The following is a 144,179-nucleotide window of genomic DNA, read 5'->3' as shown; positions in this document are numbered from 1 at the left end:
ATTACGTTTATGAACGTCCAATTACGTTTATGAACGTCCAATTACGTTTATTTACGTCAAATTACGTTTATGGACGTCAAATTACGTTTATACTTGAACGTAAAATTACGTTTATACTTAAACGTCAAATTACGTTTATGAACGTCAACTTACGTTTATGAACGTCAAATTACGTTTATCAACGTCAAATTACGTTTATGAACGTCAAATTACGTTTATACTTGAACGTCAAATTACGTTTATGAACGTCAAATTACGTTTATGAACGTCAAATTACGTTTATACTTGAACGTCAAATTACGTTTTGAGAACGTCAAATTACGTTTATACTTAAACGTCAAATTACGTTTATACTTGAACGTCAAATTAAGTTTATACTGGTATGTTGTACAGCGAAGTATTATTCAACACTTAGTTTCCTTTTTAAATTGCACATGTATTTCCTTTTTTGTGGTTTAGCTGTAGTATTAATAGATATGAATCCATGAGGTGTTTTCCACCACTCAAAACAGAGAGCCTCAAATTGGTTTGAAAGTCATGTCAGAACCTACAAAGTCCTGGAACACTCTCTTTGTATAGTACTTGTTCATTGTAAACAGACACAACAGATTAACATTGTTTCGTATGACCTGCATATCAACCCGACCATAGCTCTGACTCAGGTAGACACAAGAAATCCCTTTATGACGTCCTCTAATGAAACAGTCTTTGATTTTAGTTTGCTCTTCTAGGAGGCAGTCATCGAATACCACAAGTGAGTTTGGTTTGCAGTCATCGATAGAAATGAGATCTTGACAGGACGAATAGAAAAACGCTATGTGTCTTCTAAGTTTTTTTTCTAATCTACTGTATTGTTCACGCAGATCTACATATGCAGGTTGTTCTAATGAACGACTAAACACGTATAGATTCTTGAACGGAACTCCATGTTTGTTGTAAATGAAATTCAATAACAAGTTCGTTTTACCACTCCCAGACGGTCCTACAATAAGACACCGTAACGGTCTAGGTAAAAATTGGTCTTCGAATTTCTCTCTGCAATACACTTGAATTTCCATAGTATGTTCTCTTACATACATTTACCATTTAACAGTTTTCGCATATTCTATGATGACCCCATGCTAGGGTTCGGATATTGTCTTCGAGTACGAAACGCTTGTCGTCCTTTGATGAAAGTACCACTTTATGGTTTTCTACGATGTAGAGATTGTGTGCTTGACTCCGAATTGTATTCATCGTTTTTGTAGTGCTCGATATTACTAAACAAACAGTCTTTATAGTTGCTAAAGGTAATTTCATTTTCAACTACAGCTTTTTTCACGCCCTTAGACCTCTTTATGAAATGGTTGTCTTCTATATTGCTCGCATACATCTTGGATCGTAGTCCTACAAACTCTCACATGATTCGACCATTAAGTTCATCTTTCATTTTACCCAGAACTTGTTTGTTTACGTGGGGAAGCCCATATTGGTTGGGGTTGGGGTAGTCACTTGTATCAAATAATCCAATTACATGTTTCATGTCTTCGTAGAAGTTTTTCGTTTTGATGTCATATATCAGGGAATCGGTATCGGTGTACACCATTTTTATATTAGATCCATACTTCTCTTTCATTACATTGTAGTGGAAATCATACATCAGTGTCTTTGATATGTCTAGAATACTCATACCTACGTAAATAGGTTTATTTAACAAAAGTTTTTTCTTACTAAAATGTACAGATACTAGGTTTTCTGTAAAGATGGTTCGACTCTTAAAGTTCGGTTTGCTAACCCATCTTTCCACTAATTTGGACTTAGTACCCAAACGAATGTCCACACGTTTTCTCATATTTTCCATAGTTTTTCCAAAAACTGAGTTGTTCATTAGTTTGAAAAAGTCTTTCTCAAAATCATTTTTCGCCTTTGTACGCTCCATCGTATTCAGATTAATGTATGGTTGCAACCAATTGCTTTGACTGAAACTAAGAACTCTATGAACATGTTTTAGTTTCATACCCAGACTCAAATAAAGCTTTAAATTTTTGTAGTGTACGACATACTTTTCTTTGCTGTAGAGAGTTGTCAGAAGCTTTGCCATTTTTGATCCTGGTGGGACTCTACGTTCTGGAGCGAGAGGTAGATCAGAGTGTACGTCGTGTAGTTCTTCAGGATATTCCAAATCAACTTCTAATATGTAGCCTGTGGGTGAATCGTCACTAACTTTCATTACATCGATGTCTGTACTGCTCCACTGAAAGTTTGCATACGGTAGTTTTACAGACATTGCCCACCCATACAGATTGTTTGCATCCAAGTACATGAGGTAGTTGTTTGGTTTCGATTTGTCGTAGACTTTCATGTAGGGATTGTTTGCCTTCGCATATCGATGAGAACACTGTGAAATACCACCACGAATACCCTTTTCAACCATGAGTACCATATCGATGTCAGTCAATAGAGACAGTTCGACTTTTGTAATTTTTAGCATTGCGTTCCAAGCCAACCCAGGTGCTGTGAGATACCATGCAGGATCTAATTTGTATGTATTGAGACATACATCCCTGAAGTTTTCCATAACATCTGCAAGCAGCAAGACATCGGTTTCGTTATATAGCATTGTATATTCTTTCATGTTCTGAATGTTAAAGGCGGTCCATACATCGCACGCATGTTTGTAATTTTCATTTGTTATGTGTTGTTTATTCAGTCTATTGTAAAATTCTTCTTGACTAGGTAGTGATGTTTCACTATATTTTTCTATACTGTCCATGTAGTCGTAAGGGTACACTCCTTTTCGTAGCAATAAATTGAGGTCCTTACCATTGTAATATGTTGAGATGTGTTTGAATTGAGATCTAGTCAGATTCTTTGCCAACCTATCGAGACTTTGTGACATGAACTTGAATGAATCGATGAATCGTAGTTCAATTCCACCTTCCACACTGACCGTAAAGGAAATGTACCGCTCCTCGTTGTTGGGTATCAATGATATGCGATTTTGGAACTTACCAAACTCTTTAATGAATAGGTGCGTGTCGTAACCTGCTAAATTATGAATGAAAACAGGAATGAACCTAGGTTTTTTGAAATTTATGTTACACTTGTTGTGAGCTGCTCCTCTAAACAAACCCGTCAAATGGTTATGGTCTCTAACACGATCATCACCAAGAAAATTTCCACAGATATGACACGTAGTAGTAGATTCAAACATTTCCTGTTACTCTTTTGTCATCAACTGCATGGGGACTATTGCTTCACTCTTGTAAAGTTCATTAATCCTTATCGACTCCTCAATCAATGATTTTACAAATACATGTGCAGCATCGTCTCCAAAGTATTTAATCGGTGGTTTGGAAAAGCCGTCCTCTGACACCCCATACATACAGAAGGAAATGGCATTATGTTTCTGATATTTAATAGTGAACGACTGGTGATTACCATTACAATCCACTTTACATGGTTGACATGTTGAAATAGGTGCTAGACAGCATTCAAAGTCTGCATAATACACAAAGGGCACTCTTATTGAGCAATTGAAATCTTTAAATATAATTACAGTTCCTGGCTCTGGTAGTTCCAATTTCACAGCATCGTGTGTGTTACAGTCTTCTCTATGCTTGATGAGTAAATTCTCTCTCGTAAAGTGTTGTAAACACCTATTGCATATCCACATCTTATGTCCATTTCGTGAGATCTGTGAACTAACCAAACGGGACATATCTTTGATCCAGCAGTAGTGAGTGTTTGCTTTTTCTCTGATAAACAGTAGATTAACATGTTTTTCCATCTCGTTATCAGTTATTCTCAGCGGGAATATATCGAACTTGTCATCATAAGCATAGACATTTACAGAAATTCCACTACGTCTTTCAAACTTTGCTATATCGTCAAGTTTCATGGGGCATTCGCAAGTTGCTAGTGCATGAAGCAGCTCTCGTTTGAAAGGTTCGTAATTGCTGATTCTTTCTGGATGAACCTTAACTGGATGTAAAGCTGCCAGAATAGACCACATAAAACATTTCTGATCTTCGTTTTTTACATTAATAACAGCCTTTTTGGATTGAATCTGTTTTGGTAGAACCACATAGCTGGATCCGTGAAAAGGAACGTATCGGTTGACTCTGATCTCCAAGTCTTTCAAACATTTTAGTGACCATTGAGAACCGTTTGCCTCAAACTTCTCCATCTCAACCAACATCTTAAGTTTTGCTGAGTTATAATAGTCAGATAGAGGCGTTGTCGAGTAAAGAATTTCATTTTTTGTTTTAAAGTTCATGACTTGAGTCACCTCCACATCGTTTATTATTTTCTTGAATTCTGCATGATAAACCATGTTTACCTTAAGATTTTTTTCTTTTACAGCTTCCTGAAGTTTTTCAACAACGAGTGGTTTGCATATATCAAGAAACATTTTTGGATCTTTGATCCCACGTTTGTTCATAATCACATACGTTTTCAATCTTCCCGTGAATGCCGACTGGACTTCTGATATTTCATCAAGTATTGTCTGTGACTCCTCTGGAGTACGTACCGGAACCAGATGAGGTGTTGAAGGTGATTCTGTTTCAGACAGAAGCTGTCTCTCTTCCATGGTAGGGCTAATCGAATTCTCACTATTAATTGTACTAGTCGGTGTCTCACTAATAATCTTTTTCACACCTGTAGGAATCTTTTGTGGTCTAGTCTGTTTTCGGATCATCGCTTCAAGAGCTATGTCGTTTGTATTGACCTTCGGTACTTGTTTGACTTCCCTTGGTCGTGTTGGGTATTTCTTTACCGGCATGTTGATGTCTGGAGTAGGTGCCGGCAGTCTTGGTGTCAGTCTCGTAATGGGTAATATTTCACTCCTGTATCGAGGACCTTCATGAAGTGCTGACAAACGGATATGGCGTTTCGATTGTTTGTGACGGTTCCAGTTGGATGACTCTATTGGTGTTTCACAAATCCAACACATTTTACTTTTAGGAGCTGGTTTTATTTCCATCTTTTTCAGACGTTCGTTATATGTCATACCATGCTGGTTGTTGGCACATTTCTGAGATTTTTGGTGCCGAGGCATGTTGGAAACCGTTATTTCCTTACTGCATTTTGGACATGGTTTCTTCTGGGGTTTTATTTGAGCACGTACATCGGTCGGACTAAGCACGTTGTATGTTGGACTCTCTGGGATATGTAGTGGTGAATGGTATACAGGACTATATGGTATATGCAGTGAATAGTCTGACTTATCCGGAACTTCAAATGGTGGTGGACCAAGTATTGATTTAATTTTCAATGAATCGGGGTGTATCCTTTTTACTGGTGGTTCAAACTTTGGAGCGTCAGCTGTAGATGGACCAATTATAGTTCTAATTTTGGAATAGAAATCTGGAGTGTCTAACATAGACAAATCAAAATCAGCAATCGCGTCTTGTTCTTCAGGTCTGAGATTTGTATAGGACTCTGGCAACATAGACATATCAAAATCAGCAATCGCGTCTTGTTCTTCAGGTCTGAGATTTGAATAGGACTCTGGCAACATATCAAAATCAGCAATCACGTTCTCGAATTGATTGTCACTCACAGCATCAGCGTAGTTTTCCAACATAGACATATCAAAATCCGGAGTTTGTCTGTCTAACGTGGACATGCATTTCTTTGTTTTTTTATGGCGGGACATGGAGGAGTTCCTGACTTCAGCACCACACCTTGAACATACTTGTTTCATCGAAGGAGGTTTTTCATTGAATCCGTTGGAAGAAGCATAAGCTGGTGGATTTGACGCTGACATACACTTCTTTGTTTTTTGGTGGCGGGATAGATTAGATGCAGTAACCTCTGCTCCACAATTCGGACATTTCTTCACTGATGATCTTCGAAGACCATCCGTAGCATTGAGAAATGCTGTTTGCTTGCTAGCAGGAGAAAACGCCATTATTACAGAGCTGGCTACTCTCTTACTGTATGGGCGATTGACGATGGAAAAGGATGAGGTATGGATACACTTCTTTGTTTTTTGGTGGCGGGATAGGTTAGATGCAGTAACCTCTTCTCCACAATTCGGACATTTCTTGACTGATGATCTTCGAAGATCATCCGTAGCATTGAGAAATGCTGTTTGCTTGCTAGCAGGAGAAAACGCCATTATTATAGAGCTGGCTACTCTCTTATTGTATGGGCAATTGACGATGGAAAAGGATGAGGTATGGATGGATGAGAATAGGAAGAGGAGTAGGAAGAGGGTGGGATGAGTGGAAGGAGGGATGATAGCATTATTAATACATTTGACTCTGAAAGGAAGAGGAGTAGGAATAAGGTGGGTGAGTGGGATGAGTAAGGTGCGGTGTCTCGCGCGGCGCGGCGATGACTGGACAGTGACGAGGCGCGTACCGATTGTTTGTATACTTATAGAAACAACACGCGGTGTCTCACACGGCGCGGTGGTGGTGACGGTTCAGCAGTCGCGCGGCGCGGTGCTGACGAGGCGCGTGCCAATTGCTTGGCGGTGACGGTTCAGCAGTCGCGCGGTGCGGCGATGACGAGGCGCGTGCCGATTGCTTGTATACTTACAGTAACAACGCGTGGTGTCTGCGCGGTGGCGGGACAGCGATGACATGCGTGGTGATTCGCGCGGCGCGGTTCTGACCACCCATACTCACACTCTTAGTCGCTCTCTAACAATTTTCTGTCCCAGATTCGGTCTCACACGGTTTGTCCCAGAACCGGTCTCAGGTGCTTTGTCCCAGGAACGGCCAAAGTATACTACTTATGCATATTTTTAATTAGTAGGGTCAACAGCGTAAAACTAATTTAAGTTCTTTACCGTAGTACCTTTTTGATTGTACTTAAGTTTGTATATATTATTCGTCGTATTGAAAAGACAAACTTTAAAAGATAAAAATAAAAGATTTTCTTTAAGTACTGTTGGTCTTCAAAATCTGCATATGTTTTATTCAAAGAAGCGTAGATCAAATCAGGTTTCCGAAGTAGGTTTTACTATCTTATTTGTAACAATAAGACAAAAGTAAATTGTGACATCGTTATATACCTATATTCTAGGAATATCGTATGGACCTGAAGTGAATTTTTAAACACATAGAAATAGAAGCTTTTTACCGAATAAGGGGTTTCAATTATACTTGATAGTACGGTACATGTATCCTTAATATTGAAGTGAGCAAGGCAATCTGCATTATGGCACTAAATTTAGTTCTGACTGAGTGTAGAACTCTTTTAGACCTATGTAATTTTTCTAGATATACGTATAATATTCTTATCATTATATTTACACAAATTTTTGTGACATAATATGTTTTTTAATGAATAAATAAAAATTCCATGATTTATCCAAATGGAATTTTTATCGGGCAATTCACATGTCATTGTACGTATAAAGCTGTAAAAATGTTTTTATTTTTTATATACAGCTTACTATGGTACCACATTCATTGCTAATATACAAACAGAGTGGATGTAAAATAGATTTTCAGTCAAGTGCAGGACTTCTAATCACTTCAGCGTATTGCATTGTATTGGAAATGTTTTCTATTACATATTACCACCACATCTCCAGCGTAAATCTGTAAGCAGTAAAATGTCCCATACATGGGCATAAACCACAATTACACACACACACACACACACACACACACACACACACACACACACAGTTCAATGTAGATTCCTTCTTGAAACACACTGTGGACAATCAAACAGGCAGACAGTCAGAAAATGCACTTGACCATGTAAAGGGATACTTCAGTTAACGGTCAGTAGAAAAGGGCAAAATATAATATTTAAAAAATGCCACGGCATATTTTTCCTCCAAATATATTTGTAACTTCAGTGGAATAGTAGCAAGAACTAGAGACACATATTTATATTATTTACCAACATTGATAATGAGTGTATATGTATAGCTTGGTTACAAAATTGTTTCAGCTTTACTTTACTGTCCATGCCCATATAAAACTTTATGAATGGGCTTTGAGTTTACAAAATTGGAATTTCTCCAATAAAGGGGTGAAGATAATAGCAGGAAGTTAGCCAATTGTTATTGGCACGGTATCTATATACAGACCATTTTGAGTTATCTTTATCTACGTAAACACATTCTCAGTCTGATTCAGAGTTTCTGAACTTGTAATAACTATCTCTTTTTCATAAGCTTTTGAATTAAAATTCCGTACAGACACTACTAAAAATTAACTGTGTAAACAATGTGGGATGGCTCTTATTTCAATCTCAGTTCATAATTGTGTATGATTAACTACAGGATAATTGATTACATTTCTGAATAAACAGATATAAAACTGAATAAGACCCAGGAAGGTAAAATGGTTTAATTAAAATTATATTTTAAGAAAGTAATTTTTCTGAACTTTTAACGTGATATATTTTAAATTTAATGCGTTACTTAATAAAACATAAATTTAAAAAATTGTCTTTGACCAAATTTATTTGAAATATTGTAATCTTAAACCAAAACTTAATAATTAAACTATTTTATCATAAAAAGGGGAATTTTCTTTTATATTCTACTACAAATTGATATAATTCTTATCACTATAATTATATATTTTCTCATACATTATAATATATTTTGTATAGCCTTTTTTGTTAGAATGTTCTATAAATTGCTTTTAAAACTTGCCCTTTTAAACACTTGACCTTTTTTTGCAGCTTCCAAATATAAAAGATATCTTACATGTTTTAGTCACTTGTGATAATAAAGTTACCTTCAGTTAGTAACCCAAATAGATATATGTTTTTATTCAGTATCGTACGCCTTCTTAACTTAATGTAAATATAAGATAAATTAATAAATTCGTTACTGTTCTAACAATATACATTTAAACAGGTTTTGAATATCCAATCTCAAACTTAATTACTATCATGGGTGTTCAAACTTGTATACAAATGAGCATAAATTTCTAATTTCTAAGGAAATTCATTTTTATATATCGAGCCAAAAAATTCCCCTCAATAAACTGAATGAAGTGCAAGTTAGCCTCATAAACTGTATACATAAAACCGTAAATTGGCTTAAACCCAAAAGATTAAGTAGAGCACTACTTACCACTCCAGTGAGGTTATAATTACCCTATATTATTTTATAACTATGTTTTTGTTAAAATAATATTAATGCAATTACAGTAAAACGTTATCCTGGTCACGAAGTTCATTTGTGTCTCATATTTGGAAACAAACCTTTCATTCTTGTAAGTTATATCTGTTGTAAAAAACATATTTTAATTGTCTATCTGTACGTTTAACTTAGAAGTAGCACATTGTACATTGACTAAATTAGATTTGTGTACATGCATGCTTTTGAAGTTTTTAACTCATTCCTTTACTGAGCATTATGCGAATAGGTGGGCGGAAAATTATCTGGAAATAAATATATAAAAAAGTACCTTTTAATTACCCTTAGCATAATGCTACGTATATGTATCATCATAGTAATTATTATTCTCCGTATAACAATTAAGTTCCGTGAAAAGTTTACAGTATACAAAGGAAACATTTCTCATAGTATTTCATACAGTCAGAAAACCTGTTTAATTTGTATATAGTAAAAATTTCATATAATTGTAATAAAGTTAGTTTAGAAATTATTGTATTTAACATTTTCCTCATTGGTATCATTGTTACCAAAAGAAAACTGTAAAACTGTGTTTATTTTCATAGAGGAAATATACTATAAAAATCACGCTCTATAACGCAAAATAGGTATTTTATAACAGCTTTATATAACCACGTTTAGGTTTAATTTAAGCGACGAAATTCATTTCATAACACATAATTTTAATAAGCATACCTCATTTCAGGTTCAAACAATTCTAAGTCTGATATTTTCATTAAATCACTTTAAGTAAAACATATCAATGGCACGTTTTATTTTCTGTAAATAAACTTTTAGTTTAATGCTTACAACTGCAAGCTCCAATTTATAATTGTGGCACGCACGAAGATTCCTGATAACTTATTGAGCTTGGTATTTTATAGTAGCTATTACTACTTTAATTACGTTATGTAATTTAGTAGTTTCGCTGCAGATTGTAAAACATTTAAGAACAACAATTTGAATACAGCCTATGAAAAAATAAGATATGACACAAAGTTGATGCAATGCAATTTTAATATTTATAATAGTGAATAATAAATGGTAAGCTACTTTTATTCTCAGATATGAGTTTTTACTTATAAGTAAACTAATAGCTAGATGTAAGAATATAATTTTTACCTTTTAACAATGTACATTCTTTTATGTATGCTTATTTCCCTAAGAACATTCTTTTTGAATTAATGGGACTCATTCTCTCACGCACAGGTGCTGAGAGAATATATATATAATACATATATATATAATATATATAAGTATTTCATTTGTTTGCAATTTTATGTTTTGGTGTTAATTACTAAAGGTATTTTATATTATAAACGTAAAATTGTGCTCCTATGATTTCTAAATTTTTTGTTGCATAATGGAAATGAAGATGTTTTTTATTTTATTTTTTTTATTGTAATAAGTGGAAGGTGAACTGGAATTCGTTCATTCAACGTTGATTCAATCTCTCCACCGAAGAAACATTATTTTCCAAAACGTCACCATGCTTAGTTATCGTGTCTAAATTATTTTTGTGCATTTTATTGTGCACCAGATGAGACAATGAGATTTATATTTATTGAGACTATACCATACGTTGTTGTCTCTTATGTTTAAATTATGTAAAGAGTTCATTCTAAAACTCCTGGAGTCAAATTTGTGACAGCGCCAAATTCTGTACTCTCTGTGAAGAGCAAAGCGAACTGGTGCTAATCAACATGTACATTGAATTAATATTTGCAACCATAACTACGTTATATATACTAAGTATAGTTAATAATTAACTATTACATTTCCATTGAATTAATATTTTCATACCCAATTGCTTTAATGCATATTTTTACAAATATTCATACGTAATGAATTGAAAACATAATCATATTATATACCATCAATGATATTCCATGAAATAGAAGTTTGACAGATCCCAAGTAACATGACACGATCTCGTTTATTTATTGAGTTTAATGGGGACAGTCAGATGTCGTGCAGACATGAAATGTAATAACGCCATTCCTTCTAGGTCGGTAAGAATAAAGATACATTTTACATGTAGTAGTCGTCTCTGAATTTCAAAATGAATTTACATTATTAGTTTAGATAATTATTTTGCTAATATCGATTTAAAAAGTTTAACACTTTCAAAATCTCTAAACTCTTAAATGACAAAAATTTTTAGGAGCATGTAAATTAATAAAAAAATACTACAATTTCATTTAGACAACAACAAATAAAAAGTATGATTATTTAATTATAACGGTTTCATCGTGTGCTTATACTTATTTTATACTTATTTAAAACGAATCATTTATAAAGTGATCGAACGAGTTATTGAAATATTTGTAAGAATAAATGTCGCTTGAAAATGATCGAACATTTTTAGAAAATGTTAATTGCGGTTTGTATAATGAAATATCTGAGATAAATTTTTTTCCCAAGTGTGAAATGCCGTTATTAAAACCTTTTATTCATTAAGATTGGCTAACAAACTTTACCAAGCTATGTGTAAACACAAGCACTATTAATTTGTTCAACGATTACTATGAAGCGATAAGGACTAGAGTACGTATCGTGTACACAATAATTTCCGCTATATTTCATACAACTTACATTGAATGCGCTCACAATATCAGAACCTTGCGTCATATACAAAATAAAAATTGGAAAAAACATATTAAAATGGCTTTAGAATTCTGACATATTTTTTTCACATATAAAATTTTTTTTTTCTTCAAAATATTATTGCACCTATCTTGATACACTGAAATATATCGAAAAAGGTAATAAAATATTGTTTTATAAATAAACATGTTATTTAAAACTTATAGTTTTGTTTATATATATATATATATATATATATATATATATATATATATATATATATGGTATATATATATATATATATATAAATGGTATATTATAGATGGTAAATAATAGGTTAAAAGTTTTGCATAAATTGAAAGTGCTGCCTTCTTGAATCTGAATAATCTTAAGGTTGATTATTAAACTCACGTAAACTATGAGTTGCAATATCCAGTTTTAGAATACATATACGTAATAGTGTGATTCACAGACCCTTAGTAAAGTCCCTTGGGTAGATATAAATCATCATAAAATATTATGAATAATTGATTATGTAAAAATGACGTTTCGTGCTAAATGTAAATCCGATTAAAGATTTATTGCTTGCAATATATTTCGGATATAAGACAACCTGTGTTATTACGTTCCGTTTTAAAATGCCACATGATTTTACTAAGTTTTTTCTTAATTAATTCATTTAGAAATTATAAAATTGTAATACTTTGTACTAAAAAGATCGCTATGGATGTTTTGATAATGTTTTTCCAAATTGTATGCAGTGCTGTACACTAGTATTATACTTTAAATTTGGTAATATGTAAATACAGTTTGATGAAAAATTTTGTGCTATATGTTAGTTTTTCTCGAGGTATCTTGCGGATAAACGAACTGATACCAAGTATAAATTAAGTTTTTTAGGCCTTCGCTTACACTCAGCCAATATTAATACACAAAAAGGCTATATTATCTGCAGGTCTTACAGTAGCACTGCATATCCACATAAGTTGCTGAAAATGGGGAAGGCAGAAGTGAGAAACACCCCGCATCATACGACATCTCGTACATCTCCACCAGCAAACAGTACAACTCCAACTACTTAGCAATAATTAACATAAACCAGACACTTACCACAGTGCTGTCACTTTCAGTCTGCTCTATGATATTCTCAAAGGATCTTACAGAGTGTCACTATCTCCTTCCTATTTTGTTAGCTCACCTGTCTAGCCGTGCTTGATACTTAGAACTTTTCTAAAGTATATGGGAGGCACATTTGTTTAATTTAAAATATGATAATATTGATTTTTAGCGCTTATACCATTTCCATTTTCATGTTTCAATTACAGTAATAGATTTTTTAATTGAATTTAAATATGTAAATTTAAAATCATGAGCCAAGTAATTAATTTTATATAGTGAGATGTAGAGTTACAAGTTAAATATAGACTCTAAGATGCCATTTTAAGAATAAATCGTTAGTACGTATATTATTTTTTGTCACTGCAAGTTTTTAAACTATTAATATTGAATTTGACAATTAAACCTGCACCCCATGGGAATTATCTAATCGGAATTAAAATTGTAATGTATAACCATTGTGGCAAAATAAAATTATTATTAAATTGATTACTAAAATATTTACAATCACATGACATTTTAACGAGTGACGTTTGTGGTATAAAAAGAAAAAAAATAATAGACAGAGGACAATGTCAAAACTCAGTAACAATATTAGACCTCAGCACATACTTGCATTGTGGTACCCTTGGTAGATTACAAGATTTTTTTATTTCACAAATGCTTAAAGCTTAAAGTCCTGAACATAAATGTAAACATATCATGTGACAGGATATCTCAAGATATATTTTACCTGTTAATTTAGAAGTTTGAACATAACTTAATTTTAACACAGAAAAGGATCAGGTTTATGATGATACATGTCCAACCATGGATATAGCCTGAGTCATTTATGCCATCTCGGTTCCGCGCAGAAAATCTAGATAATAAAGTGAGTTATATATATTTTAAATTTGGCTTGCAGCTTTGGAGAAGCCTGTTATGGTACAAGTGGTTTGGCTATTATTACTTTACAGGATGTAATACTCGAAGGTTTTAAACAGAAACGTAAATATTATGTGTTTAATTTAGTATAAGAACAATTTCCTATACTATTTATACAAACTAAATCTGTGATAAATTTACATTATCTTTAATCACGGATGTACACTATTTCAGTCGCTAAATATTCTTCACTCCTTTTCACTTTTCATACTGCAATTAGTGCTAAAGGAATGATCCATACTAAATTTACTGAAAGTGTAACTAATGGTCAAGGCAGATAGCATTAAAAAAACAGAACGGTGCTAAAACAAGAACTCGGGTAAAAGTGAAGTGCTGTCAGATGTGGCTGATACTATTACCATAGTAAATGTGGGTGTTAATGAGGTACACTCAAGAACCGCACTAACATTATGGAGAATTGAATGACTGCCATGTTCCTGATTTCTACATTCCTGGCAGGCCAAATGTTTTTAGTGAGTGTTTCGATAAATTAAGTAAGTCAAATTCACAAGTAGTAGAAAGTGAATTAAAATGTACAACAAGTTTAGTCGGCGCCTACGAGGTTTATATTGTTGAACTTATAAAACTGTAAAGTTTAAATATTTTGAATTTACTTCTACGTAAGTACCCGTCAGAACGTAACAAAGCAAGTTACTCATGAAACAAAGCAGCCTCATTAAATCTATTGCTATATTACGATAAACCTTTGTAACATTGTTTTTGGTTTATCCACAAATCTGTTTGGTAATTTTGAAATAGTCAACCTCTCATCAAATTCACCCATAAACAAAACATCATCAACTACAAAACAGTTTTAGCTACCTCTCTCTATAATCTATAAATTATACATTTTTATAACACTGCACATTTCCAAAAGAAAAGGAACAGCTCTAAGGATACAATATCTTGAGGCTGCCTAATCTAAAGGCCTACTCGTAGTAGACATAACTTAGCCTTACACGTTAAGCTCTTTACAAACAACTGCTCCCGTACATCAGATGGATTAGAGCTCTGTTTTACATTACCGTATCTTTTAAGTGTTCTAAGATTAAAAAATTAACGTTGATATAGGTATTAATATAATCGTAAGGTTAATATTAAGTTCTTACGTTTGAACTAATTAGAACCAAAGATGATATTTATCAGTTGAATCTAGTAATAAGTTAACTTGATCGGAAGCAGATTTTATTTTTAAATTATATCAACGGAGCGCTCATAATAAAAGAACCTATACTAAAACGTCTCAAAATGTTTTCATGTGTAGAAGTAAAGTTAAAACCTTTACAGGGCCTTATATATATATTTATATATATATATATATATATATATATTTATATATATATATAATGGCATTGGCATTTAATTATTGAGGCTAGACACAGTCAGCATGACGTAGGCCTATATAAATGGATACATGTTGTTTATCAGGTTAAGTGTAAAAAGGTGGTAAAGGGCTACCACTGAATTTATATTCCTAAGGAGAAATTATTCCTACAATTAGTTTAACCGCCAAACAAAACAAAATAGTTCTCGAATTTGGAAGCATTGAAATAATATATTTTTATTTTTATTCTTCTATTATCACTAACTGGATTTGTATTGAATTTGTATTGAATTGATTGAACATATTTTTTTTATCGATAAAAAAACACATTATATGTTTACTAATTCAAAAACTACTGTACAAGTGTAGAAAATTTATTATAGGATTGTAAATTAATTGTTATTATACTTCAACCTTAGTTAGAGTTACAATAACGCCTTTGTAGCGGTAGTTGGAACAAAACTAATTAATTAAATAATGGCAGATAATTTAAAGGAAGAAAACACTCACAATACTCAATAAATATAAAATTACATTTGAGTTAACAATATAATATATATATATTAGACCCGACAAACGTTGTCCTGTACACACGTCTTTAATTCGAAAACTTTAAACTTTGATTAATCTGTAACAATGAGGGCTGTTTTCATAAAAATGTCTATTAAAAAGTTGTAACAATATCTAACTTCATTACATGTACATTTAATCACACTTCGACCAACCGATAGTGTGTGAGTATAACATGAGTGGAGTGAAACGTAGAGGATGTTTTAAATGAGAACTTAAACTTATTTAAACTGAAAGTAAAAAAGTTGAAACAAACTATTTTATAACAGGTATATTTTTTCAATTAGCAACTTAATTTATCGTAATGCCATTGAATGTACAATATTTTTTGTTAATCCTTCAGGGGTATACACAAATAACTTCTAGATAAAAATGTATAACAACGTAGACTATCTAAAATACTAAATAAGTACCTATTCACTATATTGCTGAAGTACAATAAGTAACCTATCTTCCATTGGAATCGCCGTCCCCTAAATATCGTGTATAGCGAAGGGAGAAGTTTTTTCCTCTGAACGAGGAAAAAATAGCTTTAGCTCCAGCAACCTCCATTCCGCCACTAGAACCAGCATAATTACAGCTGCAAAGACCTGATTCTTTATGTAATGTCTGTTTTTGTTGAGGCCTATTAGATTTTTGCACACAGGTATTACAAAACTTTGATAGACATTCAAAGTCTAGTACTTTCCCAGTATCAAATGCAGTCACCGTTACCACCCCGTTCATCGATGTATGGCCTCGCTTTAGCCACGTACCGTCAAAGCAGGCAGCTATGTCACTGTTTCCATCATTTTCTCGTATAGCTTCACATGCGGCATTTCTAGTGGAAGCATCACCTACTTCAGTAGCAGCCCTAAGCAAGGACTTAGTATATTTCCTACTTTAGTGCAAGGCGGTGTTCTCATTACAGCAGAAAATAATTGTCCTGCTTCCAATCCTTTGCCAATAGACCTTAGATCATAAACATACCGTGTGTTCACCTCGTATGTATTTCTAATAATTTTGGAGGTAATTTTATATGCTTCAAAGTCACAATTTTTACATTTCAGGATTAGCCTATGTGCTAAACCATATTTGAAATATTACTTAAGAATCTGTTTTAACATTCGGAAAAACATGTATATAATAAAACTAAATGTTATTACTTACTTATAAATTATTACGCTTTGTCATACTGACGCCGTACCTAACAGAATCCACAATAACGATGACGTGACCTTAATGCTACACAGATACGTAGCAGTCTTTCTTGTTGGATTATTTTGAAGACCAAGCGCCAGGGTAATACACTGCTGGTATTGAACTTCCAACATCTACATACATATGTGTTGACCCATATTGTCTTCCTCATTGAAAAATCGCGGCATCACCACTTTTATATTTCTTTATCGGTTACCAATAACAATAGAATACATGGTGTCATGGTATGTAAATAAATTAAAATGTATGCGATTAAATGGCTGTTATATTCGGCTATATCGACTCGAAGATCTAATTTTTGCACCGAAGGTGGTTTCTTTTTCAGTAAGTTAATATAAATAAACACTAGATTTTACTGGTCGCTAAGAAAATCGCATCCTCCTAACTTCACCTCTAAATAAAAGCAGTTTTAGGCGTACGGTATCTTTTTATTAGATGAAATACTTTGCGGGTAATTTACGAAAAGATTCAACTAGTTTATTTAAATTAAATTTTTAAATTACGTACTCTGTGTAGGAATATTTCACCAGAAATTTCATCCGTCAGATATGCAACGGTTTTTTGTATAATTTTTAAATGCTGAGCAAATGAAGACTCTATTACCTGAATTCAACGTATTACACACACTCATACACATACTAAGGGTTTTGGATGTAAATGTAAGAGTTATATTTACACGATTTAACAAACTGTTACGTATCCATTAGTCATAATCAGACTTAGCGAGAATATAAAAATATGAGTGTTAAATTTAAATAAAATATTTATAGAAATATTTTAATTTTTAATTCATTAAATTTGATTGATAGTTTATTAAATTTAGTTTATATTATTTTTAGTTTCATGAGTGTTGTAAATAATAAAAATAAATATTATGAACATTTTTATTTCAGATCTACCCTCCACCACCCCCCAAGTACAGCCAATACTTGAGACAATTAATCTATTACAAATTTTGAAATAATCAGATATAAACAGTAAATCGCCAAAACTTTAGAGGGTTATTCAAAAGTTAACACTGGGGAAAATTGTTTGACATGTAAGTAATTTGTTATTTATATGAGCTCTGGTGCTTTCATTGAGGTTCGGACCCGATAAATGATTTAAAGTGTTAGTGTCAGTTACAGTTCTTCTTCATTAACTGGAAATTTCGGGGCCATGGGTAGAGTTCCCGGCCGCTCACTGACATTTAGGCTGTTGGTGCCAATTTTAATTCTTCTTCATCAACTGGAAATTTCGGGGCCATGAGTAGAGTTCCCGGCCGCTCACTGACATTTAGACTGTTGGTGACGGTTTTAATTCTTCTTCATCAACTGAAAATTTCGGGGCCATGGGTAGAGTTCCCGGCCGCTCACTGACATTTAGACTGCTGGTGTCAATTTTCATTCTTCTTCATCAAATTTAAATTTCGGGGCCATGGGTAGAGTTCCCGGCCGCTCACTGACATTTAGACTGTTGGTGTCAGTTTTAATTCTTCTTCATCAACTTGGTATTTCGGGCCATGGGTAGAGTTCCTGGCCGCCCAATTTCCAAATGTACAAATTATTGATAAATATACCTTAGACCTGGAGATAACATGTATAGGTGTAATATATTTCATGTGAACTGTCGTCGTTCTCCTCCAGTGGATGTTTTTAAATACTTCAAATTTTATTTACGTGTCACGCTAACACTTTGAATTTTGAATGGTAGTTTGCTGAATGTTTAATAACCATAGTTACTAATTTCAACAATCACATAATAAACATGTTAAATATGAATAGTTTACAACGTCTGTGGCTGTATTTGGAAGACATTGATTCTCGTGATATGGAGGATGCAGGCTCTGCAGAAGAAAAACGTTTTATTTTTATTTCTAGAATAAGTTGCTGAGTTATTTTAATTTACTAAGATAAATTCCATATATAAGGCTTTATATCATAATTAATTATCGATTTTGAAACAAAAGTGATTTGTGGAAAGATCAGTGATAAGTAAATCGCATTTAATATTAATGCATATATGATATAACACTAAATCAAAAACTTCTCTAATTACTAATCTCCAGCGCAATATATAACATATCAAACTGTTTTTCTTTCAGGAGAATTCGCCAACGTACCGTATGCTGGTGCCATTGATGTATAATACACCCATACATGATGGGTTGGTAATCGTCATCTGTTTACTGTCAAGCACCTACATTACTAACACGGATTACAGTTTTATAGTATGAGGCTAGTTGAGTAACTAAACGTAAAATTGAATAAATATATTAAAATGCGTAATATTCTAATACATACGATTAAACTATTTTACCGCCCACAGTAAAAAGCTTCCAGGCGAGAAGGTACCTGCAACTTCTGGTCTACTTGTTCTTACAACATATTTCATATAGACATTTCGCTCTGTTGTATTCTACTACTATTCATTTTACCTTGTGCCAATGTATGACCAATAACTAATTACAGCTAGACTGTAATACGTATTCACGGGTATTCCTAAGTTTACGATTTCACAACAACCTAGAAATTTATACGGGAGATTATGCACATGACGAAGCTGTACCGAAGCTTCTGTACTGGGATGTGTTGCAGATTATTAATGAAGATGACCGACAGACGCCCTAATCAGGAATTATTACCGACTATGGATGTGCGCAGCAACATTTATTTGAAGACTGTTTGTTTTGTCACACTGCTTACATTTACAATTACACTGTACACACTCTGAAATTAGTTCTATATTTACAATAATATTTACATTCATGTCACTACTTATAAAACCTTTTTGTAGCCTAGAGTTATTTGTTTTCTTGGAGCTGGATGAGAGGTTAGTGGTAGGCCTAGGACTTTGAGTGCCACTTTCATTCACAATATTATTAGTATTGGACCTTTTCCTTTGTTTTGGTTGCCTGTAATTCGATATTTTGAATTAAATTTTCCAACTCTAGGCAATTTTTTTGTCAATGAAGCACTATTTAGACCAGAAATAAATCAAAACACTTTCACAACACTGAAACCAAACAAAACAATAACAAACTACAATCAAAGCAGACAGACTTCAGCTGTGTTGTCTAAACATAAAGTAGGATTGCCAACATAACAAAGTAAATAAATTAAGAATAATCAACTGTTTGTAAAATAAAACAAAGTATATTCTAAACACACATTTCAGTGCTAATCCACAGCTTCTGACCCAGCACTGAATCCAAGCAAAATGTTGCGCAGAGCTATTTGTTTAATTTTTTTACAGTAACAGCATTTTACAAACATAAAGTGTTATTATATCATCTTAAACACAAAGAATTGGAGAATTTGTTCTGATAAAAAACAAAAAAACACTATTTTTTTGTCCAAAAAGGTACAGACTCTACATAAGAAAAACAGGGTGATAAAGGCAAACACGCTTCAATGAGCTATTCATTTTCTTATTACAGCCTGAAAAGCAATACTACTTCTACCTATAAACATAATTTTGTAATATGAAAATTTAATACATTAAACTGGAAGAAAGTTTAACCGGGGGAATATACACATTTTAACAGATATTTTACTCGACTTAAATGAATTTTTGTATAGAATGCATATTCTCTTCGTCATTATAAAAATGTAATCTCAAATATTTCACTAAAGATGTGTAATACCGGAAGTAGCTTACAAGGGACAACAGTAGACGATTTTTGACCTAAATTTTAGGTATACCAAACTAATTTTTCACTGTAGGTATATTATGCTGGAAGTAAATATGCATTTTGGGAATGTACTATCTTAGAACTTTTATAGATAAAAAGGCCTAGATATAGGCTTCTCAGTCCTACATATGTAAATATTTTCTTATGGATACCAAGATACACTCTTAATATCTAAGACTGGAACTGTGCAAGAAAGGAAAGTATATCTTTTTGATTAACATAGTTTTTGGAATCCTGCACACATATATACTTTCTTCATCGGAGCAATAAGAAACTCTAATGTGACATACTAAATATTGATTTAGTAGGCCCATAAGTGATTTAAAAGGCCGGAAATAGACGCTTTTACCGAAGTAGACAAGAAACAGGTTTCCGAGGTATATGTAAAATCACATTAACCACCAGATGTATTCTGCTTCATGCTATAAGAGACACAACATCCAGTAAATGGCTTGTACCATCAACGAAGCCGGTGTTCCCTTTATAGACATTAAGCAGGATGCAAAGTCTATAGTTCAGATTATTCTTAGGAAATACTGGGAGTAGACAAACAGATAAACAGAAAAGTTTATTTTTCCAGCTTTTGGAATAGGCTTCGCTAACTTTGAGCCAATGTGTGCAAAACGTTACCACTTAGAAAAATACATTGCCTAATTGTCTTTGATCAAAGCTAATTAGTGACGATGGAAGGTTTTAAAGGATAACAGTATTTCGGACATTTTCCATCGTGAAGTTAATAAAATTCCCTCTAAAGATATTAGTAATTAGAATGGAATATTTGCATGCATTCTAAAATAAGTGTTCCACTCAAGGAGAGCAAAGGGTTACAACCAATACATATGGAGTGTAAATCAATGAAACTTGTTTTTTGGTAGAAAATGCTGTACCAATGGAAAGCCAGGACAAATCATACCATTTGCTGTACTAATATTATCCACCAAGCACTACACAGAGTGCATGTATATATGTAAAGCAACGAAGGGCTTCAGATTTATTTTACTGCATACCTATATCAATGTTCATGAATGGGCTTCCAGGCTTTTAGTTTGTGAAATTGGCATTTCTCCAATAAAGGGGTGGAGGCAATAGCAGGGAGTTGGTCAATTTTTATGGGAACTAAATCCATAGATACCTTTCTAACTCACATCATATTCAAGTTTAGCTCGGTCTGTTTCAGACTTACTGAGCGTTTATTACTGATATATACTTTTATACAAACCTGTGTTTAAAGTTTAAATACATACATTATGGACATATAATTTACTATACGATAACTAAGAACGGCTTTGCAAACTCAGTTCGTATGCATGTAATATTACCTAAAGGATCGCTGATTACAGTATAGATTACTTTAATGAATACACATGATGTATACGAATAGTAAAATTATGAAATGTTAGGACCTAACCTAAACAATGATTTAATCGTATGGGTTCCCTACGTAAATGTCGTTTACTGATAACGTTGTCAAGCTTCCAGATTATAAAGGGAACATGGTTCATCAATGGTTGGGGCTTAATTACCTACATGTTACACGATATCTAAATAAGACAGAGGCATCAGTGGGTAATTAAATCTAATATTTGAGATGGAGAACGTAACTCTGGAAGATGAAATGTTAATAAGAATGTAAAAGCATTACGTAATATAATATTGGTTTGAGCGAAAAACAAATCGTCTTATGTGAAATTTATCTTCTTTCTAAATAGGCTGGTAGGAATATTCCTATTATATTTGTTTGCTTTATGTATTTAAGATTTAATATATGCTACAAACTTTAAATTTTACTTGAAACTTTAGCGTGCGTATTATGGGGTTTGGCGTACTTATATTTCCTTGTAATTAAGGAAAAGAAAGCGCATATTATTAGCGTGTCAACTAATTAGGTATGCAGATCTGCTTTATGCAAATGGGTATCTAATATTAAGTCAATATCAATAGTTGGAAACAAACATTTGCCTGTAAAATTAAAGGCATGACATGCTATGTAAAAGCATTAGGTGCTTACGAAATATAAGACGTATTAAAGGATTATTAATGGATAAGATACAATACATATTATATTTTCTAGTTAGAAAATAATTTCAACCTGTCTACAAGTTTTTCTTTGGGGGGGGGCGATTTTAGAAAGTTGCCTGACTTTAATTCCCTTTTATAATTAAAGAGTCTCTCTAGTTAGTTGGATTTCATCCCAATAATACGAGTAATAAATGCTATTATATTTAAGTATCGAAACAATACTTTTCTTCGTGAAATATTCCAAAATTTCTTCTTACTTTGTCATATAAGGCGAGTTGGAATCTCTAAAATCAAATTTAAATTAAATTATTGTGGGCAAACTAAATTCTCTCTATGGACAACATTTAAAGGACATCGCCTTTTATGCCAGCGTAACTAAACTCGGGGGAGATCACTCAGGGAATATCTAGAGAATGAACCGACCTCATTACTTAAAAGTTTGCAATTAGGGTTAATTTTATGTAGGCAACAAAGTATTCGGTGTGGTGCATCACATTTTGTAGAATTAGACTAAGTAAATAATGGATTGTATTTTTTAGCCCTTATGGCGGCAATGAAATTTGAAAAAAAATAATTGAGCTACAGTAAGTAAATTTATTTAATATTTGTCCTTTGTGGCAATGATGCACTACTCCCGTATTATCTCCTATGCTTGTAAATGCTAATAATTAAATTGAAAGAATCTGCGGCTAGACCCATCCCATTTATGACAGAACTTGAGTAGGAGGAATACAAACAATGCGGTCAACTTGAGCGAGATATAACAGATAACAAAGATGAATTTACCAGGAGCATGAATTCGAACAAACTAACCTGTCCATGCGCGACGTCCTACTGGCCGACACTAATTAACACACAAAACTATTTTAAATACCCCCATAAACAAACCCCTAATTTATCCATTTTATATTATATGGTTGTGAGTGTAGGAATACACTGTACATTTTTATTTATTTAAATGTGTCTTGTCAATGTCGTGATCGAGCGAAACGTTTCACTTTTAAGGATAATAAGGATATAATGAATTGCTTGAAGCTTTCAGTAAATAATATAAGATTATTAACAGCAATTTCTGTACCAGATCGAAATAAAAATATAAGATTCTCAATACAAACCATCCGGTTGTTATCGATAGTCTAACAATGTGTAATATTTTGATACGTGCTATTTATCGACTGATCGAATAGTGAATCATCTCCCTCCAATTCATTTTTAACAGATTTCAATTTACGACACTCTACACATAATAACTGCTACACTAACTAGCCTAGATGATTGAAGTTTGCTCTAAATCTTTATCTAAACTAAATCTATTCAAGCTATTCATATGAATATCTTGAAATGGTAAACATCGGTCCATTAGGAGTGTCAATTCTATCCGTAACTTGGAAAAGGAGAATGCATTGATTATGGTAAACTATTTTGGAGTAAATCTGTAACCAGAGTAAACATAATTCATATTTCATGTTATTTACTTTTAAATTTTGTTTAGTAATTAGCTTGAATATTGTAGCTGAATATTGAATGTATTTCTATAACAAGGAGAACATTTACGTATTTGTAATGTTGACACAACTTAATTACTAACAAAGTTTTAATATTAAAATTTTCTGAAAATATTCTCGTTAAATAAATATCCATTTTAGTTTTTATACTAATTTATTTAATATATAATATAACTAAAAAAATTGTAACTAACATCTAACTATAATATGAAACAATTTTAATTCTGTGAAGGTTTATTAGGTATTATTGTTTTAGGTTACGTGGAAATTAATACCTAATTATTGAAGTCAAAACTAATAAACTTTAAAAAGATAACCATCACATATAGTGCTTCATTAAATTAAATATTTTTCACTTGAATTCATGTTATAAAAAAGGGATACATCAAAGTAAATTATTGATATGCTTATATTTATATAACACACATATATATATAAAAAGTTATATATTATATAAAATTATTGTTTTATATATATATATACAAATAATGTTATATATATATATATATATACATACATAATTATAATTACAAGCTGTTGCTTACACACGTATTCCTTTGCTTGGTAATATTTAAACTTATAAAACATAACAACTTATTAAATACACTAAATTCTGATTAAGGCAATTGTCACACGAGAGTAAGTTTTATAGTAATAAACGTAGGACGTAGCACTTACAGGGAGAATTCATTATTATTCAAACCAATACAATTGTATATAAAAGAAACATATTGGTAGAATGAACATGGAAACAACATCATTAATAGTGCATATTAACGAATAATTTTATTGAAAGTAACTGTGAAAAGTTTAATATAGTAAAGACAAATAAAAATGAGGTATTTACTACTCATAAAAAATGAGCGGCAATTTGAACTCAATTTAAAAAAAAGGAATGTGGAATATAAGGGGTGTTATTTAAAACGTACCTTGCAAACAGGTATTTTACATCTGAAAACTGCGAATATAAAAGGTATATAACATAATAGGGTCTAAATTGAAATCTTGAAATATATCTAGTTAATCTTGCGATCATTTTATTGACGTAGAAATGTGTAACTGTATTTTATTAAAATAATTTCTTTCGTATATTGTTTTATTGGTTTAACCCGTTAGGGTAAGTGCACAATGCTGCAGGAATAAGTGAAAGGCCTTCTGGCAAAACCCGTATAACGACATCGTTTATAAGAAAATATTTATTCTAGAGCAGGTGTATAAGCCTCAAGAAGGCTGGAGTCGACGTTAAGTAACTATGTACATGCAAACCGCGTCAGATACAAGTCTGCTGAGGAAAAACGTGGCAAAATTACTTTTTTAGTTATTATTGCTGGATTCATCTTATAAAACATTAAGGTAATTATAATCGGTATCCAGTAATAATAAGCTTAAATAATTTATCACCTAAAATTTATTTAAAAGGATTATTTTACAGTTGTAATTTTAAATAACTTGAATAATATTTTTTGTTTCCCCAATAATGGAAGCAGAAATGAAGTAGATCTATTTTGACCAAAGTAATCTTTTGAATTAAATTTTCTTCATTGGAATAAACCATTAAACTAAATTATGTCGTCATTAACGTCACAATCCGGAAGTGAAATCGTTAATTATAATTTTTATCGGTAAATATGCTTATTTTTAATTAGTAGGGTCAACAGCGTAAAACTAATTTAAGTTCTTTACCGTAGTAGTATATATTATTCGTCGTATTGAAAAGACAAACTCAAATATAAAACTTAAAATATCGTAGCCCGTAAGTAGGTTACAGGGGCCGAAAAAGGATTTTTTTAAGTAGGTCTTCAAAATCTGTATATGTTTTATTCAAAGAAGCGTAGATAAAATCAGGTTTCCGAAGTAGGTTTTACTATCTTATTTGTAACAATAAGACAAAAGTAAATTGTGACATCGTTATAAACCTATATCCTAGGAATATCCTATGGACCTGAAGTGAATTTTTAAACACATAGAAATAGAAGCTTTTTACCGAAAAAGGGGTTTCAATTATACGTGATAGTACGGTACATGTATCCTTAATATTCGGTGAGCAAGTTTATCTGTATTATGATACTAAATATAGTTCTGACTGAGCTTAGAACTCTTTCAGACCTATGTAATATATCTAGATATACGTATAATATTCTTATGATTATATTTACATAAATTTTGTGACATAATATGTTTTTTAGTGAATAAATAAAAGTTCCATGATTTAGCTAAATGGAATTTTTATCGGGCAATTCACATGTCATTGTACAAAGGTGGAAAAATGTTTTATTTTTTATATACAGCTTACTATGCTACCACATTCACTGCCAATATACAAACAGAGTGGATTTAAAATAGATTTTCAGTCAAGTGCAGGACTTCTAAACACTTTAGCGTATTGCATTGTATTGGAAATGTTTTCTATTACATATTACCACCAAATTTCCAGCGTAAATCTGTAAGCAGTAAAATGTCTCATACAGGGGCATAAACCACAATCACACACACACACACACACACACACACACACGCGCGCGCGCGCGCCCACACACACACACACGCACGCACGCACGCACACACTTTAATGTAGACTCCTTCTTGAAATACACTGTGGACAATCAAACAGGCAGACAGTCAGAAATTTCACTTGACCAGCTAAAGGGATACTTCAGTTAACGGTCAGTCGAAAAGGGCAAAATATAATATTTCAAAATGCCTCGTCATATTTTTCCTCCAAATATATTTATAACTTCAGTGGAGTAGTAGCAAGAACTAGAGACACATATTTATATTATTTACCAACATTGATAATGAGTGTATATGTATAACTTGGTTACAAAATTGTTTCAGATTTACTTTACTGTCCATGCCCATATCAAACTTTATGAATGGGCTTTGAGTTTACAAAATTGGAATTTCTCCAATAAAGTGGTGAAGATAATAGCAGGAAGTTAGCCAATTGTTATTGGCACGGTATCTATATACAGACCATTTTAAGTTATCTTTATCTACGTAAACATATTCTCAGTCTGATTCAGAGTTTCTGAACGTGTAATAACTATCTCTTTTTCATCATCTTTTAATTAAAATTCCGTACAGACATTACTAACACTTAACTGTGTAACAATGAGGGATGGCTGTTATTTCAATCTCAGTTCATATTGTGTATGGTTAACTACATGATAATTGATTACATTTCTGAATAAACAGATATAAAACTAAATAAGCCTCAGAAAGTTAAAGTGGTGTAATTAAAATTATATTTTAAGAAAGTAATTTTTCTAAACTTTTAACGTGAATATTTTTAATTTAATGCGTAACATGCGAAACATAAATTAAACAATTTTCTTTGAAATAATGTATTGAAATATTGTAATCTTAAACCAAAACTTAATAATTATACTATTTTATCATAAAAAGGGGAATTCTCTTTTATATTCTACTCCAAATTGATATAAGTCTTATCACTATAATTATATTTTCTTATACATTATAATATATTTTGTATGGCCTTTTTGTTTAAACTTGCCCTTTTAAACACCTGACCTATTTTTGCAGCTTCTAAATATAAATGATATCTTACATGTTTTAGTCCCTTGTGATAATAGTTATCTTCAGTTAGAAACCCAAATAGATATATGTTTTATTCAGTATCGTACGCCTTTTTACATTAATGTAAATATAAGATAAATTAATACATTCGTTACTGTTCTAACAATGTACATTTACAAAGGTTTTGAATATTCAATCTCAAACTTAATTACTATCATGGGTGTTCAAACTTGTATACAAATGGGCATAAATTTTAAATTTATAATTTCTAAGGAAATTCATTTTTATATATCGAGCCAAAAAATTCCCTTTAATTAACTCAATGAAATGCAAGTTAGCCTCATGAACTATGTAAATAAAACCATAAATTGGATTGAACACAAAAGATTAAGTAGAACAATACTTACCACTCCAGTGAGGTTATAATTACCCTATATTATTTTGTAACTATGTTTTTGTTAAAGATTAATGCAATTACAGTAAAACGTTATCCTGGTCATGAAGTTCATTTGTGTCTCATATTTCGAAACAAACCTTTCATTCTTGTATGTTAGATCTGTTGTAAAAAACATATTTTAATTATTTATCTGCACGTTTAACTTAGAAGTAGCACATTGTACATTGTCTAAATTAGATTTGTGTTACATGCATGCATTTGAAGTTTTTAACTCATTTCTTTACTGAGAATTATGTGAATAGGTAGGCAGAAAATTATCTGGAAGTTAATATATAAAAATGTACCTTTTAATTACCCTTAGCATTATGCTACGTTATATATGTATCATCATAGTAATTATTATTCTCCGTATAACAATTAAGTTCCGTGAAAAGGTTAAAGTATACAAAGGAAACATTTCTCATAGTATTTCATACAGTCAGAAAACCTGTTTAATTTGTCTATAGTAAAAATTTCATATAATTGTAATAAAGTTAATTTAGAAATTATTTTATTAAACGTTTTCCTCATTGGTATCATTGTTACCTAAAGAAAACTGTAAAACTGTGTTTATTTTCACAGAGGAAATATACTATGACAATCACGCTCTATAACGCAAAATAGTTTTTTTATAACAGCTTCATATAACCACGGTTAGGTTTAATTCAAGCGACGAAATTAATTTCATAACGCATAATTTTAATAAGCATACCTTATTTCAGGTTAAAACAATTCTCAGACTGATATTTTGATTAAATCACTTTAAGTAAAACATATTAATGGCACATTTTATTTTCTGTAAATAAACTTTTAGTTTAATGCTCACAACTGCAAGCTCCAATTTATAATTGGGGCACGCATGAAGTTTCCTGATAACTTAATGAGCTTAGTATTTTATAGTAGCTATTCCTACTTTAATTACGTTATGTAATTTAGTAGTTTTACTGCAGATTGCAAAACATTTAAGAACAATAATTTGAATACAACCATTGAAATAATAAGATATGACACAAAGTTGATCGAATATAATTTTAATATTTATACTAGTAAATAATAAATGGTAAGCTACTTTTATTCTCAGATATGATTTTTTACTTATAAGTAAACTAACAGCTAGATGTAAGAATATAGTTTTTACCTTTTAACAATGAACATTCTTTTATGTATGCTTATTTCCCAAAGAAAATTATTTTTGAATTAATGGGACTCATTCTCTCACGCACGGGTACTATGCACCTATGTGAGGAAATATTTCCACAAATATTAGAGCAGTCTATATATATATAAGTATTTAATTTGTTTGCAATTTTATGTTTTTGTGTTAATTACTAAAGTAATTTTATGTTATAAACATAAAATTGTGCTCCTATGATTTCTAATTTTGTTGTTGCATAATGGAAATAAAGATGTTTTTTTATTTTATTTTATTGTAATAAGTGGAAGGTGAACTGGAATTCGTTCATTCAACGTTGATTCAATCTCTCTACCGAAGAAACATTATTTGCCAAAACGTCACCATGCTTAGTTATCGTGTCTAAATTATTTTTGTGCATTTTATTGTGCACCAGATGAGACAGTGAGATTTATATTTATTGAGACTATACCATACGTTGTTGTCTCTTATGTTTAAATTATGTAAAGAGTTCATTCTAAAACTCCTGGAGTCAAATTAGTGACAGCGCCAAATTCTGTACTCTCCATGAAGAGCAAGACGAACTGGTGCTAAACTCAACATTCACATTGAATCAATATTTGTAACCATAACAACGTTATATATACTTATTATAGTTAATAATTAACTATTATATTTGCATTGAATTAATATTTTCATACCCGAGTGCCTTAATGCATATTTTTACAAATATTCATACGTAATAAATTGAAAACATAATCATATTATATACCATCAATGATATTCCAAGAAATAAAAGTTTGACAGATCCCAAGTAACATAACACGATCTCATTTATTTATTGAGTTTAATGGGGACAGTCAGATGTCGTGCAGACATGAAATGTAATAACGCCATTCCTTCTAGGTCGGTAAGAATAAAGATACATTTTACATGTAGTAGTCGTCTCTGAATTTCAAAATGAATTTGCATTATTAGTTTAGATAATTATTTTGCTAATATCGATTTAAAAAGTTTCACACGTTCAAAATCTCTAAACTCTTAAATGACAAAAATTTTTAGGAGCATGTAAATTAATAAAAAAAAAATACTAGAATTTCATTTAGACAACAACAAATAAAAAGTATGATTATTTAATTATAACGGATTCATCGTGTGCTTATACTTATTTTATACTTATTTAAAACGAATCATTTATAAAGTGATCGAAAGAGTTATTGAAATATTTGTAAGAATAAATGTCGCTTGAAAATGATCGAAAATTTTTAGAAAATGTTAATTGCGGTTTGTATTATGAAATATCTGAGATAAATTTTTTCCCAAGTGTGAAAAGCCGTTATTAAAACGTTTTATTCATTAAGATTGGCTAACAAACTTTACCAAGCTATGTGTAAACACAAGCACTATTAATTTGTTCAACGATTAGTATGAATCAATAAGGACTAGAGTACGTATCGTGTACACAATAATTTCCGCTATATTTTATACAACTTAAATTGAATGCGCTCACAATATGAGAACCTTGCGTTATATACAAAATAAAAATAGGAAAAAATATATTGAAATGGCTTTAGAATTCTGACATATTTTTTTTCACATGTAAAATATTCTTTTTCAAAATATTATTGGAACTATCTTGATACACTGAAATATATCGAAAAAGGTAATAAAATATTGTTTTATAAATAAATATGTTATTTAAAACCTTATAGCTTTGTTTATATATAAACAAAATATGAATAATCTTAAGGTTGATTATTAAACTCACGTAAGTTATGAGTTGCAATATCCAGTTTTAGAATACATATACGTAATAATATGCTTCAAAGACCCATAAAAAAGTCCTTTGGTTAGATATGAATCGTCATAGAATATTATGAATACTTAATTATGTAAAAATGACGTTTCATGCTAAATGTAAATCTGTTTAAAGATTTATTGCTTACAATATCTTTCGGATATTAGACAATCTGTGTTATTACGTTCAGTTTTAAAATGCCACATGATTTTAGTTTGTTCCTAATTAATTCATTTAGAAATTAGAAAGTTGTAATACTTTGTACTAACAAGATCGCTATGGATGTTTTTCATAATGTTCCTCCAAATTGTATGCAGTGGTGTACACTATTATCAAACTATAAATTTTGTTAATATGTAAATAAAGTTTGATGAAACATTTAGTGCTATATGTTATTTTTTTCTCGAGATATCTTGCGGATAAACGAACTGATACCAAGCATAAATTGATTTTTTTGAGGCCTTCGCTTACACTCAGGCAATATTAATACAAAAAAAGGCTATATTATCTGCAGGTCTTACAGTTGCACTGCATATCCACATAAGTTGCTGAAAATGGGGAAGGGAGAAGTAAGAAACACCTCGCATCATACATCTCAACCAGCAAACAGTAGAACTCCAACTACTTAGCAATAATTAACATGAACCAAACACTTACCACAGTGCTGTCACTTTCAGTCTGCACTATGATATTCTCAAAGGATTTTACAAAGTGTCACTATCTCTTTCCTATTTTGTTAGCTCACCTTCTCAGCCGTGCTTGATACCTAGAACTTTTCTAAAGTATATGGGAGGCACATTTTGTAATGTAAAAGATGTTCATATTGATTCTAAGTGCTTATACCATTTCCATTGTTATGTTTCAAATACAGTTATAGATTTTTTATTCGAATTTAACTATTTAAATTGATAATCATGAGCCACGTAATTACTTATATAGTGAGATGTAGATTTACAAGTTACATATAGACTCTAAGATGCCATTTTAAGAATAAATCGTTAGTATGTATATTATGTTTTGTCACTGCAAGTTTTTAAATTATTAATATTGAATTTGATAATTAAACCTGCACCCCAATGGGAATTATCTAAACGGAATTAAAATATGGTATGTATAACCATTGTGGCAAATTAAAATTATTATTAAATTGATTACTAAAATATTTACAATCACATGACATTTTAACGAGTGACGTTTGTGGTATAAAAAGAAAAAAAAATAATAGACAGAGGAAAATGTCAAAACTCAGTAACAATATTAGACCTCAGCACATACTTGCGTTGTGGTACCCTTGGTAGATTACAAGATTTTTTTATTTCACAAATGCTTAAAACTTAAAGTCCTGAACATAAGTAAACATATCATATGACAGGATATCTCAAGATATATTTTACCTGTTAATTTAGAAGTTTGAACATAACTTAATTTTAACACAGAAAAGGATCAGGTTTATGCTGATACATGTCCAACCATGGATATAGCCTGAGTCATTTATGCCATCCCGGTTCCGCGCAGAAAATCTAGATAATAAAGTAAGTTATATACATTTTAAATTTTGCTTGCAGCTTTGGAGAAGCCTGTTATGGTACAAGTGGTTTAGCTATTATTACTTTACAGGATGTAATACTTGAAGGTTTTAAACGGAGAACTAAATATTTTGTGTATAATTTAGTATAAGGAGAATTTCCAATACTAATTATACAAACTAAATCTGTGATAAATTTTCATTCTCTTAAACTTAACCCATCACAGATGTACACTATTTCAGTCGCTAAATATTCTACACTCCTTTTTACTTTTCATACTGTAATTAGTGCTAAAGGAATGATACATACCAAATTTATTGAAAAAGTAACTAATGGTCAAGGCAGATAACATTAAAAAAAACAGAACGGTGCTAAAACAAGAACTCTGATAAAAGTGAAGTGGTGTCAGATGTGGCTGATACTATTACCATAGTAAATGTGCGAGTAAATGAGGTACAATCAAGAACCGCACTAACATATGGAGAATTGAATGACTGCCATGTTCCTGACTTCTTCATTCTTGGCAGGCTAAAGTTTTTATTGAGTGTTTCGATAAATTAAGTAAGTCAAATTCACAAGTAGTAGAAAATGAATTAAAATGTATAACAAGTTTAGTCGGTGCCTATGAGGTTTATAAAGTTAAACTTATAAAACTGTAAAGTTTAAATATTTTAAATTTACTTCTACGCAAGTACCCGTCAGAACGTAACAAAGCAAGTTACTAATGAAACAAAGCAGCCTCATTAAATCTATTGCTATATTACGATAAACCTTTGTAACATTGTTTTTGGTTTATCCACAAATCTGTTTGGTAATTTTGAAATAGTCAACCTCTCATCAAATTCACCCATAAACAAAACATCATCAACTGCAAAACAGTTTTAGCTACCTCTCTCTATAATCTATAAATTATACATTTTTATAACACTGCACATTTCCAAAAGAAAAGGAACAGCTCTAAGGATACAATATCGTGAGGCTGCCTAATCTAAAGGCTTACTCGTAGGAGACATAACTTAGCCTTACACGTTAAGCTCCTTACAAACAACTGCTCCCGTACATCAGAAGTATTAGGGGTCTGTTTTGCATTACCGTATCTTTTAAGTGTTCTAAGATTAAAAAATTAACGTTGATATAGGTATTAATATAATCGAAAGGTTAATATTAAGTTCTTATGTTTGAACTAATTAGAACCAAAGATGATATTTATCAGTTGAATCTAGTAATAAGTTAACTTGATCGGAAGCAGATTTTATTTTTAAAGTGTATCAACGGAGCGCTTATAATAAAAGAACCTATACTAATATATAATGGCATTGGCATTTAATTATTGAGGCTAGACACAGTCAGCATGACGTAGGCCTATATAAATGGATACATGTTGTTTATCAGGTTAAGTGTAAAAAGGTGGTAAAGGGCTACCACTGAATCTATGTTCCCAAGGAAAAGTTATTCCTACAATTAGTTTAAGCGCCAAAGGAAAACAAAATAGTTCTCGAAGTTGGAAACATTGAAATAACAGATTTTTATATTCTTCTATTGTCACTAACTAACTGGTTTTGTATTGAATTTATTGAACATATGTTTTTGTTATCGATAAAAAAACACATTATATGTTTGCTAATTCAAAAACTACTGTACAAGTGTAGAAAATTTATTATAGGATTGTAAATTAATAGTTATTATACTTCAACCTTAGTTAGGTTTACAATAACACCTTAATAGCCGTAGTTGGAACAGAACTAATTAATTAATTAATGGCAGATAATTTAAAGGAAGGAAACACTCACAATACTCAATAAATATAAAATTACATTTGAGTTAACATGTAATTATTAGACCCGGTATATATATTAGACCCGACAAACGTTGTCCTGTACACACGTCTTTAATTCGAAAACTTTAAACTTTGATTAATCTGTAACAATGAGGGCTGTTTTCATAAAAATGTCTATTAAAAAGTTGTAACAATATCTAACTTCATAACATGTACATTTAATTACACTTCGACCAACCGATAGTGTGTGAGTTTAACATGAGTGGAGTGAAACGTAGAGGATGTTTTAAATGAAAACTTAAACTTATTTAAACTGAAGGTAAAAAAGTTGAAACAAACTATTTTATAACAGGTATATTTTTTCAATTAACAACTTAATTTATCGTAATGCCATTGAATGTACAATATTTTTTGTTAATCCTTCAGGAGTGTACACAAATAACTTCTAGATAAAAATGTATAACAACGTAGACTATCTAAAATCCTAAATAAGTACCTATTCCCTATAGGGCTGAAGTACAATAAGTAGTCTCCATCACAATCGAATTGTTGATATTTCCGAATAGTCTAGCTAAACTACTGAATTACAATATAGTTATTTAAAGTTACAGTATAGTATCGGAACTGGCCAACAGAATTTAATTGATCTAAAATACTAAATAAGTAAGTTATTCCCTATAGGGCTGAATTATGAGAAGCAGCTACCATTACAATCGCATTATTGATATTTCTGAATATCCTATCTAAATTACCGAATTTCATTATAGGCTATTTGAGGTTATGCGACTAATTACTTCAATAAATTTTTAAAATGATTTCAATAACTTAAATAAATTACTATCGTTTTTATGCACTTTAAACATATTCAATCTCCAGTAATGTATTATTACAATTAACACTCACTCAATAATTACACGATGTTACAAAACAATACACACATTTCATAGCAGCACAAACTGTCGGGAAAAACCTGGAATTAAAATAGAAAAACATTATTCTTTGTTGTAATATTATAATGTTTACATAGAGCAATTGGCGAAACTTCATCTTTGCAATCTGCATTACACTACTGATCAAGCACTTTATAATAACGTAATATTTTCTACAATTTTAATGTAAGCAAAATGTTCTGCCTCTTTGTTGAACTTAAGCTGAAAGTGTTAACAGCTGTTAAGTAACAGTTCACTTTGTACTACGTGTCGTAGCGCAGTCTGACGAATCCAATGTAAAATATTCCAAGATCAACAAAAATTTCTTTATAAATAAAAAAAATTACTTATATAAAAATTTAAATTAGACCGAATTGTGAATCTAAACCATTCTTGGATCCACCTGAAGAAACACAAAAAGTTTCATTATAATCGGTCTACCCGTTTAGGAGGAGTTCAGCCCTGTACACACGCACACTAGAATTATATATACCCTACAAATATACTTGCTCCGCCGGGATTCGAATCCGGATCTCTCACGTGTTGGGTGAATGTGCTACCATTACACCACAGAGACCTTACTTTTTACGATTAAATTATTTTGTATTTGGCTGTTTCTTTCACATATGTTTTTAAACAACCAAACTAACATATGATCGGAAGACCAAGTACCTGTCAAATGACTTTATTTTTATAGATTAAATTTTTATAAGTGGCAATTACAAACTTTTTGTGATTCAATGTTTATTGAAATTAAATTACGCTATTTTTATTATTATAATCTTAAAAAAATTAAGTGCCACTTTGGGAGTGGAAATATCTTTGAGTGGCTTTAAAAATATCTCATACAAAATTTATAACTTAAAAATTAAATTTATAGTTTAAAACGTATGGCCAATTGCCATACGTTTTACAAATTATACGACAAATAACTGAGTATTTGTATTTATTAATTTAATAGGTGCATATTTTAGTCAAAAAATTTTAAATAAAAAAATTAAGGGATGTTTACTTCATGAACTATCAATTTTATTGCCCTTATTTATCAATTACAACCTAATAATTTTTGTCGTATTACAATATATATCTGCAATTGGTTGCCACAAAGCCACAAGACGTGGTCAAAAGTAAAAAATTATTTGCATATTGTCCATTATGCAAATAATTTTAACAATATGCAAATAATTAAAATTATTTGCATATTGGACAATATAATTGTAATTTGGAGTACGCACTCCAAATCTTGTAATAGTTTGGCAACAGATGTGTTGATTTCAAAGATTAACAAAGAGGATATTAATATAAGAAATATTAATTTTGTATAAAAGTTATCCAATAAAAGTAATATTTCTTTAATATATAGAAAGATATTAAACTATTCGTATGAAAAACTACGGTAAAATATTTTTTAAGTAATTTACTCGCTTTGGCTGAAAGTTACTAGAAACACGGATATTGCGAGTCATGTGGCATGCACGGTATGTGTAGTTGGTCTGGAATTAAATACATATATTTTTTTCTTGCATACTGGGTGATTAAAGTAATGTAGATAAATTGTCTTCGTAGAACTTTTAAAAATGGTACCTTAAACTTTGTAGTTCACAGATTTCATTTAATAAAAAATCACTAAATATATTTAAAAAGTGTTTTACTAACTTAAATAATCAAAAACCAATCACTTAAATCTTTAAATCCATAGCTGAAAAATGTACGTCATGACATAAAATTTAATTTACTTTAATTTAAACATTCTTACTGATGTTATTTACATATAATTCTACTTAAATGAATTAAAACAACAGTGGAATAAAATGGTCTTATCAGTGGCACAACCTGGCGGAAGTAGACGTAAACAGTCACAGTTGCGCATCGAAGATACAAGTATGGTGAGAGACTCAAAGACCAATAAGGCAATCACTGAAAGCGATCCGTTATTGGTAATAGGAGAAATAATATGTTATAATAATCAATAAAATATTTAGGATGTTTTTCAAAGGGTATTTTCTATTGGGAAATATATTTGTCAACAATTAATTTCCAAAAAGAATATTAAGCTGCCTCTGCAAATTTATACACCGATCCACAACCGGATGAGTAAAATAATTAAATTACTGTTACATTAACTTAATTTTCTACTCGTTAGTCCATCCTATCACACGAGAGGCTAATTATTTCTGTATTAGTGTCTGGACGATATCGCGGGCACAAATCCACGTACATGTAGTTTTTATATGGATCTTCATTCATATAATAGCAGTATGAAGTTCGCAGCTTATGCATGCCACGCCTCAGAATGATATTGTTAACCATGGTGGTTAAAATAAAATGGGATATTTAATATATTTCATAAAAACACTGAGGAAAATTAAACGACATAGAAAAACGTCACAAAAAAATTAAAAGTATGCATGCGACCTCAGTGAAGCCTGTTACGTGACACGAGGTCTAGTTACTCCTCTCTTGTGGACAAAAGGTCCATCAAAGTATAATTTATTTGTTTAAAAAATTTATAATTACATTTTAAAGTATATTTAAATTATCATTAATGCATATTACACTGTTTGTCACTGTTTATATAATAAAAGAAACAGTTTTTTTTACTATAAGTTTTTTTGCTAGTTCTACGCTCATACACAATTCTATGTCAAGATGAAATAGTATTTATCTGTTTCTTTGTACCAGTTAACTAACCCTTGTAATTAATAATAATGAGGGTTGCATTAACAATCAATTTGGCCGGTGCATCTCAGTTATGCAACTAATTGAACATGCTAGTCAGGAATTAATTAAGTCAGACTTCAAACATGAACCGCAAGATGTTACCATTACAAGTCTAACGCTAAGAGAAATAAGCAGATTGGATTTAGTTATTATTGAAAATACATGTTAAAATTATTAACTATTCATATTTCACATGAGTATTAATATTGTTTTTTTCACGTGTAAAATCATGAAAGGTTTGCAGTAAAACACGTGTAGGGCATCGAATGCAGTGAGTTAGCGTACAAAGGTATATGGGTTAGTTGATTTTCGAGGAATAAGGTGGAGAGACGGATAGTTAGTAAACAGACAGAAATTACATGTTTCAGACCCCGAAACTAAAAAACATTGTTATATTTCATCCAGAATAGCATTTATAGATGACTAGTTCAAATTTATTTACTCAATTTTGAAATATCGATGCATTAGGGTCAAACAAAACAATTTCATTTAAACCTTTGAAGAAAAACTTATCTTACGTGTCCTCCCTCTTTAAATCCCGATTAGTTTTCGTTCTTTTACAAAACTATTATTTTCCATCGCCACTAAAAACCTATCTTACGTGTCCGTTCTATTTAATTCCCGATTAATTTTCTTTACAAAAATACTATTTTCCACCGTCACATTAAGCTTGATTAAGTATCTCATATAAAGAACTATAAATAATAAATCGAGCAGTGTATATCAACGTATTTGTATTAGGCGTAAATATAACATTTATAGTATAGATTCTTATTAATTATTTTGTCGACGAGAAAACTCCATTTATTACAAGTAAAAAACTATTTTATACGTATTTTAGTTAAAAATCCAAAAGTAAAAGTTATCCATAAGCAGGACTTTCTAACACTTATAAATGATATATGTGCATCCACACGATCAAAGTGTATTCTGTTTGTTTCGTCAGATATGTTTGGTAAATGTCTCTTTACATAATATTAAAATAAACATTTCAATGTGCTTAATACAGTCGGGGATTCTTTATTTTATGAATCATAATTACAAAATTTTAAACATTTTTTTTATTTTGTGGTTTACTTCAAAATATTGAGTTCACATAAGAAATTATTGGTGTAAAGAACATGTAAGCTTGTAAGTGCAGGATATTTTTACATGCAGAATAGAACGGTCTTAACGATCCGAAATATCAAAGTGACGGAACGTATTTGGAGTACAAGGACGTCCTTAGAACTTTGAATGTGTAGCCCCTTAACGCGACTTGAGCACAAGAAAAAGTATTTTTACGTATGTGACATGACTTCTAAGAAAAAGTTTATAAATTAGGAATATATTACCTATCATGTGTTCTGTTAGTACTTAATAAAACAAGCTTTTTGCACAGATGAAAATACGTTTTCAGATACTTATAAAATTTTAAGTTATTTCTACTAAATTAATAACATATAAAAGGAGTTAAAGAAAAGGTATCCTGGCAACGAGTATTTTTTATTAAACGATTACAGTATGTTGGAGATTTAGTCAAACTTGTATTAAGTTTTGTATTTTTAGTGGATTGTAAATTCTTACTACATTTAAATATGGAAATGATGCATTAAATTATAATTTAAAGTAATGCTATAGTTATATGACAATATATTTACCAGTGCACAGTAACTATGCTATTATTTAAATACAGCATTTTATTTTTAAATTTAAATAATGTTTACCTAAAAGAATAAATTGAGAGCAAAAATATTTCTTTTTTACTTATCAGAAATTCAGATATATGAAAATGTTATACTAAGTATATAATGAACATTATAATCTCGTATTGTGACTTACCGCAAATAGCTTGAGATAGCAAGTTATTATTTAATAATTAGGTATAAAAATATTAAATTTTACCTTGTTTAACTACATTTTATAATTAAAAACAAATACTTCTTACTCAGCTTGTCAATTCGTAATACTAATATTATGAGATTACCCCTTCCTCTTATTGTTAACTTCGGAAGTAATGAGCTGTTTGGTTTAAAAATGTAAAATAAATACAGACTGTGAAACCCTTAAAAACGTAATGGTAGTGCTCATCATAAAATAACACAAAGAAAATGTAAAAAATTTCATTGCATTATTATTTAAAAAAGTTTATGACTCAACAAAGTTAATGAATTTTTGGATATATTTTTGAGAATCTTTGAGAGTCCTCTGATTTGTTTTTGATTGAGATTGATACCTCTTATTTTGGGGCAGTTCCCTTCGTTATTTATTAGGGTTTGCAATTAAAATTGTACCTTAATTTTCAAATATCCTAATGAGTGTAGTTATTTGAGTTCGCATATGAATCCCCAAAACCATAATTTTGTATTACAAGTCTTTTCTTATAGATATAACTAATAACGAGAGGACACTTAGTAATTATTTTTAAACTTTCGTTGGTAGAAATAACCTATATATTCGAACCCGGCTACCATTATAGATCACAAAAGTAAGCGCTCTGTATATATACCTGTAAATATATATATATATATATATATATATATATATATATATAGGTAACATTAAAGATAACAGGAAAATCATAATATTATTAATTTTGACGAAAGGGTGTTTTATGATGCTAACGAAAAGCAGGTATTATTTTTTGTTTGTTTGTCAGATGAGATGTAGTATAATAAGTTTGTTCAAAAACAGATTTAACTACATTTGGTGCGCACTGTACCCAGAGCTGCTGTTAATACTTTAAATAATTATTTGTTTTTCTTATAATGTGTAAAATTTTATTTAGAACACACGTATAGTAAATATAGATCAACCCTATGTTCACTGTGAAATTTGTCTTAATGTTTTTTATTATTAATCTCATTATTTTCCCAATTATCAATTATTGTTATTATTATAACTTATTATTCTTATATATTAGTCATCACCCACCATCTCAGTAATACTTTAAGTTCAGTTTTAAATTAAACTTCAACCTTTTATTTAATAACAATATTTGTTAAAGTAAATTTATTCCTGTACGGATGTGGAAAATTTTAACATTATTTATTATACATTTATTAAAACATCAAAATTATCAAAAAATACTGTTAAAATTAATTATTAAAAACTAAGAAAATTATATATAAATATTTTAATGTGTTTACACTTTCAAATTCATGGATAATTCAACGGGTTTAAATTAAAAAGGAAAATATGAATCAATTCATTCCATAATACCTTAAAATAATTAATCTTTCTTTTTACTAAAACTAGATATTTTATGGCGCATGCATATCAAATTAACGAAAAAGAAACAAGCTTTTTTTGAAATGATAAAGTGAAAATACACTTTTCAATATATTACATTTGTAATACTAGTTTCAAGAAATTAAAACTAGCTTTCTTTCACTTTTTAAGCTGTATGAAATCGCCTCCCAAAAATGTACTTATGAATTATAGGCAAAAATCAATTTTCATGCCATTTTCTATCTAAAGATGCACTAGCGATTAAATACGTAAAGAAATTCCTTGATTTATTATGCCGTTTCCAAGATACGTAACCAAACATTATTGTTTTTTGGAGTAGTAATGAAGAGAAAATTATTGAGATGACGTTTGATTGTAAGAAAAACATTGCTGCTACAATAGTGTTTCTACAACAGTTTATTAATGTTATTTATTATTACACTTTTGTAATAGCTATAAATTTTATCCGAATACTAAAAATTTCCGTGACGAAACCAAACATTTTCCGTAAATAGGATAACATATATTGTCAAAATTGTATGACCTTTATTGAATTGGTTTAGAAAATATATTTTAAACGGGAGGTGGTTTTCGTTTCTAGGGGGTAATTTAAAGCGAGCTTTTGCAGAAGCCTTCACAAGTGATACAATGTTATAGACTGCTTTTTATTACGAATATCTAGCTAAAACGCATTTATTACAACAAAATTTGTCTCAGAAATGTATGGCGATAATACGATGCAAATATTTTCCCACAGATAAGGATTAGTTTTAAATAATATTGTTATTTAAATCACTGTAAAATATAATTTTAGGTCAGTTCAAATTTTTTTGCATTAGAAGTGGTCTGATATGTTTACTACTTAACGTTACGGTTGGTGTGATTCACACAGTGGCGCGGTTACATCCCATGATTACCGAGCCAAACAAACTGTGTTATTAGCCTTTCTGTTTGTCCTGTAGAGCGTTCATGCACTTGCTCTGTGTGGTATACTCGGGGGTTCATTATCTATTCCCTAATAGCTTTCCCACCGTTAAAAAGGTGGTTTAAAATTACAATTTAGTTACATCTGATGTACACTTTTAAGATATGTTCTTGTTCTGAGATATATTTGCAATATTTTTTTGGATATATTGTATAAGAACTGAGTATTACACCACCCGATGTGTAGCGTAACGAGACTCGTTGAGGTTTTATGCTCGTATTTAGCCTATACCTCATTTCAAATTCGCAACCTGTATTACTAAATAACATTGTAAAATGTCATGTGTCTTTACTCAGATTTTCTTGTATACTTCACTACAATGATTAATTAAAATCGTTTGCTAACGCTCAGCCCTATTCCATTGAATGACTTTTATTCTGCTCTTATGTAGATATGATTGATACAAAGTCCAACAAATATACATTAGTTTTTTCTCGGAATATCCTGCGGTCAAATAGACAGTTAGATTGATATACATGTAGAAACAAGACGGATTAATAGAAATACAACTTTTAATGCGGCTTGTTGGGCAGCTTCCGTTAACGCCCCTCCAATCAACTGATATACCTAAGAAGATTACGTTAACTACTACTAAATAAAATTTAATGTGGCTTTATTTAAAAAAAACCTCGATTAAATTATTAAAATTTTATAATACATGGCAAACAGTATTTTGAAGGTATGTACATGAAAAAAATTCAAAAACGAGTAACACAGTCGAACATCAATATATTATATTCTCACGACAGAAGTACAGGAAGTTACTTTGACAAACGGCTTTCTGGAAGTCTGGGACATGGAGCATCGGACGTTTGACCTCTACCTTTATCTTATGTAATAATTCAAGACGAATGTATGTATATTATTATTAAAACTCTAAGAAGTTTTTAACTAGTATTCTCATTTTTCAATTTGTTGGGTAACGGTATAGGCTGAATATAAAGGAGCCTCTCATTAGAAGAGATAGACAATTTTCTTTTTCGTACGTATAGTTATTTCCATGTATGTTTCCGCACTATATCTTGAGAACCAAAGTGCCTATGGACTTGAACTGTTTCTTGAAGCTTAATTATATATGGGGAACATAAAGTTGGCCGAGCATGTCCGTCCATGGATTTTACCTAAGTGCTGGCAAAGCAATTGACCCAAGATGATAAAACGAGAATAAAACTAAATATAAAATTTATATTTGGTTTACCCTCTATATGTTCTGGCTAAATTGCTTTTGAGTCTGTTATCTGCATACATAAAAAGCTTGTTCTAACTAACACAAATTAAGAATTTAAAATATATTTAATTGACTAAAATTCTGTTGTAATTACTTTACTATGGATTCGATAGTTAAATATGGTGCCTATATATTTAAATAGTGTTACATTCCCTAACAATTATTAAGTTTGAACTTCTTTTATAAAAACACATACAAACAGGGAAAAAGATAAAGAGACCAGAAATACAGAGTATTTGTTTGTCCGTGTTTTACCAAATAAACGTAAATTAACATTCTATCCACGTAGTATGAGATAATGCATAGTATGATAAATAACTAATTTCCTTTCAGAAGTACTTATTGCTAAGTGCAAAACTAGATATTAATAGCTGTGTTCATTCACAAATGTTGCTGTTCAGTTACAGATATCATATGACCAGTGGAAGCCATAACCAATAACGTACAGTGACAAACAACCAACACAGCTGTTGAGTATTGGCAGTATTGGTTGATGTGCACGGCAGACTGTTTGTTATTGATACCGGTCACTCTCTGATTCCGTTTATTAAGGAAAACTCAAATATGGCACTGGAAATATTTTAGAGTGAAAGTAGTAAAAGAGCCAGAGGTGGGAGTTTTTTCCGAACTTGATTTTCCAGACCTATATAAATATATAGTTTTGGATTGTGGCAATATTGTACCGACAAAACATCTGAGGCAGCGTAAGTGAAATTAAATAGCCGAAAGTAGGCACATTTAGATCAAAGTAAACTTTTTAGTCCTACGTATGTTTATAATTTTCTTCTTCGAGAAAAAGAGGCAAACTGTACTCGAATGTTACTGGAAATTTTTTAGAACGGAAATATATGAAGGGCTAGAATTAAACGCTTTTAACCAAAATAGGTCTCGGAAATCTATGTATTTGTAGTTTTAGATCGAGACCACAGGTCAGCGTCAGCTATAATGAAAGAAAATATAATTATCTCGAACCGGAAATGCTCCTACCTATGCAAATCATAATATAAGAGATATACTTTGATCATCTTACCTATGATTGCTAAACTAATATGTACCTGATGTACACTTGCTTACTTTGGGAAAATGTCACGGCTACTCTAAATCATAACAGCTTTTACTACTTGTATAAGGTCTTAAAACTTGAGTGCAAGGATCGGTTACAAACTAGTTATTTTATGAAACTCATAGCAAAAGATCCGTTGGGAAGTTAATACACGTTCGGCTAAGTTAAAACATTCCATCTTCATACAGAACCCATTCATACAAATGAAATAGCATAGTATGTTTTAGGAGCTAATTGAATGTGGCATTTACTGTTTGTAAGTAATTCATATCCAACCTAATAAAAAAGATATTATTTTTGTACCATTTAAAAGCTTGCTAACGCTTCCAAACCAAGCAGCTCATGTACTAAAGAGTGCATCATGCCTGAATATACACAAAGCATATCCAATATCCTCAAACTAATTCTATAAGTACTTGTTATCAGTCTTATTATAATTGAACAACTCAAAGAGGGGAGGGTGATTTTATATACGAACAAAAATAAATTAAGTCATATGTAACAAATTATTTTACATGTTAAAATAAGTTTCCTAATAACCGATTATTTTGTAGGCATACACGTTTAGACATAATTATTTGTGAAATTTTAAATGAAATAATTTAATATGTACTAAAACATTACACTAAAAAACGCTCTGATTAAATCTGTTCAAAGGAATCAAAAAAGGAACATGTATTCTTTAAATTTATTTTTCAGGAGATCATAGCTAATTGTTCAGATTTCTATTATTGGTTATTGTAAACAGTACTGATAAATTTAAGTCCCCTGAGACAATTTAAGTACGCTGATGTCAGGTATATTGACAGTGTAAGGTATATTACATGTAATACTGACATGCTGACAGGCACTACAGTGTCTGCTGTAATCGTTGTCGCGTCTCACGTCTCTTGCGGTGTTTGTCAATGTTCACTCAACAATGTGAAACTACAGCCTCCAGTGATTATGAAACAATACTCGGGTATGTCACTGGTGAACTGTAAAATTCAAACAATTCTGCATACTCATACCTTATTGACGTTCAATAAATTGAAATGGAACCTTGCTGAGTTCTATGAGTTTATCAACAAAGCTCAAACGTAATATACTTTTAACCATCTATAGTTTTAAAATACTGTAGTGATACAAAAACATAAATGTTTAGAAGCTTTCAAACATCAATCATATTATTAATTAGTAGGAAAAGGATCATTACCTTAATTTGTATAAATATTTCATTCCTCCCAATTAATATTTTGCCATATAAAGATTTTACAATTAAAATTCTCAGTTGTAAATATGCAAAGCTGATAACTAAAAAGGGTAAAAGTTAATTAATTATATGTATTTCTTTTCTTAACAAATTTTTAATAGTGTCTAACTACAAATTATAAAATTGTGAGGAGTTTAATGATATGTGATATCTGTTTATCTCATGTATACTGCAGATAGCGTCGGATGTAATTGGTTAGTAGATTTGATTGATTAATTTAATTTAGTGATAGCGCAGTATCCTAAAGCAGTACATAAAAGACTGCTTTAGGATTGATTTATTGACTTTTGGTAGTCGAAACATTCTCTGGTCTATACTTCTAGTACCGTAATTTAAGTCCGCAGTTCCCAAATTACCACTTTTAATGTAAAATAGCCTAAGTACCTTAAATACAAATAGATGTTGCAAAAGTAGTATTTTAAGTTTAGCAAAAATTGGGAAAGAATTGTCACGTCTTTTTTTATGAGAAATAATTCTTATAAAATGGTTTTGCACAACTCTTAATTTCTCTATTAGATATTTAAAAGTACATCCAAAGCAAACCAACCCGTATTGTAGTCTTGATTCGACCAAAGCAAAATACAGAGTTTTAACAAATGTTCGTCACAAAAATTTCGTAGAAAGTAAAATTTTCTAATTGAAGATTTTAATTTCCTTTGCTAAACTGTTACTTGCTTATCCCATGTTAGCTTCCGGTACAAAATTACTCCTAAATATTTAAAATTATCCTGTTTTTCACTTTGCTTACAATTACATAGATTTACGTCGCCTTCGCAAGTAAATTCGTGAAATACAAGTTCAGAATGAAAGTTGAAATCAATGAAACCAAAATTTACATATTTTGTTTTCTCAACGTTAACAAGCATTTTGTTTGTAAGACACCAATTTTTTAAAATAAACTAATCATCATTAATTTGGGTAAATAATAAAATCCGTATTCTTCCGGGAATAAAAGAAGGCAATATCGTCGGCGAAGGCACTAGCCTTGCCATTAAAACTGAGTTCAAATAAATCATTTATAAATATCAGAAATAGAGTGGCAGAGATGACACTTCCCTGCGGTACCCCTGTAGTGACTGGCAGTGGCGCGCTGACAGCATGACCAATCCGCACACGCTGCTCCCGCCCCGTGAGTAAGCTGCGGAACCAGCTCAAGGCCACACCCCGCACTCCCGCCATCACCATTTTTAACAACAATATTTCATGATCGACCAAGTCAAATGGTTTTTAGAAATTAATGTATAATCCCGTCGATTTACTACCCTTGTTTAAACTAGAATAAATCATATCCGTTACATTAACAAGTGCATCCTTGGTAGACGACCCCTTCCTAAAACCACATTGATTACCACTAAAAAATGTATTATATTCAAGTAACTAACTACTCTTATTTTTATTAATTTCTAGAAGATCTTTGAAAAATTAGAAAGCAAACTAATAGGACGTAGGTTGTCTAATTTAATGGAAGTGTTCTTTTTATAAATAGGTACAATAATACTAGACTTTAATTTCTGAGGAAACAAACCTGTAGAAAAACTGAAATTCATTATTTTAGCGAGAACAGGAGACAATACGCGAGCAACATGTTTCACCAATGCAACACTTATACTGTCGAAACTAGAAGATTTTTTTTATTTTTTAAGCTTTTAATAACTTTAAACACTTCATTTCGTTTGTTGGAAGAAAAAAAAGAAGACATCCTAGGTAATAAGTTTAGCTCTATAGCATCGTAATTGTAGTATTGCATATTATTTTGTACAACGATAAAATAGTTGTTTATTGTATCAGCTACAATGATTGGATCAGATAAAATTTCTCCTCTATCTAATGCTACCTTTTCAACAGACTTTTTATTAACTGCCCCACTCAAATTATTAACTATATTCCATTGAAGGGCTGTATCTCCCTTTGCTTCATTAGTTTTCTTAAAATAATATTGATTTTTGTAATATTTATTTCAAGTTTTAATTTATTACAAAACCCACTATAATAGCATGACAAATTTCTATCATATGACCTGGATTTATAAAGACGAAATAACCCTTTTTTCTTTTCAGTTTTTATAATAGCTTATTATTTATCCAAGGACTAATTAATTTAGCTTTGTTTAATTTATCATTTTTCAAACGTTGACTTTTCTTACATTTGTCTATAGTATTTAGTATAGTTTTTAAAAACATCAGAGTATTTCGATGTTAAGTAACTCTTGGTAGATTACACGTTTTCTAGAACTTGAACTACTAAGGCATTTCTAGTTTTTCATGATGGCGTACTGAACAATTTTAAAAGTTTTAATTGTGTAGCCATCGCTGCTTTTGCATGTTCAATTTAAATTTATAGATCAATTCATTCTTATAGTTAGTAAGTTGTGTTACTATTTACAGCTATAAAAAAAGTGTAATACTAAAAAAAAATAATAAAAACTATTGTAGAAACATTAATGTAGCAGTGTTGTTTATCTTACAATCACACATCATCTAACAAGAATTGTTTCGTTAAAACATTTGAATTATGCATGAATTTGTAAGTGTAAACACGTACAAATGTTTATATTATTTTTTTAGTGTTTATTAATATAATTTGTATATTATTTTTATGATAATGTTTATGCTATACTATATGTATAAACGGTAATAATAAAATCGTCCACAGGCGACCATGAAAAAATTTACTTTAATAAATAATGTTGTTAAAACTAGTATGGTTAAAGTTTAATTGAAAACTAAAATTAAAGTATTATTGTTATGGAGATGACTATTGCATATAATAATAATAAATATAATATTAATAATAATTCGTAATTGGGATGATAATAAGATAAAAAAACAACACTTTAAGAAAACTTTCACAGTGAATATAGGATTGATCTGTATTTACTATATATGATATATAAATAAAATTATACCAATTATAAAAAATAAAACAATTTTGCCGTTGACATATTATTAGCTCTGTGGACAGTGCACACTAAGCTTAGGTACAATGGCTTTTGAAAAATAAGAACGCTTATTAATATAATCTGACAATAATATCGTAGAAACTTCGTTCATTAACATTTATAATATTGCGATATTTCTGTTATATTTAAAGATATGGCTGAAAGTGAAATAAAACAAGTTTTGTGTGATAGGATTATTGTAATATATAAATAAAATTTACAGCTTTCGAAACTAATATTTAACGTGAATCTGGTTTTACGATAAGTATGAGAGATTACTTTTTACATTAAAAAACCAGCTGGCTTTAGGATTGGTAGATTAAATTCTAATCTTACCTTCTTCCCTCGCAACTGAAAAGAATTATGTAATATTAAACTAGTCATATACAGGAACATGTCATGTAAATTTCTTTGGTTCAGTGTATTTTTAAACAAGTAAACTCTTGAACAGTAATATAAATATAAAATAGATTATATTGTTTAAATATCATTCAAATTTATGTTATTAACATCGCGTCATCACGACCGGAAGGTGGTTGACTTTGCTGAAGACTAATTATCTACTGTCGATTCGCTACTAGATTTCCTTTATCCAAACCTGGCTATGATGGATATAAAAAAATTCATGATCTGGAATGTTCCTTAACTGCATAACCTAGACCTAAACAATATGCACTGCCACCCGTCCTATTTTACACGATTGCCGCAAAAATCCGCACATCTGCCGTTGCAGTATAGCTATTGTTGGCAGGAACATTCTTAACAGTAGGAGGCTCCCATTGTGAAAACTACAACTGATTGAGCACCCAGCTATCACTATTTTGTTATCTCGCTATTATGAATTTTGAAATAGCTTTTAGGTTTTACATCTCTTTCTTTACTGGAACAATGAAATTTGTATTTTATTATAGTCATAAATTTAATAATTTGTTTTGTACCATTATTTAGTTTCTACAGTTATATACTTTTCTTCAAATTGCGTGAACAAGTATACACGGGCCATTTTTAATTCTTTTTATGTATCAGTGATACGAATAAAATTATGTAATATTGTATTTGGAATATATTTTATTAACACAATATTAAGCTATATCGTAATAAAAAAGGTTTTGAGCAGTAAAAAACTACTAATTGTACATACAATTTTTTTACTTTCAATTCCACTGTTTACTTCTTCTTTAGTTACATAGCTTAAATACTGATATTTCTTAAGATTTACTATTAAAAAATGTAGATAACTTGTTTGAAATAATAACCACTATGCATTTTCTCACAAAATGAATTTGTTAAATTAAATAAAAACAGCAGATTTACGTTAGTCACAATAATTTTAAATAACGCTCTAAACATGACATAAAGAATAAAGTATACTCCATACAAGGAGGCAGTGGATGGAAGACAGTTGCCTGGCCAGCAGAATAGTACGTCAAGAGAACATGTTCAGAGATTTGTTGACTGGTATTATGACGATACCGGCTTTTTTTAAACCCAATAGTAATTACATACATGTGTGTAAATCAAATTTACTAGTCCAGGATATATATTGTACATTACAAGGGATTGTCAGAGAACAAAAATAAAATCAGATATGCAAAAATAAATTACAACATGTTAAACATTATTCTCATTCATTACAGACACTCAATTGTCATTAAATTTAATTATTCATTAATTTATCACTGACACATTACAACAAATAATTTTACTTTCGTGTAACCCTTCTCACTAATGAAAGTATCATCAGTCCCATAAAACTGAAACGAACGGATTAAAAATAATAAGAATAAATATATTATAATCAAATAATGATGTTGCGCTGATGATACATTCCTAGAATACAACATATTTCATGAAGATAAAAATGTATTACTGGATTGTTATATTCAGATTTTATTTATTTCGGTAATAACTGTTTTTTAATGTTAAAAGTCTTGGACTAAAGTATTTAAATATTATTTAAACTTTAAATATTCTAACCATTTAAAGAAGTTTATTTAATATAACTAACATATTCGTAAAATCTGGCAGGAATTTCTTGACAGATTCTTTTTTTATTAGTGAAGTATTGTGTGTGTGTGTGTGTGTGTGTGTGTGTGTGTGTGTGTGTGTGTGTGTGTGTGTGGTGTGTGTGTGTGTGTGTGTGTGTGTGTGTGTGTGTGAGAGAGAGAGAAAGAGATTAAATATAATATATATGCATAAAATAAATGCGCAGACGTTTTTTACAACAAAAATATAAATATTTCATATATTCCATTAATATTTCAACTTATTTCATTCTCAAACAAGATTAAAATATGTATAATATAAGGCAATAATAAAGTCTTACATATTTTTACATACTAAGTTTTACCCTTTTTTGAGAAAGACACTTGTCAAAATATTAAATGATTATATAAAGGCTTTACCTTTTTATTGTTTTTTATATTACATAAGTCACTACCTTATCATTTAAAATTGCTTCAGGAGTTTTCGGAAAGAACAGTTGATAGAAGCGTCGAACTCTGTGAAGCTATAAAGGGTACGTGTTTACAGGAACAAAATTTCTTATCTTAGGTAATTTTTCAGACAAAGCTACCTTTACACGGAGTTGGAAGTAGGCATAACTTTAGTAATTGTCAAATATATCTCATTTATACTACAGTACAAACATTAAAAGTATTACCTCTTCTTAGGGAAAACTCTGTTCTCAATTTATAGGCTAATAAATTTTGTTGTAATAAAGTTGTTGCCGTGGCAATAATTCAAGTATTAGGCGCGTGTGACGCTAAATCACGTGGCAAAGTGTTCAATCTTAAGCAATTATAGGCGCCATAAATACTCGTATATAATTGAATGGATGATTAATATTCGAGAACATAAATGTTATAAACAGTAATAATTATAAACATATCATACAATATTCACTGAAAAAACATATATACATATAGGTAAAAATATAAATATTGAAATGTATGCCCCAACAAGTACGTTTTCATCAATATCTTTCATGAGAAGTTTGTTAAATCGGTTATTGCTACTAATAAAATAAAGATATACCAGGTGGCCCCTCATTATACTTTTGAACAGAAATATATAAATCAATATCTATAACGGAGACTTGTTTTAATGGAAAATAATAGTTTTCGGGATGCATATGAGAACTTTAACCAACAACACTAATTCGGATATTTTAAGCGTTCTGTATATTTTTCAATTGTAAACGCAATAAATAAAGATTACACATTTACAGGCACTTTCAATCGAAGAAAATGCCCCAATTCAGAGGTATGTATCTCAAAGGAACACAAAACGGATGCCTGTAAAAAATTCCGTAATTATATGTTAAAAATCATCCCTTTATTGACATATGTGTATTATCTGTTTTAATAATCATTTAATGGTAAATTATGAAATTATTTTTTGTTGTTTACTTATGAGATCCACCAACATATTTTTTTAGGGTTTCACAGTTTTACACACGCAACCTTTAACGTAAAATGTTGAAAAAAAAACTGCTAATTAGTTCAGTAGTTATAAATAAGAGGAAGGGATAATCTGGTGGATTAGTACTACTAATTTACAAGCTAAGTAAAAGTAGTATTTTTTTTTTAAATTCTTTAAAAGTGTAGTTAATGTTGTAATGTTAAATATTTCTTATACTCAAGTATTCTATAATAACTTCATATCTCAAGCCTTATGCGATTTGTCACAATACGAAATTAATAACATACTTACTAAAATAATTATCATTTGCATTTCTGTTAATAAAAAAATCTCCTAATTATTTTTTTATTCAATAATATAAATAAATGTTTCATCCATTGCACAGATATATATATTTATATATATATATATGTTATATATATTATTATATATATATATATATATGTTTCATTTATTTATATTACTTATTTATATAATATAACTACGATGTTAATTCAATTAAAATTTCTTGTACCATTTCCATATTTCGATATAGAACAAATTTACAAATCGTTAGAAATACAAACGTAAATACAAGTTTAACTACATATATAACATAGTGTAATCTTTTGATAAACAAAAATAAACAAAAATAGTTGTCAGGAAAATGTTCTAGCCCTTAGTTAAATTTTTTAATGGACTAGCAATATTTTAACATTTTAAACCTTTGTAAGTATATTAAAAACGTATTTTAAACTGTGCCAGAAAGTTGTTTGATTAAGTCTTAACAAAGCAAATGATAGTTAATATGTTTCCTAATTTCTAAATCTTTTTAAAAATCATGTCTCATACGTATAAACACTTTTAATTGTACTCAAGTGTCGTAAAGGGACTACACACTCAATGGTCTAAGGACGTCCTTGTGCTCTAAATCCGTTCAGTGAAATTTGATCTTTCGGATCGTTAAGACCATTCTTCTCTGCGTGTAAATATATCCTGCACGTACAATCGTACATGGTATTACACCGATAATTTTTATTTGGGGTGTAACATGTTTGCAGTAAATCACAATATATAAATAGATTTTTAAATAATGTTATTATAATTTATCAAAGACAAAATCTCCGACATGGTTAAAAACAACGAAATGTTTTGTTTAATATTATGTCGTGAGACATTTACAAAAATATTTCTGACGAAACAACAATCAGAATACTCGTTGAACGTGTGCATGCACATGTAGCCTTTATGGGAGTAAATGTTAATAAAGTCCTGCTTATCGGTAACATTAATTTTTTGATTTGTAACTAAAATAAATGTAAAATAGTTGTTTTAATATTAATAAGAGGAGGTTATGTGCGAAATCATGTTATCCTTTCAAAATATAAATTTAAAAAAGTCTATTAGCTCTTAATGCGAAATTTATAGCACAATATTTAATAACAGATGGATTTGCCTAGAAGGCATACTCTACTTATATAACACATTTTAATATTATTACTTCAATGAGGTTTTTAAAATGAAATATTAAGCCAAAATTTATATAATCAATATAACAGCCTGAAAATAAGGTATAGATTAATTTTTTACTTTACAAATATTGCAATAGTAATTAAATATACAATTTAAATAGTATATACAGTATTTTATTAACTAATAACTAAAGCCAATCTGCTTATTTCTCTTAGCGTTAGACTTGTAGTGGTAACATCTTGCGGTTCCTGGTTGAAGTCTCACTTAATTAATTCTAGGCTAGCATTTTCAATTAGTTGCATAACTGAGATGCACCAGCCAACTGGATTGTTAATCGCAAACTTCGTAGTTATTAATTACAAGTCTTTAGTTAAATGGTACAAAGAAACGGATAAATATTATTCCGTCGTTACATAGCCAGAATAGTATATGAGCGTGGAAAATTAAGAACTAACAAAAAAAAGTAAACAAATTACTTAATGTATAGTTTGGTTTATATAGAAAAACAAGTAGTGTTTGTTTTATAAAAATAGTATTGTATAATATATATTAAGAAATATTAAAATATATTTGCAGGTTTCTTTATATATTTGTTCAACAAATCCGATTATATGTTTATTGCCGTTTTATCCAGAAGAAAGGATTACCCATAACTCGTGTCGCATGATAAGCTTCGCTGATACTGCATGCATAATTTAGATTGTTATGTTGTTGTGTCGCATTTATAAATTTCATACAATTGCCCTCAGCCAATACAAACACATTTACTAGCCAATACAACTTTTTTAACCGTAGTTACTTACCAATAATATCGATTGCGTTGCTTGGCATGCACAATCTACGAACGTCATAATGCTAATGTATGAATAAAGCTCCATATCAAAATTACAAGTACGTAGGTTTGTGCTCGCGATGTCGTGCAGATACATATACAGAAATAATTAGCCTCTCGTGTGATAGTATGGACTAACGAGGAGAAAATAAAGTAATGTAATAGTATTTTAATTATTTTACTCATCCGGTTGTGGATCGGTGTATAAATAGCAGAGGCAGTTTAATATTCTTTATGCGGATTAATTTTCGACGAATATTTACCTGTAAAAATCCACTTCAACTAATTGCCTTTATAATTTGAGTGATTCCCTAAAAAAATTAACATAAAATATAAGATTATTTCTTCCATTACCAAAAAACTTAACGGAGTCAGTTTTTACCTTATTGTTTTTGAGGCCCTCACCATACTGTATCTTTGATGCGCAAACGTGAGTATTTTCGTCTACTTCTGCCAGGTTGTGTGACTCGTAAGAACATTTGGTTTCACTGGTGTTTAAATTCTTTTAAATAAACTAAAAACAGTAAAAAGGTCAATGAATATAAATGACCTACACTGTTAAGGTATACGTCTAAAGATTTAAAACTTTGGAATTTTATTCCTTAAGTATGTAAAATACATGTTAAAATATATTTTTACGATTGGTCTTTTTGTGTGAATACGTAACAGATATAATCTAAAGGGGAGATTAGCAGGGATCCTTAAAATATAAAACAAACGCATTACTGTTTCTCTAGCAGCAATCAACCAGGTTCGAAAGAGAAAGTCGGCTGAACATCTGCAGATTTACTAAAGGAAAACATTTTTCAACACTATTTGTTTCGATTACTCGGTATAAAAAAGATGCTGTAAATTGTACGTATGTTCATGTGTATCTAACTGGTGAACTAATTCCTCTAGAGGGTTGGAATTCAGGAAAAAAATCATCCTATACTACTAGTACTTCTGTAATGAATAGCAAATATTGATCCATCGAGAGTCTTTGTATCTGTGCCGAACAATCTATGGTAGATAAAAAGTCTGTAACATACTTTTTAGTTTTTAACCTCAAGTATTTGATTAAACTTCTTTCGTAACGCCTCTATATGCTAGAACACAGTCAGGAGCACTGGATTATTTTAATACTGGAGTAAATTTAATACTGGATTAATAATTCACGTGATAAACTCTACTATAAACATTTGCAAAATCCGAAAGGGTACTAAAACATAGGGTGTACTGTCTTTCACCTGAAAATTAATAGATAGAAATAATTGGATAATGTTTTTTAAATACAAGTGTTTACAGACGCTAGTGAATTTCGCATAATTTCCCAGTACCAAACTTCTTATGTACTATTATACATACAATGTATAAAGACCTGTCAGCCATAAATATCTCGAAAGGAGATGTATGTATATGGCTACACATGTGTGTACATACCGATATTTAAAAATAATAGAATATAATAAAGTATTCGAACTTTGTGTTAAACTATAGAACATCTGCTTGTACCTTTTCCGATATCAAAGCCTACCCCGTTGAGGTGGCATTTAACCATTTTAGAAATCCATTAATTTATATAGTAAACTGCCTTTAAGTTTTCGTCTCTAATATTATAATCTGCATGGCCAAAAACAAGTAAATAATTTAAAACCTATTTTTATCAGTAGCAGAAACGACAGATGTTGATGTGGTTAGTTAATTGAGTTTTTGCAATATCTAATTGCTAAAGAGTAGGCATTTGTTATGGAATTTAAATTATCAGTTTTTAATGAGAATGCTTAATATAGTAATTTAAATAATACTAATAAAAAATGTAGGGGGGAGGCTAATGTTTGCTGTGATTGAAGATTTTCAATGGCCACTCCTGTTTTCTTCTAATAAAAAATTACCCAAACATTGATAGTATAAAACGAACTCATAATTTTTCGCCGTAAAAATATACGTGTGTTTATTATTAATATTAGTCATAAACAGTAAGGATTTGAAATTTCCATGAAAGATGTGTAACTAACGGCCCAAATTTTGTGTTAATCTTTAAAATTAATATCTATATTATTATATATTATATTATAATATGAATTTCTTCAATAAAAGTGTAAAATTAAACAATGAGCCAAACCAATAATTCTTGCCAACAAAAGAGTAATGCTAGAGAGCATGTTGAATAGTTTGTGAACGTGTATGCCGATGATACCAACATTGTTCAAATCTATTGTGATACAACCCATATTGATCATTTATATTTATGAATTTAGTATAATTATTTATCTCTATACAGGGTTTTTATGTAAATAAATTATAGCGCAAACTTCGTGGAGAGGTAATCTCATAGTCTCATCACGTGCACAGATGAGTGCACTGATCCTTTTAGTCAAACATATTTCATGATTATAAAAATGGTCATTGTGAACATTAGACAAAATGAAAATGATGTAGCGGCAGGGGTTGTCTGACAGCCAATAATAAAGAACACGATTTAAAATACCTTAAGGATCTAGGAAAATCTGTAACGTGGGAAAGAGTAACCTGCAACTTTCATAATAAAATTGAATAAAGCCTCTCACAGACCACAGGCCGTGTACTCCCAATTTCCTGGTGGACTTTGTTCATGCACGTAAACTCTGTTTACACTAAGATTTATTCTTCCAAAAAATGTGTTATTTAATAATTAGGTGCATTTTTTCACTTATCGAAAGACATTAACAGTTTTTATTTCTTAATAGGTTTTAGTTTACACTTATTGCATTTTAAAATTACAGAGCTATTCAATGTAAAATCTATTACTCACAATATATATGTTGATATTTATTTCTTTGTTTTATTGTGAACTCAGATGGTCTTTAATATTTATGTGGCATTTTTAAGTGTTTTACTTCTGAATTTTATCTGCCACTCATTCACAAATTAGTTACGTTTCCAACACGGCTACTAAAATATTATTATCACTCTCACTACGTTAAAATTATAATATTAATAAAAATATAAACGTACATATTTCTTCAAAACATATTCATAGATCATGTTTAACAGGTGAATCCTTAATCTTTCAGTTTTTTATCAATAACAAGAATTATGATTCAATGAATTTGAAACTAAACCAATGTGTGATAATATAATATAAAAATATGTTATTCCAAACTTTCCAACGTCCAAAATCGTTTTGTTTTCTTTTGGCGGGGAAAATATTTATATACATGCCTTTATCCTAGTAAGATAAATTTGGTTTTAGCCCTTAAACATTGTTTTATACTTAACAAGTTACAAACCATGTATCCATTTTGATACATCATCCTGTCTGTGTCTACCCTCAATAACGATTTTTCAATGACATTAAATATATAATGCCCAATAAAGATTGTAACTGTAAGTATTCTCACTTAAACATGTTGAAGCGTTTTATCATAGGTTATTTTATTTCCATCCATTCGTTGATATACTTTGAAAAATAAAATCCGCTCCATATCCTGATATCTTTAATACTATATTCAACTTATAAATGTGATTTTTGGTTTTGGTTTGTTCAAAAATTTTTTTTACTATTCAAACTATTCAAACATAGAATTTAATATTAACCTTACGATTTAAATTACCCTAACTCATATCAATACATACATCAACGTTACTTTTGGAACGTTGAAAACTTAAAGGATATATTCATGTAAAACAGAGCTCTAATCCATCTGATGTACGGGAACAGTTGTTTGTAAGGAGCTTAACGTGTAAGGCTAAGTTATGTCTACTACGAGTAAGCCTTTAGATTAGGCAGCCTCAAGATATTGTATCCTTGGAGCTGTTCCTTTTCTTTTGGAAATGTCTACTATTATAAATATGTACACTTTATAATGTAAGTTGTTAATCTCTATCTGTACGCTACAAGTTTTTTATTGTTTTTACTTTAATTTGTAAACGGAAATTGAAAAAACCTAACTATTCGGTTGTTATATATTAGTAATCTGACATCCAGAGCATCTACTTCTTAACGCAAGTGACATCTTGAATCGTACATCTCATTAACAAACGTTTTAAATTCCACATCGGGATACGTGGTCAAACGAGTATATTTTTCGGTACGTATATATTTATTGCTGTAATAAAAGACCAGTATATATTAGGGGACTATTTTGCCGTTTCGTTTATTCCTTTACAGATTTAATACATGAGGCCTTCATATTTCATTTTATAATTTATCTAAAGTAACCCCAGTTTTATCCCTATAGTTTCTTATGAACTTATAGTACCAGTAAACATTTTTATGAATTATTTTCTTTTTCTTCTTCTTTGGATCCTTTTTAAACTAAAATTATTAGTAGGTAAGTCCTAACCTAGAAATTTTATAAACCTTTTTAATCCATGAAGTAAGAAATTATACTGCGTTTCGTTATATTCCACCAAGAATTTTTCTATACTTTTTTATCATTTAGAGGTTAAAAAAGATTTATAAACCATTATGAATTTACTTTAACTAAAAAATCACCCTTTGCAAGCATTATTCTTTTTAGTTTATTGACTTGGTAGTAGCAAAGTTCAGACATGCAATATTATAAAAATCATTCTTAGGTATATTAAAATGAAATTGCATTCAATGTTTCCAGTCTATAGATGAAATCTTTGTCGAGGCTACAAATTTCAAATCTCTTATGAGTATACTGAGTATGTATACAATTATTTAGTCGTTACCATCACTGTTATACACAAGATCAGTGTAAAAATATTCCCTAACGCCCTGCCGATTCTCATAGAATGATATGCACAACAATTAAAATCAGTATTCCACAGATATAACTGAAGCGTTGTGCATAATACCAAGCCTATAGTTAGGATTTTAGATAGATCGTGCGTACAAGGGAATCAGACAGGCTTAATTGAAAATTTTACAGCCCCACGAGAGGTACATTTCGCTAACGCTCAGCTAAACTTGGTATATCTCACTTACAATAATTATCATAGAGTATGAAACTTTAATATTATTCATACCGGAAATATCAAAAGTTCATACGATACACATTTTGACGAACAACTGTTACAAATATTTAAAGGTAACGCCAGTTATCTGCAGTGTTATCAGATTAAATACGCTTTAATCCGTCATTCCATCTTGGGACGTAATTGCTATTTTAAATGTTTTAACGTTTAAAACAAAGTGTTGTAAACAATGAATTTTTGTAATATAAAATTATTTATTTGTAAATTTTACTAAAAATGCAGTTTTAGATATCAATCCGCCTAATTTTCGATTATACTCCATCTTAGATGTTTAGAGTTTTTATTAATGTAAGTAAATAAAAGGATATCAAAAAAGCTATCTTCAACACGGCATAAAGTTTCTAAGTATAAACCTCTGTTATTCTGTATTGATTAAAACGTTTGCGATTGACTTTGCGGTACTGTATTTTCCTAACAGGAACTTGTATATAACGTAAATAGGGTGTTGAAAGTTTGAACCAAATTGAATGTTGAGTGTAGCTCCAGTTCATCTTCTTCTTATTGATTCTGCTATATTACGCTGTCTCTGGCTTGGCTTCTTAAATCTGATATCACTAAGAAGTTATATTATTCGGTCTACGTAAACAATTATGAAATTAAATCTTATGGATGGAATAACAATAACCGAGAAAACAGTCTTAAATAGTTTATAGATTTATTTATAAAATTAGAATAATGGAATAGGCATTTATTATCCAATTTAAAAAGTTCGGATAGTCATTAATCAAACATTACGTAAAAACGTATATTTGTAAGCAAACCTACTATTACTTAATTACTTACCATTAACTCTCATTCTTCTCTTAGACCTTAATGGACTTTTGGAACTACTATTTTCTGGTTTATGGTTGAAGTAAATCAATTTAAGACTGGCATGTTGAATCATCTAGATAACTAAGGTGCAACGTCCAACGTGGTTGTAAATGCAAAACTTGGTTCTTGTTACAAACATGTAAAAAGTATTGATGCAAAAAACATGTTGTTCTGGTTTTATAGCAAGAACAGAATACAGTGGTACCTATATAGGAAGTGAGCAAATAAATCATACTTGTGAACAATTTAATTAGTAGCTAAGTGCAGCACCTTATGAAACTTAGATGAATATAATTCAAAAAACTAAATTGTTCTCCTAAAAGAAAAGAAATAAATTATGAACCTTACATGCAAAATTATCTCTTGAATTCTTTTCATTTAATGTTTACAATAAACTCTACTATTTCTTTTGTTGGGTACAACTGACTATCAGGAGCCAAATAAGAGCCAACACACCAGATGTGTATGCTTCGCTGAGTTTTAATTTAAATGTCACGTCCTTAGCTTATTATTTACGGTGCATATATTACTATGGAAAATAGTTTTACTTAGATTCTTTACACTTATATTTATCGTGCAATTTTATCTTTGCCTTATTGTTAATAATTATAATCAATGTAAAAGTGCACAGCAACGATCAATCGAATCCCATTTTCCCCCTAATTTAATATAGCTAATATAAAAATAAAGTTTTATAAAACTGCAAAATACATATGTACAATTATAACTATACTTAAATTCCTAATCATGGTATCCTAAGTTCTGAAAGACAAAAAAAAATAAGTGATTTTAAGGTGAGCTTCCCATGCAAATTCGTGAAAGCTTAGCCAATATTGCTCCAAAGCACATACTACTGCTTTATTCACATTAATATTGCAAACGTCAGATGTAGATAGAAGCTGCAACACTATACTAACTTATCGAATGCTTCATCTAGCTAGCTTACATTTTGTAACGTGTTGGTAGTTAAGCTTCAACTACGGATATTGTGCAATGTTTACTTGATAGTCTGTAAGCTAGACACCATTAGCAGTGAACATCTACACAAGCAATCCATACTACGACCACGTTATTGTTTTTATTCAACTAACAAGTTATAGTGAATTGGTTCGTTATTGAAAATACAGACTTAAATGTGAGTTTCATAACTTCTTAGGAGATCCAAATTGCTAATGCTCAGAAAATTAATTTCATACATTCGTACTTACAATAATTTATCCAACCGGATATGGGATACAACACACGCGATGACCTTGCAGACACGTCTCTGTAGATAAAGTTTCTTCTCTTGAATTACATTTCTTCATATAACTATTGTCTTAAAAAATTGGTATAGTTATACTTATTTCAAAATTTTTTTAAGCAGAATATCCTATAGAGGGTTCACTTCTCGTTGGTTTATACAATTAGACAGGTAAAATTAGATAAAGTACAGCGAAAACCAATGAGTCACCTAAAACTGGGAAATTGAGCATATATCGATGTTCAGGAGTGGCATATCACTAAGCACAAAGGTCAAGATATTAGTGTGTAAGCGCATATTGATAAGTCTAGTCTACTGCGAGTGATGACTATTGGAGTTCCTGAATGGTAAAAGCACTTGGTTTTCTAGCATACGTATAACCCCCTTCCCACTTAGACTGAGGATGATGGTACAGGTCTGCTCTCTCCTTGTTCCAAGTAGACATGACTGAGATTATGCTCAAAATACTTTCTCATAGATCTTGACAGGAGGCGTCCTCCACCCCAAACCTGACACATTTAGAATATCATGTAACTCTTGAAGCAAAGTAATAGTCCTTTAGAAGTAAATAAATGTATAAGCGTCGTGTTCTAAGAGAGCAGAAAAGTTTTAGTTTTTTCTTTTCTTCTGTTTTTTAAGGGCAAGAAGGTTATAAACTGCACAAGGTCTTGTAAGAACCTTTGCGCTGTTTTCGGAGTGACAGGGTATTAAGGAGTGCTAATTTTAGGGAGTAGGGGCTACCTCCTATCGAGATCCATGAGGAAGAATTAGGGCACTACATCTCAAAGTCATGTCTCCTCGGAAGAAGTGGAGTCCAGCTCTTAACCTGCTTCTCCAGTCAAAGTAGGTAGGGTGTGGCATAACCTTGTTGAGGCTAGCAAGAACCTCTGAGGTTAGGGAACAAACACAACCAACTCCAACGGTCATCTCCCAAAGTAGACTAGACCTATCGATTAGTCCATGAACCCCAGAATCTCGATATTTGCGGTTAGTGATGGACATCCATAAGGTAGCCCAGATTTAAGTGACACATCGGTTTTTGCTGTTCCCAGTGGTGGGTTCAACTGGAAGGTATAAACCAGCCAGAAGGGATTCCAGCTGGGTAAAAAGTTTTAGTTACTATACTGTCATTGTGGCAGACGACATTCTAGTTTATTCAATCACGACTAAGTCAAAATGTTATTACTGCCACCAGGTTTCGCTAATAATGAGGGCATTTTGTAATGTTTTTAATTTTTAAAATTATTAAGCTATTGTACTATATAAATTATTATAGTGACATCGTTTAAATAATTATGGAAAAGTTTCTATTTAGCCAAATAAACAGTAAATTTATAGGTTTCAAGATTTAAATAATAACATATTTTACGATCAATTCAAGTATGTATACTATATTTAAAACGGCGTTTAATGTTATATTTCTGAATTAAAATTTTACACTAAAAGTAACGGTAAAATTTGCATTATAAGATATATATATATAAGTAAGCGCTCTGTGGTGAGGTAGCACATTCACACGGCAAGTGAGAGATCCGGGTTCGACTCCCGGCGGAGCAAGTACTTTTTGCGATTCAATGTTTATTGAAATGAAATAAGGCTATTGCCATTTATACAGTTTAATGTAAATAAAAGTCGTTTGACAGGTATTTGGTCTTCCGATCATATGTTAGTTTGCTTATTTAAACGCAGATGTTACAGATACGGCCAAATACAAAATAATTGAATCGGAAAGAGTAAGCGCTCTGTGGTGTAATGGTAGCACATTCACCCGGCAAGTGAGAGATCCGGGTTCGACTCCCGGCGAATCAAGTACTTTTTGCGATTCAATGTTTATTGAAATTAAGTAAGGCTATTGCCATTTATACATTTTAATGTAAATAAAAGACATTTGACAGGTATTTGGTCTTCCGATAGTATGTCAGTTTGCTTATTTAAACGCAGATGTGACAGATACGGCCAAATACAAAATAATTGAATCGGAAAAAGTAAGCGCTCTGTGGTGTAATGGTAGCACATTCACCCGGCAAGTGAGAGATCCGGGTTCGACTCCCGGCGAATCAAGTACTTTTTGCGATTCAATGTTTATTGAAATTAAATAAGGCTATTGCCATTTATACAGTTTAATGTAAATAAAAGTCGTTTGACAGGTATTTGGTCTTCCGATCTTATGTTAGTTTGCTTATTTAAACGCAGATGTGACACATATGGCCAAATACAAAATAATTGAATCGAAAAAAGGTGTAATGGTAGCACATTCACCCGGCAAGTGAGAGATCCGGGTTCGACTCCCGGCGGAGCAAGTACTTTTTGCGAATCAATGTTTATATATATATATATATATATATATATATATATATATCCCATTACGCAAAGGTACCCAGTATACAAGTAAACTATGTATGTATTTAATACCAGACCGACTACACATACCTAGTAAACCACAAGGCTTGTATCATCCGTGCTATCATTAAGTTTCCGCCTAAAATGGTAAGATACAAGCTTACCTATTAATGATATTTTTACAAGTAGCGTAAAAGTTAATTAATACCTCTAAAATTGCTACTTTATAAATATTTACAATTTAATAATACTTGACTTGTACAATTGTAAATATGAATATTGCTAGCACGAATTATTCAAATTATGTCTAAATTCCATGTGCTTCATACAATACACTAGTAATTTTAAGCTTGGTCTATTTCTTTGTCTTTCTCTATTTACCTAATGCAGAGAGCAACAATATTTTTATTGTTTTGAATTAGATAAAGATTGATAAAAGATATTCCCAATACAATGAACGTCAAGTTTTTATTTTTTCTTATATCCTAATATCCCTTATTTGACAGACATCTGCTTATACGAGTTAGGAAATTGTTTTACATTTGCATTGTTATGTACCTGTAAATATTGTTCATTTACATTTATGTATAACAATAGAGAACTTTTTGTGGGTTTTAGGAAGATTTAACTGGCCTCATGATGGAATGGAGATGCCTTGATGTTTATATGCAAGGGTCTAATAACACGGAGCTTGTTGATCCATCACCCACTTTAAGTAAATTATATGGAGAAGGCAGTTTAACATTTCCTTCAATAGCCATTATCATCTTATCTTGCAAAAATCAAGTGTATATAAACTAGATGTGTAAGAAGCCCAAAATATCGATACTGTAAGGAAACGTAATTACTCAGAATTCGACTTAAAACGATCTAGAATGTAGTACACAAGCGTTGAAAATTGCAAAAACCTACTTAGACACCAATTTAACCCATGTAGTATTAACCAGGACATGTTCCAGAAACACTTTTTTACAAATTTAACATATTAAAAAATAAAACTTCCAGTTATTACTATTCAAAACTAAATGACGCACAGAAACGTTTATATACAATTTCGAGACACTATCAATGAAGGATTCGTAATGGATACGTAAACAAATTGTCTTCAGAAAAAAACAACTAGAATGCTTAAATTATTTATTATAATGCATACTGCTGTTTTAGCTGCAAACATGCCCGGCATGACGTAGTGAATTCGAGAAGAAACCAATTATCGGCTGGATGGTTGCTAATATATAATAATTTATATCTGGTCATAATCTTTTCAAGCTCTTCTACTTAACGAAACAATAAATATTCATTAATGTAATTGAGGTACGGTTTTTGCATTGCTGTAGATTTTGAATTACCAAGAAAAAATATAAACTGTAAAAAAATATATAAGCACTAAAGAAAGCGAATATGAGTTCTTTGTTCTTTAAGAATATAAAACCTTGGCAAAGGTAGGGAATAAATGATTTGCATCTTTTTATTGTATAATATTATAAAACCTGCTAATAATTTAAATACACTATATATTATCTAGATTTTTATTATATTTGTAAATGCCAAACTCTGAAAGATTCTCTATGTAAACATTAAAAGTGTATAGAAGCTTTATTTAACCCTAAGTCTGAGCTCTATTTTTTGATGTGTACAGATTAGGTATTTATACTATTTATACACATGCTAATAGTATATCAGTTGCTATGAGACTCTATTTACCAGACTGTACCCTGATTTTTCTAACTGATCGCTGAGTTTGTATGAACTAATTCAATTCTATAGGAGAATTTATTAAACTACGAATATTACTTTGTCACAAGTTATATCATTATATTATGATTCTACCCAGTATTTTTACATAACTTTTTATCCTGCAACACTGTAATCCTGCCTGTGTTTAATATAATAGTTACACGTAAATCCAATATAAAAGTTTTCGCTATTACTCTCCAATCCCTGTGGACTGAGGTGCACCATCATTAAATTCAATGGTACTTGTATAGAAATTAAGCTTCATAGAACATCTCGACGTCTATAGATCGCACAGAAAGACAGGCAGACGGTATTAGATAATACCAAGCCCTTTACAATTAAGTTTCAGTAATTATAAGCCAAATAATTTATGGGATATTTAGTAAAATATATCAATAATTACATTAAAGTTTACTAAAAAATACACATGTTTTAATCTTACATCAGAAGGAACCAGGATTTTTCCGGACATTTTTCATCGTTCAGTGAAACAAGAAATCAGTAACACTACGTTTCGAGATCTGCAATCTGATCTCTTCTTCAGGTAAAGAACTAACCTAATACATAATTACAAACTAGGTTAAAATAAACAAATCTTACCAACGTGTTGTGGCACGCCTAAGTCAGTTTGCGTTGTGGCAAATGTCCGGAAAAATCCTGTTTCCTTCACAATCCTTCCATCGTCATAAATAACCTTCTTACATCAGAGTTAAATTTTTTTATACCAACAATCTTTTTATGACCATGTTAATTTAAAGTATTTAACGAAATTAGTCTTCTCACTTGCGTCCATACAATTTAAATGTGTGGTAAGAGTAGTGGTGAGTATTTAAAGTAGTAAATATATTTATCTGCATAGATAATTATCACTGATAACGTTGTTGAGCTTACAAATTATCATGAAAAGATCATACAAAATTGATAATTGTGGCTTAATTACATAAATGATAAACAGTGCAGCTTGTCAGAGGCAGCAGTGGTTAATTTTGTATACTTTTGGAGCATGTAACTAAACCGGATATGCCAAATATTAATACGAATATTACTGAATTATGTATTTCGTGAGATCGTAGATATTATTGAATAATCTGCATGATAATATGGCGCTAAATATTTTACTTCTTTTTCTGTTTTTACGCCTAATATCTTGATAGAACATATTAGATTTAAATTTTAGCTTAACACTTAATTTCCATATAGGAAAAATTAATTTTGATGATAATGCATGTTAACCCATAAGACTTTTATTAGCGTTGCAAAGCTTAAATTTCCGCAGTGTACGTATTACATCGATTATTCTATAGACTTTGAGTTGTCTAAAGACACAAATCCTATTCTACCTGCTTATGGGTCGGTCTGTCTGTTGTAACATATCTGAGCAAAGGATATGACGCATTGTATAATATCAAAATTTTTGATAACAAATTTCACGTTTAATAATGATGAATGTGCATTTTACATATTTTTCTGAACGTTAACGAGATCCATAATTCGAAAAAAGAAATTGATTTAAGGCTTTGGTGTTTATCTGTATTAGGAAAATTCTTAAGTTCTTTTTTAAAATTGTGTTGTTTACTCTCCTTCTATATGTTTTCATATCCGTCTTTTAAAAAAAGGTAATAGTCTTGAAAAATGTTACATCTTAGCTTAAGAAATAATCCTTTTCGCTAAGTATGAAACATCAAAGATAAACTATAAACTAAATAATGAGAGGTATCTAATATTATTTTGCATTTAATGATTTTTTGTTAATTGGTAAATTTGATGAGAAACTGAATATTTAAGAATTAACAATCAGATTTGTTGATAAACCACAAACGATCTTACAAAAGTTTATCGTATAATATAGCAATAGATTTAACGAAATTACTTTATTTCATTGGTAAGTTGCTCTTTAGGTTCTTACGGGTACTTCCAAAGAATCAAATGTAAAACATTGCTATTTTCAGTGTTATAAGTTTAACTATAGAAAACTCATAGGCCTCAATTAAAATTCTTATAAATTTTAATTACTCTTCTACTACTTGTGAATTTGAATTACTTAGTTTATCGAACTATTCACTAAAAACTTTAGACTGCCGGGAATGTAGAAGGCAGAAACATGGCACTCATTCCATTCTGCACAAAATGTTAGTGCGGTTCTTGAGTGTACCTCATTTACACGTACATTTAGTATGGTGTCCGCCACATATGACGCCACTTCACTTTTACCAGATTTCTTGCTTCTTTTTTAATGCTATCTGATATGACCATTAGTTACATTGTCAATAAAAGTAGTGTGGATCATTCTTTAGCTCTAATTAGTATGAAAAGTGAAGAAGAGTGTAGAATATTTAGCGACTAAAATAGTGTACATATTTAAAGGGTTAAGTTTAATAGAATGTAAATTTATAATAGATTTATTTTGTGTAAATAGTATACGAAATTGACTTTATATTAAATTAAACACAAAATATTTACTTTTACGTTTAATAACTTCGAGTATTAGATCCTGCAAAGTGAGAATACCCAAACCACTTGTAGCGTCACAGGTTTCTCCAATGCTTCAAGCAAAATTTATAACCTATATACCTCACTTCACTATCTAGAATTTCGGCGTGGAGCTGGAATGGCATGAATGACTCTCAGGCTATATCCTGGTTGGAAATGTACCATCATAAACCTGATCCTTTTCTATGTTAAAATTAAGTTGTGTGCAAACATCTAAGTTTGCTGGTAAATAATGTTTTGAGATATCCTTTCACATGATGTGTTTACATTTATATTCAGGACTTAAGTTTTATAGCATTTAAATTAATACAAAACCCTGTAATGCATAGCAAGGGCACCACAGCGCCCCTTATAATATTGTTCCTGCGATTTAACATTGTCCTCTGTCTATTACTTTTTTTACACTCTAAATATAACTCGTTAAATGTCATATGATTGTACATATTTTATTTATAAGTTTAAAAATAATTTTCTTTTGCTACAATGGTTACCCATACCATATTTTTATTACGTTTTGATAACTCCCATTGGGTGTAGGTTCAATAATCAAGTTCAATATTACTAATTTCTAATTGAAGCTTAATGCAACATGTCTAATCCTTTCCTCGTTATTTTTAAGTTACAAAGAAAAAATATACATACTAGGTTTCTATAATAAAATGGCATATTAGAGTCTATATTTTACTTCTAAATGTACACTTCACTATTTAAACGTAATAACGTGGTTCGTTAATTTTAATTTAAGTAGTTTACTTATGAAATAAAAACATCTATTAATGTATTTGAAGCGTGAAATTTGAATGTTTATAAGCACCAATAGTCAATATAGAAATTACTTGCATGAACAATGGCAGGTTCTATACTTTTGAAAAGTTGTAAGTATCAAGCACGGCTAGACAGGTGAGCTATCAGAACATGAAGAAGATAGCGACACTCTGTAAGAGCCTTGGAGAATACCATAGAGCAGACTGAAAGTGACAGCACTGTAGTAAGTGTCTGGTTTATGTTTACTGTTGCTAAGAAGTTGGAGTTCTCGTGTTTGCTCGTGGAGATGTATGATATGAAGTGTTTCTTACTTCTGCCTTCCCGGTTTTCAGCACCTTGTGTGGATGTTCTGTGCTATTGAAAGACCCCCAGATAATATAGCCTTTTTGTGTAGTCACTCCATACTAGCTGAGTATTAGCCAAGGTCTGGAAAAGTTTCATTTATGTTGGTATCAGTTCGTTTATCCGCACGATATCTCGAGAAAACATAAAGTATAGCACTGCATGTTGCATCAAACTTTGTTTACATATTAGTAAAACTAAATTTTATAATAGTGTATAGAATTGAATAGGATTTGGAAGAACATTATCGAAAACGCTTACAGTGATCTTAAAGTACAAATTATGACAATTGCTAGATGATTAAATCGAGAAAAAAAAACAATTGTATGGCATTTTAACACGAACGCAAAAACACAGGTTTTATAACTATCCGAAATATATTGCAAGCAATAAATCATGAATCATGAATCGAGAACACGAACGCAAAACACACAGGTTTTATAACTATCCGAAATATATTGCAAGCAATAAATCATGAATCATGAATCGAGAACACAAACGCAAAACACACAGGTTTTATAACTATCCGAAATATATTGCAAGCAATAAATCATGAATCATGAATCGAGAACACGAACGCAAAACACACAGGTTTTATAACTATCCGAAATATATTGCAAGCAATAAATCATGAATCATGAATCGAGAACACGAACGCAAAACACACAGGTTTTATAACTATCCGAAATATATTGCAAGCAATAAATCATGAATCGAGAACACGAACGCAAAACACACAGGTTTTATAACTATCCGAAATATATTGCAAGCAATAAACAGCATATATTTATCAATGATAAGTAATATGGCCTTTGAAGCACATTATTAGGTGTATTTATTAAAAAACTAAATATTGAAACTCATAGCTTTCGTGAGTTCAATATTTATTCTTAAGTATATATTCAATCAATGCAAAATTAAGAACCCAATTAAATACCCTCATAGAACCAAAACTATATGTTTTTCAATAACATTTTAATTTGTTTTATATATATTTTATTATTTTTTTGGATCTTTCAAGATTTAAATGTAACAGAGTAGCTTATGTATCAATTACTATGTATTATTACCCAAAGCAAATATATTTTAGAATACTAAAGGAATTTTTAAAAAAGTTTTTCATTTAACTTTTTATATCACGCAAGAGATTGTGGGAGTATAAAAATTTAATTAGTATAAAATATAGCGGGTATACTTGTGTACACGACACGTACCTTAGTCCTTTTCGAATCAAACTACACGTTGGGTACATTAAGCAATAGTGTGTATATATAGTTTGGTCAAGTTTGTTCGCCAATCTTAAGGAATAAAACTGTTAAAATGGCGCCAATTGGCACTTAGGCAAGAATTTCATCTCATGTATTTCATAAAATAAATCATAATTAATATTTTTCTAAAATGTTCGATCAATCTCAAGAGACATTTATTTTTACTGATATTTCGATTCCGTTTAATGTTGTGTAAGAAAACGACAAAATCGTTAAAGTTGATCAATCATGATTTAGAATTACAGTTACTGCAGAATCAATAGTTTCAAAATTTACCTTCTACACTAATTCAAATTTATTTTGACATTCAAAGACAACGGCCACATGTAAAAGTTATCTTTATTTTAACCGAGCTATAAGGAATCGATGTATTTCTTTCGTTTCTTTTCTAATAAATAATCATTTCAATAATTATTTATTAATTTCCATGTAACCTAAATAAATAGCTCTGAATAAACCTTTAAAGAATCAAATATTGTTATATATTATAATGAAATGTTATTTAAAATATTTTAATTATATTCTATTTATCATAAATCAATAATAAAAACACAAAGTTTGATATTTAGTTAACTGGAATATATTCTGAATATGTAAATCTTAAAACTTTGTTAATCATTAAATTGTGTAAAAATTAAAAATTCCGCAATATTTCACCTTCTTTTAAATCGACATTCAAGATTCAGGTGAAATATTCATGCATTTTATACAGCTATTTATCCTAATTACAATACAATATTGAAAAGTAACTAAAATATCATATGATTCACCTTTGAATACACTCTGGTTAAAAATTTACTCCAAAATAGTTTACCATATGATACATTTATTCTCCTTTTCCAAGTGACGTAGAGAATTGAGACTCTCAATGGACCGATGAAAAAATGGCGTCTCTTGCGACCTTAGACAGATATCGATTACCATTTAACTTATACCAAGACCCCTCCCCATTCACAAAACCACGATGCCAATTAGTCTTGCTTAAGGTGTGTGAACTATTTCTTTTGAGACCTTATACAGATATCGATTACCACGTATCTTATATATACCATAACTCCCCCCCCCCCCCAACTAAGACACCACGATGCCAATTAGTCTTGCTTAAGATGTGTGAATTTTACTTGTTCCCTATCTCTGATTGCACTTCCAAATGTGCCTGTAGACAGTGTGCAGACCTGTGGAATTATTTTAAGAAGGATGAGACATCTCAACCATACTGTAGGTGTGGCAGGTGAAGACGACTGTGATGAGTGGCGTCATTCCTCTTTTCAATTACTTTTCTCACTCGATATATATATATATATATATATAATATATATATATATATATATATATATATATATATATATATCCACCCCCTATCCACATCTGTTTCATTTGTTCATTTTTTAAATAGGCAAATTTTACGAGTAGGCTAATTGTCCTCTTGGGTTTTATACGTATTATATTATTTAAGTACCTAATTCTTATGCACAGCATGTAATTAAACAGCCATAATTTGTTTAAAATGATTTGTATTGACTTAATAGTTAGACACCCATTGGCATAAAGCAGATCTAAATACCTAATTATTTGACACAGTAATAATATTTACTTTCTATTTCTCACCTACAAGGAAAGAGATGTACCCCAGAACCTATATCGCATAACACGCACTCTAACGTTTCATGTAAAATTTAAAGTCTGCAGCACAATTGAAATCTGACTGACAGACAGAGAGTAAATAAATATAATTAGCTTAGCCCTACCAGCCTATTTAAAAAATGAGATTTCACATAAGGTCATGTTTTCTTCATTTTCTGCTTTGAATTCTTGATGGAAGAGAGTAGTTTTTAATTTAAAAGACATTTTTCATTCCTCCACTTTACATTTATTTTAAAAGCGCTTTCGCCGTTTAAGGCATCATCAGTTTGATATTTTTTTACAGAAAGAACATGTGTATAAAATAGAAAAAAAACATATGATAAAATAGAATAAAATTTAAAACTATTGTAACGATCAAAAATTAATTAATACATAATAATGAATTATAAAAGAATTATGTAGAAAATATGGTTTCCAATTCATAATAATATTGGAATGGATTTTTTCTTTTAATAATTTTATAAAAATATCACTAAAATTTACAGAAGGTTGGGAAAAACAATTATCTTTTAAAACTGTCATATATGCACTTTCAATTTTATTTCTTTTGGTACAGGAAGATTCGTTAAAAACTACACTTGATGATTCCAAATTTATATAGTGATTTTCCTTTACATCATGTTCTACTAATTAAGATTTTCCAATGTTTTCTTTTTTTATAATTTTAAATATTTTCTGTTAGCCTCGTTTCCACAGTTCTTGATGTTGGGCCCATATACGTCTATTTCCATCCACAGTCAATTTTATATATTACGTTCTTGGTTTCCCGGTGTTTGTTTTTTGGTTTTAATTTTGTTAAGTAGCTTCTAAGATTATTTTGTAACTTAAAAACAGTACGGATGTTAAATTACGGATCTTATATGTTCTTCACTTAAACCAATAACATAATATACAATACTGTTACATTGATATTAACATTAATTTCATCTTCCAAGGTTACGTGTTCCATCTACAATATTAGATTACATTAGCGACTGATGACTCTGGCTTATTTAGATATCATATATCATGTACGTAATTAAGTCCCAACAATTGACAGTTTGTTATGTTCCCATGCTAATCTGGAAGCTTAAAAACATTTATCAGTGAACGACATTATTTTACGTAGGGAACACATACGTTAAGCTCGTTATTTTGGTTATGTCTTAGCATATCAGAATTCTACTAATTTTACCATTCATATAAATCAAGTGTATTCATTAAACTAATCTAAACTGTAATCAGCGATCCTATAGTTAATACTACACACATACGACCTCAGTTTGCAAAACCGTTCTTCGTTATTTTATAGTAAATTATATTTCCATAATATATGTATTGAAACTTTAAACAATAATAAAGGCGTGTATAATAGCAGTGTATTATATCAGTAATAAAAGCTCAGTAAGTCTGAAACAGACTGAGCTTAACTCGAATATGGCATGAGATAGAAAGGTCTCTATGGATTCCGTCCCAATAACAATTGGCCAACTCCCTGCTATTGCCTCCACCCCTTTATTGGAGAAATGCCAATTTTACAAACTGAAAGCCTGGAAGTCCATTCATGAACATTGATATACAGTATGTATGGCAGTAAAATAAATCAGAAGCCGTTCGTTGCTTTACATATACACGTGCACTCTGTGTAGTGCTTGGTGGATAATATTAGTACAAATCTCTAATGCATGCAAATATTCCATTGGAATTACTATTATCTTTAGTGGAAAATGTTATGACTTAACGATGGAAAATTTCCGAAAGACAGTAATACTTTAAAACCTTCCATCGTCAATAAAACATTTTAACTAAGACAATTAGCGATGTATTTTTTCTAAAGGTTAACGTTATGCGCACATTGGCTGAAAGTTAGCGAAGCCTATCCATACAGTTAGAAAAACAAATGTTCTGTATCTGTGTTTTTCTGTTCCCAATATTTCCTAAGAATGAACTGACAGAAATACTCCATCCTGCTTGATTTCTATAAGGTGAATACCGGGTTCATTGATGGTACATGCCATTTTACTGGATATTTTGCCGCTTGTAGCATTGAGCAGAATACATATGGATGGTTAATGAGAGTTTACATATTTCATATACATATATCTCGGAAAATGTTTCTTGTCTACTTCGGTAAAAGCGTCTATTTGCGGCCTTTTAAATTCACTTATGGGGTAATGTATTTCATGTCATATTAGAGTTTGTCGTATTGCTCCGATGAAGTGAGTATATACGTTTGCAGGGCTACGTATCAAGCAACTAACATGAGTCTCCTCTATCAAAAATTTAGTTAAATTTTAGAATTATCTTTAAATATTGATAAAGCAAAGGAATATTTTATTGTTTATAATTATGAAACTTAAATGCATTCTTACATTAATTACATTACAGTAGGCTCATTCTTATACAGCATTTAAATTTATAATCACCTATTTAACGACCTTAGCCTGACATATTTACTTGTATGTTTCCTAAATACACAGAATCAACAAAAAAACAGTCTGTTGTCCACATCAGCCAATACACGAAAGCTGTGTTGTGGGTATACGGTTAGTTCCCACCGACTAAGCTTTGGGTAAAACCCTTCAACGAATATATCATATATTAATATTTCGTAAGGTAAAGTAAAAGTTACAATATAGCACTTCTCAAACAAAATTATTCAAATATCTACTTAAGTTTTATTAAAAATTGTTTATACAAAAGGAATATCATACCTCCTTTTAATAAATTAGGTACTGTTTATTTGCTAAAATAATAGGTACAAATTTTCGAAAATTCTAGTTTCTCTATTGCCCAGCTTGTACATGTTTTCATTATGTGACTTTAAGTGTACAAATATTTAACTTAAAGAATCCCTTTTTTATCGATATATTTATAACAGTGTAAAAAGTTATAATTACCAATTACCTTTAATATTTATGCATCGTATTTCATGTAAAGTACAGTAAATATTTGGAAAACAAATTTAGAGAATTACACGTGTTCATTATTATAGTTATATGATTTTAAAGACTTTATGAACAGTCTAGGTAAGATACATCAATATTAAAGTAAATATAATAAATAGAAGAAATACATTTTAAACAAGATAATTTTTTATTAGAGAATTTTTGTCAAATTATTTCAACTCAACTGAACACAGAAATATTTTCTGAACCAGTTTTTGTTTTGTTTTTAAAACACCAATCCTGGTTGAGCTCTACGTTTTATGGACTATACTAATTAACAAACCAGCTAATTACTTTATTTCTATAAAAATATTGTTAAGTAAGTAACACTTTATTTTAGAATTCAATATAATATACTAGGTTTATAGATGTGCCCTCTATAGCCTATATATTTTTACAAAAATGGTTCTCTATAAGAATAATTAAAACAGATATTGTAAATATAGAAATATTTATACTCCCAATTTACCGTTTTTTAAAATGATAAGTGTCGCTGTAGAGATAGTATCCACAGAGGTAAAAAGAGAATATGAATAACATACTGTAAGATAGTTACTTTATCAGTCGTTGTGTGCACAGGTAATAAGATAACGGAATTAGCAATTCAGGAGAGGCTTCGCTGAACGCTCGTATCAGCATCTTTTAGATAGCTTGACTGGAATGTAAGGGGATAAATAGTGAATAGTTTATTAACCAAATCTTGGTTCTTATCAGGATTGGCCAATATTTAAAGTATATCTCATAGTTGTGTTAGTTGAAAATATAATTTTCATCTAAGGGTTCAACATGTTCTCACGATAAAAAATGCGTTAAAAATTTATAACACAATTTTTTCATTTAATTTAAAATTTTTATCCACACATCCATGTGTTTACAGACAGTAAAACAATATACATCAATAGACTTTCTTGGTGGAAAAAGTTTTTATAAATCTTAAATCTGATAAAATACCTAGCAAGCCAACTCTAACCTTATCTTGGCTTCTTAACAGTCGTTCATCAAAATGAATATATCGCACTTTTACTATGATTAGCTATGGATTTTCTAAATTTGTATGATTTATATTTCTAATAGGGGTCACTGTACTTTATGTTTTATTTGGAAACCAAATAAGAGTATTACTTATAAAATTATATATATATATATATGAGAATAATGTGAGAACAATAATTTATTCCTTCAAAAAAGTACTAAAAAATTACAAAAATAAAATCTTAGGAATAGCCTAATTACATGTCTAGTAGTGTAATTAGGTTTAACAAAATAAAATAAACTAAATTCAGTACTTTTTGAGTACAGTTGCATTAAGTTACATGCTGGCCACTCTCCGAGGTGCCTGAAACTACAAATGAACTATAAATAAGAATAAAAAAATATAACCAATATAAAGATAATTCTAACTACTTTTTCATATAATGTCAGAATAAAAATTATCTAACATTAACAGTAAAAACAACATAATAATTAGTATCCTCTTTATACAATTCGACTTAAAAAAAAAACAAAAACAAATTAAAAACATAGCAGCAAACATAGTACATGAAAAACAAATCAACATTATAAACATATAAATAACTTCTGTCATAGAAAGATCAATGCGCTATTTAAGTACATTTACTATTACACAATGCATGTACATGCATTCAATAACACAGTACAAAATACGTATATACAACTGGTGCATGAAACCAAATTAATGTTTTATACAAACCTTTAACTTTAGCTAATGACTCTATTAAAAAATCTAACATCATCTATCTCAATTAACCAGTTAAATACACTATTACTGAAAATTCTTTGTTTGAAGGCTATTTTGACGATGGAAGGATTTTTAAAGAAACAGCATTTTTCAGGACATTTTCCATCGTTCCGTGAAACAAGAAATCAGTAACACTACGTTTCGAGATCTGCAATCTGATCTCTTCTTCAGGTAAAGAAGTAAACTAATACATAACTACAAACTAGCTTAAAATTAACAAATCTTGCCAAAGAGTTGTGGCACGCATAAGTCAGGAATCACAACCACCATGTTGTTTTTCAACTTCTCTAACTCTATAAACATGCACTTAATAAAAAACTACACACAACACTAATCATTAAAACTAAATTCCGGAATACAGTTCACAGTACGTCTGGATTCGTCTACTAACCAACTACGACTGACCAGAGGCCACTAGCTAATGGCAATCTTCATGTATGTATATTAGGTATATTGAAAAACTGTATTTGCAATGTTATGAATCATTCTACTCCAAATTGGAAGTCAGTTTGGAAAGTAGACAGACATCTGGGAGGCTTTTAGGGCAGTGGCCTTCTTAACATTTCTTCCCAGGGTATTAAGAGCGTCTGGGAATGCAGACAGGATTATCTTGGATTAGGCATCAACCTATTTAGAAACACACATGTAGCCAAGATTCCCAGGGAGTACGACACCACACGTGGAAAAGGTCACACGCAGCTTAAAATAACATTCGAAAAACCAATGTCCGGGATGTCGGCTCACCACTAATGGCCCGGCTGTGGGAAACCAGTTTCCGTCCTTGGAGGTCACACGTGTAGACCCAAAATATCCTCTGGCCAATCAGGGCTCAGAACCCCCGGGGTGCGGCACGGTAGGGGAGGCTCCGCCTACTCTGGAGAGGGAACCACCACCTCAGTATATAAACCCAAACTTAGTCAAAATTAGTAGCTCTTATCTGCTCATCTCTTATCTCGTCGTCTCAGCCTCGCATCAGCGCAGTCGAGTCGAGGCCCAGTCCTGTACGAGTTCTGTCCGGTGTCATTCTCCGTTCTGCCATGTCTTTGTTGGCCCTATTGGTTACGGTGCTGGGTAAGTCACGCTTAGCCCTCAGCTCTTTAGTATGTCTGGTAGTCTCCAGTATTAATCAGCCTTGTAAGAACAACTTGTGTTCAATGTGTAATAGGGGTCACTCATTTTATTTAAATAAACAATTACTAGTTTTGACACTTTAACTCTCTTCACGCTTGGCTCAGTCGTATAATTAGAAAAACCCATTTAACCTTTTCTCTATAATCCTAGTTACAAGTGACCGCAATAACGACTCACAACCTTCTATTAACAAATCCGGATCTATAATAGGTAAATAATAAGCTGGACATAGGTACTTTGGCCTGTCATTGCATTTTGGCACGTCATAAAATTACCTCATTTCCCACAATCTCTGTCGAAACTGTCGCAAATCTTACCTTTGGAACCGGTGGTGGTGCGCAAGTAGGCGCGGCAGATAACTTCCTGACTTGCCCTGTTACTGTGTCCACAGAATCATAAAAAGCTGTTACTACTGCCGATCAAGTACTAATCTTGTAAATAATTGAGCTTCCACTGTTTTCGTTGCACTGCCTTACCATCTAAAACGCTGATCTGCTACTTTCCTATCCATAAAGCTATCGCTCGATCTTTTTGAAAATTTACTACCCAGTTTTACTCCTCATAGATCCTAAATAATGGTAATACAAATTAGTTTCTACTGGATCATTCAAAATATAGGCCACCAAATTATCAATAAAAATACCCCATTCAACAAACTTACCCTTAAAAACTGTAAACAATACTGGATAAAAGGCTAACGTTACATGAACCCTCAGTTTACGAGTAAATAAAGTATACTCCATCAACATACATGCGACCAATTAGCTTCTACGATAATGATCATGATCCATGAAAAAACTTAAAATACCATTCCCTGTTTTCCTGGGAAGACAAAAAAAAATCAATAAACCGTACACGAAACGATTCCCAACTACCTTCCGTACCTCCCCAAGCTAAATTACAAATTCTGAATCATTCGGGATGACAAAGTTCCTCGCAACCCACACCTCAAAGACTTGTTCCTAATCCATCAACCAATTTAAATGCAACACAAAATTTTAATTAATTTCTTATAAACCAAAATTGCTCCAAATCTATCCCTTAAATCTACACAACGCAAAGAAAGAATTGTGAGGGCTCCGGCAAATTTGATTTATAAATACCCTCAACCACACATTTTTATTAAAATTCCCAGATAAAACTTTTTGTGAAATTAGTGGGAAACTGATCTACAGAGCTCAGTACCTCTTCTAACCGAATGTCGTAAGTATCCTGACTCAACTCACAACAAGTGAAACAACAATACTTTCTTAATAGATTCCGTCTAAAAAATTCAAGTAAATGATCAAAGTATATCATATTTTTAAAACATACAAAATCACTACTAGTTGACATTAATAACTAATAAAGCTAAAACTCTCCAGCATGATACATTTATTCTAAAAATTTCTCTCTTTTTTTCCAAATTTAATTTAATTAAAATTTCAAACACTCCAGCTTTTACTTCTGACACCAATTGTTACTTCTACCGCCTTAACACAAGTCTCCGTTGGCACACACATATATGCCACCCTTCTCAACAATGAAATCTTAGCACCTGAATCTAATAAAAATGTAATACCTATTAAGGTTGCCCTTTATTTGCTATCCTCACATTTAAGGTACACCCCAGCCATGCTTAACAGCAATTTAATTTTAATGTTTTTTAAATAATTAATATTACACAATTAATAATAATACATATATAAAAAACTCAATTTTGTGTAAATTGTTTTGTAAATTTCTGACATTAGATAGTTAATAGTTTACCTGTTATCACCATCTTTCTTATATCAAACGCAAAGAAAGCTATACCTTTAATCTAAAAACTTATATTATCATACATTTTTTTATCATTCTACGATAAAAGTAACAATGTTTACTAAAAGAAGATAAAGTAACATCTAAAAGGTAAATAATAATAATATATTCTTAAAATCGGACGAAAAAAGCTCACTGCTTTTTAAATCAATGTTATAATAAAAAAACTGCTTTTACAAATAAGTCAAAGTTCACAAGTATTTAGTAACTGCTACGTGTATAATGACATTAAAACATGTAGTTTGTATATACGATATACTTAAAACGTGTCATATCTACTGGGGAGTAGAAATTCTCCGTGTCTACATAATGTATTCTAACAACAGAAGGACAAGACAAAGTGGTTACTTTGACAAATGACTTCCTGGAAGTCCGGGACGTGGAGCATGTTCGACCTCTACCTGCGATTTACGGCGCAATTCCGCACCAAGAGACGTGTATCATACTCTAAGGGTTGTCACTGATACTATAAGTCTTGTTTGAAACTTCATAATTTAATTTCATATTTAGATTATACCAATTCTAACATTTTATACGTAAAAGTTATAAAATCACGTTTTTTCTGCAACAAATAGTAACAAGCCATGAGGCACTTGAAATGCAATTGAGCCAAAGGTTTTTTATGTATAAGATGTATCGACACAACTATAGAGAATGATACTTAATGATTTTGGCAGAGCGTTAGCAAACATCTTTACGTTGGTTTTATAGGTAATCATGGCGGCAACAGGAAACTCTTTGTATAAATAAATTGTATAGTAGAATAACTGAGATTCTACTAATAACCTATGATAGGAAGGGTTGATTGAATGTTAATGTTGAGTTTAGCTCCAGTTATCTGTCTTAGCGCAGCGTCTAGGATTTGCCTTTTTAACAGGCTCGACATCTGGATTCTAGAGGATTGTTTGCATTTAGAAATAAGCTTAAACTGATCTCTTTAGATCGTTTTAACATCACAGACACCAAAACTATAAATATAATGCAATATGTTAGGTAATTTTCATTGTCGCCTTAAGATAATAGATAACTATATATCTTTAAATTATAAGTGCCTAGCAAATAACCGCGGCTTTACGTGCAATTTCTGTGCAACATTCAGTGTAATTTTGAAAAGCGCCCACAAATTCAGTTACACTTGAACTATTTTAGATCAATTTATAGGTACCCCAAAGTCGAAGTGCATAGTTTTCTTAGTAAAAGCACGTGTGGTGTAATATGATAGGGTGCTATGATGTTTTTAAAATTGAATTAGCCTTTAGTAATCAAGTACCATACTACAGTGTTCATGATTAAAAGGACCAGATGTTAAGCAAAAGTGTGTGTAACTCTTATTTTACGTTTTGGCGCTATATTGATTAGGAATCCTGATATGTTTCATACAGGCGTTCAACAATTTGTTACTCAGCCTTACCTAAATTAATTTTGTTTTTGTTTCATTACTACTCTTACATTACATAAAAATACTAAAAAAACACAACACAGTAACAAGTTTTCTCCTTGACTGACATAGCTACTTGATACATTTTAAATCAGTTTAAAAAGATAACCGTAGGACAGTCTGAACAAACTCATGCCTGGAATGTCCGGTAGGACATGGACGAGTAACTTTATAGTGTACAAATTAATATATATTTTACTGCTGCTAGGAAAGTCGTGTGAAACAAACAGGCATTGCACTTTTGTTAAACCAGCACTACAATATTTATTTATCAAAAGTAAGTACATTCACTATTCTGTGCAATCTATCGTAAATTATTATTATTATCGTTATCGTAAATTATTATTATCGTAAAATATTAAGTATTCCTTCTTGAAACAATTTTGAGAGTTGGATTGTTCTTGGTACTCATTCCGATCAGGCAAGTAGCCATTCAATGTCACTATGAAAAAGAAATGCACAGTACAAGTATCAAAATTATTATTTTAGATCGAGTATAGCTCGTAAAGTTAAAGAGTAATACTGAATTTAACACTGTGTATTTAATTTAGTGATTTATGCAGTTAGTAACACTCTTTCATCCATCTTTAAAACAATTTCTTACGTGATTAAATATGGGTTATTGTACAGTTATTTACAGAATAATCACTTTAAAAAATCACTGATAATCGATTTATAACCTATACTGGAAAACACTCAGCATTGGGATATAGGTATGCCTTATAACATCCATATCACTAAAATATTTTGAGAATAATTTACAGAATAATATAAAAGAATAATTGTATTGTCAAAGAGATCAAATTCCATAGGATAATCAATCAAGTCTCATCTGCATTGGTACTTCAGACATGATTTGTGTAGTGCGCTGATATCTGCGAAGTGACATTGTTTGGGTTCATACTTACCAGCTGTTCTACATATACAATTGTGGTAATAAATTTGTGGTAATTTCTTTCATTGTCTGGTTAGACTCTGGTTAGTTCTTATTTCTCTGTCTATAGTTACCTCTTGTGTATTTCATAAGATAATAATTAACATACAAGGATTCCGTTCTTCTTCTGTTGTAATATATAATTATGGAAAATTTCTGAAATTTGATTATCTGATAAAATTATCTATCCTCAAATAAACTCTAAACTACTCTCCTTTTACTAATATACTATGCATCATTTTAGACTTTATTGTTTAATATTAGTACTCCCTTTACATCAAAGATGCCATTTAAATCTGCTGTGAATTTTAAAACATCTTCTAAAACAATAGGTCTACTATAAATTAAAATATATTAAAAGACTCCTGTATACTAGATCATACGTGCCCTCACTAAGAAAACTATCAGAGACAGAGTTACGTATTCCTCTCGATGGCTTAAGAATTTCCAAACGATAGACAAATGTACACTTATCCATTTCAAAATCATTATTATTGCAAGGAAATATGAATTGTAATTATGTTGAGTAACCTTCACCTCATGAGGACTATGCCGCAAAGAAAAAATATGCCAATAAAGTCTCTGCTATCGAGCAAGAAATTGTGTGCGAAGATGTGAATAAATACTAGCAGGAATCTAAATTTAAATACTTTAGATGTTAAAATGTAATATTAATGATGATTTTTGGTTGTTTATTGAAAGGATTTTATATTACCTTGAGATGATAGATAGGTGTATATTTGTTAAAATAAAGACCTAATAATATTTTATATCACTAATGTAGTGGGAAGTATTTGTCACAAATACAGGAATTCAAACACAAATTAAATTATTGTAGTTTAGGAGTTTACGTGATCATTTTTTAAGATTTAAATGTTGGCAATTATCAGTGGATTTCATAACTGTTTATATAAAACTAATATGATATCTATATTTTGCTTGTAAGGTTTTATAAAGAAGTATACTGTACATTAAATCTTTATGAAATGTAAGGATTCAATGTATCATTTCTCTTCACACACCAATGTATTTACAGAAATTGCTGCAATAAAACCAAAATAGAATTTTTTAGCAGAGAAAAGTGGTTATAGATCTTAATCTTGATAAAAGATCTAGCAAGCAGGCTCTAACCTTAACTTGGCTTCTTAAAACAGCCATTCATCAAAATGAATAATGTCATACTCTTACTATCATCGGTATGGTTTTTATAAATGCTTGTTGTATCCATCTAATGTTTTTAGTGGTGGCTGAGCTTTACAATTTACATAAATCTGCAGCATTATCAATAATATATTTCTTTTATGTATCATTGAATATAGAAATATAACTATATTGTATCTAATGATGTTTAAGTGCTACGTAAAAATACTAAATTGATTTTCTCTACTTATCTTAACCTACATTATTTACTTTTAATATTATAATAACTCTCTAATGTAAGAAATACTTAAATTTTTTATAACTTTCTGACTTCAGAGATTTATTACTTGCACTTCTCTGAATCTGGAAGAGTGAACACTAAGGAAACTCTACTCTCCCCTTTTAATTATGTTTAACATACTTTATTTTGAAATTTTTCCATAAATTGCAGATAGAGGTCAAACGTGCTTTACTTTCCTTTCTTCAAGGACACATTATGTCAAAGTAATATCTTGTCCTTACGTTTTAAGAAGAATTTTTTATGTCAGCTTGTGTTTATATGGTCTTTGTTGACCCCAAAAATACCAATACAAAAATGTAGCTCCTTATCTTTATAAAACACTGTTTCAGTTTATAAACATTTTAATACTATCACTCTAGATAATAGATCATTTTTGTATATTTTTGTTTCTACGTAAGGTTGTCCACACGATAACTGACTAGCAAACTTATACACAAATATGTATTTTTATATTGAAAACAATGATTTTGATGATGGTGAATATTAGTCCATGGGGTTAGTCTGGGTGTTAGAAAATGTGTCTATATACCTTACTTCCAATAATGATGGTAAAAAGAAAATAGCAGGAAAATATATTTTTAAATAAACTGTGGATAACTGTATTACAACATAACATGGAGAATATCATTATATGCGATACAAGGTGTAGAAGATAAATATGCCATAGAAAATCCCAAGAAATTATCTATTTGTCTAACTTAAACTCTATCCAACAACACTTGTTGCCATAGAAATAATTTACTTCGCATAAGTAAGTTTGCATCTGAAAGTTATTTCAGAATGCCTATACTTACCAAGAAAGTATCTAATAAGAGACAACTTTATACTTTCCGAAATTACCTGGCAGAGCGACTGATAATCCAGATTTATCTGAAATCTTCACACTTAAGTAGAATATCTATTTCATAAAACAAAATCAGGTGTAATTACCTATATTTGTTACTTAAATTAATTAAAAAAATTCTATGATATAAATGTAAATATAAGTGAAAATTGAAAATAAGGTCTCTAGAACTTTTTCCAATTCAATATAACTGTGATGTATAAATACATTCTGTACATTGGGCTGTGCATAGAACTTTCTTAATAAAACATTACCTTGTAATGCAATATAGCAATGTGTAAAGCACAAAAAATGGATATAGTAATTTAAATAGCATACATTAAACATTTAATTGTTTTAAAAAAACTTGCAAGAGCATTTCTTTCTGGATATTTCTCATGCATATTAACTCATATTATATTTTACATCTAGGAGTCTTAAAATCTAAGATATACATAGTAAATCACATTTCGCTTGGATAATTGATAAATGCATTTAGAAATATCTTTTTATTGATTCAAAGATATATATATATATATATTTCTTTGAATATATATATATTAAATTTATTAAATAAATTTACACATAGAAATATAGTGTGATACAAATTAAGAAGAATTTTTGTAAATTTCTAAGTAGCATTGTATATTAAACAAATCACCTACATATTTATCTATTTTATTAACTATATAAGATCAAATAAAATTGTATACTGTATTACATAAACATAAAAAGTGGTATAAATCTAAAATCACTTTTTTCTAGGTGTAAAATTTGAGATTACAGACGCCAAACCTTACTATCTGCACTCTTTGGGATTGATCTTATTTCTTTAATAAATTATTAGTTTGGCCGTTTTAGAAGATAATTACTAAAATAAATAAAAATACGCAAAATATAAGTGTTTCAAACTTAATTTTGCATAATTTTTATATGAGCTTTCTAAGGTTATTCCTATTTATTATAATTATAACTAAAGTTTTTCTTCCTTTCCTTGTGTTAAAATTTATTATTTCGCCTGTATTCAGTATAAAATAGTTATTCCACGTAAAATTGCGATAATAGTGACAATTCATAGGAAAGCCAAGAAGGGGTTTAAAGTATTAATTTAATAAAATTTACTCAGAATAATTATGCTCGGAAATGCAGTAATTTTTTTAAGAATTTACTATTATATAACTTTAAAATATTTGACTTTCGAAATAATCGTTCAACAGCTACAAAGTTGAATTATTTTAGAAAGGTACGTACAATTTATCTATCAGGTCCAAAGAGATTTCAATTTTAGATAGTTTAATCCAACCATTAGAATTAACGTTGAACTAGATACATAAATATCCAACGTAGCATTTGGGAACGCTATGTTTGCTCATGACTGACTCATCACTAACTGAAAATTCCAAGATTTTTGGGATAAAAGGACTTGTAGACAGGTCTCTATTACTGTGAAGCATAATTACTGAAGTAGTTTGTGCTGTCTTGTAATAGCTTATTGAAGCTCCAATATAAGGGTCTGATCAATTCAACCACCCTATTTAGTGTAGAAGGCTCAAATAGAGCTTCCTTTTCTTCCAAGGTTACAAGACTGAGATAGTTGCTGATATACCTGTTATGCGATCCAAACAGAGGGAATTCTCTACCGACAAAGGTATTCATCCTGAGAATCATGTGACATGGAAATTAAAAGCCCCTTTATGCCTGATTGAAATCACCTCATATTCTTTTACTAAGTGAACAAAAAATATACTTTATTTATAACAAGATATTTAATATTCCCCATGGATGTTTGGTTCTATCATATAAACAACGACACTACATATGTTATTGATGTTCATACAAAATCATATATTATCCGATTATTTAATGTCTTTATCTATGTGTATGATTTGTATAACTCTTTCACAATGCATTAATTAAAGTCTATTAACATACCTGTAATGTAGCTTGACAACTTCTAAACGCATTAAATTTGAAATCAAAAAGAAATGTTTATTTAATATTTTTAGAGGAAGTTTATAAATCAGTGTTCAGATACTATAAGAATATAATTTCTTTCAGAATATACCATGATGTATAAGAAATCCAACTATCTAATAAATTTAACAGTAACACTGATTTTGGTTGTAGATTTGTTGCTATAGCTTACATATGAGGAAATCAAATAATTTCAAGGGGAAATATTTATTCTTGATTCGTTTGTTTAAGGTTTCAGAACAAGGTATTTAACATAAACATAAAATATTTGTGAATTGTTGGATAGAAAGATGGTTCCTTTTAATGTTTTCAATATATTTATTTATTTACGTATTCATGTTAACATTGACTAATTGTATCTCCAAGAGAGAGGCAGCTGATTGCATAGATCAGCCTATCTTTCTCTTGTACTCTGTAGGTCGGAGATCATGGTTTTTTTTGAACTCACAATGAACCTGAACTTTCTCGGTCAGTACAGAGGTGGGAAGTGCCAGTATTAAGCTGCCGATGGGGATTGTCGCTTCACTGCATTGCTTCGCTTTGGAATGGACAGTTAGTTTGATCTATTTATAGAGGAGTTAGCTTTCGTATCCCTAGCTCAAACCGCAGTTAAATTTCGCTCACGATTTATCATGCCACTAAACGCCCGTATTATTGTTTTCGGTACTTTTTTGCAAAACCCTTATATACAGGGTGATTCAAAACTAAACGGCAATCTCTCGGGAGCTTATTCTATAGCTAAAAACAAGTAAAAAAGTTCATATAACCATATGCCCGGAAACGCTTCGTTAGCGAGTTACGCCTAGCGAAAGATTTCGCCCGGATTTCAGAACCCTTGGTGAAGTCAGGCCGTATAAAAATGGTAAAGGTAGTTACAAAGATACAAATACGATTGTTTTTTATGTTTTTATATCTGAAAAATTTATTAAAATTCGTCCCAGAGCTGTAAATGCAATACTTTCAGAGATATCTTACGTAAAACACAAGAATTGGTGCAAAGAAATAACACATTTTTGTGTTTAACGTAAGATTACTTCCATAAATGTTAAATAAAGGTCATTTTTTTCTTAAACAGATTTGTAGAAAATTTAATTTTGAAAAGATTCATGTGAATTACTTAGGAAAAATATTAATAAAAGGTATTGAAATTTAGCTTTATTTAAAAATAAAACAGACGCACAAAAATGCATATTCTTATCTGCATAAAATATTAACTGATGTTTAGGTTGTGAGTAACAGCTGATCATTTATTCTAGACTGAAAATTAACATACAATGTATTTACCTTTATAAAACTGTAATAATCACCTATAATAGTTGCTCAAAGTGTCCTCCGTTGTTAGCAATGCACGTTTTCGCACGACGAATCCAATCTTTATATATAACCCATTATATATCTCCTTATTTATACCTCCTATAGACTATTATCTAATTCTGTACTTCACTCCGTTTCTTTAATTAAGAAATGTCTTACCCCATTATTTTTACCATAAATACAAATTTTTCTTTTATCTAAGAAGAAAATGATAAACTAAACTTAGACGTAATCTCGGTCATATAAAAACTGTGCAGGTAACTAACCTAATGCCATAAAATTTCACTTTATTAACGACCGCTATGACAGCCAGATAGGGTAACTTACACTATGTTGAAAGAGGGTAAACAACTCTACGGTGTAAACCGTTACGTTACATGAATAACAAAATCCTTAACCTCTAGTAATACGACCAAGCTCATGAACTAAAGGGAATGTGCCATAAATACCGCCAATCCCTAATAGATTTTAAATCTTAAAACAAATACTCTTTGTGCAAATATTTATGACAAAGCTCCACAAAATTAGATGATTTAACTACGTCACGTCCTCTGATTACAATAATGCAACACATAACTGTACACAAAAATTTAAAGAATTTAGTTTTCAAAAAGTAATTGACTTTTAAAAAGCAATATTACATAGCATTTGTCCACATTATTATATTTTACTTAGCAGTGAAATATTAATATAAAAAAGTTCTGATATAAAAGAAATGTAGGGTCCTCATTGCTTCAACCTTTATATAAAACGTAAGTACTGCAAGTAAAACAATCTTTATTGCACCTCTTTAATGAAACCATACTTAATTATTAATTTTCATTGTAACTATATAGGAGGAATCCAAGGCGATTGTATTAATTAAAATATTAAAATAACTGAATAAATTTTAATGTAAAAATAAATAATAAATGATAGTACCAAAATGTATAAGCAAATATTATAATACTACTAATACATTTCTTACACTATATGTACATCTATTTTGAAAAGGAATTGTGCCGTTAATTGCTGGTAAAGGTGGAACTTGTTTCACGTTCAGGACTTCTAAATGACCGTTTGTCAAAGTAACCACTTCGTCTTGTCCTTCTGCTGTCAGAATACATTGGGCACCTACGCTGACAACTCTTCTCCTGGTAGACCTGTCGAATATTAGAGTATATATGAAAAACACATATTAAATGGACATTTATGAATACGAATAAATAAATAGGTTACAGTGATAATATTTAAATTGGTGGTAATTTACATATGGTCTAATCAATGTAAAACGAAACCCACTTTATATTTATAACTTTCTTAGAAATATTTCCTTTGTCTTTCCGTGAAATAACATATAAATGAGCTATCATTAATTTAATCTAACGTAATAATTTTATAGTATTATACCTATACGCCAACCAGGGAATTAGGGTATGTAAAATTTCAATACAATTGATGGCTCCTTATATTAGGAATTCAATCAATATAAAATGACATTATAATTTTATGATGAATTTTTTTTATGCATTAAACATTATTTTTAAAACAATTTTATTCATGAATAAATGAAAATGTGTCGTTATAAATTATTATAAACTGCTTATTTAAATCGTGGTAATTTAGAACTTAATTTAATAATGACAGATTTGTAAAATACTTAAAAAATTATATGTTTTTCAATAAAACTAAATACTTAGTATACTTATAGGTACAAACTAGTCTTTAAAAAAGGATATTTCTTATATAAATAAATAATTTTTTTATTTCAATTATCTTTTAATCTCCACCTCCAAAACACTATATCGTGACAATTTATTGTAATATATTGGTATAACAATTTTTATATTTTACTCTGAAATTTAAAAGATAAAATGTTATTCACGTAAGGAAAAATAAATTTTGAAATTATTTTATACCCAACATCTTTAAATATTTAAAATACTTTTCAGGAGAACAACACGCACAATGCACATAGTAAAACTACCTTTGACTACTGCACACGATATTTTACTAAAATTATCTTTCAATAAAGATGGGTATTTGAAAGGGATGCAATGCTTAACCAATAATTACGACAATAATTACACCCTACTGGAACTTATACCCCTACCACGGAAGGTGTAACGTCCAATGAAAAATTAATACTACACTAGACATTACAGTTAGGTTGTAGTAAAATAATTGGCGACATCCAAGGATTGGAACTACACCCGCGAGGGCGTAATTCAAATTGTGTATACGTACAGTACCGAAATTGTACCACACTGTTAAGGGTAGTTTCTCTTTGCACAATGTGCAGACACGTTGTAATACGGACTAATGTGTGACCTTAAAATGACGTCAGTGACATAGAGGGTCGCAGTTTCAGTCTGGGTGTAACAAACAACGCTAATGGAGTCCGCTACCCAAACGTGAATGGAAGAAGCACCAAAATAATAATCATTTTTTGGCTACATTTTAATTTGATTAAATGTTCATTGTTAGGGAACTAAAATGCTATGTTTATTTCTTTATGCATTCCTATATTGAATTGGAAGACATGTGCATTCATTAAGTTAATTACCTATAATCGAGCTAATGAACAAATGATCCTAGTTTTTCATCCCATTAATGATAAAATCGATATAAATGTAGCTTTACTCATTTAAATTTGATATAATTTAAATTATTAATTTCATTTCATTTAATACATTTCCTTTAATAACACTACCTTAATTTACATACAATTTAATTTGTTTCTTTATATGATTGCTTATAAAAATGTCTTTTGAGTTTTAAAAGACATGGGAATTGAATGTTGATTATCATTGGTATAGCTAGCTGACTGAAAATATTAAGTAATTTTTTCCTTTATTGCTTGGCGGATATTAAAACTGTAATATATTATATACTATTGATTTTTTGGAGGATTTTATAAAAAAAATGTTGTTGAATAATTATAGGATTATTCTACATACAAAAAAATAATAATATATGAACATCTATGCCTTATTCTTACATATATCTGAAAGATCAGTGCAAATAGGTTCTCTGAACTTACATAATAGAGTTTCATCCTTTTTCATTGTACCAGTTACAGAAAATGAAGTATTTGATGTTATTAGAGGTTTAAAAAATAAGAAATCAGTTGGACCTGATAAGATGGACACGTCATTCATCAAATTAATTTCTAAACAAATATCCCCAATTTTAGCACACATTGTCAATCTCAGTTTTAGTTCTGGTGTCTTTCCTGGTAAATTAAAAGCCTGTGAAGTAGTTCCAATTCATAAAAAAGACAGATCTAATAAATTAGACAATCTCCGCCCAATCAGCTTATTAAATATTTTTTCTAAAATCTTCGAAAAATTAATGAAGGTCAGAGTCATTAAGTACTTAAATGAAATTAATTTCTTTAGCGAAAATCAGTATGGTTTTCGGTCAGGAAAATCAACAGAAGATGCATTATTAAGAGTAACTGACATGATCTATAATAGTATAAATGCAGGAAAAAAATGTACTGGACTTTTCATTGATTTTAAAAAGGCTTTTGATTTAGTGGGTCACAATATATTGATTCAAAAAATGGAGGCAGCTGGGGTAAGGGGAGTTACACTTGACTGGTTTCGAAGCTTTCTCACAGGAAGACAACAACGAGTACGTGTTGGCCAAAGTGTCAGTACACCCCTACCAATTACTGTGGGCGTTCCACAAGGCTCCGTCCTTTCCGCTGCCCTATTTCTGATATTCATTAATGACCTACTTGAATTGAATTTAAATGGGATACCTAGTGCATTCGCAGATGATGTCGCTTTCTTTTATTCAAGTAACAATATTGAGACCCTGTACAGACTGCTTAAAGAGGATATTAGAAAACTGAGAAACTGGTGCTTAGCAAATAAAATGTTTATAAATGTAAAGAAAACAAACTATGTTAATTTTGATTTCCAAGGTTTTGACTTTAATTTAGATGTGAAATATCATGCAGCAGAGTGTATTGTTGATGTCTGCGATTGCGAAGTAATAAAAAGAGTTACTTCTTTTAAGTATCTAGGAATAGCCTTGGATGAGAAATTAAACTGGGATGTACACGTGTCGTCATTACAAGTCAGATTAAAATCGTCAATAAGGAAGTTCTATTTTTTGAGGAATATATGCTCTGAATCTCTGTTAAGAAGTTTATATTTTGCGTTGGTCGACGCTAGACTACAGTATGGAATTGTGTGCTGGGGTGGGACCTACAAGTATCTGATAGAAAGGCTTAGAGTTATTCAAAATCATTTTTTGAGAATAATATTAAAAAAACAAGTACGAGAAAGCTCCTTTCCCCTTTTTTTAGATTTAAAAATACTTCCTATTCAGCAATTGTACGTTTATAAGGTTCTTAGACTTTTCTATACAAGAAGCGGTAATATGGGAACAACAAATCTTGTATATGGAACAAGGAGTATTCAGCGTAGAATTTTTAGGGTTCCCAAAGTTAATAAATCAACCTTTAAGCATTCTTTTGTATACAATGGACCGAAGTTTTTTAATCAATTACCTTATAGCGTTAAAGAAGTAAAGAGTATAAAATTATTTGCCAGCAAAGTAAAAAATTGGTTACTTGATATCTCACATGTAAGCTTCTTACGAAATTAAAATAACTACAGAAGTAGAAAGATGTAATATGTATAGAATTAATATACATTCTAGAAATGTCAATAGTAATGATGTGCAGTTTGTTCTTCTTGTTCTAAAATTTTAACGGAAAAGAAAAATATAAAGATTATCAGTCTCCTTTTGTAAATAGTCTATAGCATAAGTTAGATTCTTGATATAACAATATTTAAAAGGTCAGCTGTGTCTGACAGACGTCACCTCGGTTGTAAGCAAGTGATAACATCTGGACTCTGACACTAAACTGTAATTGTTTCTAGTTTATTCCTGGCCACAGTACTTGTAAGAGTGGCCAGTGAAATTCCAAACCTAATATTGTGCTTTATTTATACTTATGTGTAATATGGAATAAATCATTACTTTCACTTTACTTTCAGATCGTAACATCATTCATTTTGATGAACGGCTGTTTTGCGACGCCAAGTAAAGGGCAGAGTTAGCTTACTGCGTTGTTTGTCAGATTAGATAGAATATAAACAATATTTTATTGAATTTACTGCTGTTTGGTGAGGATACAAATTATCTCAATATTTATCCATATTTAGACAGGATAAAATGTTCTTGAATAGTTTTTTATAGTCATCATTATACTTATATAAGACAGTTTAATAAATTAAGATGATTAAGATTTCTTTTCAAGTATTTTGTTTAATTAATCTAAATATCCTTATATAAAGTATTTAATCAATACATTTAAGTGACAATTTATAATTTTCTTGCTTATTAACTACATACACGTGTTGTAACAGTAAGTGTTGTAAAATGATTCCTGCACGCATATAACATATTGCCACATTAATTTGTTTTAATATATTAAGGTTAAAATAAAAAATACAGTATATATCCAATGTTCAGCTTATAATATGCATAAGATCTAATGTAGAAATTTGATTAAGTAAGTTTTTATTTTTCAAAATTGTTCATGCACTCAAAGTTAGTAGCATTAATCCTCTGTCGGTGCACCTTGAGAATGTGTGTCACATTGATATAATCAAAATATATTAAATAATGTAATATTATTGTGGTACTGTTGTTAAGTAAATAATAATTACTAAAGTATAATTAAAATTATATTTTTAAGAATAGTACGCAAGCTCTATATAATATTATTTCTGTTATGTAAAAAGAGTTCTGACATATTTTTGTTATTTTTGAAGTGGTTAGTTTCAATGCATTCATTATTATGGTTGTAGCATTATTGTTTTAATTTTACGTCTAGTGTATACACATAAAAAGATAAATTTCCAAACGTTTGTCCACTCTAAAGAATGAATAATATTAATCTGTACATTACGCTGTAGATGTCTCTTGAAAACCTTATCTATATGCATACTTTGTATGCAATTGGACACTAACAACATGTTCTATATAACTTAACGTGACTAAGTCTATGTAGTTTAACGAATCAATCACATACATGAAAAAACAATCGCTTTACAACCTGTATTATAGGTATTTCTGGCAAACCGTAATAATCTACGACACAACCTTAATTATAAAGCAACTTTTAGATTATTTTAATTGTTACGCAGTTTCCAACAAAAGAAACAACTTTATGATAATTTATAAATAGTAATGAAAAATAAATTTTGCAATAGAAATAAGCCTTTTTGTGCGTATTTTAAGTTAAAAAAAAAAAACTTAAATTAAATAATTTGTTTATAATGTTTGATTTTATATACATATGAGAAACAATTTAAATTATATCTAAATATCAACATCAGTGAATAAAATCCTTTAACAGGAAATATGAAATCTTATATTTTGTTAGTAAAGTATGATATTTATAATTAAATTTGGATTAGAAATTATTGGCATAAAATGTATGATTTTACAGCTTTATTTAAAATTAACTGAGAGATTTACAATTTACAATACGAGATTAAGTAAAAATATTCGTTCGTAATACATTCATAAACATAATTAGCAACTATGTAAGGCCTTAGCTCAGAGCCTTACGATCTACTCCGAATCCACAAAGGATACATCTAGAGTGTTATAAGACAAATAGTGTATACTAAATAATATTTTTAGACACACAAAATTGATTTACATAATTCAAACATAAACTATTGTTATAAAATACTCAATAAAATTAATAATGTGATTATTATTAGCTTATTATCAATCAATAAATATAAAAGAAAATTGTATGAGCAACGGGTTAAACTTCAATATTTTAGCTAATAATATGATTGTAATAAAATCGACTAATACTGAGTTTATCATTAAAATGATTAAATATTGTTTTTTCTGTTATGTTATGAACTCCACATTATTGTTTTTTTCTGTTGTAAATTGCCATTTTAGGTCAGGTGACCAATACCTTACATTTTAAGTGGTCAGCCGTTTTTGCCACTTAAGTTACTGTTGGTGACATACACAAAGTGTTACAGTTACAATCCATGATTAAAGAACCACACAAACACTGTTATTAACATTTACCTAGTATAGATTAAAATTATTAATTTTTACTATTATTAATGCATACAATAATTTATTGTGCCGTACCTCGAGCAACATTTTATTGTATATACTTTATTAAAGTATGGAATATAGACTACCTATAATAAGGTAGACGTACGCCTCCCACTAATTGGGTAATAGGCTATACTGGTATGTTATGAAATATATTTAGACTATACCCGTAGATCCTTTCATTAGGCTACATGTATTACAATGTTACATTTTATAATTTAACGTGAAATTTTTCAGCTTAAACACCTTATTTTTCGGTCCCGAAATATTCCAAAGAAAATCCAGTGGTGATATACACAGACAATAGTTTATTGGATACGTCATTGAAAGAAATTATTGTGGCAGCAGTAGGCGACTCCATCCGTCGCATATTAGTCTTCGCTGATTTCTTTTACAAACATCTAGTCTCTAGGTCATTTAATCTGCCTAAATATATTACTATGATACATTTTTAAATCTTGTGTAATTCTTTTACTTTGATTAAAAATGTGATATTCACTCAATTTTCTCATTGCCATTATGCTTACCCATAAGTTCAATTTGAAAATGTTCTCTGCCTAATCCCATAGAGTGACATCATTGAAATCCGTTTAGAAATATATTTAATGCTAAAATTCTATCCACAGCTTAGTTAATTCTAGGGATATCTTGTAAACAGATGTATAGACGGTCAAAGAGAGAAACATAATATAAAACAGACAGGTAGAAAAAAAACTTAGAGAGTAATGAAATATTTATATTCATATAAAGAATAACTTAAGAATTAATTTCTGCATTAGATTATATTCAAAGTTGTTTATCTTAAAAATTGAAATGTTAATATATAGATTTAATGGAACTTTAAAATCTGTATTGTAGAGATCTACAAACTCAACAGGAGCATACACTCAAGCGGGAAACATATTCGAACCTCATTCTTAACATATTCTTAGCAGAAGGACAAGATGTTAGTTTGACAAACAGCTTCCTTGAAGTCCGGAACGCGGAGCACGTTGGATCTCTACCTGAAATATATGGTACAATCCAGACTAAATAAGGAATCACATTACTCATAGAGAATTACCTATACAGTTATTCTGCCCCCATAAGAATAAAAGCCCTAACTCCAAGAAACAAAACTTTTCAGGAAATGAGGATTACTAATTTTTTTACCTGCATTAACATTTTAGCACTTAAAAAAAAGTTTTATGCTAAAATATTATTGATAGACCTACAAAATATTTATGTTGATGTGAAATTTCATGGATTAATTTTTTTTAATAGAAAAAGTGGAGTTGGGGCTTTTTATGTCACAGTTTGTTTAGTCTGAGGCGCACCCTTGAAAAGCCCTAACTCCTTCTACGGGAGTTAGGGCTTTTCATCGTCAAAATGGACTTGTTTAGTTGCTACACCTAATTGGCATTATCATATTTTTAAATGTTCCTTTAGTGTTAAAACTGAAGTTTAAGAAAACAAACCAACATGTAATGTTATTTATTACAATTTACCCACATAAAACAAATTGAACTAGTACAAACAAAATATTTATCAAGTAAAAGTTTATTTTTAAATTTAAAAGCTTGTTAAAAACTATATATTTCTTTAATCAATGATCAATTTTAATTTGTAAGCTAACTAATAGAAATAAGAAACCTATCACGTTATATTTGTTGACATTAATCAATTTAAAACAGTACAGTTAACAAGTACATACAAATATTTCAACAATTTACAAACTTGTAAAAATAAGTTACTTAAAATTAGAAAAAGTGTTACATTGTAGGCGGCCTACTACTAGAAAAAACTAAATATGTATACATTGTTGTGTTTTAGACATGACTTAAATAAAAAGAATTAGAAGTAATCTATGGACAAACAATGTTTTTTCTGGCACAAAGTCATTAGAATAGTTTAAATTGTAGACCTATTACACATTTAAGAGATACTGGTGATAAATAAGTCCCCACTTAAACACTTTAAACAGTAATAATAATAATAAGATTAATTGAAAACAAAAACACTTCTGCCATTTATAGAATTGATCACTATCTACTTTAACTTTTGGCATTAACTTTTGGAAATTAGTTTTTACTCATCACAGTCAATCAAGTCTTGTTCTCCTGACTTTGGAAGACTTGTCCAAAACCCCCGACGGTTGGATGGCATAAGGGGACACAGTTTTTCAATAATGTCTTTCTTTTTGGTTATATTGAAACCCCGAACTTTATTTATTTTTTCTGGCATAGGAAACTTTTTGATATACTTGGATTGAATAAAGTTCAACTCTTTTGAAGGAGATTCTTCATATTTCGTAGAGTACAAAAGCGTAGTTTTACCTCTGTCAGCAGTTACTTTCACAACATCTTTGAGATATGGCACATTTTCTCGACACTTAAGCTTTTGTTTAGAAGAACAGTCTTTCCATTTATACAAGTCACTTTCACCAAGTTCTTTGATGTCTACCTTTCCTACATTAGCTTTTTCAACACATTTAACAAAGTCCTGGAAATCATAGACCTTTCCACTGTGTTTCATAGCTAACTGTGAACTTGGAACTTGATGGTGGAAGGAGTCAGCAGCCATAAACGTGTGGCCTGGTTCAAAGTAGAAAACATCAATTTTATCAACGGAAATCTCGGGGCAGTAATTTACAAGATAAACAAGGAAGGTGAACAGAGCCCAATTTTTGTTTTGTCCCGCACAATTGTCCAGCCAAATACAAATATGCTTGATATCCCTGAAATGATAGAAAAAGGAATAAAATGCATTTAAGATGTCTTCTTTTTTTCTTCCACTTATTGCCTCGTGCCATAAGACTGCTAGAGGCCTAGTTTTTGATTTGGTCCCAAGAGGTACAAAACTTTCATTGAATGCTACCATTCTTCTTGTAAAAACTACCTCCTTGAAGTTGTCCATCCTTGGCAGCATGATAACTTTTTGTAGATCAGCACAAAAATATAAGGTATCATCAGAAGAAGACTGTTGCTTTGCATGCTGCTTGTAAAGATCTCTAGATTTCTCGGCCTTATCAATATGACATTTCCAGTTCATACAAATGTCACAGTCTTGAGACAATTCTTTTTGGTTGTGATCATTGTCATGTTCTTTGAACTTGAAGCATGTGCCACATTCCTCGTGGCCAAGTTTTGTAAAAGATATATGAAGCTCATTTATGACCTTTCTATATAAATCGTAAGAACAGTCACATGACTTTTCACATTCCATAAAATCATTATACATTCTTTGAATGGTCACGTCGTTTGGGAGATACCGCCGATTTGGAGCATGCTCCCTTCTATAATGAGAGATACTGGGATTGTAACTCTCAATATGATGTTTGATAATATCTCTGTCAATTTTTTTAGGATTAGGATGCTTCCCTCTTTTGTCAGTTGAATGGTATGCCATGCCAGTCATGGTGTTCTTGTCAATAGATGTTAATGTGTCATATATTACAGAATTATTTTCTTTTGTAAATCCAAGAGTGGTGAGAAAAAACCATTTACACACTCTGACTCGTTCACCCTCTGTGTCATTGAAGAAATAACGAAAAGAATTTTTTCTGATTTCAGAATCACCACGACGTCTCTTCACAGGCAATTTTGTAGCACACAAAGCAATAAAATCTCTTCTTTCTGAAAAGTTTTTGTTCCAAAATTCAGTGTTACACTGTTGACGCCATTGTTCTGTAAACCTGGTGCTGCACTTGTAGCGACAGTTAATACCACAAGGATTACGCAGAGGATGATTATATTTCAACTTTTTAATCTTTGTCTGTGCTTTAACACTTGGGGTCATACTTTTTTCCTTCCTAAGTCTTTTTGTTCCCCTTTTTGTTACACCATCAAGATCTTTTCCTTTATTTTCTTCTCGAGGATCACTATTTGGAGTCAATTCAATTGTGTTTAAGATTTTAATTTGATTTGCCCCTTCAACATTTTCAGGCACAACAATTTCCTGTGTATTTTCAGGGTGTGGCAGATTATCAATATACAAAGGGACGACATCTTCTCTTTTTTCTACTTGAGGAGCAGATGTGTTCGTTAATTTATCCTCATAGTTTAAAGGAACGAGAATTGTCAGTGTATTTTCAGGGTCTGGTAGATCATTAACATTTACGGGAACAACAGCCTTCAAAGTTGACATTTTTGGGGCACATTCAAGATCTCTTGCTCTTTCTTCTGATGATGGAACCCAATAACTTAAAGTAACTTGATCTTGGGGTAGAAGGAGCTCTTCAAAATTCACAGGTTCAAGAACTTCCAGCGAATTATCAGGTCCAATCAGCTCATTGGGATAACGTAAATGGACGTTATCTTCATCTATTTTCTCTTCTTGAGGAACAGTGATACTTAAGGGTTGCTCTTCGTAGTTGAAAGGAACCACAAATCCCAGTGTACTTTCAGGTTCCGATATTTCATTACCATTTAAGGATTCAAGGGCCTCCAAGGTTACCGCTTTTGGGGAACTACATTTATTTTCTTTTTCTACTTTGGATGAGGCATTGTTTAGAGGACACTTTTTAGTGCTAGGAACAACTGTATCGTTTTTTTGTTTGGTCAGCATTGACAGCATTAAAGCACCCCTTGAGGACATTTTAGTATACGAGTTTATTTTATTTTAATATTATTTTACCGGCCAAACAGCAAACCTAAAAATAAACATAGTTAGACCACTAATTAAAAAAAATATTGAGCAAGTGTTTTTTTAAAGAACACTATTTTATTGCTTCTCAAATTTGGTGTATTTGTAAGGAAAAGTCTCATTTTTAAGATTTTAGTTTGATTTTAAATTGAAGTGCCAATCGATAGTTTTTAATAGGAATTTCATAAAATAGCATGTTATTTTCACTCATCTTTAAAGAAAAATCTCAAACAGATTTCAAGGTAAAAGTTAACATATAAAAAAACCTTAAGGCTATTTGATTACAAAACAAACGGACAAATAAGTTTCGACCAAAAGAAATCATTCCTAAACTCTTTTCTTGTTGAATAAAGCTAATAGAAATATAACAATTGATTGTTGCTAGGCAGAACATGAAATAATAAATTAAATAAACTCATGATTTTACGTTGTGAGGACTATCCATGTGAGATGGATTGTTTAATATTTTAAAGAAACTAACACACATCAAATACTGCTGAAGCTAAAATTAAGTGCTACTAGACCATTAAGGTATGATTTGTAAATTTTGAGATTAGGTTTTTGTCTGTAGCAATGTTCTATTTTTGCAAATCAACAATTAAGACTTAAAAAGTAAATTACCTAAGTGCAGTAGAAAGGAAATCAGGCTATCTGACACAATATAATTTAAAACACTGAAACCGAATAACTTAATTATAACCGAAACACACGTTCATGACACATTAACTTGATAGATTGTTGAGTTACTAAGTGAGAACAGCTGCTACAACAAAAACTCTAGCCTAGTCATGCTGCTATGTTTGATGAAAGAAGGCCCTAATTCCAGGAAATCTCCTACTTAGTCTTATGAGAGAAGGCCCCAAGTTCCTTGATGCTCTCGGGTGGACTATTGAACCATAAGTCTAAAGGCCCTAATTGCAACTGCCTATGCACTTAGGGTGTTTTAAACATTTAATTGTTACATAGGGCCATCTTATGTCAAAAACCACGATATTTCGGAGTTAGGGCCAATATAAATTGTAGTAATAGTGACCATGGAGTTGAATTTAGGGCCTTTTTATGTCATAAAAAGACGTATTTTATCCCAGTAAATCGAAAACAACAAAAAAAGTCAATTTAAAAGATTTTGGAGTTAGGGCCTTTTAACTTATGGGGGCAGTATTGTGATATGGAATGGGATTAATGATTGTAAAAATCTTTTTAAAGATAAATTACTTCAGAATTTGTTACTTCTAAATAATTAATTTAAATTTTACACATGTATAAAGGAGTATACAGAGTTAATTAGATCCTTATAATTAGCGAATAGTTAGAGAGTAAGTTTTTCAACTCTATTGTAATAAGATTGTTTAGTATTTAAATTTTTTATTCCTTTCAATTCAATTTTAACAAAGATTATACTAGCTAAGTATAAACATACTTAAGTATGTTATAAACATTATAAGTAAATAAACATACATAAGTAACGTAAGTATAAACATTATCTAAGTTTTGTTTGTATGAAATACATAGAAGGGTAATTTAATACAAGCAGCAAGCAGCATTAAAAAAATTAAATAGAAACTGCAATAAAGAAGAGTATTAAAAGTCGATTACTTTAAAAAGTCACGTGTTAAAAGAACAAGGGTCGTTTATCCGTTTAGTAATCCACCGAAGCCACTTTGCATGTAAAGTGTGACATTAGCGGAATTTCTCTTCTTTCCTGGTAACATCAGGTGATTTCTTTTTTACTTAAGCATTCGTCCTTATTGTGTAAACTAATTAAAATAAAATTATAGATAACGTCAAATAGATCTGTTTAGATATCAGTAACTCGTAAAAATTGTGGACGAGTGTTTAGGTAAAATTTAAATTTTAGATTAATTAGTAAACAATAACCAAATCATTTATAGTGTCTTAATTTTTGGACTAAAAATTAGATGTGTTTTATTTGCCAGTGAATTATCAATATTTTCTGTAAGATTATGGTTTACGACTAATATCAGGTTTGGCAATAATTAGATAGCTGTGAAATATTTAAGCTGGGATATCGTGAGAGGATTTATTAGTAGGTTGGTATGGCAATACACATGTATTATTAACGCATATGTTATTTATTTATAAATTCACTTACTTTTAACGTTTTTCACATTATTAATGATAACAAATATACATTTTTGAAAAGGAATATTTTATAAAACCAAATTAAAATTGGTATTGTTCCTAGTTGGAAGTTAGATTCTATTGATTCTAATGAAAATTTTAATATTCATAATTTATATTATAAATTTATTTTTTGCAGATAGTAACTATTCAAAACTTTCTTTATTTTTTAAAACTATAAATATTTACAAAATTATATTATAATTAAAACTAATTAATTACTATAGCAAATAAATAAATTACTAATATAGTTCAAATCATTCTCAACATGTAAAAATTGGATTAGTAAACATTTTGTTGCAGAAGAATAATAATTTGGTAACTCTATACAATGGAAAATTATACTACAGAACTTTTGATTACAAACAACTCTCTTTGGTCAATTTTTAAATGACCTAAGACTAAAAACAAAAGTTGCAAGCAAATTAACAAAAAAAGACAATCCTAATTATCACACTCCTGTAATAATCCCTTAACTAAAAGAAATCTCAGAAAAAATTTGTAAGATACATTTTTTATTTAAAATCTGTACTGTTTTTAAGTCACAAAATAATCTAAGATCCTAATTAACAAATAAAAAAATAAACAATAAGAAATCTAAAATGTAATATATAAAATTAGCTGTGGATGCAAAAAGACGTATAACGGTTAAACTTCAAGACATGTGGAAACGAGACTAAAATAAATTATATGAAAGAAAACAATAAAAAATCTAAATTATTATTGAACAAGGATGATCACTATATAAATTTTAAATCATCAAGTGTAGTTTTTAAAGAATCTTCCTATACTAAAAGAAATAAAATGGAAAGTGTATGTATGACGGTTTTATAAGATAAATGTATTTCTCAACCTTTCCTAAATGTTAGTTACATTTTTCTACCATTTGTATAGAAGAAACCCATTCTAAAATTATGAATTCCAAACCATATTTTTTTCAATAATTCTTTATCATTTATTAGTTTTTGGTCTTTTCCTAATAGTTTTAAATTAGGTTTTATTTTAACATATGTTTTATTTCCATGTTGAAACATTTTTCTGGAAACAATAACTAACTGATAATGTCTTAACCGGAGAAAACGCTTTTGAAATTAATTAAATATGTAAGAATAAAAAATGTTGTATTAAAAGCTGGTGACTTCCATCAAGAATACAAAGGAGAAAATACTATTATATGTTATCATAATTATTAAATAGAAAAATTTTAAACAAATTATAAAAAACTAAATGTTAGTGAATTGATGAAGAGATGGGTACCAATAATTTTAAATTTTAGTTCAAACGCTTTGACAACACGAATGTATACAACTTTTCGTCTTTATTTTTTGTATTACTATCAAACAATCTGTGTAATAATTACACTTTAATAAAATAACTAAATAAACATAAAAATATGAAATATTCCGATTTTGATTTTATAGTGAAAAACAAATATCTAGGCCTATAGTCAATTCCAAAGTGAAACACATTACTCTATACATAATATTACTCTGTATATGGTGTACAAAAATGTAATTTTAAATTTAAACATGGTTGATTTATTCAACAATGGTTGATTTATTCAAAACTTACATCAACCATTAAACTTCACCATTAAACTGTTTACATCACTGTCATTTAGTATTTTTGAAATGTTCCTAAATTTTTCCATGGATTCTAGCAGAATAGGTTAACATGGTATATTTTAATAATTATGATACTTTTATTGATTTATGTTAACATCACATGTATGTATTATAAATGCATTCTTGTACATGAGAGTATTCAAAGTTAGTTAGTATTAATACGTTTTATAATTAGCTTACTTAGTACTTAGCTAAACTGTTTCACTGTCCAACTTGAGGACCCTAAAACATTTATTCATAAATTACAACCTTAAATGGATCAAAAGAATAGGATATGTTTAAGTTACCTTGTTTCGAAAAAATGTGCCTTCTGAATACCTGGTTTTCCTTAGAAAACTGTGTGAAAAACCGCGGAAAAACCGCTAGTTTTCTATATATAGAAAACAAACATAAACTCAAGTTTGGATCTAATCTTTAAGAATTTATATTTAATTTTTCCTTATAAACTGTGTCTTTGATATAATCTTATGAATTTTAAACCTAAGGATGTACAATAAAATATCCTAACGTTACTCTAACAGACAACTAGATATAAGTATTATTGTTTATGTAGATATATACGTATAAATAAATTAAATGTACGCATAGAACTTATTCTTTGTAAATTGGTAACAACAAAATTACTTTAATCTAATGTATTATTGTTTTTTAGTTAGGTTAAAACAGACTTTCATAAGACCAGTATTTCAAAGGAACTGCAATTTAAAATATTGTTATAAAAGTAAAACAGTTTTCTTGTTCTCAGGAAATATAAAGGTCCCACATGCTATGATATTTGGGTCTAATGATGTCCTTGTGCTGAATACACGTAGTGAGTGATCTCACAAACCATTAAAGCTGCTCTTTCTAGTGAGTAAGAATATCCCGCTCTTACAATCGTACATGTATTTTTATGCCGAAATATTTTTAACGAACTTTATTTTTAATTTTCAGCGGTACTTTTTATTACATTACTATAAATGTGAAATATATTGAAACATTTTTACGTAATATAATTCAAATTACTCCAGTGTAAGAACATCCAAATGGATAAACAAAAGCGAAATGTTTCTTTTAATATTAACTCGTAGTAAAATGTTAACATGTGCAATTGAACAAAATAAGAAGAATTTTTTAACATGTGTATTCATAAACTGCGTAAGAAACGTTTAAAATAATGTTTCTTTTATTTCTTTGGCTTTGTATCTGAATTAGAAGTAAAAAGCATCTATTTAGTCAATAAAAGAGTTATAAACATCAAAAAAGACATTGTTAACGAAAGTTCATTAGATATAACTATGTTTACACGCAGTATGTATACATTTATAATACGTTTTCTGAATGTTTATGTGAAATTACATGGTATGTTCAGTGCATGTTTTCAAAACTTGCATAAATTAATATTTAAATTCAGATAATATGGACTATCCCTTATCGTTAAGTGGAATATTAATATCGCTGCATTGATCAATAAACCAAACAGTTGTGACAAAGTTTACGATGTCAGTGTAAGCTATAATCGATATTGTACGGAGAAAACAGCAACAGATTCTACAATATAGGCATTTAAAGATGATTTGAGTGACAGTAACTTTGTAGTAATTGAAGTTTTAAAATCACATATCGAATGTTCATTGTTTTCATTTACCGTTTAACATTTGTTTTGCATTACTAGTGGTAAATCATTTGCATATTGCCTTAAAATACTTTTAAGTATCAGAATGTGTTTAGAAACAATTTAGCTGCTATTATGCTTTAAATTTTCATCAACACATAATTGTTATGATATATATTTTTATAATTAAAATTGCTTGAATTCTAAAAACGTGAGTTGACTATAAATAACGGTTACCAGTTTTAACTGATCTTTACTGTTCTCTGAAATAAAAAAAAAATTGAAATAAACACGTACAGACAGGCATATGACAACTACGGACAAATATTTGGTAACAGTTGTTATTTAGTAGAAATGCTTTGATTTTTAGAGATAATAAATATTTGAGGTAACCAAAATCCGTAACATTTCACAAGAAAAGATTAATCAATCCTAAATAATTTTATGTATTCGCATCTCATTCTTAAATCCAATAACAGACATCCAATACACGTTTGCATCCATCATTTTGCAGTTCCAGGAAGCCTTATAATAACAGAAATATCTATCATGTCAAAATATCGCTATTGTCGCTTCATTAGTCTCATATAAAACATATCCACGTGCCTGGCCCTTTTTAAATATTCCTTAGTTATAGTACTATTATATATTATATAATTACTTAAACTATTCCACAAATTTAAACTGCTGTCAAGGATTAGATCATTAAAATGGCCCAAAATCTTTATAATTGCTAATTAATGTCAGTAGTAACAGTTACCAGCAGCTTTGCATGAAATTCTATATTGAAGAAAAGGTAAAACCATGTGCATATTATTTATAATAAAATTTTTTTATTGAAATTCCAATATCCAAAACAATTTTATAATTACCAAACAAACTGTAGGTTTAAAATTCAATATTTTGACGTAATGAAATAAACAGTGCAACAATTTTAATAGTATCATTGATAATTAATATTCATCATTCCATAATTTTTTAATGATTTGCACGAAATCTATCAGTAATTTTTGAATTATTTAAGACCAGAATAGAAATATCCCAAATCCTTAATATTGTTAATCGAAGAACATGTAGTATGATTGATAAAACCAGTAAACAATATAGAATATACATACACATACACATATAAAGCCGATATAAATCAAAATATTTTAAAGTATTCCCTTTTACTAAAAGTAAGTACAATAAATGAACTGTAAAAGTTTGAGTTTCGTAGGTGTTCAAAAATTATTTATTGAAATTAACAGATCACTTAGTTGAAACGGTACAGTCAGAATAGCCACAAAATAGATACTTTAAATTTACTACCATACAACAAATTAATACTCCTGCTGAAAAAATTTTGTTCCATAACATATCTCTTTGTAGAAATGGCAATAGTTACAAACGTTTGTAAATTAGATACACGATTCAAGCAGTCACTCGTGTATGGTTGAACGTGCTCAGAGTGTCAAATATCTGCTTTGAAGACCAAAGTTCATTTTCCTTTTACATTTTAATTGAAACAATCATATACAATTTAAAATAAATATGTAAAGACCCTGTTAAGCGACAAGTTATACGTATTTTTATACTGTTTTAAACACTGCGATATTGTATCAAAATCTATTTTTAATGCAAATTTTTGTAAGCACAATGAATTTTTTTAATAGTGCAATAATGTATTTATTATATCACGGAAACACGTAAACAAAACTGTGGTCTCTTAGATCATACTATAAGACTAAACCTTTAAGCATTACCCCAACTTTTACCTGACCAATTGTATTATTTTACTACTATTACAAATAATTTTCTAAATATAAATTAAAACATAAAACATTTAAAATAGACAAAGAATATCGTATTTTTAATCTTCTTTAGGTTTTAATATTTTTTAACATATTTTTATACACATTGGTTTAGATTTCATAGCTGCAAGAATGAAAATATATGTTTTTTGTAATAACAAAACAATAAAAAATAAATCTGCAATAGCAGATTATGTTATTTGCCACGTTTAGAGGCTAATATTTATAAAACTGTTTCGGAAGTAAAAGCTTAGCCGTCTTATCAATATAATAACACGTATTTGTTACACTTGAGCTTCAGTGTGTAAATTAAATTTCATTGCACATCCCAACATTATTTTCCTAAAAGACGTTTAAAGAAATATATTTTAAATAGAAAAGACAGATAAGAAACATTATACTTTCTACCGCATACACATATTATACAATAGGAAAACATTATAAAATTAATTTTTAATTTTTGCTTAATATATGAATCAGGCAACAGCATGTAGAAAATGTAGTATTTCAGAATAATGCGAGGATGTATAGTTACAATACCCTGGTGATTTGAACTATAATAGAATCAATGGAGGATAGTTTTCTTTAAAAATTTCTCACTTTCTGTATTATCAGACAAATTTCTGCCTATATTTCTTACAGTACATTATCGAAGATTTAGAGGTAGACTTGATACATTTTTAGACATTAATATTTTTTTAATAATTAACGTTTTTGTCGCCAAAATTTTAATGATGAGCTGATGGATATTTAAATAAGAAGAAAGGTTGATTAAAATTGTAAATGAGTAGGTATTATCACTTTATGTTATTAGTATTTTATACTTAGTTACTTTGTTCTAAGGTATATAACGAAGGTTGACATCTAAAACCTTTTAGGTGATATGGGTAAAAATTTCAATATTTCCCTTTATTTATATATGTTACCCACTGCTGTATTTTAAAACACAATTAAAAACACTATTGTTTTAACACCTTACAGGAAAGGAACAATTCCAGGGACACAATATCTGGAGGCAGCCTAATATGCAGGTTTACAAGCAAGAGACATAACTTAGCCTTAAACGTTAAGCCTCTTACAAATATCAGCAGCCTCTTGTAAATTAGACGAATTATATCCACTGTTTACAGGTCCAAAATTTAAAAACACTAAACTTCAACTTGATTTTCTAAAGCTGTTCTAAAATAGATTTGGTGTTTATAGAATAAACTCTTTTTATTTCCCATTACTTACTTCCATGAATGTGATAGATATTACTTCGTAGTTTTTGTCAATTACCGAAATATGAAAAGAACTTTTTAATGGTCCATATTATAAATATTAAAAAGGAGTTTTGAGCCATATTATTTTAATTTGTTAATACTTCACATATATTGACAATAATTTTAAGTCAGGATTTATTTACAAAGTCAGGAACGTTCTATGTATTATTAATTTTCAATTTAACCTTTAAACATAAGTTGATAAAAGTTCAGAATAATGCCGGAAAATATATATATATATATATGTGTGTGTGTGTGTGTGTGTGTGTGTGTGTGTGTGTGTGTGTGTGTGTGTGTGTGTGTGTGTGTGTGTGTGTGTGTGTGTGTGTGTGTGTGTGTGTGTGTGTGTGTGTGTGTGTGTGTGCGGAATTATTTCCAATGTCATACATGACGTTGAATATATTAACATTAAAAATGAGTCGGTTGGTCATTAAGTATTAATTCAAAGCACGGAGTTTTAAAACTTTTCTTCATTTAACTTAGCTTTAGCGTTAGACATTTATCGGTGATTACATATTCTAAATATAATAATAAAATTGTGATGGTTCATTTTAGAATTACCGTATAAAAAAGGAATTTCGAGTCGTATACTTTTTATCAAATAATAATTCAAATAAATAAAAATAAATTTTAAGGCGAACTTATTTACAGTATCCATTACTATCATTATTAATTGACTAACATTACAAATTAGCCAGTCATTTACGGAGTATTATTACAAAATATAGGTTATTGCCTTTTCCTTGTTTAACTTAGCGTTCGCGTTAAACGTATAGTGATTAAATCTTGCGGTTTATGGTTGAAACAGCACTTAATTAATTCAAGACTGGCATGTTCAATTAGTTGTGTAACTGAGATGCAACAGCAGCTAACTTGATTGTTAAATGTAAACTTGGTTATTATTAAGTATATCTTTCGAGTACTCTGATAAAAATAAATAAACCTTTAAATAGTACCCTGTTTGTAAATGATGACCCTAAAAATCGTACCAGCGTGGATTTAAAGATCTAATTTATTAATCATCTAATTGCTCAGTAAAGCACTCTGTATAGTTAGAAATATGTAAAATAAAAATATTCATCTTTAAAAATAAAAAGAGAAAAAGGAAGAACTATAGTTATAAGGCTATGAAGATTTCCTTATAGTTTTTAACTTAATTTTTTGCATATACTCTTATTTTTTCTCGAATGAATTATTTGTGTAAAAAAACGTGTCTCATAAAATGCTTATTTACAACTATAAATCCACAACAAATTTTATTGGCGTACATTTTTTACTGAAGGTGCGTAACTTTATCAAGAATTTGCAGTCTTTCTCACAAAACGATCATTGAAAATTTTATATTTATTGATGTACCCTGTAGAAATCGTGAAATGTTTTAGGCTTGTTAAAATCCATCTCTCCATTCCCATATTCTGAATCTGATTTCTTGATATTACTACAGGTTTCATGAAATGCTGTAGATTGCATAGTCAGTAGAGTATTCTAATCATCTTAATTGTCTCTTCTTGCTGTCGTTCTAGTGCAATGTTTTCTTCTATAAACTTAATTATTAAATAATTTTTTTGCCTTCAAACGTAAGCTGAATGTGTATTTTAGTAAAAATATTCGAAATTTAAGCCCCAGTAATTCAAACATTATAGGAAATAATTTTTATTTTATTTTAAGGTGACTATTAAAATTAAATATTTTATTACCTTATTAATAATAACAAACTTTTATTTAAAGTTGGTGCATTGCTCCCTGGAAAAAAATAAGTTGGAATAAACTCACAATTTTAATCCTTGGCCTAGCTTTCATTACATAATTTAGTTTTTACCTATACCTTAACCTTGACAAAGTACATTCTTGTTCTAAAACGGAATGAAAAAGTAAAATAATGTGATATTATTCGTAGTAAATGTACGTATAATTTTTTTTTAAATTATTCTTTTAATTAATACTGATTTATTCTGGGTAGAATAATTTAGAAAACAATCATAGAGTACAGTTGGAATATTAGAGTTAAAATTATTGAAATGTTGGATAAATGTATATCGGACTACAGTAAGGTTCTGAATTAGGTTTTATAATATTTCAGAGGTTGGAGAGACATTCATAATCCAGTGTAAGAGATTATACAAAAATGATTTAGTTCCATTTTAGCAAAGTCAATATGTGTAAGAAGCGGTATCATTTGCGAGGCAAATATAAAATTTAAAATTCAACATTAAAAAATTCTGTCGACAAGCGTTTATACCGTTCACACTTGAAAATATTTATAAAAAATTATACTAACACATTATATACAAGCTCACATATTAAATACTTGTATGGATTCACAAATACAAATGTGTCTAAAAAGTATAATCTTTAATGAAAGTTATATAATCATGTCAACGGTTGCACCAGCCATGAATATTGCAGAATATGAGGGTCGAAATAAGGTAATAAATTGATCATTATTTTAGAGATTTGCCTAAATAAAACGTGTAGTTTCATTCACGACAAAGCTATTCGCCCCCTTCTTCCTTTTGGAACAAAATTTCACAAGGAATCTTCACCTATACATACACCAGCAGTACGCTTTCCTGTAATATGATAAAATGAAGAAATAAACGGACAGATATAGCTATTCAACGATATGGACCACCTCCACAGCTTTTGCGTTCAATCTTAAGACTAGCTCGATTAAATTTTCCCCATTATTGGATTGATAAGACCGATCCTCTCCTTGGGTGCTTCGAAAAGTCCCTAAAAAAGGCTTCATTTTCTATGCGGATTCGTGAAAAATATTAACTACATTTACTAAAATCTAGAATATGAAACATTTAAGTCTGCATATTACTTCTAGTATATCATGCCTACAGTCGCAATCAGGCATGATATTGTTATGTGTATGTGCATAATAATTTACTGTCGGTTCGCGGAGCTATCAATGGAAAAATTATTAAAGCATTAAAGAATTGTCAAAATATGTTTAGGTTATTGTAATAAACAAAGAAATATATGTCTATTTAATCGTATTACAATGTATATACGATTTATTTATAAGTGTTGTAACAGAGTTCCTTTATCCTTTTTATAGAAAAATACAAAAAAACATATTAATAATCACGCCAAACACGAACGATTGTGATCAAAATTAAAGATAATTAAAAACAAACATTACTTATTTAAAACCAGTAAATGTGTAAAAGTGTATGAATAATGAAACGATTAGTAATGGGAAATATATAATTGTTATTAGACAAAGAATTTAAGAATAAACATTGAATCTGATTAGGAAACATTAATGTAATTTAAACAATAAATCAAGGCAGTGCTCGTAAAACATTTAGATTAACTTAATTAAAAGATTAGTATAAATTTTCTGAATATTATATCAGGCATATATAAGAATTTTGTTAGAACATTTTTTTAATTGAATAGTTAAACTGTAATAAAATTTATTTGAAGAAATACTATAAGTTTTTTAGCACCTTTAATAGTATTAGGTAAATTTCTTAAAATAATTTGTATTATAAACAACACAATTTAAAATATTTAAGCTACTAACAAATAAAGCACTAAAGCATATCGATAAGAGGCATTTTCATATTTAAGTGTATACGATCTTAAACAATGTATATTTTTAAATTATTATATTTAGACACAAAAGAACCGATAATCACTAAAGTACAATGTATGTGTTATCTCCTGCATTATCATACAAGTAAACACACATCTATATGCAGACATTCAAAGTGTACTGGAGATCCATATAACCGCAGCCTTCAGCTCTAATTATACGATGTGTACAGTTTAGGTATTCACACTACGTACATACTGGCAAACAATATTGTATTTATAACTAAACTGGACCTCCATATTGTTAACTGAGTTACTTAACTTTGCATTATTAAACAATATGGAGCAGACTTCATAAGAGCTAATGAAAAATGTGCACTCACCAAAAACGAAGAGGACAAATATATAGCTTTTCAAAAGAAGAAGGAATATTATATGAAGCTGCGAGTAATCAGAAAAGCTAAGTGTGAACAAAGAATAGCTGAGGCAAGTAAAAAAAGTAAGGCTGTATGGGAGATTGTCAACAGTGAAAGGAAATCGAAAAAAAGGACTCAGAAACAGTCTGGCAATTGAATATCAATGGTAATACAGTTGAAGACCTGAAAGAAATTGCAGAGTACTTTTAAAATTCTTTGCGACTACAGCGGAGGGTACTATGACCAATAACAATTCTCCCAGAACTTCAGTGATCGAGGAGCCAAGAGATCATTACGAAACAGCACTCAAAGAATTCCAATTGGTAACATTAGAGGAGGTACTGAAAGTTATTTCTTCTATGAAATCCAAAACATCCAATGGAGTCGATGGGATAAATTCCAAAATATTAAAGTTCTGCAGAAATGAAGTTTGTATACCAATTGCCAGTATTCTTAACAAATCCCTAACTCAGGGTAGATGTCCTGAGAATCTAAAAACCTCCAAAGTGTACCCCCTGCACAAACAAGGTAATAAAAAGGAAGTTCAGAATTTCAGGCCCACCTCTTTAATTCCTACAGTGTCAAAAGTCATGGAAAAGGTCATATTGACACGTCTCACACAGCATTTGGAGATAAATCGCAACCTAACATGGCTTCATATAGGGAAGATCAACCACCAGTGCTCTCATTGATTTGGTTGAGCACCTCATTGACAACCTTGAGGAGGGAAAAAATGTTTGTAGTGTTTTTCTAGATCTAAGCAAAGCTTTCGATTGCCTTAGCCACAGATTATTATTGACAATACTTAGCTCTTTAGGCATCAAGGGTACAGCACTAAAGTGGTTTTAAAGTTACTTGCAGGGTGGAAGGAACATAGTGGAGATCAAACGGGCTCTTGAGGGAAATATCAGAGTTGAAACATCCGAACCGATGGAAATTAAAAGAGGTGTTCCACAAGGATCTGTCTTGGGGGCTGTACTGTTTGTGTTTTTCATTGGAGACCTTCAGGAGCACTTGGGAGAGGGTTGGTATCCAGTGTCCTCGTCACAAACAACAAGTCAGTGCAGGCACTGGAAATTGACAGCTACACATCAATAACTAGAGCTAAGCACTACTGCCTGAACAACAATCTGATTTTCAATGCATCCAAAACCAAATGCATCATATGGGGAAGACATAAAGATTATGTATCTTTGCCACTGGACCTAGAACAAGTGCTATCTACAAATCATTTGGGTGTCACAATTGACAATCGTCTCTCATGGAATCAACATGTAGACATAATGTGTTCAAAACTCAGCACAGCTCTTTGTGTGTTAAAGAGAGTCAGACACATTAGCACACCAGAAGCTACTAGAATCGCTTACTTTGCGCTTTTCGAGACACATGTTCGCTATGGAATAGTGGTTTGGGGGGGGGTCTTCTATCACCAACCTTCAGCGAGTACTAGTTATGCAGAAGCGTGCAGTGCGAATCATGGCTGATTTAAATCCTCAAGATAGCTGTAGAGATGCTTTTAAGAACTTGGGCATACTCACAGTGGTGTCTATTTACAATACGGAGGTAATGTTACTGGCTATCAGACAAAACTGCTTGAGGAACATAGATATCCATGAACGCCAAACAAGACATGGCAATGACTTCAATCTACCAGCCCACAGATCAGCTCTATTCTCCAAGAAGCCAACCTATGCAGGTGCCAGGTTGTACAACATGCTACCAGGAGAACTTAAGAACCTTGGCCCACAAGTTTTGAAGAGGAAAATGTTCAAGTGGCTAGTGGAAAAAACTGCATACAGCCTAGAAGAATTTATGACCATCAACACCTACTAATAAAAGTTAGCATAAATGTTTCAACTTATAATTTTTAAGAATGTATTTGATGCTGTCTCTGTTCTTGATGGATATGAAAATAAAGGATATTGTTTATTGTCTATTGTCTATTGGCATTATATTTTACTCATTTATTTCCTATTATGTTTGTGTAGAAATTCTGATGTGCTGTGTTATTTCTGTTCCGCTGTATCAAGCGCATACCAAATATCCGTAATATTCTATTGAAATCCTATTTAGTAGTTTTTTGTACAAGGTAGTTGTTTTTTTCTATTAATGACAACATTTGAAATAATCAGTAATATAAAAATGTAACATAGACTTTCACTTGCTTTGATTGACGAATGTGGATGAGAGTTAGTTATTGCGTTTGTTTTTAGTCATTATAGCATCCTAATTATTGTTCTAAATATAATTATAATTCAATAATCGTTTCCCGTAAGATTATATTTCAGAGCTTAATATTAGGTATTAAAATGCGCCTAAGAGTTAAATTATTTCTGATAATATTTTTATATTTTACTCGCACGTCTAAAAATAACTACAATAGCACTCATAATTTTGAAACATTCCTATATAATTTAGTAATGGCAAGTATCATGTTTCAAGCATCATTTTATCAAGCAGTATCATTCATCATCATTTATCATTCATAACAATTTAAAGGCAAATTTACTCAACAAATCTTCTTGTTTACTCCGTAGTTGTAAGTGTAAAACGAATCTACAAAAATATTGCTTTCAAATTCATACTTAATACTGAAATAAATATTGAAAACATTGGTGGTTTGTTACACAATTAAATATAAAAAATTAAAAAGAAAAGAAATAATAATATGGATTGAAACGTCGTTCAAGGATAATGTTGAGCAGTTTAATGGTTATTAAAGGACTAACACACAACATCAATAATTAAGAATTAATTACTGACCACGTGAATTGTCATAAGCTAGCCAGAGGCAGCAAATTGCTGATTTGTGTAAGCTTGGAGCGTGTAACTGAATCTGACAGCTTAAATATCAAATATCAATTTCACAGTAATGATGTGGTTGGTTAAATCGTAGATATTGTAGGCTTAGACTTCACAAAGCTGCATGGGGAATTGGCCTAAAAAGTTTCACTACCAGATTTCTGCGTGTACCCCTATTATCTTATGAATTAATTGACATGCAGATTTGGTTTAGCAAAAATTTAGTTATTGCTTTGAAATTGCCGATGTATCTTTTGTTAAGGCATCCATTCCGTCCTGTTAATAACTCATGATAGCCTTATAGGAAGGTCATAGAGCCCTTAAACATTTTTCCTCTTTATTGGAATTATTCCGTTGATTTTGAGGAGTAATATCAAAGCTAAAGTTAAAATTAAAATAATAAGCATTAGAGAATAGTTGTATATCGATCATATGGAATATATAGATAAAGAAGAAAAAATGGAAAATGAATAAGAATATTCAAAACTATCAAAGTGCAAGATACAATTAAATTTTATAAAGTAAGATCCGAGTAGTAAGATAAGTAATGAAAAAAATTGTACTAGCATTTTGAAACTCAAGAGAAAATACATGCCACGCCATAAGTCATTCCAGTATCCCTTCACAAATGTAGATATATGGAGTTCCTATTTACCAATTAAAAGATGTGTAAATTTCCATTCGTGTGCTGTTTTATTTTTAATATTTCCTTAATAAGCTGTAATCTATAGAAGTAATTCAGTAAACGCTATAACCTGTTGGGAATGTGGAAGGCATGGATATGGCAGCCATCCCATTCTCTATAATGTTTGATCGCGATTCCCGAGTGTACTTAATTTACACTTATTGTTAAAACGGTGATAGTACCAGCCCCACCTGACGCCACTTCATTTTTACCACTGATATTGCTTTTTAATTTTCCTTGTGAACATTACATTTTGTACGAATTATAATATTATGAATCTATTATCTCACTACGACAGTGAATATTCAGTATTAATAAATATTATTGAATTCCTAATGTTGAAAATTATCTGTAATAACTTAAAAGCAGAAGAATTTATATCAGGAGGGCTACCTAATCTCCAGGCTTACTCGCAAGAGACATAACTTAGCCTTACACGTTAAGCTCCTTGCAAACATCAACAACCTCTCGTATATCAAATGGATTAGAGCTCTTTTTACATGACCATAACTACCAAATGCAAACTTTCACCGTAATCTTTTTTAGCCGAAGAAAATATCTTACTAGTTTAAAAAAAGACGTGCCTTCCGGTTTTAGAACTAATTCAATTAGTATAGAATTTTCAAATAGTATTGCTCTTGGTATTATACTTTTATTATTATTTATTGCTTCTCAAAGTAGGTTTTTGTAATAAAACGCATAGAATTATTCGTTAGTACACTATTAAATTCGTTTTATCAACCATCTGTGTATACAAATAACTTGTATAATTGCAGGTTTTTGTGCTTTACACTGATTTAAAGTTTTTTTTTTTCGTAATATTACTTATTATTTCCGATATCGGAAAATATTTCATCTTTAATTAAATTTACAGGATCCCTAAGGAATATCCGGTTTATAAGAAGCACTCTTCCATGCTTAATGAGCGGATTCTGCTTGGTCAGAAAAAAGTTCTATTAGATGGTATTAATGGTAGCATAAGGGAAAAATTATAAAATTTACATGATGGTGATAGTAAATCCTTGAACTAGTAGTACTACCTTATGTTTTAAGTCTTTTACCTTACTATTTATCAATTAGAACATAATATATTTCTGTATGTAGATTTGTTATTATTAACTCAAAAGTTATCTCGTAAATTTATAAAATTTATCTATCTAATCTTTTGAAAAAACTTTACATTTCGTATAGTACCTTTTTATTTCCACTGTTTTAAGGAAAACATTTCTAGAAGAAGCTATGTATGAATGGGATGGAATTATTATAAAGAGTTTCGTAATATGTATATACTCATAGCTTGACTTATATCGAATCAAACAAAACATATAGGTTTAAGCCAAAACACGTGTAACGTAATAGGCTTCTCTTAGATCGCATGTAAAATCAAAAGTCTATATATCTCTTTGGATTCTTGACATGTCCTACGTAAAGACCAACAAACAACAGAAATTGAGCCATCGTTCTTAGTGATTGAGTATTATGAAATCCTATGAAAAACGTAGTAACAACGTATAACTTCTCAACTGTTCCTTATAAAATAAAGTTTACTTTTCCTGAAATTTTAAGTGAAATAGTTTTTTAATTCCTGTGGATGAGGGTTGGAACTTGGAGTTTAAAATTGTAGATCCTAAAATTAAACAGTTTGTATTAACTGCAGTTTAATAAAGTGGTATGAATGCACTGTGAACCGTTAAATAGAACATTACACACACACACACACACACACACACAGGTATATATGTATTATTTTCTAACAGTTAATATTAATTAAAAAGTTAATTAACTTGAGATCACTAATACACTTTTAACGTTGACAATTAATCCTAAACGGTACACCTAAATACGACACTTATACAAATTTAGGCTGAAATAGTGCATCTAAACAGCATAATGACAATGTATGATAAGAAATATAAAACAAAATTCCTAGATTACACCATATCTTGAATTTTTAATCTACATTTATCCGTGGCCGAAACGATGTAAATGGTTTTTTTTTAAGCTTCGTCTTCGTTGGCTTTTTTCGATATCTGCAGAAGAACAGATATCCAGATTATAGGAGTCAGGTATACAAAAACATCAGCATCCAAACTCTGAATTAGGAGGAAGTTTTACTGTAGCTAAACTCTAGAATTATATTAAATAAAACATGGCTACATTTTTTATCGTTTTAGTTACGCTTGTTCATTATACTACATTCTTGTTTGTAAAACAATTTTCACTACATTAAAGTGTTTATTTCTAACAATTTATTAAGTAGCTGTAGTCTATTGACCTACTTCAGTAAATGCTTTACCCCGTCGGGAATGTTGAACGTACGTATTTGGTAGAAATCCCATTATCTGTAATGTCTAAGCACGGGTCCCGAGCGTACTTCATTTACACTTACCGTTACTATGGTGATACGATCAGCCGCACCTGACGCCACTTCACTCTAAAAGCGGATATTGCTTTACAACCACTAGGTTTTTAACTTTCCATTTATTTTATACGCATATGAAAAAATTATAATTGTGTCACTGAATCCTTATTGTGATAAATCTTCGTAAAGATATTGATTTGAATGTACTGTATATATATATATATATATAATCTATAGTTTTAGAAATATGTAAGTGCAGTTGATCAAATATTTACATAATTTCGATAAAACCAAATAAATGGCTTTTTAATTGTGTACAACGTATTGAGTAAAACATTACTAAGAAACTATTTTTATACCAAAATATTTTTTACAACTTTTTCAACACCAAACACTGCAGAAATATCATGGATATTTTTAGTACATATTATTTCATTTCCTTAATATAAATAATTTCCATTTTATTATAATTCATATACTTTTCTACTAATCCTACACAAATATTGTATTTAATATTACATTACCTATAACAAGAAACCACAAATCAAATTTTGGTTGCCTATATTTTGCTACTATTATGCAATATTCTCATAAAAAGCGTTAATGGTCTAACTCAAAGTAATGCAATAAAAGATATAAAAAACTTATAATAATTTATTTAATTCTTTGATTAAAATTACTAAAGCGTAGCCAATTAGTATTAAACAAAATTCTATTACAAACTTAAGCTGCAAAGTACTAGAATATCCATATTTTAAATAACCTATACAAAAAGTCCTAAATGTATAAATAAAGCTGCTAGATGATTTACTCAATGTAAAAGCGATTGCATACGGTAATTTTGATAATGTTTTGACTAGACGTATAACTTACCTTGAGAAACTCAGAACAACCGTGACAGAGGAGACACAATAGACATCTGGACATCTGGACAATGGAGGGATTATTACGATCCCCATTGACCAAACTTCGCTTTAACTCTAATGCACCGTGATTGTATTAAAGGGAACTTTCAGTGACTAATCTATTCATAAAAAAATTGCACGTCTTTATATTCCTTACACTACGATATTCTTTAATAAATAAATTTTTTCCACGTTATTGTTAGCAATATAATCTTGTAATCTAGTTAAAATTAGCGTCAATTATTGGTTATACTTATGTACAAACAATGCATTTTTGCTCAACTTGTTTCTTTAAATTTTATAGTTTTACGAATCCTTACAAACAAAAATACTTTACCCCTTCTGTTATAACTATCTTAATACATATTAGTAACTTAAATGAACAAATACATCATAATAAATTGAAAAAAAAAACACTTTTTAATCGAGTCTTCTCTATTTTACGGCTAAAATCTGTGTAAACCTTGTATAAAAACTAAATAACAGGTATTTACAATGAATATAAAGAGTTAGATAGTGAAAGTCCGATAATACTTACTATCTTAATTATCAATAAAAAGTTTTACCTTAAAAAGGAAATAAAATTACTATTTAAACTCCCTATAACGGGAACTAGAAAAGAGTAATATTCTCGATGCAAAGTAAAGTTTTTATGGGTTTATGTGCCCAGAAAAACATTTTTTGTTGTACTATATAAGTAAATTTAAATCATTGTATTTACAAACATGTTAGCATTCATCTATGATATTGAATTTTTTCTATAGTTTCTTTAATAGGTTACCTACTAAAAGAAAATTTATAGCTATATAGACTCGTGTATACACCAGGTTATTTGTAATTTTGGGAACGACTCTCTTAGTCTCTACACTAACATTAGTAATTATGATTTATGAAGACAATTATGAAACTGTCTTACTTCTTGAATGTTTTAAATGATATGTATATAATTTCCAATGTTAGTGCTTCATCAGCGAAATAAGAATTTTAAGTAGTACCTTTGTTAAAATAACTAATTACTACAGGTTAAACAATATTCCAATCTCATAAACATTTGCATTATATAGCTATTTAATATAATCGAAAAATCCTATATAAAATAGAGTATATTTTATTTCATAATTTATGAGTAGTTATATCCTTTATAATTATTTAGGATTAACAAAACACTTCATGAACGAAATAATACATCTGAAAAATAATGCCTAGTTCCAGGCTAATAATTTGACTCTTGTACTCACACTGTTCAAAAAACTTTGCTTCATCTTTATTCGACTGTCCTCCTGAGGAATTCCTGGAATAGGCTTCTATGTTTATGAGACATTATACATATTTTTCCTATTACAAAACTTCTAATAAATTTTGATATTTTTCGGGATAGCCGCATTATTGTGTAAAATGTATACACATACAGGTTTTGGTATGTTTTCTTTCAGCAATCGTATGGGGTTAAGGAGAACATTTTATACTAGAAGGAAGCGAATTATAAAAATTATCTAGATTATTGAATTAATATTAATCATATTTGGTAACTTCACAAAACAGTTTGCTCGAATCTCGGTGTAATTATTCTTGAAATATTTTAAAATACTTGGGTAAATATTAGAAATTAAGTTCTACTTATTGATTTTTAATAATATTTTAGTATCTTTCTCTTTTATACATTCCTAGAATACAAAAATATTTTAAACATTTTTTTTTTTTAAAAGGTAAAACATTACATTTGGGTATTTTTAAAATTGAATACCAATAATACCCCAGAGTCGTAATGTATTCGTTAATTATTCAAAATTATTTAGTTAAATTCAAAGAAAAACAAATAAATACTAAATTAATGATTGTTTAATGGCGTATAAAAAAATATGTTTAATAAAAAAGATTGGGGCATTCAAAATGATGAGGTCAACGTTTACCTCTCTATGCCTAATGTGGATCTTACATACACACTCTCCCAAAAAATTTTATGAGTTACTGATATGTGTATACTTATCTCAGAACAGATCTGTTTTGTTCTATATATAATTGCAGCTATATTGGTAAAACAATAACGTTGAACGCTTCTGTAAAATTTATACGTGATGTTACCAGCAAAGAAGAGAAAGATCGTGAATGCGGTACTTTAGATGCAAAGTGGCTTCGGTTGATGACTAACCGGATAAACGACCCTTGTTCTTTTAACACGTGACAGTAATCGACTTTTAATACTCTTCTTTCCTGAAATTTGTATTTCTATTTTAACTTGAATTGGAGGTTTTATTATATTAACTTATTACGTGTTTGAAACAAAATACACTGTAACAATTTGATAATTTTTCTACTTACCCAATTTAATCTTCGCCAAGAGTTACATACAATCGTGAAATACTACACGATCAAACTTAGATCCATCATTGATTCAAACTATTCAACAGTAATAGCAAGAACAATTTGGCAGCCTTCAATTAATTCATTAAAAGACTTTTAAAGCGTTTGCTTTCCGAATATTGACTTATGATATTAAACGATGCTCTTTAATTTTTTTAGACAGCAATATATATATATATATATATATATATATATATATATATATATATATATATATATATATATATGCATATATACGATTTGTTATATTTAATATATGCGTTTGAAATATTTAAATGATTTCTCATCAAAAGTGAGACAAGTTTGCATTTATTAAATCAATTAAAGTCGCTCAAGAAGAACAGTATAATGTTAACCAAAAAAGTATTAATATTAATGTTACCAAAATAATATGATTAATATTAATTCAATAATCTAGATAATTTTTATAATTCGCTTCCTTTTAATATAAAATGTTCTCCTTAACCCCATACGATTGCTGAAAGAAAACATACCAAAACCTGTATGTGTATACATTTTACACAATAATGCGGCTATCCCGAAAAATATCAAAATTTATTAGACGTTTTGTAATAGGAAAAGTATGTATAATGTCTCATAAACATAGAAGCCTATTCCAGGAATTCCTCAGGAGGACAGTAGAATAAAGAAGAAGCAAAGTTTTTTGAACAGTGTGACTACAAGAGTCAAATTATTAGCCTGAAACTAGGCATTATTTTCCAGATGTATTACTTCGTTCATGAAGTGTTTTGTTAATCCTAAATAATTATAAAGGATATAACTACTCGTAAATTATGAAATAAAATATACTCTATTTTATATAGGATTTTTCGATTATATTAAATATATAATGCGAATGTTTATGAGATTGGAAAATTGTTTAACCTGTAGTAATTAGTTATTTTAACAAAGGTACAACTTGAAAATTTTATTTCGCTGTTGAAACATTAACATTGGAAATTATATACATATCATTTAAAACATTCAAGAAGTAAGACAGTTTCATAATTGTCTTTATAAACCATAATTACTAATGTTAATGTAGAGACTAAGAGAGTCGCTCCCAAAATTACAAATAACCTTGTGTATACACGAGTCTATATAGCTATAAATTTTCTTTTAGTAGGTAACCTATTAAAGAAACTATAAAAAAAATTCAATATCATAGCTGAATGCTAACATGTTTGTAAATGAAATGAAATGTTTTAAATTTACTTATATGGTACAACAAAAAATGTTTTTCTGGGCACATAAACCCATAAAAACGTTACTTTGCATCGAGAATATTACTCTTTCTAGTTCCCGTTATAGGGAGTTTAAATAGTAATTTTATTTCCTTTTTATGGTAAAACTGTTTATTGATAATTAAGATAGTAAGTATTATCGGACTTTCACTATCTAACTCTTTTTATTCATTGTAAATACCTGTTAGTTAGTTTTTATACAAGGTTTACACAGATTTTAGCTGTATAATAGAGAAGACTCGATTGAAAAGTTTTTTTTTTTTCTTTCAATTTATTATGATGTATTTGTTCATTTAAGTTACTAATATGTATTAAGATAGTTATAACAGAAGGGGTAAAGTATTTTTGTTTGTAAGGATTCGTAAAACTATAAAATTTAAAGAAACAAGTAGAGCAAAAATGCATTGTTTGTACATAAGTATAACCAATAATTGACACTAATTTTAACTAGATTACAAGATTATAATGCTAACAATAACATGGAAAAAAATTATTTATTAAAGAATATCGTAGTGTAAGGCATATAAAGACGTGCAATTTTTTTGTATGAATAGATTAGTCACTGAAAGTTTCCTTTAATACAATCACGGTGCATTAGAGTTAAAGCGAAGTTTGGTCAATAGGGATCGTAATAATCCCTCCATTGTCCAGATGTCTATTGTGTCTCCTCTGTCACGGTTGTTCTGAGTTTCTCAAGGTAAGTTATACGTCTAGTCAAAACATTATCAAAATTACCGTATGCAATCGCTATTATATTGAGTAAATCATCTAGCAGCTTTATTTATACATTTAGGACTTTTTGTATAGGTTATTTAAAATATGAATATTCTGGTACTTTGCAGCTTAAGTTTGTAATAGAATTTAGTTTAATGCTAATTGGTTATGCTTTAGTAATTTTGGGGTTAAAATTTTTCGGGTTTTGCCACCTTATTAATGACAATAAAGAAATAAAATTGCAAACCTACATTCATTTTATTCTATTTAAAATATATTTTTACACTTAAGACATAAATCCTTACAAAATATATAAGAGAGCAAAAAATAAGAACGTGTAAAATTTAAACTTTGTCAAATATTTTAAATTTTAGAAAACAAATATTGTGTTTTTTTTTATGGTTACAACACGATTTCAAACACTGAGTGTGGTTTTATAATGGAGATTCTGTTTTAATTTCCTATGTAAGTCTTGGGGAAAAATTTGTTACAAATTAAAAAATACTGGAATATATAAGAGTTTTGGGGAAATAATAATGGGTGAATGAAAGTTTTGCCTTCTATGTATAGAGAATGAAGTATGTTTTCTTATAGTGCCGAATAAGCCGTCACTCAGCGTGCGATTAGTAGATTGAAGGGTTTGTTCAGATTCGGAATATTAGTACGGGAGACTGCAAAGTTTATACGGCTTATGTAAGTATTTTCAACCTTTAACTGGTTGTTAATATCAGAAAAATGTATTGTTAATAATATTTGTGAGGACCATAACATATTAAGTGACCTTACGCTGTTCTGGTTCTTACATCCCTTTGGAATTAAGCTATTTCAAACACTCCTATTTCCTGCTAGGTTTTTTTTTAAGGAGTTACATTGTTATGGCTTTATAAAGCAGAAAAAAATATATACAGAATGCTCAAAAACCAGAATATCGAAAAAATTTGGAGTTACGCTAGTGTGGTTCTAACGTACAGATATATATATTTAAGTATATTTATTACGTCGGTTTTTGTCTAAATATAATTATTTCTTTTATAAAAAATTTATAGTACAATAAATGTAACGTAAAATGTTCATTCGGGTAGTTTAACAACTAAGAATTTATTAAAATTTACATATCGTATTGTTGAAACGGTAATGTCTTAATAGTCGCAGAATAGATACTTTTCATTTAATATTATACAAAAACAAATAATATTCTTCGAAATAATATTATTTTCCTCACATATATCGATGTAGAACTGAACAGTTACAAACGTTTGTAAATTAGACACACGATTCAAGCAGTCACTCGTGCATGGTTGAACGTGCTCAGCGTGTCAGATGTCTGCTTTGAAGAGCTAACTGTACAGTTCTTTTTCATTTTGCATTCAAACTTTTAAATTGAGACAAACACATCCAATTACAAAAACCAAAATATGTGTACGAAAAATGTATACATATTTTTATACTATTTTTAAACACTGCAAGATTTTATAATAATCCATTTCGGTTTCAATTTATGTTAAACACATTGAGTTTTCTGAGTAGCGCTTTAATTTCTTTATTTTAATACGAAAACACACAAACTAAAATATGTTCCCTTTGATCACGGTATGAGTCAAAATATTTAAGTCCTACTCTAACTTAAGAAATTACAAATATTTTTATCATTTTATCGGACCAATTGTAATATTTTACTACTCTGACAAAGATGGTTATAAATATAAATTAAAATATTAAACAATTAAAATATAACAAAATAAAAATTAACGTATTGTTATTTTTGGGGGGTTTTAATATTTATTCACATCTTTAAAATACATATTGGTGTAAATTTTCAAGCTGCAAGAACGGGAATATACTTTTCTAGTAATAAAACAAAATCAAATATTTGTTTTAAAGTTATTTTTGACAATGGAACTATTGTGAAGGAAACAGGATTTTTCCTAATCAATCATATATTTTATAACAAATCATACTAAAGCGTTGTGGTACGATTACTGTCTTAGGCGTACCACAACGCTTTGGTATGATTTGTTTATTTTTATCTAGTTTGTAATTATGTATTAGGTTAGTTAATTACCTGAAGAAGAGATCAGATTGCATATCTCGTAAGTGTTACTGATTTCTTGTTTCACTGAACGGTGGCATATGTCCGGAAAAATCCGTTTTCCTTCAGAAAATCAACAATAAATCTTCAATAGCGGATCAGGTTATTGCAAACATTAAAACAAGAATTACCATTTTATGTGGCACCGCTACAGGCTGAGATTTATGAAAATATTTCATAATTAAAAGCTATGCTGTAATATCAATAAAGTAACATGTATTTATCGCACATGAGCTTCAATGTATTAGTTAAATATCATTGCGCAGCCCATAACCGTTTTCCTAAGACAAGTTTGAGTAAATATAAAAAAAACTGAAAAGAAGATTTCAAACCTTATACTTTCTACTTCGTACATATATTTTACAATAGGATCAATTAAGTAATCCCTTATAATATATTAATTAGGTAATAGAATGTGGGAAAGTTAGTATTTAAGAATGATATGAGAATGTATGGTTACAATATCCTGCTCAATTGAACTGTAATGAAGAAATTGAGGATGGTTTTCCTTAAAAAACTTTTCACTTCCTGTACTATAAAAATTTGTCTATACATAATATATCTTGCAGTACAGCTTAAGAAGATTTATAGGTAGAGTTTAAACATTTTAAAATATCAGTATTTTATAAATAATTTATGTTATTGTTCTTAAAATTATATTTATTAAATTATAGAAATTCACATAAGAAGAAGTGTGGATAAAGTTGTAAATTATTAGGTATTAATAATTCATGTAAATAACATTTTAATTACTTATTCTGTTTTATGTATATAACAGAAGGTAGTAATTAAAGCCTTTCAAGTTGTAGAAGTAAAAATTTCACTATTTCCCTTTCTTCATATTTTTTAGCTATAATTTTAATTAAATTATAAATTAAATAGCTATAATTTAAAACATAACAAAAAATATACTATTTTTGTGACACCTTACAAGAAAGGAACAATTCCGAGGACACAATATCTGGAGGCAGCCTAATATGCAGGCTTACTCGCAAAAGACATAACTTAGCCGTTAACAAACGGTAGCTCCTTACAAACATTAACAACTTCTCTAAAATCAGATGGATTATAGCCCCTTTTTACGTGTCAAAAAGTTTTAAATATTAATTTTCTACTTTATTTACTCAAGCTGTTGGAATATATTTGGTGTTTATTATTAGAACAAACACTTTATATTCCCTTTAATTTACTTTAATAAAGGTAATAGAATACTACATAGTGGTTGTGAGTCACAGATATATTATAATAACATTTTATTGAATCATAGTATAAATATTAAACAGGAATTTCGAGTCTTATGATTTTAAATTATTTACTTTTTTAATTAATTAAATTAATTTTACCTTCTTACTGGCACGTGAGGGGTTAGCTTTGAAATTAAAAACAAACTTTTTTGAAGGTTCAAAAATAAAAGTAAATCTTCTGAAATAAATAAAGTTCAAACTAAAATAAAACTTCTTCTTAAAAATAATAACTGGAATTAAAATTAAATTAAAACTTCTTCATGACTTTTAAATTCAAACTTGTGTTATATTCTTCACTTCCAAAATGTACAAAGTTCTTACAGCAGGTTCGATGACGATTAGCAAAAAGATTTACTCTAAGCACTTACAAGTCTACTCGTTACAATCACTTCCGATTAACTGAGACGGAGGTACGGTACGTCTACCTCACCCCACCTCAAAATTTCATTATCAAACACTGCCATCTGCGATGCGCGCCTCGGCGATAACAGCCTCTTTTGTACAGTCCACCCCTTATCATTCATCTGGGCCTATTCCTTTCACCGATAATCCAGTTACCCCAGAATTATTATTATATACAATCGGTATAAATAAAAAAAAAATTAACAGTATATTCAAGTCAGGATTTATTTACAGTCTCTATTACTATCATTATATTATTAATTTTTAAACTAAATTTAGACATAACATTTTTTAAATTTTTTTAAATTCCTGAAACTAATTAAGGAATTATTTTCAATTTAATAAATAACATTTATTATGTTAACAATAAACATTAGTCACCCACTCATTGATTATTAATACAAAAGATAGCTAATCAGTTCTTTTCATTACTTAAAATGGCGTTAGCGTTGGACATATAGTGATTACATCTTGCGGTTATGGTTAAAGCAGCACTTAATTCATTCGAGACTGGCATGTTCAATTAGTTGCATAACTAAGATGCAACAGATACATTGATTGTTAAATGCAAACTTGATTGTTATTAAGTATAATTTTCGAGTATACTGAAAAAATATGTATACCTTTAAATATTATCCTGTCTGGATATCATGACCCAGAAATGAAGGTGGATACCAGGGAAGATTTAAAATTACAGAACCAAAAATATTTGAAGGAAACATAATATAATTGCTCATTTAAACACTCTACTTCTTTTGTTAATAGATATAATAAAAATAAAAATATTTTTCTTTAAAAATGAAACAAGTTAAAAACGTCGTGTTTACTTATAAAAATATCCTTATAATTACTATATAATTTGTCCATTACCTCCTATTTTTCTAAAGGACAATTTACTATTCTTGAAGATACAAAATGTTGATTAAAGTGCTATAAATTTATATCTAATTTTACCAGAATACGTGTTTTAATTAATGTGACTTCTACTTACTTACTCTATCAGACTACAAAGTTATTGAAAATCCTCCATCTAATTTAGCATTCTCTAGAAGTCATGAACTTATGTAAGCTTGTTAAAAGAGCCTCCATTTCTCTATTGTCATGTTCTGAATCTTATTTCTTGATATTGCTACATTTTTCAAGAACTGATTTCATAGTCATGATGGCATTCTCATTATCTTAATGATATCTTCCTACTTGCCTTATCGGTGCTCTCGTTCGGTTTTTATCTTCTTTAAGATGTGAATGATTTTCCTTATCATCATAAAATTTCAGTATATTTTCAATATTTTGAAGTGAATACTTATATTTAATATTTTATTAATTTAAAAATAATTATTATTTGTTTTTAAGTTGGTGCATTGTCCCCTGGAAAAATGTCTTAGTAAGGACTATACATGTTTTATCCATAAATTAGTTTTTGTTCACGATTTTTGTTTCTTACCTGCACCAAAACTGATTTACACGCCTTGACAAACTACACACTTGTTTAAAAAAGAAATCAAAACTAATGTGATATTATTCGTAGAAAATTTACATAAAACGACTTTTCTAAACGCTAAATTATTCTGTTTTAATACTGATTTGTTCTTGATAGAATAGTTTAAAGATTGATCATAGAGTACGGTTGGAATATTTAAATTTAAAATATGTAGTTATTCCAAAAACGTATTTAGGGCTACATCAAGGTTTCAAATAAGGATTTCTAGTATTTCATTGATTGGAGAGACATTCATGATCCAGTGCACGAGATTATACTAATGTGATTGATCTCTATTTTGGCAAAGTTAATTACACTGTATTGCCAAATATGTGTAAAAAAGTACAAAGTATCATTTGCTGGGCTAATAATAGAATTCCAGAACAACAGTAAACAAAGCGTTGGACAAGCGTTTATACCTCTTAGACTTACAAATTTCTATGAAACATTATACTAAACCATCAGATCATTTATCATGTTATACGTTCACACCGTTATAAGCTTATGCGGTTTGACAAATATAAAATGTGTTTAAAACATATAATCTCCACAAATAAAGTTATATTTCATGCCAATGTCTTGTCAACCACGAAAATTAAAAAATATGAGGATCTGAGTAAAGTAAACAATTTTTAATTTTGTTAGAGATTCGTCTTAACAAAACGTGTGGTTTTATTCACGACAAAGTAATTCGCCTCCTTCTACTTTTACTAACAAACTTTTATAAGAAATGCTCAACTATCCATTTAGTCACAACCAGACACATGTTTATGTGAATGTGCGTAATAACTTATTATCGGTATGCAGAGCTATCAACAGAGAAGTAATTAAACATTTTAAAATGCAATAGTTAAACTGCAATAAAAGTTGTGTGAAAAAATGCTATAAGTTTTTGGCATCTTAAATAGTATAAGGTAAATTATTATATAATAATTCGTATTATAAACAATACAATTAAAACTTTTTATATTAATAAAAAATAAATCTTGAGGACACCGATAAGAGGCTTTAATATTTACACATTTAAGAGTATACAAGCTTACTCAGTGTATATTTGTAAATTCTTATATTATAGACACAAAATAACCACTAATCACTTAAGTAAAATGTATGTATTATCTCCAGCATTATATTACAAGTGAACTTAATCTATATGCACACATTCACAGTGTACTGAAGATCCATCCAACCGTAGCCTTCAGCTCTAATTATACGATGTGTACTGTTCAGGTATTGACACTACGTACAAACCGGTAAACAATATTGTATTTCTAACCAAATTGTATCCTCATACTGTTTGCTGGGTTATTTAACTTTGCATTATATTTCAGTCAAATGTATCACATTATGTTTGTGTAGCAATTCTGATGTGCTCTGATAATTCTGTTCCAGTGCATCATGTGCATACCAAACAACAGTTATTACATAAACATTTTTTTGAAATATATTGTACATGAAATCTATCCTTTTTTAAACCCTACACCACAGTTCGTCTCAATTTAAACGTGTGGCTGCATGCACATAACCTAATTTTCATAACCCATGTTAAGCTCTAGATGTCATCCGGACAGACAGACAGAATTGTAGATAAATGTTAAAATCTCTCCGGCAGCCCAAAAGTATGTGTTACTCATTGGATGTGATATGCTTGCTCAATGCTGTTCATCCAGAATCCATGGTTGTACTTCTATCCTTGCCTACTGTGGGAATGTAGTTTCATGCAAAACAAAAGTGTGCAGACGAAATATTTCTAGAAATATATTTCCATTAGTTATATTGCTATTTTTTCGTAAAATTAGGTTTTATACCAGTGTTAAATTTTTAAAATTCAGGTACACCAACAATCTACTATAACGCAAGGGTGCGTGGAAGTTGAATATTGTAGAAATAATATTTTAAACTCAATTTAATACATTTTCTAACTCTTCAATATTTTCGCAAGTTAAAAAGGCAAATTATTCTACGTAGTTTATTTAAACATTTCCATATTCTGCTATTTTCCCATTAAATCTATGTTAACCATAATATCGACATAAATATATCTACTAACGTTCAGTCAATTTTCATATGGTGCAGTTACCATCTTCGACCGCAATGTTGCCAATATAGAAACGAAGCTTCATTAAAATGTTTCTATATTGACAATTTAGTCTATTGATTAGTTGGTTTTTGTGATATCGCTCTAAACTTCAGACAGTTAGACTTACAGGCAGTCAAACTAGACATAATGAAATAAATTTGTTTAATCACTTGAATGACAGGCTTCGATGACTCTCAACTTATAAATTAAGTTTGTTTTTCTTAAATAGCGTATTATTTTCAACGGTTTTCTTCATAATCTACGTTTACGCTTTGTTGAACGCATAAAAATAAAATCTTTACTTATAAAAATCAATTTTAATAGATTTATTATGTCATAAAAAATAATTTACAATATGTGATCAACGAAACTGAAAAGGGTGTAAGTACCAAAAACTAAAATGTTATTGTTTGCATTGAAATGACTAATTTGTCTCCCTATATAATCTTAAAAAGAATGTAAGTATTAATTATGGGTAGATAGGTTCTCAGAGCAAGAGGAAAATAGCAGCAACACATTGCAAGAAACCCGTAAGTGTCTGATTATAAGGTAGGCTCTGATTAATATGGCGCCTACAGATATGGCCGTCATCTATAGTACTCCGCTTTCTTCTTAGCTTTCCTTAAAAACTCCATTTATTTTGCGTCTCCCGGTATTCTCCGGCGTCTCCGTTATTGGTCTTATTTGGATTCCAAACGCTATTTTTTTGCACAAATATGTAGATTGAACTTCGCTAGTTCGTCTCTTTAAGACAACGGCCTATACAATTTCGATCCAGTTCCTCTAAATTAGCGTACATTTTCTTCTAGTAGAAAATTTTTCTAGCTTAAATCTTTATTTTACCATTAACATATGTCAAATGTACAGAGGGAATCATTAATCACTGAAAATGGATAAAATAGAGTAGCATAGTTAAATAACTTAATTCGAAAATCCCAAAGGGGTCTACACTATGCCCCAAAATTAATGCTTAATGTATTGGCTTCAGATAATTATCTTCATTGTTCTCTTGAGGTATCCTGCAGATGTAAACAGCATATTGGAAAGCTGCTTCATACGGAAAATGGTTGACATCATACATTTTAAGAAAGGTCAAATAGCAAGGGTACTTTGATATAAAATCTGCGTTACAATGAAGTTTGGTTAGATTGTATTCAATACATGTGCAATCTGTGCAACAGCACTAGATGCTAACCTATTTGTGATTTCCTAAATCCCTCTTAGATTTAGTAAGTTAAAAAACTCGAACTTTTATGAAACACAATTGTATGAATTTCAGAAATGTTTTGGTTTAGTATTATTGTAGTAATCTAGTCCGCATTCCTGAATCTCGTAACGCCCGAATGAATATTATTTTTAACAAAAGTTTTGATACTGACTCCTCACACCTACAGTTCAATTCACGACTAGTCTTCAACTGCTTCTCGTAGTTCACTTCCGCAAATTGTGTCATCTTTATCCCTCTGATAGGACTTATAGATGATTTTCTATTCTATAGCAACTATACTAGGTTTGAAGTCTCAGAAAATATTTCAAAAAGTTTAAAGGAACTTTGAAAACTTTTTCTCATCCAGATCTTCCTTTGCGTACAGATCAAATTAAAAAGGTAGATCTCTCCTATATGTTAATGCATTTAACAGGAGGTAAACATTGAATTTATGTCCTTGATGTTGTAATGTACAAAAAAGGTTCCGAATGGTTAATGCGATCAATAAAACTCTCCTAATCACGTACACTTAACAACACAGTCGATCTCGAAATGAAAATCAAGACACAACTCAGATCAACAAACGCGTCTAATTCAATTGTCTTCTACAGGTTGAGGTCCGAACCATTCCAAATTTCATGAGCAGCTGATAACGTGTTGTCAGGGGTCAGGTTTTAAAACTTTTACTATGAAATGTATCCTAGCAACTGTCCTTTTCAATGGAAAGTCTGTCGGATAGTTTGTCCTCTTACGATTGCTTCTGACTAAGAAGCTGAAAACATGAAATTTTATTTAATTACGTAACCAACAACGTACGCCTAATGATCCATTAAGACTGAATTATATTAACATACTGTAAGAGCTGTATATAATACAAACAGTTTAAACGCAATAATTTGAGTTTGAATTCATGCAAATACAAGTAGGTATGTAAAAACTTTTTTATGTACAAATATTATAAACAGAATATTTATTTATAAAATTAAGCATTACTATTAATTTCCAGGAGTTTCACATCATTAAGCGCAAACGGCGAGTTAATGGTGAAAAATAGTTGATCTATTGGTCCAGTCACGGAACATGACTGTTAGAGGGGCTACATTTAATAGTGAGTACTTTCCCCTAACCTCTGTTACTATAACAGGATGGAGCGGGGCCTGCCATCCTCCTTCCAAGGTTGGATATAGAGCTTACTATTCCTTCTCATGACATCTTTAAAGGAAGCCACACCTACGAACAACCTTACTAATCCTAAATATCCTGTCACTAAGGAAGCAAGGTCAAAGGTCATTTTAGGACTAAGTGCAATGAGAGGTTAACTCAGTTCCTGGTACTAATGACTTTATCCAATTTGTAATAGTACATATAAAATGAAATATTTATTAACAAATGACATACATTTTAAAACTTCATATTGTGAACGAATAATAGCTCATATTAAATATTGATTAAGATTAATGGTACATGTTTGGATGCAACAAAATTACTTGGAAATGTTGGAACGCTGAAATTTTTATCATGTGGAGTGGTTTTTTTAAACAATTTTGAAGGGAAACTTTTTTATACTGAGGTAGAACTGGACGCTAGCAAGAACGTGTTATTCGAAAACTACTGCTGTAGCCAGAAGTAGTGTTGGTTGTTGTATTCACTGGTAAAGGAAATAACGTACTTACGAGTATATACCTTGTTTTAATTAAATCTTCTCTAATTTGTTCCATTGTTGGATGGCCTGAACATTGTTTTAATTAAGTTGTACAATATATAAACGTAATAATGGAAGAAGGGTGAAGCATTAAAGGGAATATAGGATAATAGCACCGATTCAAGTAGCTAATAAATAACCCTTGAAATCCACCAAAATCTCGCAAGGAGGTTAAATACCAGGACTAAATTACTTATGTAATTAATAACGTACTTAGCTTCAATGGTCAAATGATACTTGATAACCAAAAGTTTCAGGTAGATTTCATAAAAACTTTGTCTACTGTTAGTTGCTTATTCAATAGCCATTAATAGAAAACACGCATAAACTCAGTTTGCAACAAAACAATTTACTGCTAAGCAATAATATAATAATATGCAAAATTATTGATTATAGATAAATACAAAGGAGATTATAATATTTAAACACGTCTAAACCAGACAGAAAATATGTTTACGTGAATAAAGTATTTGTTAGAAAGGTCTGTGTATGGATACCGAGCCAATAACAATCGGCCAACTTCCTGATATTGCCTCCACCCCTTTATTGGAGCAATGCCAATTTTGCAAACTGAAAGCTTATTCATGTACTTTGATGTGGGTATCGTCAGTAAAATAAATTAGAAACATTTCGTTACTTACTCTACACACACGCACACTCTGTATTGTCCTCTCAAAAATTAATATTTAGACTCTACAGTCAGTTATTGTCCCGCTAAAGTTACCATTATTGCTAACCAAAATTTTGCTATGAATATTTTGTTCCTATTTAATATTTTCCACCCAATACTTATTGGATAATTGAGGATTATTGAAGAGAATTAATTAAATATCTGGAAAATTTTAATTAATGCATGTCTGTTCATATTATACCTTCTGAAGTAACTTAACAACAGACCTTTATTTCACTTCATGCGATTAGTCTGATCTGTAGTGAAAATGATGGCGTTGGTGTTATGGGTAATGATATAGTACGACAACAAGAAGATCGTATGACAAGTGAACACAGACTTTAAAAGCAAAAGACATTTTAACATGATACGCAGTAATGTTTGTAGCCTAAATTTCAGTAAGAAATATAAAGGAAGATTGATTTATTTATTCAGTACACTGAAAAAATAGTTTCCGTACCCCTTGAAGAATTTGGCTGAGCACCATTGAAGACCCCGTGCACATTACTGAGGATTTCGAAGGTAACTGTAAAATAAGGTCAAAGCTCAGAAGACGTAAGACTTATAAAACCTAAGTTACATCTCTCTCTCTCTCTCTCTCTCTCTCTCTCTCTCTCTCTCTCTCTCTCTCTCTCTCTCTCTCTCTCTCTCTCTCTCTCTCTCTCTCTCTCTCTCTCTCTCTCTCTCTCTCTCTCTCTCTCTCTCTCTCTCTCTCTCTCTCTCTCTCTCTCTCTCTCTCTCTCTCTCTCGTACTCCCTCTCCCATCTCTCATCCTCTCTCATCATTTTTCAATTATCTGTAAATGTAATATATTGCATGATAAGCCTTAATTTGCTTTATTTTATTGAATATACTTTACGCAGGTATTTAAAGATGGAAGTCAAAAGCATTTATTTCTATGGTTGTTCAATATCATTACACATAACACAATTATATTATGAAACGTGTATTAGGTGAAGCATATTTTATATGCTAGTGCAGATAAAGCTACTAAACACAAGTCCTTTTCGCCAAAAATAGTAATAATTTTATTTTTTGATATTATTACTATAATCAGATGTATTGCATGGTTACAAACAAAGTCAAATATGCGGTACAGAATTTCAGTCAATTGCACCAGTGCAAAATGTTATTATTTGTGGTATTGCAGTAGAAACGTTTTCAGTTACCGCAAACCACCATTCGATCCTACCGAAGGGTCGTGACATTGTGAAATGGATTTATATTTGCGTTATATTCGTACACTAATATTTAAATTCATCTGTGGTAACAAAACTTAAGAGGATTTAGGATTTACAGTTTTTTTTTTTATTTTAAGTTTTTAGTTATGTTGTTTTATTTAACATGGATACCGTGTATGCTAAATTAGGTATTAACACCTTCAGTGCAGCCGGGCCAACCACGGTCTAATACGACTGTCTGCATATTCGCCCTTTTGGTAGGCTCAGCTCTTGACTGGAGTACATTTATCTCTGGTCGTGTGTGATGCTTGTCTTCTTAAAATACTTGGACGATATAAGATCCAAGTTATCTATATTTCGTCTAAATTACAAATGTAATATTTATGTAACAGTAAAAATCTATTTGTGGTTGTTAGCGTTTATATATAATACTGTATTTGTGACTGTGCCGTGAAAAGATTTGAAATGATCGAGGGAAACTCTAACCTAAACGATGACTTTTCAGACAACTGTTACGAAAGAGACCATAAACATATTTTATACTTTTCTATAGAATTTGAAGACACCTTTGTGACAATTAAGAATAAACGTGGCAATGAAAGATAAATTACTCTACATTATTTCTGCAATAAACTAATCTGAACCTTATTGTCCCCAGCACAAGAACAACCCCTAAGGACGCCACCAAAAAATGCTTTGCACAAGCTCGTGAAAACTGAGGAAAGAGATGTAGAAGGCAGCAGGATAAGAAAGCGTTATTGTGTTTGCGCAATAAACGGGATCAGCAAAAGAACCGTGAACCTTTCCAGTGTCTGCCCAGAGAAATAGGGAATGTATTTGGTCCAGTTAAATCATTCACCGATTTCCCCAAGATATTTTTAATTAATACTAAGGGGTTAGTATGAAATTTTGTACATATATTGTAAATATTGTTTTAGTAATAATAAACCCTAAAAACTAAACAATTTAGTTTCTATTATAGAGTTTTTCGCTCGGTTTGAAGACTAAAATTTGTACTAGGAGCGGCGGGCCCGAATTCGAGTCGGAAATGGCGACGTTACTTGTACATGAAATGGAGCTGTAAAATGCATATATTTAACAAAAAAAGGATATAAACCACTATTCTGTAATTAAAACACAAACAAACATTTTAACTCTTTAATGTTATAGTTTTGGTACTAGGAATGAAGGTGTTGATATATTTATGTTACGAGAAAATGTTAAAATAAACTATGCTCTTGGAATATAATTTCAGATTAAGTCTTTGAAAGTTCATACACATAGCTTGGATGTCGAAATATATTATAACGGCTAAAATTATATATTAAATCGAGCAACATATTCGAAAGCTTCTACCATTTATTGCTTGACAACTTATTTTAATTCAATTTAACATTTAGGTACCTTACTTAGGGATAATAATATTTAAATTCATTTTTGTAATAAATCATAACCCTATAATATGGCAAGTAATTAGTTCCTATTCTCTGAAATAGATATGTAACAGAATGTGTAGAAAGATTTATATTTTCCTACAATTGAGTATCTTCCTACAATACATATTCAACACAATAGGGGATGTAATTCGTTTGTTAACCATATGACGTGATTGCCAAGGACAAACCAAAAGGAACGCATCCATTTAGTATGATGCAGTTGTTTATAAAACCTTCGTGTTAACATTTTTGTGGATGGAATCTTTAGAGCTATTCCTCATATTTCACTAAAATATGCTACACAACAGTTAAAAAGTTTTCTCATTTTATAAAATGTTTTCGGGACTTTAAATATATAAAATTATCCAACCATTGTCTTAAACTGATATTATTTTTAAACCCCCGTCTGTCCAATTTAATTAAACTCAGAGCCCAAAAAGATTATAAAATATATACATTTAATTCATCACTAAACCGTCCGTTTTAATACCTCATTGGTCGGTAGCATCAGTTAGTTTATAAATCCAGAATGATAACTGTGGTTTAACTTATTTTTTATCGTTTAAACATATAAAAATTAAAACATTTACTTTACAGTTGTTGTATATTTTTTGTTGCAATGGGTATAGTTTTAAAATAGATATGTTATGTAATTGTAATGTTTAAAGCTGCAACAACTTATTTGCAGTAAGGGGAAAAACATATTTCTACATATTTTAATGCTTATGGTAAAAGTTTCTTCACAAGTTTTTACTAAAAGTTTTAATGAGTTTTTATAATTAAGAAATGTGTTTTATATCTCAGAAGGTAATCTATGACTCCCACCAACCTAAAGCCAGCTGGGTAAGGTATTATAATGTATGTACATAGCATTTAAAATCACCTGCCTATATAGGCATTGTTTAGAATCCACGATATAGTGTTGGCAGATTCCATTAGTGAACACGATATGTTTATATAGATCAGGGTTGTGTATTGCCCATCAAGAACTCGATGTACGAGACTAATCCCAGATTCCCAGCACGTCTCAGGTCTGGAGATAACACAACCCTCAATCTCCTAGCCCAAATCATCTCGTGAATTCAGATAACCCTTGACGATTGCTGATATTGTGAAACCACAAGATTTATGTACCTAGTTATAGGTATATGACACCATTTTTATTTTATAAACTAAGAAAATGTTAACTATTATATACGTATGCAAGTTTTGTATTAACGGTTTCATAGTAAAGTACTAAAATCTACACATAGTAAATTTTTCATTCAAAATATTGCTATAAAAAAAGATTCCACTAACATATAAACATTTAATATTTATCCTGCATTATTGTATTTTATTTACAACCATGTTTCTTTTACGAAAAAACAATGATGAAATAAATCCAATGTAAATAGGTTAATATATATACACCTTCTAAGTTAAATACTTAATAACTGATACTAAATAAATAATTCAAAAGTAAACCTCAGGTAAATAAAATACATTTGGTGATATTTCATGTCAAACAATACACCCATTGACAATTTTAAATCGCATATTCTCTAATCTCCTGAGATCCATTTCAAAGACACTATCTAAACGTTTTATCGTTGCTAAGGTAGAAAATGTAATATAATGTGAATGCTGGGTTTGCTCCAGTTCACCTTTGTCTTAGCGCAGGGTCTGAAATCAGTCATTGTCGCAGACTTTGCTCCTGGAATCTAGTTATGTTTGTCTTACGAGATCCAAAAATTACAACAAGAATGAATCCTTAAATAGATTACACTATATTTTGTAACGTAGGTATCACTAATTTATAAATGATAGAAATATTAGAAGAGAATATGACATCAGATTTCAGGTATGTAGTCTGTGACAAGGTCAGATTATAGACGCAGCACTCAAGGGAACCGAAACAAACTATCATCAAATAATACGTTTATTTCATAGCCACGGCAAATCATTAAAGCATTTATATAATTTTAACTTGTTTACATTTAAATACAAATCATCGAGTTCAATAAATATATTAATAATTTAAAACTAGAAATATCCCTTATAAACATTTCATTAAAATTTATAATATATTTCCTTCAACTTATGGCAGAATAGAATAATAATAATTTTCATATTATTAGGATAACGAATTAAAACGAGTAATACCTCTAACCAAGTTTAAGGTAGCAATATTTGAATTTCAATATATTATATGTACATTAATCTTTAAAATCCTGTATTAAACTGTATTCAACTCTATAAATAGTAACTTAACACGAACAATTCGAAATGTCCTAAATAAGATGTGTTCTATTATATTTACTACTTCTGTAATAAAAATATAACATAAGTGGCAGCTACCCATGGCTTTGCACACAATCTTGCTGATAAGAAATGCTTCCTTATAGGAAGGTATAATCTTATGTATGTTACAAATCGAATACTTTCATAGGTGAAATTTACATTGTACCAGACAACTACCCGCCTATATTATGGTAATTAAGAATACAGAGCTTAACCTCAATTTATTTGATGTAGATGAAGAGCAAGGAACTTCTCAACCTATAAAATGTAATAATAACGATCACTTCCTCAGCATTCCTTGTAATTTTTTAAACACACAATAGGTTGCGTACCTGATTTCAAAGTATCACTCAAACTACGACAAGGCACAAACCCCGTCCATGAAAGAGAACGTGATGTTCCTTACGATTTACGAAGAAAAGTATATCTAGAGCTGGATTCTCTCATAGTGAAAGAAATTATCAAAAAGATCCAAACCAGTGCCTGCGACACTTCTCTTGTAGTAATTCTTAAAGCATACGGTGGGGTGCGGCTCTCAATCGACTATTTGATAGTATTGAACGAAAGATAGACTCCCACTATCCAATAAGAAAACCGAACACTTATTAACAAGAGAGTCCCATTATCAAGGTCTCTTATGCAAGCTGAAAAAATAGCTCCCAGGTATACAGAGAGACCTTGGCTATCATATTATCGGAAAGAACTTTATTTCAGTAGATTTTTTTACTATATTAATTTTTATAAAAAATAAAATACACGAATGACCTCAGCTTGACTTCATTGGTATGCTGAATTCATATTAGGTTTTACATGTACGATAATCTGTAAGAAAGGTAGAAATTATTAAATGTTTACTGCTTATCAAGAGTAACAATTTACAATGTCTAAGGCTGAAAACCCAATAGACAATAAAGTAAATATAATTTTCGAATAAAAAATAAGAAACAAAGAAGGATCGAAACTGCCCGAGCTACTTCAAGAATTACTACATGACCAGAACGAAGGCTCTTTATGCACAATCTATGACATCATTTTCAGAGGATCACGAGTCGTTGTAACAGCAAGCCTTTAAGGCTAGGTCCTTAAACAACTTCATCACACGCAAAACGTATTTATAAGGATGAAACCAATTGCTCGCTGTACGCGAACTGGAAATTTAAGGAAAAGGACATCGAAAGAGATGTGCGAGAACGTATTTCAACATGATCCCGACCACCCAAAGCGCATCTTCACCCTTTTCAGGAACCAGAGAACAACTGGCAGCGGATTCACATTGACTACGTTGGTTCGATCCAGAATCAAAACTTTAGAAGCGTGGGGGAACGATAGTTTCTCACCCAGATGTTTAAAACATCGTAATATTACTCACTTATGTTAGCTCAATGTAAACAAACACATGTTAATAAACATATTTCGGGCAATTATTATTAAATTCTACAATTATTATACCCAGTCATCTATTGTTTTCTTAATAGTTTAAATAAAACAGTCATGCAAAATGAACTGTTTTTTAAATCTCCTCAAATTAAATACGTACACAAGTGCACCAGAAAAGGCGACAATAATAACTTTTGGGAAATTTCGAATATTTATATTACTACCTTTGGTTTATTCCTGTTGTTCAAATATCCGAAAAAGTACTTGCAGGCAAGGTAAACTATCACGTGCAGTAAGATAAAACTAATCGCTTTAAACTGCAAAACACTAACACCGCAAACTGCACATAAGTTAAATTTAGAAAAATTTGTCTCGTGATATTTAACTGAGTATATTCATTAATTTAAGTAACATTTGAACAATTTTAAGCCATTGCAGAAATATCCTAATATCTCAGTCCTTAGCTTCTTAACCGACACCTTAACAATTTTATGAAATATGTTGTTATATATAGTTTTAGACCGGAATTATTCATATTAAGGTACATATTCTTTCAGTGGTCATAGTTATGATTTTTAGACGTTAAGGGAAATTTTTAAATATCTTTAATGGTCGGCCTTGCGTAGATATAAGCACTTTGATATAACGATGTTTCCGGAACCATAGTTGAGATTGATTTGCATTCCTGATCATGAAATGAATACACGTAGTTCTGAAATATTTATTTCTCTCAAAAGAAAACTAAGGTATGTTTATGGGTCCTCTAATGAATAGTAAAATAATAATGACTTTGTCCTTGATTACAATATTGACCAATTCATAATCAATATTCACCTATGCTATACTATAATGTATAACATAACAGTTAATACTACACTTTCACAAAAATGCAATTCTATTGTCTGGATGAACTGTGTGTTTTACAGTGAAAAGGTTCACTACTAGGCTCTACTATCGTTACTTTCAATGTTATTATTAGCTTTCATATATTAAAGTAATCAAGTTAAATATTGTAATTAATTATTCTTATTGTAACGTTCATTTTATATAAAACAATATATATTAAAAGTAACAAGTTCTTTCAATAGCATCATGTAATTGCTCCAGAGCATCTTTTCCTAAATTTTACTCTACGCAGCTATAGGGCAAAAATAAGAGGTCGGAAAGAATATCTCATCCTCACTAATTGCTTGCCTTTTATAAATTTACATAATACATGTATAATTGGATTTGCTAATCGTTGATGAATCATCAATTAAGTACATCTTTACATGTATATTGCAACTTGACATTGTACATGAATCTATATTCTCACTACAACTGTGACTAATCAGTAATAATATACATATGTATATATTATTGAATTCATAATGTTGAAAATCATCTAAAATCATTTAAAAGCCTAAGAACAGTAGAATTTATATCAGAAGGGTTACCTAATCTCCAGGCTTACTCGTAAGAGACATAACTTAGCCTTAAACGTTAAGCTCCTTACAAACATCAACAGCCTCTCGTATATCAGATGGATTAGAGCTATTTTTACATGTCCATAACTTCCAAATTCAAATTTTCACCCTAATATCCTTTAGCCGAAGAAAATATCTTACTTGTTTAAAAAAAATGAAGTGCCTTTGGGTTTTAAAACTAAATAAATTAGCATTCAAGTTTCAAATAGTATTTCCATTCGTATTACTACTATTATTATTATGTTCCAAATTAGGTTTTGGGGATAAAACGCATAAAATTTCTGTTAATAGATAATGAAATTCGTTTTATCAACCATCTTCGTATACGAGTATCTCGTATAATTGCAGGTTCTTCTGCTTGCCATTAATTTTGGTTTTTTTAATAAACTTAATTATCAATTCCGATATCGTAACTTGATATTTAATTAAATTAACAGGATCTCCAAGGAATATCCGGTTTAGAAGAAGCATTCGTGTATGGATAATGAGCGCATTCTGGTTGCTGAGAAAAAAAACTTCCATTATGGTATTTTATTTGTAGCATCTGTGGAAAAGTTATTAATTTTATTGATGCTAAGAGAAAAATCCTTAAGAACTAATTTTACTACCTTATATTTCAAGGGTTTATTCGTATGATTTATCAAGTAAAACAGTAGAATGATATATTTCTGTATGTTGATTAATTTTTAATAACTCATAAGGTATGTCATAAATAAGGTCATCTCTTTTATTATTTTTATATTTAAATATCGTATAGTACTTTAAAATTTACGTTTTATTCGAGAAACAATTGAGAAAAGAACCTATGTATCAATCGGATGGAAATTATTATAAATAGTTTCATAATATGTATATACACATATCATGACTTATACTGAATCAAACAATAACATATAGGGTTACTCCACAACACGTATAAGCAAACAGGCTTCTCTTACATGCAAAATCAAAAGTCTATATTTTTATTTATTCTTGTCATGTCGTATAGTCCAAAAAAAACATTAAATCTTACATAAAATACACTTTTACATTCCTCCGACAAACAACATAAAACTGTTGCACCTTTTATGTTTTTTATGCACCTATTAGGTATCATAAAATCTAATGAAAAATATTAGCAACAACATATAATTCATCAAATATTCCTTGTAAAATGAATTTCCGCATGAATTTAAACCGAAATATTTTTTGTGAATCATGTGGAGGTTGGGCTACGTGTGTTATATATTTTAGGGTTCGAATTGTGAGTGTAAAATGTTAGTTCACATAGTTTACCAGTTTATAATTTACATTTTATCTTTAACGGAAAAACCTAAATACGACACTTATAAAATTTTGGCTACGGTAGTGCAACTAAACAGCATAACGACAATGTATGACAAGAATATGTGACCAAATCACTTCGATTACACCATATATTAAATGTTTAATCTTCATGTATCTGAAGTAAAAACGATATGAATGGTTTGTTTTGAGTTTCTTCTTCGTTGACTTCTTTCGATCCTTGCAAACGAACATACTCCCAGATTCCAGGAGTCAAGTCTGACACAGCATCATATTCCAAACGCTGCAATACGAGGAAGTTGAACTCTAGCTAAATTCATCAATCATATTAAATCAACCATCCCAACTATGGCTCCGTTTTGCGTAAATAGTTTTTGTTATACTTCCAATTCCTATTTGTTAAAAAGAAAAACATATTTCATTACCTTTACGTTTTGTATCTATTTATAACAATGTATTTAGAAGCTGTAGTCTATTGACCTACTTCGGTAAATTGTTTATCCTGTCGGGAATGTAGAATGTAGGTATTTGGTAGCAATCCCATTATCCGTAATGTCTAAGCACGGATCCCGAGTGTACTTCATTTAAACTTACCGTTACCATGGCGATGCGATCAGCCGCACCTTGACGACACTTCACTCTAACAGCGGATATGGCTTTACAACAACTAGCTTTTCAACGTTTCCATCTTCTACGAACATGAAATAAAAAGTGTGTAATTTTGTATCTGGATCCTTATTTGTCATACATCTTCGTAAAGACATTGACTTTATGATATATTGAATATATATTTTTATAAATATTCAAGTACTTCAAATTAAATATTAAATATTTTCGATAAATCATAATAAATGGGTTTGTAAATGTGTACAGAGTATTTACCAAAACATTTATTAACAAAATAGCCACATTTTTTACAATATTTCCAACACAATACAATGCAGACTTATCATTTATAATTTAAATTTCTGTTAGTATAAATATTAAACAACAATTAATATACTTTGTTAAACTTTTGTAATTGATACAACAAAGAATTGTATTTAATAATACCTAATCTGTGACGAGTAATCGTAAACCAATTTTGGTTGCCTATATGTTGTTGATGTCCTCTCAACATTACAAATATTCTCATAAAAAGCGTTATTGGCCTAATTCATGGTAATTTAATAAAAGCAACATAAAACAGCGTGTTTAAACACTAAAACCATTTATTTCTCTCTTCTAATTTCTTACATATGTATTTTAATTTATTGCATTAGTGACAACTAAATATTTTATATTTAACTTCAGTTAAATATGGCCCAAATCTAACGTATGCAATTGATAGTTTTGAATCTTTTTGTTGAAGATCGTCCATTAATTTGTCAGACCAATGGTTGTGGGTATTAACAGCAAGTCTAGATGCGTATAACCACTTTAAAGTTAAGGAAATTGGTGATGGAGGTTATTGGGTTGTAAAAGTGTTGTCCGGATTTTCTGTTAACATACATGCTACATATTTTGGCTGACAGGTATCCAGTTTCAAAATGTTCAGCCCACTAAATTTTGAGTACACGTCTAATAATTATAAGAACCAGGTTTTATATAGTTCCGAATAAAATTAAATTCCTAAGCATAAAAATATACTCTTATTTTAAATAGAATAAGATGTATGCATGGTTTGAACTTTATTTCGTTTCTGTAATTAAATAAGTAGCAAGACCTTTAC

Source organism: Homalodisca vitripennis, chromosome 8, assembly GCF_021130785.1.
Source record: "Homalodisca vitripennis isolate AUS2020 chromosome 8, UT_GWSS_2.1, whole genome shotgun sequence".
NCBI lineage: Eukaryota > Metazoa > Arthropoda > Insecta > Hemiptera > Cicadellidae > Homalodisca > Homalodisca vitripennis.
The sequence above is the reverse complement of the archived record's forward strand: the minus strand, read 5'-3'. Positions refer to the sequence as shown.